At 47.1% G+C, this 144,179-nt stretch overlaps 1 protein-coding gene across 3 annotated transcripts; it reads right to left on the bottom strand.

Moving 5' to 3' along the window:
- Positions 1-45,220: 45,220 nt before the first annotated feature.
- On the bottom strand, positions 45,221-126,379 carry LOC119450388 (protein lin-9 homolog). Of its 3 annotated transcripts, XR_007466427.1 has the most exons (17): positions 126,356-126,379; positions 125,994-126,029; positions 125,776-125,822; positions 125,542-125,649; positions 125,374-125,448; positions 121,056-121,183; positions 117,992-118,117; positions 111,346-111,503; positions 98,728-98,861; positions 93,442-93,555; positions 76,970-77,074; positions 75,571-75,651; positions 65,970-66,095; positions 61,788-62,027; positions 58,568-58,662; positions 49,739-51,626; positions 45,221-49,658 (listed from the first exon to the last, which is right to left on the bottom strand). XR_007466427.1 is itself a non-coding variant. In XM_037713824.2 (16 exons), the coding sequence occupies exons 1-16, from the start codon at positions 126,372-126,374 to the stop codon at positions 51,518-51,520; spliced, it is 1,701 nt and encodes a 566-aa protein (XP_037569752.1). In that variant the 5' UTR covers positions 126,375-126,379; the 3' UTR covers positions 45,221-51,517. The 3 variants fall into 3 exon arrangements, 2 of the variants coding, with proteins under 2 accessions (XP_037569752.1, XP_037569753.1); XM_037713824.2 differs by having other exon boundaries at positions 45,221-51,626; XM_037713825.2 differs by lacking the exon at positions 126,356-126,379 and adding an exon at positions 126,187-126,345 and having other exon boundaries at positions 45,221-51,626.
- Between the last annotated feature and the right edge of the window lie 17,800 nt (positions 126,380-144,179).

The following is a 144,179-nucleotide window of genomic DNA, read 5'->3' as shown; positions in this document are numbered from 1 at the left end:
CCTTTCCACTAGAAAACGCAGACAAAGAAAGGGGAGTACAGGACAGACGAAGCGCGATTTCATCATCATCATCATCATCATCATCAGCCTATATTTATGCCCACTGCAGGACGAAGGCCTCTCCCTGCGATCTTCAATCACCCCTGTCTTGCGATAGCTGATTCCAACTTCATCCTGCAAATTTCCTAATCATCACACCACCTATAGTTTTCTGCAATCCTCGACTGCGCTTCCCTTCTCTTGGCATCCATTTCGTAACTCTAATGGTCCACCGGTTATCCATCCTACGCTTTACATGACCTGCCCAGATCAATTTCTTTCCCTTAATACCAATTAGAATATCGGCTATCCCCGTTTGCTCTCTGATCCATACCGATCTCTTCCTGCCTCTTAACGTTAGGCCTAACATTTTCCGTTCCATCGCTCTTTGTGCGGTTCTTAACTTGTTCTCGAGCTTCTTTGTTAACCTCCAATTTTCTGTCCCATATGTTAGCAAGCAAGTGGCAACTACGGCATCGATTCTAGGTAGGCTAGAGCACAGATGTTGGTAGAATTCGCAGAAAGGAATAGGCTCCGAATAATGAATACTTTCTTCAGGAAGCGCAGCAACAGGAAGTGGACCTGGAAAAGCCCTAATGGAGAAACAAGGAATGAAATAGATTTCATATTCTCTGCCGAACCCAGCATAGTGCAGGATGTAGTAGTGTTAGGTAGCGTTAAGTGCAGGGGCCATAGGTTAGTGAGGTCTAGGATTACTCTCAATTTAAAGAGAGAAAGAATACAATTAGTCAAGAAGAAATAGGCCAACCTAGACGCAGTAAGGGTAAAAGCAGACCAATTCAAGCTGGTGCTCGCAAACAAATATGCAGCTTTAGAACAGAAACATGAAGATAACATAGAGGTAATGAATGAAGTCGTAACTAGGCTGATCTCAGAAGCAGCAATTAAAGTTGGAGGTAAGGCGCCAAGGCAACCAGTAGAATGAATGAATGTGTGTGGTTTAGTGGCGCAAGGGCCAGGTATGGCCAAAGAGCGCCATGCCAGTGTTTGTTAGTTCGCAGTGAAGTGATGAATTCTGAGAAGTAGATGTGACGGGGCTGTAAAGGGGCCTAAAAATAATCGCTGTAAAGTGCGTAAAATATACATGTACTAAAATCATGGCAATAAATAATGAGGTGTACTATGCAATGAAGAATGCATTGAGAAAGAATGACGCAATATTTAAAATATTAAGATGCAGTGATTGGCAAGAAGCACTACTGCGTAAACAGAGCCCTTCAACCACAAGAGCCTGGAGGCATGTGCTTATACAAAACTACTATCACAGCAGCATCCTCTGGAGAGAGGATGTGCTACGAACTAGTTGGGCTTACAACATGCAGGACCACATCGTTCAAAAAATCGACGACTGCTTTGGCATTAAAAATCGGTTCTTCGCCAAGAAACAGAATGGGGTGAAGCGGGACATGATATCGGTACGCTTGTGAAAAATATTTCTTTCTTTCTGTTTCGGCTTCCCGGCACTCCATGAGGACATGGAGGACAGTCAGCCTCTCACCACATCTACCACAGGTTGGTGGTTCACTACCAGTAAGCAAAAAGTTGTGGGTGCCATATGTATGTCCTATTCTGAGACGACAGAATAGGACATCAGTTCGTCGTGTTTTCGTTACGGGAGGCCAGAAACCTAACTGTGGTTTAATGAGGTGAAGCTTATTGTTTGTTTCAGCGTCCCACAAGCGTTGCCAGTGGCTTCGCAGTTTCTTTCGCAGAAAAGGCTTCAAATCTGTTGCAGGAACAGCAGTTGTAGGGTTAATAGCCTGAGATGTAACAGATGTGGCCATTTGATCTGCTCGAACATTACCCTCAATGCCTCTATGACCCGGCACCCAGCATATAATCACATGCTGGTTAGATATATACGCTTTACACAGAACGGAATAGAGCTCATTAAGTACAGGGTTTTTGTGTTTACAGAGTGATTGCAATGCTTTCACAACACTTTGCGAGTCTGTAAATATGATAGTCTTTTTGAGTTTTGATTTCATTATAAACTTTGCAGCCGATAATATTGCATAGGCCTCAGCCGTAAAGATACTTGTCTCCGGGTGCAGTACACCGGATTCCGAAAACGATGGACCGATGGCTGCATAAGATACCCCCGCATGTGACTTGGAAGCGTCTGTGTAAAACTCTGTACACGAGTATTTAGATTGGAGTTCTAAGAAATGAATTCTAATATGTGCCTCTGGCGCGTGTTTAGTGACCTCTACGAACGATGTGTCACACTCTATGAGCTGCCACTGCCATGGTGGCAACAGTTTCGCTGGAGCCACAGGACATTGTTCAAGAAGCGGAACACCCATTTCCTCACTGAGGTTCCTCACACGCAAAGAGAATGGCTTTCTCGCGGCAGGTCGATTATGGAAGAGTGTGGCAGCGGTCACATCATTTATAGTTGAATAACAAGGATGTTCAACGTTTGCTTGTACTTTCAGGAAATATGTAAAACTGCTGTATGACCGTTGCAGATGAAGCGACCACTGATTCGACTCTACGTAGAGGCTCTGGATTGGGCTTGTCCTGAAAGCACCAGTCGCGAGACGGATGCCCAAGTGGTGAACGGGGTCTAGGATTTTTAACGCACTTGGCGTTGCAGAATTATAAATTATAGACCCGTAATCAAGGCGTGAGAGGACAAGACTGTTATAGAGGTTTAAGAGACACCTTCGATCACTGTCCCATGTTGTGCGCGATAGAAGCTTTAGGAGGTTCATTGTCTTCAGGCACTTTGCCCTCAGACGCTTAATATGAGGAATAAACGTGAGTTGTGAATCTAAAATTACTCCAAGAAACTTGTGCTCGCTGCTTACAGAGAGCGCATCTCCTTTGATTTCAATAGTTGGGACTGGCGTTACGCCTCTCTTGTTTGTAAAGAGTATGCAAGTGCTCTTCTGAGCGTTAACTTTAAAACCATTCTCATCCGCCCATTTGGACAATTTGTTTATTCCAAGCTGCACTTGTCGTTCGCAGATGGCAATATTGCATGACTTGAAGGCTATTTGTACATCGTCGACATAAATGGAATAAAACATTGTGCGTGGAATGACTGTGTGCAGGGAATTCATTTTTACTATAAATAGTGTGCACGCCTCCCTGTGGTACACCGGTCTCTTGGGTGAATGACTTAGACAGAGCGTTACCCACTCTTACGCGGAATGTGCGATTAGACAGGTAACTTTCGATTGTGTTTAGCATGTTGCCACGGACACCCATCGTGGAAAGATCTCTGAGAATGCCGTAGCGCCATGTCGTGTCGTAAGCTTTTTCTAGGTCGAGGAACAATGAGAGGCAGAACTGCTTATGTATAAAAGCATCCCTAACATAAGACTCAATGCGAACAAGGTGGTCTGTTGTGGACATACCTTCCCTGAAACCACATTGCAAGGGGTCTAGTAGTTTGTTATATTCAAGGAAAGAGATTAAGCGCCTGTTTATCATTTTTTCAAATAGTTTGCACAGGCAGCTTGTTAGCGCAATTGGCCTGTAGCTGCTGGCTAGGGATGGGTCTTTGCCTTGTTTGAGCACGGGGATGACTATAGCTTCCTTCCACGAGGACGGGATATACCCATCTGCCCACATGGCATTGAAAAGATACAGGAGTGTTTTCAGAGCTTCAGGATGCACGTACTTAATCATTTCATATATGACACGATCACCGCCTGGCGCCGAGTCATTGCAGCAAGCGAGGGATGCCTTGAGTTCAGTTAAAGTAAATGGATAGTTGTAGGCCTCACTCGATGAACCTTTACGTTTAAGGGGCTGTCGCTCTTCGCGTTCTTTGAACCTCAGAAATGCTTGTGTGTAGTGGGACGCACTGGAAACATGTTCGAAGTGTTCGCCCAGACAATCTGCCTGGTCTTCCAGGCTCTCACCTTGGGTACTGACTAACGGTAATGGGTGTACCTCCCGGCCTTTTAATTTATTTACTCGATTCCACACTTTTGTCTCATCCGTGTAAAAATTTATACTGGAGATGTACTTCTCCCAACTCTCCCTTTTAGCACGTCGGCGTGTTCTTCTACCCTGGGACTTTATTTGTTTGAAACTAATCAAATTTTCAGCAGCTGGGGAGTCGCGAAGTCGTCCCCAAGCTTTGTTTTGATTTTTCCGTGCTTGTTTACATTCCTCATTCCACCACGGGATGCGACGTTTATTCGCTAGTCCATTAGTTTGACGGATGCATTTCGTGGCAGCGTCAATAATAAAGCCTGTAATATACGCCACAGCGTCTTCTATATTAAAGGAGGCAATATCATCCGTGCTTAAATACGTAAGTTCTCGGAAACGTTCCCAGTTAGCTGTGTCAACCTTCCATCGGGGAATGTGTGGTGAGCTTATATCTTGTTTTGTTAAGTTTAATACAATTGGGAAGTGGTCGCTCCCAAAAGGGTTCTTGATAACTGACCACTCCAGGTACGGAATCAGTGTACTAGACACGATACTTAAATCTATGGAGGAGTATGTGTTGTGCGCCATGCTGTAGTAAGTGGGCTCTTTCTTATTAAGTAAACATGCTCCTAAAGAAAAGAGAAAGTTTTCAATTACACGTCCTCTCGCATCGCAACGAGAGTCTCCCCACAATGTGTTATGTGCGTTTAAATCTCCGACAACTATGTATGGTGCCGGAAGTTCATCTATGTAGTTCTGAAATTCAGTTTTATTAAGGTGATAACTGGGAGGGATGTATATAGAGCTGATAGTGATTAGCTTGTCAAACAGCACCCCTTGGACAGCAACTGCCTCTAGGGGTGTACAAAGTTTTATTTCCCGGCAGGCAACACCTCTGTCTACTATGATAGCTACACCACCGGATGACACAACAGTGTCATCGCGGTCTTTGCGAAAGATGGCGTATTGCCGGAGAAAGTTGCATTGTGTGGATTTAAGGTGTGTCTCCTGAACACACAGCACCTTCGGATTAAACTTGTGTAGGATTTCTTTGACGTCATCGAGGTTGTGTAGGAGTCCTCTGACGTTCCACTGTATTATTTGTGTATTCATGTTGGAAGTGTTTTTGTGCTGTGTATAAAGGAGACTAACTTAAGCTACAGAGCCCTTGTCGGGCCCTGTGATGCGGGCTTTTTCTTTTTTGGAGCGATCGCGAGATTCTCGCCGCTCCTGAGGCGCTGGTGGCGCCGTCTGGCCGGTTGTTGTGTCCATCGCCTCTTGTGAGGCGCTGGACACGCGCTCTTGCGAGCGGTTGGTTTGACGGGAAGGCCTCGCCTCGAGGGACGAGGCCCTGGAGGCCACCAGCCCGGAGGTTGATGGCCCCTTCTTGTGAGTTGGCGGAGCAGCGCTAGCTGCAGCCGCCGAGGGGGCGGATGGCATCACTGCCGGCTCGCTGCTTGCGGGCCGGGCAGGCGCCGGAAGCCGTTGTGTCGCTGCCCCCTGACGCGCCACATCGGCAAAGGTGTTCTTGGGCAGGTATGATACCCGCCTACGTGCCTCCTTGAATGTGATATTTTCTTTGACTTTAATAGTCACAATTTCTTTCTTCCATGACGGGCACGACCGTGAGTATGCGGCGTGCTCACCATCACAGTTGACACAATGTAGAGTGTTATTGCAAGTTTCGGAGGAATGTTCATTGGCACTGCACTTAGCACAAGTTTGCCGGCCTCGGCAGTTCTGTGAACTGTGCCCGAATCGCTGGCACTTGAAACACCTCAGAGGATTTGGCACGTATGGCCTAACACGAAGTCTGAGGTACCCGGCCTCGATGGACTCGGGCAGGACACTTGAGCCAAAAGTAAGTACTAGGTGCTTGGTCTTGATTTCTTTGCCGTCGCGCCTCATCTTAATTCCTTTAACGTTTATCACATTTTGCTCACTGAAGCCCTCCAAGAGTTCAGCCTCGCTTAGCTCCATTAAATCATCATCTGAAACAACGCCGCGCGTGGTGTTCATAGTACGGTGTGGGGTCAGTGTTATTGGGATGTCCCCAAATGACACTAATTTCGGCAGTTTTTCGTATTGTATCTGATCGCGGAGCTCTAGAAGCAGATCACCGCTTGCCATTTTTGATGCTTTGTAACCTCGGCCAAGAAATTCAGTGAGAGACTTCGAGACAAGGAAGGGTGAGATCATTTTCACTGTCTTTTCAGGCTTATCAGAGTGGATGACGTGAAATCGTGGAAAGTTTTGTGTTCTGTTTCCAAAAAATTGAAAAACATCTTCGGTGCGCCCTCGTTTGTGAGGGCGATCAGGGAGTTTAGGGAAGGGGCTGTCCATGAGTATAGCTGGGATTTTCGGCAGCGATGCCAACCACCCACCAAGGAGCCCAACGCGGGGACGTGACAGGAGTTCCTGTAATCGGAATCCTGCCAACGCCAGTTGTACATCACTGCTATAACCAAATACAGCATAACCAAGACTGGCTAGCCACACAAGGTTAACCCTTGCCGCCCAGAAATTTGGAAGTGAGGAGAAGATAATAGGAGACAGGAAAGAAGAGACAGTGAGAGAGAAAGAAAAAGTGTTGAGGGGGGGACAGGAAAAGGCGACTGCCGATTTCCTCCAGGTGGGTCAGTCTGGAGGTGCCGTCTATGTGAAGCAGAGGCCGAAGAGGTGTGTTGCCTCCACCGGGGGGCCTTAGAGGTCCGAACACCCGGCATCGGCTCAACCCCCAGGATCCCCCTTTCCCCAGACACGGCTGAGCCGCGCACGGCTACACGCGGTAGGGTCTGTCATGAGTAAGACGCCGGAGGCGAAATAAAAGAAGACGAGGACGATGTGATCGGAGCGTTCGGAACGGCGCGAGGCGCGTGAGGCGCGTGAACCGAGCCATAATCGAGGCAGAAGCGAGGCTGAGCTGGTATTATCGACGTGGTTCCGGGCCAGGAAGGTCGCATCGCCAGCACCGCACTGGCGACGGGAGACTTGGGGGTCTGGCCGAGTCCGTGACGTTGGCCGTCCACGGTGTGGCCGTCGACCTCGGCAAGTTCGGGCGAGGCTCCTGGACGAGCTGCAGCTCCTCACGACAAGACCAGGCACCCCAGAGAGGCTCCCCCTTCTACGGCAGACCGGCACGTGCGATGATCCCCGGAACGCCACGTCGGCACTCGGGAAAGAAGCTGGACGGAAGCGGCGGCCGAGCACGTCGCTAGGCCTAACCCGTCACCTCTCCCGGCCACGTCAGCAACAGCGACCGGGTCAAACAGGCTCCGAGAAGAGCGAGTTGAAGGACAGACCGAAAGGCAGCAACGAATATACGACGGTCGACGGAGGCACCGACATTTAGAAAGGCCCAACGAGATCCCCGCCGGGAGAAGACGAGCAACGAGGACGAACTCCGTAAGAACGACTTTCTTGCATCGTCACTACAGTAGGCCAGTGATGCCAGACTTTGGGGTAGGAAAGGCCTAGGACTAACGGAGGCGAAGTTAAGGATATTTAGTGATTCATTAGGTTGTTTTTGTTAACCTTTATTTATTCATTGTCTTTTAGTTCTGTGTGCACTTGAGTTTTAGTTTGAGGTTTTTTGGCTTTCGTGTGAGAATTAAAAAATCTGTTTGCTGTGTTGCCATGCCTCTTCCCTCTCCATCTCTCATAACACCCGCACGCCTCCGAGATCAGTGACAACAAAAACATCACAGGGTCCAACCCTCATGTGCTCGGGTACGTGGTGTCGCAACACACCAAACGCCTGCTGACGCAGCCGCCCCTGCGGGGAGGCAACCAGTAGAGAAGCTATCCCAAGTAACAAAGGACCTAATAAAGAAACGACAAAACATGAAAGTGTCAAACTCAAGAGATCAAATAGAATTTGCTGAAATGTCAAAACTGATCAACAAGAAGAAAGTAAGGGATATTCGAAATTATAACGTGGAAAAGATTGAGGAAGCAGTAAAATGTGGACGCAGCATGAAACCGGTGAGAAGAAAAATTGGCATAGGACAAGGAAAGATGTATGCACTGTAAGATAAGCAGGTAATATGATCAACAATTTCAATGACATAGTAAAAGCAGCGGAATAATTTTACACTGACCTGTACAGTGCCCAGAGCAGCCAAGCTACTTTCATTCGAGAGAGAGAGAGAGAGACAAAACTTTATTTTGATGACGCACGGAGAAGCGTCGATCTCCGTGGTGGGTGGAGCCTTCAGTCCAGGGCCCCAGCGGCGGTGGCAGCACTTTCGGCTCTGGCGATAAGCTTTCGCTGATCCTCCAGTGCCGAGCTGGTCAGCACCATCTCCCACTGCTCGTGCGTTGCGTTTCGATTTGGGGAGTTATTGGGGATATTTTGGCATGCCCATGTGGTGTGGTAGAGGGTAGCTCGCTCTGTACAGAAAGGACAAAGGGGCTGATAAAGGGTGGGGTACATAGCGTGAAGGAGCGTGAGGTGAGGATAGGTGTTGGTCTGGAGTTGCCTCCAGGTCGTGGCTTCAGCTCTGGTGAGGGATGGGTGGGGTGGCGGCATCGTTCTTCTCGAAAGGCGGTAGTGCTGCAGTATATCGTAGTAAGTTTGTAGTGTGTCTGGACTTGGGTCTTCTGGCGTCTCTTGCAGTGCCCGGTTGCAGTGACCTCGGGCTATCGTGTGTGCACGATGGTTTCCGCTGACGCCTTCATGTCCCGGTGTCCAAATTATCGTGGTGCGGGGTATTTCGTTGAGGCGATGTAGAATATCGCATGCGATTTTATGTAGATGGCCGTTCGCGTAGGCTCGACATGCTGATTGACAGTCTGTAAGAATATATAGTTCTTCGTTTTGTCTCGATGCCGAGATGGCGAGGGCAATAGCGGCCTCTTCGGCTGCGGCGACGTTCTGCGTACGAACGGAGGCGGATACCAGTTCTTGCTGTCTGTGTCCAGCCACGCTGATTACCATGCCCTCTCCATTCGGGTACATGGCCGCATCTGTCCAGCGAGCAGTGGAGAGAGTGCCGTATCTCCTTTCTATTGTTATCGCTCGTGCTTTTCTCCTGCCCAAGTGATATTCCGGGTGCATGTTACGCGGAACAGGCGCCACCATTATTTGCTCGTGTAGGGACTTGAGGAGTACTTCTTGATTGTTGGTTGTCGCCACAGGGTATTGCAACCTTCGAAGTGTTGCTCTGCCTGTTCTAGTGAGATTGAGGCGCGTGATTTGCGCATGTCGGTGTGCTTCAATTAGTTCTTCTAATGTGTTGTGGATGCCCAGGGATAGAAGTTTCGTTGTTCCGGTTCCTGGAGGAAGGCCGAGGGCTTGTTTGTACGCTTTCCGCAGTAACACATTTATTTGGGCTTTTTCTGTTGATGTTAAGTTCAAATAAGGTGTCGCGTACGTGACTCTACTGACGATAAGGGCCTGAGTCAAGCGTAATAAGTCTTCTTCCTTCATGCCATGTCTGCGACTGGCAACTCTATTAATCATGCGAGCTACGCTGTAGGCAGTTTGTTTCAGTGCGTTTACAGTGTGGTTATTGCGACCACTATTTTGCATCGAGACACCTAATATGCGGAGTGTTTGGACTCTGGGTATAGGTTTTTGGTTTAGGTGTATTTCTATGGCCTCTCTCTCTGTGCTTTTTCTTCTTGATTTCTTTTTGAGAACGAGGAGCTCGGATTTTTCTGGGGAGCATTCCAGGTTGCACTCTTTGGCGTATTCGGTGACAGCGTCTGCCGCCGCTTGCAGGGCGTCCTGCTGTTCTCCATCCGAGCCTCGAGTTGTCCAAATGGTAATGTCATCCGCATATATTGCGTGACGAAGGTGCGGAATCTTCTCTAGATGCTCTGGGAGGTTTTTCATGGCGACGTTGAAGAGAAAAGGCGATAAGACTGATCCCTGAGGAGTGCCTCTATTTGGAACCTTTTTCTCTTTTGTTCTGAGGGTATCCACGCCTACCGTTGCCGTGCAGTCCGTTAAGAATGCTCGAATGTAGTTATAGATTCGTTCGCCGCAATTGAGTTGCGATAAGTTTTTTAGGATGGCCTCATGAGCTACGTTATCAAATGCGCCTTTAAGGTCCAGTGCGAGTATGCATTTTACATGTGTGGTGACATGGTCCAGTACTTCTTCCTTCAATTGGAGTAGTATGTCTTGAGTTGACAAATGTGGCCTGAAGCCGTACATCGTGTCAGGAAAGAAACCCGTGTCATCCACGTGAGGCTTCAGGCGATTGAGCACAGCGTTTTCGAAAAGCTTCCCCAGGCACGACGTCAGGGATATGGGTCGCATGTTGGTGAGACCTGGAGGCTTGCCCGGTTTCGGTATGAGTACTATGTGCGCGTGTTTCCATTCATTTGGTAGTGTTCCCGCTTCCCAATGGGTATTAAAGAAAGTCGTTAGGGCTTCTATTGAGTTGTCGTCCAGGTTTCTCAGCATTTTGTTTGTGAGCCCATCTTGTCCGGGTGTTGTGTTTCGAGTTAGGGAGTGAAGCGCTGTCCAGACTTCCGTGATTTCAAATGGGCGATCTAGGTCTTCATTTGGCTTCCCACTATATTTTGGTATAGAAGTTTGGTTCCGTGTGTGATCGCCGATGTATTTTGCCTCTAGCTCTCGGAGAATATCTTCATCCGACCCCGGTTGGTTGCTAAGTATGCGTCTGATTGTGTGCGAGGTTTGTTGCTTGCTTTTGGTTGGGTCCAGTAGGTGTTTTAAGATTGCCCACGTTTTAGACGAGCTGAGCCTTCCGCTCAGGCTGGCGCACATTTGTTGCCAGTTTTGGCGCACCAAGACAGTAGCGTATTCTTCCGCCTGTTGTGTAAGAGCAGCTATGCGCAATTTTAGTTTTCTATTATGCTTTTGTTTGCGCCATCTTTTCAAAAGGCCTCTACGAGCGTCCCACATATGCACGAGATGTGGGTCTACCACCGGATTTTCCGTGGTGAGTTGCACCTGCTTTGAGTGTTGCCTGATCGACTCCTTGAGCTCATTCGTCCATTGTTGCAGCGATGTGATATTCTCCTTTTCTCTATTTTGTTGAACTCTCGCTTTACTAAATGCCGCCCAATCCGTCAATAAGATCTGACTGATGCGTTCGCGTGTATGCTTGAGCGAAATGGTAACCTCCAGGATGTGGTGGTCACTACCCAGCGTTTCTTCCATATTTCTCCATGTAGCCTTTTCGTGGTTCTTGATCATGGTAAGGTCCGGACATGTGTCCCTTGATACACTATTTCCCACTCTAGTTGGAAAGTCTGGGTCTGTGAGGAGTGTGAGTGCGTGTTTTTGAATGAGCGAGTGGATGGTGTTTCCTTTCTTTGAAGTGAGGTTGTAACCCCAAGTCGGATGCATCGCGTTGAAGTCACCTAGCACAAGCAGCGTGTTGTTTTTCGCCTCCTTGAGTGCCGATCTGATGAGGTAATCAAAATTTTCACCACATTTTTTTGGTGGGCTATATATGTTTAGGACGAAGACGCTGCGTGCCTTCCTGTCTGCCGGCAGTATTTCTATAAATACGTGGTCAATCTCACTACCATCCAGTGTGCGGTCTATTGCCGTCAGCCTGCGGGAGACAAGCACTGCTACCCTTGTATCTGTCTTCGCCATGTACGTTTCATATCCGGGCATGGTGGGCCTCGTACCTGTTTCCTGCAATGCGATAACCTGCGGTGGAGTTGTTGCGGTTTTTATGTATTGTTGTAGTGTGGCTTTTTTTCTTGAGAAGTTTCTGCAATTCCACTGCCATGCATGGAGTTCTTGTGCGTGATTATTGCGCTTACTCGCCATCGTGGGGTAATGGTGCGTTCTCCATGGACCTATCCAGATCCTCGACGCTTGAGTTCGCTTTCGGCTTCTTTCTTTTCTTTCCTTTAACAGGAAGATTGTCCGCTAGCTGCTCGCGGAAGGCGAGAAGCTGTTCCTGAAGTTTTTCGTGGAGGAAAAGTTGAAGCTGCTGCATCTGACGCTGTTCCTGCAGCTGCAGCTGTTGTTGTAGCTTTTGCGACAGGGAAGTTTCCATCTGGTGAAACATTTCGACGGACGACGGAGTGGTATTGGGGAGGGAGTTTGATTCCGATGACAGAGTAGCGAGATGCTCCTTGCAGGTGGTTGCTACCGCCTGACTTTCCGCTAGCGAAGCTCTTAGTTTGGCTATTTCTTCCTTTGCGGCTTTTATCTCATCTTTGGCCTCTTTCATTTCTTTAGTGTGTCTTTCTTTGATTTTTTCTATTTCTCTAATGTAAATTTCCCTAGTCTCTTTTAACTCCCTTGCGTGTGTCTCTCTGTCCTCTTTGAGTTGTTTACGGAGTTCGTCTATGAAAGTGGGGATTGTTATGTTTTTGTCTGCAGAGTTGGGATCACGAGCAGTGAGAGACGGAAAACAATGTTGTGACCAGCTCACCTGCGAGTTTGCCGATTTCTGCTGCCCTTGCGCTGCTATATGCCTGGCACGGGACGTCGACCTCTGTCGGGATCTTGACCGGGATTTCATTCGAAGTAGTGATGAAGAGTGATGAAGAGTGATTGAAGTAGTGATTTCACTTTCATTCGAAGTAGTGATCTTCTTGACCGGGATTTCATTCGAAGTAGTGATGAAGAGTGATGAAGAGTGATTGAAGTAGTGATTTCACTTTCATTCGAAGTAGTGATGAACAGGATACAGAAGCTCCTTCTATAAGTAGCAATGAAGTTAGAAGGGCCTTGCAAGACATGACCAGGGGACAAGCTGCTGGAGAAGATGGAATAACAGTCGATTTAATCAAAGATGGAGGAGATAAAGCTTGCAGCCCTTAATTTATACGCACATTCTCACGACTTCAAGTGTAGCAGAGAGCTGCAAGAACACCAACATTATACTCATCCATAAGAAGGGAGACGTTAAAGAATTGAAAAATTATAGACCCATAAGCTTGCTTTCAGTATTGTATAAAGGTAACAAAAGGTAACAAAAGTATTGTATCAGGGTAACACTTCAGTCAACCAAGAGAACAGGCTGGCTTCAAGAAGAGATATTCTACAATGGATCATATCCATGTCATCAATCAGGTAATCGAGAAATCTGGGAGTACAATCAACCTCTCTATCTGGCTTTCATAGCTTATGAAAAGGCATTTAGTTCAGTAGAGATACCAGCAGTCATAGAGGCATTGCGTAAACAAGGGGTACGGGAGGCATACGTGAATATCTTGCCAAATATATACAAGGATTGCACAGCTACCTTGGTTCTCCACAAGAAAAGTAGAAAGTTACCGAACAAGAAAAGGGTCAGGCAAGGAGACACAACCTCTCCAATGCTATTCACTGCATGCTTAGAAGTATTCAAGCTCTTAAACTGCATGGGAAGGCTTAGGAGTGAGGATCAACAGCGAATATCTCAGCAACCTTCGGTTTGCAGATGTAATATTCAGCAACAATGGGGACGAATTGCAACAAATGATTGATGACCTTAACCGAGAAAGTGTAAGAGTAGGGTTGAAGATTAATATGCAGAAGACAAAAATAATGTTCAATAGCCTGGCAATGGAAGAAGAATTCAGGATCGCCAGTCAGCCTCTAGAGTCTGTAAAGGAGTATGTTTATCTAGGTGAATTAGTCACAGGGGACCCTGATCATGAGAAGGAAATTTACAGAAGAATAAAATTAGGTTAAAGTGCATACGGCAGGCACTACCAAATCCTGACTGGGAGCCTGCCACTGTCGTTGAAAAGAAAAGTGTACAATCATTGCATTCTACCGGTGCTAACCTATGGGGGAGAAACTTGGAAGTAAACAAAGAATCTAGAGAACAAGTTCAGGACCCCACAAAAAGCGAGGGAGCCAAAAATGTTAGGCCTAACGTTAAGAGGCAGGAAGAGAGTGGCGTGGATCAGGGACCATGCAAACGGGGATAGCCAATATTTTAATAGACTTTAAGAGAAAGAAATGAAGCTGGGCAGGCCATTGCGTAGGGTAGATAAGCGATGAACCATTAGAGTTACAGAATGGATACCAAGAGAAGGGTAGCGCAGTCGAGGACGGCATAAAACTAGGTGGGGTGATGAAGTTAGAAAATTTGCAGCCGCAAGTTGGAATCAGCTAGCGCAAGACAGGGGTAATTGGAGATCGCAGGGAGAGGCCTTCGTCCTGCAGTGGACATAAATATAGGCTGATGATGATGATGATGTTAGCACCGGTCGAGTGCAATGATTGTACACGTTTCTTTTCAACAACAGCAGTAAGCTCCCAGTCAGGATTTGGTAATGCCTGCCGTTTGCACTCCAACCAAATTTTATTATTCTGTAAATTTCCTTCTCATGATCAGGGCGCCCTGTGACTAATTGACATAGATAAACGTGCTCCTTTACAGACTCTAGAGGCTGACTGGCGATCCTGAATTATTGTTTCCTTGCCAGGCTATTGAACCTTACCTTTGTCTTCTGCATATTAATCTTCAACCCCACTCTGATACTTTCTCGGTTAAGGTCCTCAACCATTTGTTGTAATTCATCCCTATTGTTGCTGAATAGGACATGTCATCTGCAAACCGAAGGTTGCTGAGTTATTCGCCGTTGATCTTCACACCATTGCCTTAACAGTCTAAGAGCTTGAATGCTTCTTCTAAGCATGCAGCGAATACTTCGCGCGATTTAGAACTCATTTATTTCGAAACAGAACATGCGCTAATATGCAAGACATTGTATGGTATGCGCACTTTCAGTGCGCACTATTTTCTAGGTAAAAAATTTCTTAAGGCACCGCCCGTTTGACCAACGTAACTTTTCTCGCACGAAAGCGGGATCTGATAGATCACAGCCTGTTTGCATCGGACGTATCTATATTTATGTTTTGTACTGCATCTTGAGCTTCTCTTTGCAGGGATCTGTCATCTTGCACAGGCGTGAAAGTTTTATGGGCACCGAAAACAGAACTTTTACTCCGGCTCGTTGCCCGACCCTTTTCAGATTGTGCGACAGCCGATGAGTATAGGGCAAAACGACCACTTTCTCTGATAGATAACCTTAAATGGTTGTTTATCATTCGAAATACAAGCGCGGCTGTTCGTTATTGCTTTCAGCATCCCTTCGGCTACGGACACAATGCACCAGTTTCGAAAACCTGCTTGTTTGAGACGCGCTGTCTGCTTCGAAATGAAACATAAGCATATGCCGAATGACTAATTTAGAGCGTTGCATAGCACGGATTTGCAATGATGCACTTGACCAATTTTGAATTGGAGCAAAATTACCAGCTGAGCTTATTATTTCCGCGATGCTTATGGTAGCGGTAATGTTGACGATGATCATGATCATTTATAATGGCAACCCCTTTGAATATGGGTGGAAACAAATAGCTCGTCCCCCCAAAAGGCTATTTGGCACCATCTGGAGGAGGCCGATGTCAGGCTGCTGTCTTATTAGCTGACAGATCAAGCATAGCTCCTTTCGCCCTTTCTAACCAGCTCCATAAAAAAAGTAAGGAAACTCATGCAAAGCGATGCGGCGGCAAAAGGCGTCCGTCGCGAAAGCGGCGCTTACTGTAGAGGATTCATACACGGGCTGCCTACTGATCAACCTGAACAAAATAGATACGCGCAGACGAAACAACGACGTGATCGCTGAACCCACTAACACAGACGCAATACGATGCTAGCAGAACACGCAGAGTCAAACCACAAACCATGGTCTTGGGTCTGAGAAGCACAGAAAAGATTGTAGAATGCACTGAGTGCCCGCCAGGCGGGTTATCTCAGCCTCACCAGTGTAGCTAAACCAAGTGAAAGTTAGGCGCAGCCGCGTTACGCTTGACAGCACCCCAATAGCCGTAGGCGCGGGTCGGCGTAAACAAAAGGCCATCGAGCCACCCTCGAGCGCGTCAATAGGAAGTAAGTGCGGTATTAAGGGGAAGGGAGCGAGCGAAAACCAAGGAAACGGCGCAATTTTTCAACCCCTTGCGTGATCTCCAGTTCTTCGCTATGCCCATTGACAACGCAAAAAAAAAAAAAAAAAAAAAAAAAAAAAAAACACAGTAGAGGGAGCAGAACTCGAGTGTACACGAAGAGTATCTAAAATTGGGATCAGATCAAATGGAGTAAAACCACGACGGCGCCGACGAAAGAGATGGTGCAATAAGTTCACGTATAAAGAAATGGGAACGAAACAAAGGACAGGCTGAAGAAACAATAAATCGATCACTTGTGGAGCATAACGCGACCATGTCAGGCTTACCGTTAACGGTCCTGTAAGAGAGAAGAAAAAAAAAAAAGAATACGCAACTAATTCCGTGCAGTGTTTTCCCGAAATGTCACCATGGGTCGATCTGCCGATTGCAGGGCGAGGAGAGGCAACGGGGACACAATTCAGAAACACTTACTTCCTTTGTACGTTTCCCGGTTCTTGTCGATTATTCTGTGTTTCTAACCCCCTAGCAGTGGCGGAAGAGCTCGAATATTGATTGCGCTCTCCGTGGCGGCGGCGAGAGAGCAAGCTTAATGGCGATAAAACACAAGCCTCATTGTTGCTCATTATTCTTTTCCACAGCTCATATTTTCGCTGTACATCATTTCCGAGAAAGCGCGGACTGCGGTCCCACAAAACGCTGTTCATGAGTGCAGTCGGAAGTCTTGCATTGCCTCAGGAAGCGCTACAAAACTTCACAGCTCGTTGTGAGAAGTTCCAGCGTGCAGCGTCATTGCGATGGGAAAATTGCTACGACAGCAGGGACTAAGAGCGATAAGGAGAACCGAGGTAAACCAACGTTTTAGCCGTAACAGGCATATGAATCCAACAGTCAATGAATTAAATAAGAAAGGAAAGGAAGGCAAAGAACAATGACGAGAAGGAGAAGGGAAATGAAAGTAAAAGAAAAGAAAACTTGCCTCCGGCGGTATCCGAACTCACAACCTCCACACCGATCCATGCGATTCTTAGCAATTCAGCTAACTGAGCTACGGCAGCGGTGTTCCCTCGTCCACTTTTCGGGTACATCATCATCATCGTCATCATCATTATTAGCCACTTATGTACTCTGCAGGATGAAGGCCTCTCTCTCAAAAGTAAATGGTACTTGGGTACGTCTGCTAAACCCCTTGGAGCGCTGGCCGGTGCACCTCACGGGCATGGCGGCGGATGTGGAACGTCTCTTTGAACCGCAGGCGTCGCGCAGTAGCTGAACTTAGGGGCCTGCAAGCATCCTTGACTTCATTATGTATTCGCCGCTCATACGACTCTTCCGACAGCAGTAAGTAGGTCAAGCAATGCTTTTACATGAGCTACTTCTTGCTTGGCCTTTCGGTTTCAACGCGAGGTAAATGTGTTTTCAATTGTGTTCATCATCATCATCATCGTTCTCATTGTCCACTGCAGGAGGACAACCTCTCGCAGCGATTTCCAGTTACGCCTGTCTTGCGTTTAGTATACTCCAGCCTAGTCATGCAAATTTCCCAGCCTCTTCACACCAGCTAATACTCTGTCGTCGTTGACTGCGCTTCCCTTGCCTTGACACCCATTCTGTTGCTGTAACATACCATCGGTCATTTGCTCTAAGCACTACACGACCTGCCTAAGTCCATTTCTTCCACTTAACCTCAACTTATATACCAGCTTCACCTGTTTGCTCTGTAATCCATACCGTCGTCTTCCTGTATCGTATAGTTAGGTCTATCCTTTTATTGCGATAGCAATTATATGGACACTCAAAAGCAGATTTCTGCCGTCGGCGTCGCCGTCGCCGTGAGGTTCCGTATGACGTAATTTGGAGAAGAAATCGTCCGCGCGCCGAACGCTGTATGTGCGAGTGAAAGGGCGCGAGGGGCGCGTCTTTCACGGGGAGTGAACGCACGGCGGAGAACAAACGCGCGTTCTGCGCCGTGCTCGCTTAAGGGCTGCAGAAGTAGGCGTCTCTGTTCTCCTTCACAATCACCATGTATGTAGAGCAAACACGCCTTCTTCCGACGAGCGAGAGGCCGTGGGGGAGGGGGAGGGAAGGGAGGCGACGTTTAGCTGCGGCACGCATTGCCTATTTATATCAGAGGCTCCGGCAACAGTCACCAACGCCGCACGCATTTTGAGCGAACGCGGGCAAAACGCCGATGGCGTCGACAACAGTTCTGCGTGTTGCCGATGCTGCTGCATGTCCAAGTTTATATAGCTGATAAAGCTAATATCATTACTCCGTATAGCTCTCTACAAGTTTGCTATCGCAATTGATGCTTCGCCTTTCAGGTGAAACTGCGACAACTTTTTAACACGAAAGTGTTTTATTCCGGGGTCCACCAAGACTTCACTGACGTATTTCCGTCACGGAAATACGTCATAGAACATAATACAAAGAAAGAAACCAGAAGAAAAAGTTCCACAAACATGCAAAATTTGGAAATCGAACCCACGACCTCTCGGTCCGCGACGATAGATCGCCGAGCGTTTAACCCATTGCGCCACAAACGCATTTGCAGAGAGCTACACAGACGCGCCTTATATATCTAACACTCCTCCGTGTACCCGCGCTTTTGCTCGGGGCGGTGCCGCCGCCTACGAGCAGAAAAGAGAAGTACTGCATTATGACACTAACGCGCACCGACAGTGAACGCTTCGGTGGTCTCAGCACTACGACGCCTCGATGCCAGCATTCGAAGGGACGCTGGCATCAAGAAGCACTACCAACGCCACCTAGGTGGCGTTCACCGTACTCAGCACAGCGGAGCGTGGCCTCCGCAATTAGCTCTGAAAATGTTTCTGAAGTTGATCGCGGAGGCTGCAATTACGACGCGCTGTACGCGCTGATTTGACTCGGTGACGATTCAGTTACGTGCTTTGTCTTGCGCGTTGTATTAGTGTGTCAGTTACGTGCTTCGTCTTTCGCGTTGTGCTAGCGTGTGCAGCGTAGTGCAGCTTCCATATGCACGACGGTTGCTCATGGTCATCGACGTTGGTAGTCGTGATGGAGGAGACGTGCCACCAGGCGTCAGCGTGGGTGCATCAACGCCTAAGGGCGCTTTAGCCACAAAACACCAATAGACATTATATATCAATGTGCAATAAACATTACACTACTTCTGTGAAGACACGTTTCACTTTCGTGTTCTATACCGATTCCTATATAAGAGGGATCAACCACATTTTTTCGTTCCGTCGCTCGTTGCGCAGTCCTTGAAATTAAATTCTCGGTAAATATGCGGCAAAACTACTGCCTGATCATGAGGCACGCCATAGGGGGGACTACGGATTGATTTTGTCCGAATGTTTCTCTTTTCAACGCGATAGCGTTAAGGGCCCCGTGTCGCAGAAAATCCGGCGTCTGCGTCGGCGTCCATGTCGGCGTCTGTGGCGGAGAAAACGTTCGGCGTAGGCCCTCCGCGTGGCGCAAGGTGTTCGTGCAGGAGAAAATCATTCCGAACCGCCCTGACCGCGCAGGCCCTTCGTCGTGGTGCAAGGTGTTAGTGAACAAAACTGGAATTTCTCACAGTGAACTCCGTCAGAAAAATGGTAAAGTACAATTAAAGCACAACCTACAGACATGGTGGCGTCGAACTGTTATTTGAATGTACGAGAAAACATAATTCTGTTACGAGGAAACTTAAACACAAACCTCTTTTGCCAGCATTTCTACCATAACAACACCGACTCACTCGGGGAGCCTACTAGCGAAAATCTTATCCAGATGGCGCTGGCATCCTCGACAAGTTAGGCTCCCTACGGCAATTGAAACTGAGACCCGGCCTGAGAAATGCGTTTTGGACAATAGAAAACAAGTAATAAAATAATGAAAAAATGTCCTCGGGCCTTCACATTTTAATACAAGACGACTTATATTGCCCCTGGAAAATGTCTTTCCAGCAATGCATTTCTGTTTAAAAGAGAAGCCGACTTTAAGGGGATCGGTGTAAGCTTGGTCTTTGTAAGTTGGCTTTCCCAAGTTCTCTGTTGCAGTGAATGAAGCCTACTTGCCGGATGCGAACGATGCGATGCGAACGGGTCCCGATAACGCTTTCGCGTTTTACTCTTAAAGGCGAAGCTTAAGCGTCCTCCAATTTTTTCGTGCACCTACTGCGCGGTACACGAGCGTTTCTGAATTCCGCCCCCATTGGAATGCGGCTACATTGCGGGGCCGGGATTGAACCCACGACCTCGAGCTAATTAAGCGTCGCAACGCCAGAGCCTATGAGCACATATATACCACGGCGGCTCCTGCGCAGTCCTTAGCTTGTTAGGTTTTTTTGTTGTACTTCTCGTTTCAGCCATATAAGTTTATACTAATGGTAAATACATTCGACTGGATTCTTTACCGTGGTCCAGTTCGGTTTGCAGCAATGCGGAGCCTTCTCGAGACTGAAGCCAGAGAAAGCACGCCCCAGCCGAACGTGCTAGCTGCTCCCCGAGCAATTGAAGTAGTCACGTGATCAAGGTTTTGTCGGATCACGGTCGCGCTCCCAGCTTGAAGGTGGGAGCGCATTCGAGGCGCTCTCAATGGACCAGGCGAATGTGTTACGAGTGCTTTATTTAGGCCTGCCGAAGGTCAGCAGCACTGCGAGTGTGCTCTAGAGCACTCGATCAGAAAAGTTAATCATAATAGAATGTACTAAATGAACACTTTTCGAGGATGCCGGTCAGCTGCCAGCATTCCTGGCAGTGTTCCAAGCTCGCTATCTTCGCACGATGCCAGGAATTACGAGAGGGTGCTGATAACTTGTATTATGCCTTACCCAGAAAACATTCAGCTATAGATAGTTTTAACTGCCATGCTGTTCTACATACTCCTACAGGAAGGCAACGCACTGGCGACATCTGTCCCGCAGCTTCTTAAGTGCCGGCATATAAAATCCTTCCGTGTACTGATGTAACCACTTCTTTGAAGCATTAGTTGCCTCCAGAACCCTCCTAGATCGGTGTCCCTTTGGGGCTTTTAATTGGGGAAAAGATGATAGAACCAGCCAGGTTGGGCAATCAGGGTGGCTGGGGCATCACTTGAAAGCTAGGGAGGTCAGTTTTGCCATTGCTTCACCTGCAATGTGTGAAGAGGCATTGTCATGCAAAAGGATGACACCTTTGGTACCAATCTTCTTGCTCGATGCTTTGCCTAAACTTGATCAATAAAGCCCAGCAATATCCTGCATTAATCATCTTCATCATCAACATTAGCCAGTTTTATGTCCATTGCCGGGCAAAGGTCTTTCCCTGCGTTCTCTGATTATCCCTGCCTTGCGCTAGCTGATTCCAACTTGCGCCTGCAAATTTACTTATTTCATCACCCCACCACATTTTCTGCCACCCTAGACTGCGTTGGTACCCATTCTGTATCTCTAATGGTCCACCGGTTGTCTGCCTATAAGCATTACATGGCCAGCTTAACAGCTGGAACCAGTTGGAGATAGTCCAGCATAACTTCATTTTTATCCCCCAAAAGACTGTTGCTGCTTGTTTTAGTCCCAACCTTTCAACACAAAACTTACTTGGCCTGGGGGAACTACTGTGCCTCAATTCCTTAGACTGCTCCTTTGTCTAGGAATCATAATAGTAGATTCATGTGTGATCACTAGTTACCAGTTCGTCCAGGAAATCTGACCGGAAAATCTGACGTTCAACATCAAAATGACCAGTTCTGAAATTGACGACTGAACGTTCCACCGTAGTAGCATATGAAGGGCCACTGCCTCCCAAAGTAAGTGACATTTAATCATGGATCTGCTTCACACCTTTCCCGTGGAGAAAAAGGAGCCTAATTACGGCCTTATTCTCTTCCACATTAAATTTTTGTTCAGGTGCTAAATGATCATAAGAAAAAAAAGACAAGCTGATAACGTAGGGAGTTAACGTTCACACCATCGAATATAGACATATCAATCAATCAATCAATCAATCAATCAAAGTTTATTTCACCAGAAAATTCTGGATGGTCTTCAGCGCTAAAAGCTGCTCTAGGCAGTTTGACTGAGTTCCTGAAGACCCTTACATCGGTAGCATACGATGTTCACAGCACATATATGCATATCGGATCGTAATAATAACTTATGTGAGTAATACTGCAACGAAGCTTACGTAAGGATCACTTCAAGTTAACATACAGAGTTACAGTAGAATTCGCATCAAGTGTTTGTTGGCCAATATACTCTACGATTCCCAGCTACCCATCTCAATATTTTTTTCTCAGTAAGGCTCAATACTTATCAGCACTCCCTCGTACACTTCGATGCAACCGGTGCTCGCCATAAAGTGAAATTTCGATAAAGTGATTATATACCCCGAAAGTGATCGCTAGCTAATACCACCCGAGGACTTATTGCCAAGGGTTTAACTACCATATACAGCTTCGCCGTCTTTGACGCAGTAGTTATTTGGATTTGCATACATGTGCGAAGGGTTTCTTTTATTGCGATAGCAATTATATGGACACTCCAAAGCAGATTTCTGCCGTCGGCGTCGCCGTCGCCGTTGCCGTCGCCGTCGCCGTGAGGTTCCGTATGACGTCAATGGAGATGAAATCGTCGCCGCGCGCCGCCGAACGCTGTAGTGCGAGTGAAAGGACGCGAGGGACGCGCGCTTTCACGGGGAGTGAACGCACGGCGGAGAACAAACGCGCGTTCTGCGCCGTGCTCCCTTAAGGGCTGCAGAAGTAGGCGTCTCTTTCCTCCTTTACAATCACCATATATGTAGAGCAAACGCGCCTTCTTCTGACGCACGAAAGGCCGTGGGGGGGGGGGGGGGGGGAGGGAAGGGAGGCGACGTTTAGCTGCGGCACCAAGTGTCTATTTATATCAGAGGCTCCAGCAACAGTCACCAACGCCGCACGCATTTTGAGCTAACGCGGGCAAAACGCCGATGGCGTCGACAACAGTTCTGCGTGTTGTTGCTACCAAATCGGCTCACCTTACTTCGTCTGACATTGCTTTGTTGCTATCGCATTCATTGCTTCGCCCTTAGGGCGAAACTGTGACATTTTTTATTTTCTTGTAGTTCACATCACCTACTGGGATTCTTTTTTTGTGTTTTCTGTTCTTTTCTTTTTCTCTAATAACTTGCAACTTACACCCTTCACCATCTTTATACAGTAGTAACAGACTTCTTTTCTAGCTAATTTTATCTTTTCTCTAATAGGATGGCAACATTTTCATTTGCTTCAGTCTGCTTATAGGCTATAGCTATCATGAAGTGGCGTGCCTGCTGCTTCTGACAGCGAAAGCGAGTGAAATCACTGCCAATAATTTGCAGCCAATGAGAGCGTAGTTGGGCTGTCACTTTCTCAGCGAAAGTTCATTAATTAATAACACTATTATTGCGTGCGAGAAACATTTGATAGCATTAAAATCATGCCTTTTCATTTCTTTCTTTCTTTCTTTCTTTCTTTGTAGCGCGCAGAAAATTATTGCGTAATATATAACAAGTCAAAAGAATGGCAACATCACGGCAACATCACGGCCCTTTGTACGCATGAGACTCTGTATGATGTAATTCTAGGTAAAATAAAGGGTGCTAGAGCACCAGACGACCCGTCGAGCGAGGCAGGAAAACAGACGGATGATTTACCGGCAGGGGAGGAGGCGACCGCTGCCGCCGTAACTATATGGAGCCCAGGCGAAGAGGGCAGAAAAGAAATTTGAGAGGCTGAAAACGCCCGACGCAGGAGCTGACCCCAGAACGGCGACCGCATACGCCGAGGCACAAGGACAGGGAAGAGTCGCTGCGAGACTGCTTTTTGCAGATCGGCAAGAGGCTAACCTGTAGGGATAAGGAGAGCAAGATTGAGTTTAAAGAAGAAAGCGGGCTTCTTTATCGCACTTACATAGAGCCAAATGGAAGGTACGTTCAGCAGCTAGTCGTTCCGATGGAACATAGAGAAGCAGTACTAAAAATGGCCCATGAAGGAATCATGTCCGGGCATCTAGGAGCTCAGAAAACAAAAGACCGCATCATGAAATATTTTTTTGACCAAGCCTTACTGCTGGCGTGAAGAGGTTTTTTGTGACCTCTTGCGATATCTGTCAGCGCACGACGCCTACAGGAAGAGTACCACATGGGCCGCTGGGGAAGGCACCAATCATAGATACCCCATTTAAGCGGGTGGCAGTTGATATTGTGGGGCCTATACAGCCACCGTCCAGAAGCGAGAATTGTTATATATTGACTCTAATGGACCACGCGACAAGATATCCAGATGCTTTCGTATTACCGAGCGTTGAGACAAAGTGGGTCGCTGAGGCCTTAGTGGGAAATGTTCTCCCGTGTTAGAGTGCCTAATGAAGTACTTAGCGATCGCGGAACTAACTTTACATCAGAACTGATGAAAGAGGTCGCCCGGCTTTCATCAGTCCGACAGTTGCACACAACCCCGTAGCATTCCATGGCCAACAGTCTGGTGGGGAAATTTACCGGGACCCTAAAGCTTGTGTTAAAAAGAATGTGCGCAGAGAAGCTGAGAGACTGGGACAGTTATTTGGCACCTTTGCTATTTGCATACAGGGAATTACCCCAAGTAACCCTTGGGTTTTCTCTCTTCGAGAACCTGTATAGTTGCCACATCATGGCGCCCCTAGCCATCGTAAAGGAGTTTTGGACGAACCACGACCTCGATGAAGAAGCAAAGACCACATACCAGCACGTGATCGACCTTCGCAATCGCTTGCAAGAAACGTGTCGATTGGCACATGAATAACTCAAGAAGGCCGGGGCTCGCTATGCGAAACTGTACAACCGCACAGCAAAACAAAGATCATATTGTCACGTAGTAGTGACGCTGAAGTAAACAGTCGTAAAACTGTGTGTGACGAAACTGGTTGTTTATTGGGCGAACCTGTGCCCACAAAAGCAAGCTACACTCAAAGCACAACGACAGCGGCGAACACAGTCGGCGATCGTCGAAAATCTATTCAGCGGCGAGACGCGTCGGCTTTTATACCTGAGTCATCGAAGGTTCGAGATTAATCCCTGATGCCCGCGTGTCTTCCAGAAAGTTCTAGACAATTCGCGTCATTCACACAATCAGATAACATAAGCGACGGTGAAAACAGGCAACGAAAAGAAGCATCGATAACGTTCCAGAAACTTCCGATACAGGCGCGTCCTGCGCCGAGCGATGACGTTTAACATTTGTTAGCCGGTGGAAAGCGGCCACCGGTGAAAAATAAACATGTATACGTGTCAATACCCTCCCCTTAAAAAGCATCGTCCCGATGCTACAAACACGAAAGCAAAAACAAAACCACGCGTACAGAAAGGGACAAAAATAACAAAGCAACAAAGGACCTAAGTTCGTCAGCGGGCGTAGAAAGGCTTAAGACGCACCACGTGGATGACTTCAGGTCGTGCGCGGCGCCGCTGTGATTGCGAAATACCGTCTGGCACGACCTCATAGTCCAGTGCGCCAATACGTCGGATGATCTTATATGGTCCGAAATAGCGACGTAAGAGTTTCTCGCTAAGTCGTCGTCGGCGTATCGGAGTCCAGACCCAAACACGGTCTCCGGGCTGGTTGGTACTCGACGTAGCGTCGTCGAAGATTGTAGTGTCGGCTGTCGGTTCTCTGCTGGTTCTTGATGCGCAGGCGGGCGAGCTGTCGACCTTCTTCGGCACGCTGCAAATAGGTGGCGACGTCGAGATTTTCTTCGTCGGAGACATCCGGTAGCATGGCGTCAAGCGTCGTTGCCGGTTTCCTTCCGTAGACCAGGTTGAACGGCGCCATGTGCGTCGTTTCTTGCATGGCCGTGTTGTATGCGAAGGTCACGTACGGAAGGATGGCATCCCACGTCTTGTGTTCGACGTCGACGTACATTGCCAGCATGTCGGCGATGGTCCTTATTTAGGCGCTCGGTGAGGCCATTCGTCTGCGGGTGGTAGGCGGTGGTGCGGCGATGGCTTGTCTGGCTGTACCGCAGGATGGCTTGAGTTAGTTCTGCCGTAAAGGCCGTGCCTCTGTCGGTGATGAGGACTTCTGGGGCACCGTGGCGCAGGAGGATGTTCTCAACGAAGAATCGGGCTACCTCGGCGGCACTGCCTTTGGGCAAGGCTTTTGTTTCGGCGTAGCGGGTGAGGTAGTCCGTAGCTACGACGATCCATTTATTCCCGGACGTCGACGTCGGAAAAGGCCCCAGTAAGTCCATCCCGATCTGCTGGAACAGTCGGTGAGGTGGTTCGATCGGCTGTAGAAGTACGGCTGGCCTTGTCGGCGGTGTTTTGCGTCGCTGACAGTCTCGGCATGTCTTTACGTAATGGGCGACGTCTACAGAGAGGCGAGGCCAGTAGTATTTTTCTTGTATCCTCGCGAGCGTGCGGGAAAAACCGAGGTGTCCAGCCGTTGGGTCATCATAGAGAGCTTGCAGAACCTCTGGACGCAATGCTGAGGGTACCACGAGGAGGTAGTTGGCTCGGAGAGGCGAGAAGTTTTTCTTTAGGAGAAAGTCGTTTTGCAAGAAAAACGACGCCAATCCTCGCCTGAACACCTTGGGCACAATGACGGTCTTGCCTTCCAGGTAGTCTACAAGGCTCTTTAGTTCCGGGTCGGCTCGCTGTTGTTCGGCGAATTCGTCGGCACTGATGGGTCCCAAGAAAGTGTCGTCATCCTGGTCGTCCTGTGGCGGCGGTTCGGCGGGGGCGCGAGACAAGCAGTCGGCGTCAGAGTGCTTTCGCCCGGACTTGTAAACGACGGTGATGTCGAATGCTTGAAGTCTCAGACTCCATCGTGCGAGGCGACCTGAAGGATCCTTCAAGTTAGCTAGCCAACACAAGGCGTGGTAATCGCTCACAACTTTCAGGGCGCAAGCTCCTTTCCCAAGCGTATCACCCCTGAAGGAAGCCGAACGCCAGGCCGGGGTACGCTTGTACCCTTTTGAACCAGTGGGTGCCCGGCGGCGGTGAGAATCGAACCCACAGCCTCCCGCAGCCGAGGAGGGCCTGCCATAGAGGTAGGGGCGAAACTTTGATGTGGCCCAGATGATGGCGAGGCACTCCTTTTCTGTTGTGGAATAATTTGCTTCCGCCTTCGATAGCGAGCGGCTAGCGTAACTTACAACCCTTTCTAGTCCGTCAGTCCTTTGCACAAGCACGGCGCCGAGTCCTATACGCTGCTTGCGTCGGAGTGGACTTCGGTATCAGCGTTTTCGTCGAAATGCGCAAGTATTGGCGGCGATTGCAGGCGTCGCTTCAGTTCTTCAAATGCTTCGACTTGCGGCGTCTCCCACTTGAACTCGACGTCGGCCTTCGTGAGGTACGTCAGTGGCTCGGCGATCCGTGAAAAGTCCTTGACGAAGCGCCTGTAATAGGCGCCCAGTCCAAGAAATCTACGCACTGCTTTCTTGTCGGCCGGCGGAGGAAAGTTGGAGATGGCTGCAGTTTTCTGAGAGTCGGGGCGCACTCCAGACTTGTTGATGACGTGGCCCAAGAACAAGAGCTCCTCATATGCGAAGAGGCACTTTTCTGACTTTAACGTGAGTCCGGAGGTTTTGATTGCTTGAAGAACTGTTTCAAGGCGCCGCAGGTGTTCTTCGAAGCTTGAGGCAAACACAACGACGTCGTCCAAATAGACGAGGCAAGTCTGACACTTCAAGCCTGCCAGTACTATATCCATGACGCGTTGGAAAGTCGCAGGTGCCGAGCAAAGACCAAATGGCATGACCTTGAACTCGAACAGTCCGTCTGGTGTTATAAAGGCAGTCTTCTCCCGGTCCCTCTCGTCGACTTCGATTTGCCAGTAGCCGGTTTTGAGGTCCATCGACGAAAAATACTTTGCGTTGTAGAGTCGATCCAAGGCGTCGTCAATCCGTGGGAGGGGGTATACGTCCTTCTTCGTGATCTTGTTGAGGCGACGATAATCGACGCAGAAACGTAGGGTTCCATCCTTCTTCTTCACTAATACCACGGGGGACGCCCACGGACTCTTGGACGGCTGGATGATGTCGTCGCGTAGCATTTCGTCGACTTGTTGCCTTATGGCTTCGCGTTCGCGCGCCGAAACTCGGTACGGGCTCTGACGGAGTGGGCGGACATTTTCGTCGGTTATGATGCAGTGCTTGGCGACAGGGGTTTGTCGAACTTTTGACGACGACGAGAAGCAGTCCTTGTATTGCAGGACCAGAGCTTTTAGTTGTTCTTTCTTATGCCTGGGAAGGTTCTGATTGACGTCGAAAGTTGGTTCAGGTATTATAGTCGTCGTTGCAGGTGCACTGGAATCCAGGAAGGCGAAAGCACTGCTGGCTTGTATTATTTCGTCGATGTAGGCGACCGTGGTGCCTTTGTTAATGTGCTTGTATTCGGGGCTGAAGTTCGTGAGCATCACCCTTGCTTTCCCTGCACGCAGCTCAGCTATGCCTCTAGCGACGCAAATTTCACGGTCGAGCAGTAAGTGATGATCGCCCTCGATGTTGCCCTCCATGTCTGCAGGCACTTCGGTACCGACGGAAATCATTACGCTGGAGCTAGGCGGAACGGTGACTTGTTCTTCAAGCACATTCAAGGCAAGGGAACTTATGCTTGTATCAAGTGGTATCGCGTTGTACGTTGAAAGCGTTATCGACTTGGACCTTAAGTCGATGACTGCACCGTGTTGGTTTAGAAAGTCCATGCCTAGGATGACATCCCTGGAGCAGTGCTGCAGGATTACGAAGCTCGCCGGGTAAGTGCGGTTGTTTACCGTGACTCGCGCTGTGCAGATTCCAGCCGGCGTTATTAGGTGGCCTCCCGCTCTCCGGATATCGGGTCCTTGCCAGGCCGTCTTTACCTTCTTTAACTTGGCGGCGAACGCGCCACTGAAGACGGAATAGTCGGCGCCAGTGTCGACGAGAGCGGTGACGTTATGACCATCGATGAGCACGTCTAAGTCGGTAGACCGTCGTCTAGCATTACGGTTAAGTCGTGGCGTCGGATCACGGCTGCGTCGGCTTGCTCCGCTGCTGCTACGTCGCGTCGGCCGGTCTTCTTGCGGCGGCGAAGTGCTGTCAAGACTGTTGCTAGGCGGCGTGCTGATATCTCGTCGTGATGATTCGCGAATCGTCGTCGGCGGCGGCGGAGGATCTTCGGCATTGCGTCGTACAGCAACCGCACCTCCATCGGTTGCTGCCTTTAGTTTCCCGGGTAAGGGCTGGAAGATCGGTCCCGGGTGGGACCGGTGCACTGACGGCGATGCGGCGAGATGTAGCGGCCTGGTGACGGCGAGCATGAGGGTCGTCGGGGTTGCCACTGGGCTCCGGCGAGGTAGTCGGCGATGTCGCGCGGTCATTCACCCCGCACTGGACGCGGCGCGTTGACGGCGAACCCTCGTAGGCCCATCTCGCGGTATGGGCATCGGCGGTAGACATGGCCGGCTTCCCCGCAGTGATAGCAGAGCGGGCGGTGGTCGGGGGCGCGCCAAATGTCCGTCTTCCTTTGGTAACTGCGCTGGGCGACGGGCGGGCGTGCTGGCGGCGGCGGCGGTGGACGACGGAACTGCGGCGTTACGGGGCCCTGGCGCGAGCGCGGAGGGGGGCCTTGACGACGGGCGACGGCGGCGTAGGTCATCGCTTCCGGCTCGGGTTGCGGCGATTCGGGAAGTCCTAACGATTGCTGGATTTCCTCCCGCACGATATCGGCGATGGAAGCAACTTGAGGCTGCGACGATGGTAGCAACTTCTGCAGCTCTTCGCGTACTATCGCCCTGATGGTGTCTCGTAGGTCGTCGGAGAGTCCTTGGACTTCGGCGTACTGTGGCGTTGAACGGCGATTGTATTGCCGGTTGCGCATGTCCAGTGCTTTCTCGATTGTCGTAGCCTCCGAGAGAAAGTCTTGGACTGTAGTTGGTGGATTCCGCACAAGTCCAGCGAATAGCTCCTGCTTAACTCCCCGCATGAGCATGCGAACTTTCTTGTCTTCTGGCATAGCGGGGTCAGCGTGCCGGAATAATCGAGTCATTTCTTCAGTGTACATACCGATGCTCTCATTCGGGAGCTGTACACGGTTTTCCAGCAAGGCTGCAGCTCTTTCTTTACGGACGACGCTAGTGAAGGTGTCCAGGAATGCGGCTCGGAAGAGGTCCCAGGTTGTTAGTGCACGCTCCCTATTCTCCAACCAGGTTCTGGCGCCGTCTTCAAGCGAGAAGTAAACATGACGCAGCTTGTCGTCGCAGTCCCACTTGTTGAACGTAGCTACTCGGTCGTATGCCTCCAGCCAGCTTTCGGGGTCTTCACATGGCGAACCGCGGAAAGTCGGCGGCTCCCGGGGTTGTTGCATCACGATTGCAGATGTTGGCGCAGGGGCTGTCATGGTAGCTGCTGCCGAGGTCATGACTTTTGTCCTCTTGGTCTTTTCGGGAAGAAGTCCGTACTCCGGGGGTTGGTTTTGTAGCCTGAGGCTAGCTCGATGCTCCGGGACAACGTTGGTACTCTCTTCGGGGTTCAGGCTAGTATCACGGCTTTTCGGGGGCGTCCGCTGCATGGACACAAAAGCACCTCCACCAGATGTCACGTAGTAGTGACGCTGAAGTAAACAGTCGTAAAACTGTGTGTGACGAAACTGGTTGTTTATTGGGCAAACCTGTGCCCACAAAAGCAAGCTACACTCAAAGCACAACGACAGCGGCGAACACAGTCGGCGATCGTCGAAAATCTAATCAGCGGCGAGACGCGTCGGCTTTTATACCTGAGTCATCGAAGGTTCCAGATTAATCCCTGATGCCCGCGTGTCTTCCAGAAAGTTCTAGACAATTCGCGTCGGTCACACAATCAGATAACATAAGCGACGGTGAAAACAGGCAACGAAAAGAAGCATCGATAACGTTCCAGAAACTTCCGATACAGGCGCGTCCTGCGCCGAGCGATAACGTTTAACATTTATTAGCCGGTGGAAAGCGGCCACTAAAGCCCCTATATTTATAAAAGTAGCGCCATCCACTTCCCTCCTCCTCCGTTCCACTATCGCGCTCGGCGCGACCAGCGCGATCGAGGCGCGATATCGACAGTGGCGCCGCCTGCGTCGGGCCTGCCGTGGCAGACGACAGCTAACGCGCTACCAGAGGAAATCCGAGGAAAACTTCGATCGCGCCCTGCGGAGACGTTTTTGAGGCGCGATTTTGCTTCGTTAGTCAGTAACTGGTCTTAATAATGCCGTTTTGGAAGTAGCAACGCGACGATGCGAGACGGCGCAAATATCAAGTGTGCAACAAGCGTTTGCGCACGCCGGATGGTAAACAAAAAAAGCCTTTTGCCCTCGCCTTGTCGGTTGCGGCAACTTAAGGCGCAGCAGCATGCCACCACAACGAAGTTCTTGTCCCTAACACGTTTGATCCGTTTGTGCGTACAGCACTTTCGTCGCACAGGCCCGAGAATGGCAGTCGGAGCGCGCTGGAAAGAAAAAAATATACAAAAGCGCGACGTGAACTTCCACGTGACACGGATTGGCCAATGGGGGAGCGGAGGAGGCTGGGGCGACAGGATGCGGCTAAGAGAGGGCGAGGAGGAAGCGCCAGGGTGAGCGCGGTGGCGGCAAGATCTAAGAATGGCGCTACTTTTATAAATATAGGGGCTTTAGCGGCCACCGGTGAAAGATAAACATGTATACGTGTCAATATCAGCCGGGAGCACGGTGTAAGATATATATATCTTACACCGTGGCCGGGAGACAAAGTCCTAGTCCTGCTACCAACTGAACAAAACAAACAGCTTCTGCAGAGGAAGGGACCTTACGAAGTAAAAGAAAAAAAAGGTGATGTCGACTATACCATCGAGACGCCTAGCGTGTGCTCCCGTCCGCTAATGGGACAGTGGTGGGCTCGCTAAACACAGGCGCAAGCTCGTTTCCTATGCCGTCGCACGAAAATTGATGCGATACATTTAAACGGCTGTGCATCGTGCTATGATGATGCGCCATATCCTTCTAAGGCCCCTGGCACAATACATTGCACATTGCCTTCAAATGTATTTCGAAATTCACTCGGAAGTGAGTACGCAAAATGTTCATTCTGGGTATGAAGTATGGTGCAGGTGTAACTGTAAAGAAATGGTTTACTCATGTTCTTTTCATCTTCTTTGAAGAAATTTGGCACTATTTCTACTAGACCTCTGTGTCGCCCCAGACGGAGGAAAGCAACCTTCAGGTGTGTTTCGAAATCACTGAGATTGCGTGAAAATACCAGACGCGGCAGCAACATGGCAATGCACTACACGTAGTTCTATCTTCATCTCTGCCTTTAGGCAATGGAATGCAGTTATTACCATAACAAACATGAGGAGATGGTTATTTTTGTTCACGTACATGAGGACGCAGCTTTTGGCATCTAAACGTGGTATTTAAATTTGAAAAATTGTTTTCACGTTCCTAACGTAACAGCAGACAGTAAAAATCACCGTGAAGAGCGATTATATGGATATATGAAGAGCGATGCAGTACTGTCACATTGATGCAAACGCGACTTTTTTATGTAAACGGTGTCTTTCGCCGTGGTCCTAAGCGCTTGTGACTGTTCCACGCTTTATAACATGTTCGCTTAATCCTTGACGTTTACTAGGAGTGCACGAACGGTAAATCGAATGCAGCGACGAACCCTGAGCGTGCCAGCGCTGCTGCTGCTACCGGCTGGAGGAGGGGGGGGGGGGGGGGTCGTTTTTTATTCTCCCCGTCCTTTTAAACACACCCAAACACACTTCCACAAGAAACAAGCAAAAAACAGAGAACAAAGGTTGTCCCGTCACGACAAGGTTGCTAGGCATATTCGCAAACTTGCGCAACGCACAAGAGAGCCTCTGGAAAGGTATTTGAGGCTGCGGCTTGTGCCGAGGCGGCAATCGATGCGTTGTGTAAGTCGCGCAGTAATCGTCCTCCCACACAGTCTCTTTCCCTTCGCAAACTGCTCCCTCGACCGCCGTCGTACAAAGCGTTATATCGAATGAAAACTTGAACCTTCAGAGTTCAAGCACACTTCGAAACAACGAATAAAACAAGAACCAACCCATTTACGCTGGGAACTCAAGTATCGAAGAACCGCGGCCACTCTCCAGACAGCAGGCAGCTAATTTGTAGTTAATTGCCATCTGAGGCGATGGCAATGAGTGTCCGACACGGGCAGAAATTAATGCATGCTTCTCGTTTGTTTGTTCGCTTGCTTGCTTAATTGTTGGTTGGTTGGTTTACCTTTTTGCTTATTTCATCTTTTCCTTAAGGTAATCGGCCCTTCATAGGAAAAAGATGTGCAGCAGTTCCCATGCTTTAACAAAATGTAAATTTGGAAATCGAAACATTTAAGAGAAACCATGTTTTTTCAAACACGTAATCAATTTCTTATTGCACTTTGCCTTAACTGATAGGGAAAGGTGTGTTATCTGAGAGGTCAACGACATCGTTGGGAACGTTTAGGCATTCTTCGAAGTGTCATCGCGGGATAGTATACTTGGTAAATTCAAGTACTGTTGTCGCACGTTTCCTTGTTACACCTCCATTTATGTCGCATACTTGCATTTAGTGCTAAAGAAGACTGGTAGCTACCAGGCGTCTCACAACGCCGGCATCTAGGGACCTTACGCCGGGTGTAATAGGCGACCCGTAGAAGAGTGAGGGATTCTGGGATGCGCCGTCTGCTCGCTGTTTCCAGTTCAAGGAAGCGAGCCGCCGCCACCGCTTCGCCGTTGAAGCCTATTGATGCGCTTGCAGTCCGGCTTTGTCACACTCGAAGATTACCCGGTAGCAGGAACCATTGTCAGCTGTTCAGCCGTTGGCTGCTCACATTCAAGCGTTAACTCATGTAACTACTGCCTTGCAGCGTCCCTTGTTGAGTCAGCTGTGCACAAGCATCAGATGCATGGCTGCCTCTTCCAAAACTGAACCATCAGTGAACAAAAAGAAAATGAACGTATGTCAGTGGCACTTAATCATCAGGCGGTGATGATCTGTGTAAGGGCCGACACGGCATGATTCCCCAAGATATTTCTTTCTTTAACATTGACTCAAACAACCAGAACTATTTCAGTATTCGTATGATTATGAAACATGGTTTTAAGGCTTAAATTTAAACGGGACACAGCAAGATAACCCGCCATGGCTGCTTAGTGGCTATGGTGTTGTCTTAAGCACGAGGTCACGGGATCGAATCCCGGCCACGGCGGCCGCACTTAAATGGGGATGAAATGCGAAAACACCCGTGTACTTGGATTTAGTAGCACCCTAAAGAACCCCAGGTGGTCGAAATTATTGCGGAGACCACCACTACGCGTGCCTAAAAATCAAATCGTAGTTTTGGCACGTAATACCCCATAATTTAATTTATTTTAACAGCGAGATGCATAATACTCGTTACCAACTAGCTAGCCCACACTGGTTCCTTGAAAGCAGATAGAGGTAATGCGCATCCGTATTATGTCAGCGATACGGCCATTCCCCTATCTAGTTTACAAAAAAAGCGAAAACTTCTACGTACCACTTCAAATGAACCTCGAGTGTCGACCGCGAAATGCCGTTGACAGCGCGCAAAGTTTTCAAACATTTTCAGCACTTGATTTTCAAATTACGCTAGCTGCGCCGTTACCGACGATATCGGTTGCAGCGACGATCACAGAGCAGCATTTACCAGACCGCTGTAGCCATCGCCTCAGCAACTGATTTTCTAAAGTAATGCGTCTATACGATGGATAAATTATCGGATAAAGATAACTTTATCATCTGTCTGACTGACCCGCAGGCAGAGCAGTCAGTGATGATGCGTTCAAGCAGCAGCAAATGTCGTAGAGCTAAACCTGTCAGAAACAAAAAAGGCTGCCGAAACGAAATCCAAAGTTCGTTTATGAATAAAAGCATATCCTTACCGTTCTTGGCTTGTCATCGTGGCGCCCAGAGTGAACTGAAACCTAGAAATCAGCTGCTCGAATGGTACGACATTGCTGGTCGACAAAGCGGACGGAAAGCCTCGCACGACTGACAGTTGAAACCGCGCAGAAAAACACGTGCGCCGGGTATGCCGCCGCGTCGTCCGTCGAACCGGAAGCTGCCAGCAGACGGCGCGCCGCACAATTCCTTGCGAGTGGGAAAGGGCAGAGAAGAGGGTTCCTAGTAGCACGTCGACAGGTCCTGATGGCATCCCAATTATGTTGATAAAGACATTGGGCCCAAAATCTAAGAAAGCATAAGAGAGGCAGTGAGAAAAATGATAATGGACGGTAAAGCCCCCGACGGGTGGAGACTGAGCAGGATGAGCATGATATATAAGGGAAAGGGGGACAAAGCCGACATAAACAACTACCGTCCCATAACAGTGACGTCAGTGGTTTACAGGGTGGTGATGCAGATTATAAAGGACAGACTGCAGGCATGGGTGGAGAGCGAGGAGGTGCTGGGGGAACTACAAAATGGGTTCCGGAAACAAAGGAGGTTAGAAGATAATCTGTTCTCATTGACACAGTGTATTGAAATAGCAGAAAAGGAACACAGGCCCCTATGGCTTGCATTTCTGGATATCAAGGAAGCCTATGACAGTGTAATCCAAAAGGATTTGTGGGACATACTGGGCACTCTAGAGGTGGAAGATGGAGTAAGAAATCTTTTAAAAGATATCTATAAAAGTAAAAAGGTGCTTATAAAATGGGAAAACAAGGTATCTGGGCCTATAGAGATACAGCAGGGGCTTAGGCAGGGGTGCCCTCTGTCACCTCTGTTGTTCATGCTGTATTTACAAGGATTAGAGAAAAAATTAGAGAGGAGCGGACTTGGCTTCAACCTTTCCTATTTCAAGCAAGGAGAATGGATTAAACAGTCATTACCAGGACTGATGTATGCGGATGACATTGTACTTATGGCTGACAGCAAGGAAGACTTGCAGAGATTAATGGACATCTGTGGTAAAGAGGGAGATAGCTTAGGTTTGAAGTTTAGTAAAGAAAAATCGGCAGTCATGACTTTTAATGATAATCAGGGCAGCGAGCATAGGATACAGGAGGTTACGCTGGAGGTGGTGGATAAGTACAAATATCTTGGAGTGTGGATAAACAATGGGGCTGAGTACCTAACGGAACAAGAAAAATATGTGACGGCTAAAGGTATCAGAAATGCAGCTGTGATGAAAAATAGGGCACTGTGGAATTACAATAGGTACGAAGTGGTGAGAGGGATTTGGAAAGGGGTGATGGTCCCTAGTTTGACTTTCGGCAATGCGGTCCTGTGCATGAGATCAGAGGTTCGAGCAAGGTTGGAAGTTAAGCAGCGAGGGGTAGGTAGACTGGCTCTGGGAGCACACGGAAATACACCAAATCAGGGGGTACAGGGTTACATGGGATGGACGTCATTCGAGGGCAGGGAAGCCAGCAGCAAGATATAATTTGAGGAGCGATTGAGAGAAATGGCAGAAAAGCGGTGGGCAAGGAGAGTTTTCAGTTATTTGTACATGAGGAATGTTGATACAAAATGGAGGAAGCTGACCAGAAAACTGTCAATCACATATTTGGACTGCAGGGGGGGTGCAAACCAGGAAACAGCGGTTAAGAAAAAGGTTAGGGAAACAGAGAGGGGTCTGTGGAAAACAGGGATGCAGACGAAATCAGCACTGGGAACATACCGAACTTTCAAGCAAGAAATTGCCAAAGAAAATATCTACGATAATTCTAGGGGAAGCTCTTTGTTGTTTGAAGCCAGGACGGGAGTATTGCGGACTAAGATGTACCGAGTCAAGTACCAAGGTATAGACACGTTGTGCTGTGCGTGTGGAGAAGAAGAGGAAACGGCTGAACACCTCATACTGTTCTGTAAAGGCCTTAACCCTACAGTGCAAAGCAACGGGGCTGATTTTTTCAAAGCATTGGGGTTTAGGGACAGTGAAGGCAAAATAGACTTTAAGCGGGTAGAAATAACCAAACGGAGGTTATCTGACTGGTGGATAAAATCAAGGCAGGGGTGAAATTTCACCCACCACAAAGTACAAAATATGTTAAGAGTCATGGCTAGGTGGCGTACGCCACCGCCCGGTTTAAAGGGTTCAGCCTCATCCATTCATCCATCCATCCATGCGATTGCTCGTTTTACCGGTCACCTATTGGGAGCGCCGCTTGTGGCGCTACAGGCATCCCACCTCGATGGAGCGCGTGATGAGACCGAAGGAAAACCGCCAGCGTCTGTAGCTTGAACTGTCCGTTTCGCTTGGACACCTTTATGCACCGCGGTGCGGGCGTAATGCGCACAACTGCTCAACAGTAACGCTATAGTGTTTGTAATCACAGTAACTTGCCAGCAGTGGGAGGCGGAACGTCGCCGTGGCTCCACTACGGAGTCGATTGAGCGGAGCATGAGGGTGCGTCAGCTTGACTTCCTCGTTTTTGCAGCCAAACCCACTGCGCGTCTCTGGAAACCTGACACATGGGCACTCAAAAGTCCTTTTAGAGTGCAGCTCTTAGGCGCCCATTCCTGCGGCGAGCGTCGGTGTCCTCGGCGTAACCGAGCGAACGAGCACAGTGAAGGATGAAAGAGCTAACGCGAAGAGCAGCGGGGGATAAAAGACGGCAATAGCGAAGAGAGCGTGAGAAGAAAAGCGTAGTGCCGCGCAAGGCGGGCTCTGCGGCGACGATGACGGCGAGATGGCGCCAGAGTAGTGCGCGTCGTCTGTTCACCGATGACGCCACTGATACCATATATGGAAATAAAGCTCTGCATGAGCGGAGGTCTCTCTGCGGCGGCTGCTCTGAACCACGCCCACGCGTCACCCACGCACTGCCCCACGCGATCTTCCGATTAGCGAGGCAGTCGCGCCACGCTTCGCTCCATTTGCAACGTGCCGCACGAGACAGGTTGTCCGCGCCAGTCAATATATCGCGAAATGAAAGCACGTATAGAGCTGCGCTCAAATTTCGCATTAGGGAGTATCGTAACCGGTGTTTTTTTTTTTTTTAACTAAGCGACATCCACCGGAAAGGCGTTCACACGAGGTGACACACGACGGAGTACCACCCTTCCAAGAAGGGTCCCTTGCGATGGTCCTAGATTGTCCATACGATGGTCCCTAGAGATACTCTAAGGACCGCAGACATACTTTCAAACGCATGCAACTGGACCCGTCGCAGATTTCGCCACCACAAGCATCGCACAAGAGGACATGCTAGAAGTCTGTTCTTGCTCGGTGCGCCTGTCCGTAAAAGGACGTATCAGCGTCATTTGCGCCGTTTTCTTCACCTACAATGTTTTTTCTGCTGAAAATAACCGTTTTTTTTTGTTGCGTCATCATTCTCGCACAAAATAAAAAAGAAATCGGCCTCCATTCCACCCTGTGAAAGTGGATGTAGAGCGAAGCTGGTGCGAACGTTAGACAAGTACCACCCCCAACTGACGTTAGACGACGGTACGGTGGCTAGATGGGTAGGTGTGCCGACCGAGCGTAGTTCACCACTTCTCCGCATCATGACGCAGAAGTGGCGCTGCGGACAGTATAACGGCTGAGCTGCGCGCAACGTCGGCTGCGCTGTGTAGACGAGCAGCGTGTTTGATAGTATCGCTGCCTCTGCTCTAGCTTTGAAGTACGCGCTATACAATGCCGCTTTGAGCAGTGTAGGCAAAGCCAGAATGGGGAATTTGTTACTGTCGTCTGAGAAGGCACGATATGCTGAAGTCAATTTTCTAGCTTGGCGATTGGTCACATTTATTGGTATAAACGCGGCGCTCCAACCCATTGCATTAAATACATAGATGCATTTTTTCCATGCATAAAACAATACTGCAGTGGTTTTATACGGTATATGGAAACGTGTTTACATGATATTTAGTGATTTCTAATGTTTAAATTTCGAGAAATCCAACCATTGTGTTTATTGCTGCTTCAGTTACGGTATTCAAATTGTTACGAGACGAATTGTGTTGGTAAGTGCATATGGTTCACTGTTTGGTTGCAATAAAATAAAGCAATACGTCTTGGGCTAGATTCATGAATATATTTAAAATACAAGAAGCGCTCTCATAACTTGAGTCTGCAGACGCACCAACATAAATAGCCTAGCACCAGCAAGGTCGCAACGTTGGTCCACCACCTCATAACATTATTCACAGCACACGCCTCCGCTTCAGGTGATTTCTCTTCTCCATGTTGTTTTCGCGCGTCATGTTCTTACCCTTGACAAGAAAATAAAGGCGTGTAATTGAATAGAACTTCACAACATCGTTTGTGAGCTCTTTATTGTGCCGCTCACAGCCGATCAAAATCGGAGGATTCAGCTGCAGAAAGGATGCAAAGTCGGCGATACTGTTCCTTCGTAACTCATTTAAACTGAAGCACAGCTTGAAGGCGTCTTCGAGAGACGCTACCAGTTTTTTTAGTGCTTCAGAAGGGAGCAACAGCCCTCGACCTACTCATTCTGTTGAATTCAGTAATATCCCTGAGCAATCGCAGCAGTTGGTTCTTTGCAGGAACTTTCTTGCTACATAGCCTGCTATATAGAATATAAGCCTAGAGTCACTTTTCTTTTCCCTGTAGCAGCGCAGCGGTGCTCGATGTCGCAGGCGCTGAGCACCTCATGTGCGGCTTGCAAATTTCCAATGTCGAGGAGCTCATCGACGTACGCTTTTCGGTGTACGGCTTGCTCATTAACGTCGCCGATACTGAGCAAGCTACTGAGTAGCCCGGGGCGAACATTTCCGCTGTCAGACAGCGGAACATTTCCGCTGTATTTCTCACAAATTTAGAGCCTGAAGCCCGACTTGCAGTTCGGAGCGAAGCGTAAGTCTCCTTGGTGGTCTTCTTTGGTCGAGCAATACCGCCGCTAATCTCGCCGGTCATTTTTCCGACCTGGAACATTTCACATCGCTTAGGAACTTACAAACAGTACGAGAGACGCGGAGCTCTTCACCTTTGAAACTGACACGAACAGACGACATACAACTATTCCAATACAGGCTTTATTTATTTATTTTGCTCGCCGCCAGCCCCCTGTAGCAGACGACGCGTGCTGCGGAACCGTTCTACTGACCGCAGCGCCAATTTTGCGTCATGACGCGGAGAAGCGGTGAACTACGCTCCAGACGCGCCGGTCGGCACACCTACCCATCTAGCCACCGTAACGACGGTACACAAGCACCACCACCACAAGCGACGTACGTCACGCGCGCACGCACGTGTGCGGAAGTGCAGCATACATCCTCATTCTTCTAGGCCGTCCGCCAAGCGCAAGTGCCTTAATGAATTAAATTAGTGTATAAAAGTAAATTGCGTCAGAAGATGCGTAAAATACGGCTTACACACAAGCTACAGACATGATAGCTCCGGATTGTTAGTCGAATATACGAGAAAACCTAAATCTGTTACGCGGAAACCGAAACACAAGCCCTTTTCCAGCTGCCGTTTGAGGTCAGTCTGAGTGGCCGCGACCGCTAGGTGGCGGTAACGTTAGCACAGCATACATCCTCCTTCGCCTAGCACAAGCGCGTTATTGAACTCATTGAATTTCTCAAAGTAAAATGCGTCAGGAAATTCGTAAGGTGCGACTTACCCACAACCTGCAGACATCATGACATCCGACTGTAATTCGAATATACGAGAAAACATAATTCTGCTACGCGGAAACTCAAACCCAAACCCCTTTTCCAGCTGCCGTTCTTTGGGTGCGCACGCCACGGAAAATCCCGGCCAACTGTAAGCCAACAGACTCGCTGTGAAACAGAAATGCGCTTTACGCTAATGGTGTTGGTGCCGAGGCACTTTGCAGCACTACACAGCTAGAACAACATGTTTGTTTCAACACAGTACCTCGTGCTATACTTGGCGGAAGCATCACAAGGTGGCGCCACCGGCATTGCTGTGCACGTATGTGCTTCCGGCATACATTTAGTATACTACCGCTGGAAGAAAAGCTGGGCGAGAAAAGTGGCAACCGCAGAGGCGCCGCCATATTGCTATAATGTTGCTACGACACGCTAAAATGATTCGAAATAATATGCAAGAACAAGCATTAACACGTAGTACGTACGTATGGACAACGTGCAAACTTCATTCCATATATATATATATATATATATATATGGAACGACCCGATTGATATCTGTAAGACCTGGATGTAAAATTTACGGTGCGTGATAGAATGCGGTTGCAAGAGACTGAATTAGATGGCGCCACCACATTGGGGGAGGCTCGGTATCGCGCGTCTCGTCGCCTGCGCCAGCGCGCATGCGCAGAGTAGCAGTAAAAAGAGGCGCCGCTGCGGGTGTCGATTTCAATGCATGGGCGCTATGGGGAGCTTTTCCTCTAGAGTTGGTTATATTAACTATTTGGATTCCGGTACTGCAATACGTCTACAGACAGGCTAAAACCTTCTCCTCACTCTTAGCTTTGTGGAACGTCTAACGCCATAAAACTTATTCGGCACTCTGAGACATTTCTTCAGCGGTTATATTGAACGGCACGACCGCCTTAACAGTCCTCCTTGTAAGACTGGAAAACATTGTTTTTGGCCACAAAGGACCTACAAAGAAATGACACGCACAAAGAGAGCGCCTTCCTTTCTATGTCTCCTTTTGCGCCCAAGCACAATGTTTAACAGACCCCACCTACTTGACCGAGAAGTCCTACTGAGCTGTACGTAAAGCTAACTTCTCCACAGAAAGATTAATCGCGTGGAGAAGCCCGCTTCTCGGACTCCCTTCGTTTGTACAAATTCATTACAAGTTTGGAGTGTGGTCGTGTCGGCTCACGATAGACAAATACTAAAGGAAGAACATCTAATGCATAAAACAATTGGTCCTGACCTTAGAACAACTTACAAATGCAGCGCCAAGATGCAGCGCTTGATCTTCTGAAACAACGCGTGCAAAGCGTTTATTTCCAGAAATTTTTAACTGTGATAGCCATTAGTAGAGCCTACCTCAGGCTACCTAATTGTTCACCGTTCTCAGTCTAGCGCGGCGCATATGCGACGGTATGGCGCAGTAATGCTGCAGCTCGAACTTCATCGCGGTAAAACTTAACTCCATTAAGTGCACAATTAGAATGTCTTAATTCAAGTTGAGGCTGCCTATAACGTCACAGTGAAAACACTTCGTTCATAGGACATCCGAATCATGTCCCAATGTACATGCATCCAGGGGCGGATCCAGGTTTTTTCTGAGGGGGGGGGGGGGGGGGGCAGCTTCTGTCAATGATGACGATGGTAGTAGCCTTTCTTATTTACCGAAATTTACCGTTTTTCCTCACGATAAACCCGCGTTTTATACGGCTAAAGCAACACCCGTAGCCCTCCGTGGTGGCTCAGTCAGCTCAGGCGTTGAGCACGACATCGCGGGATCAAATACCGGCCGCGGCGGCCGCATTTCGATGGAGGCGAAATGCAAAAACGCCCGTGTTCTTGCGTTGTAGTGCAGGTTAAAGAACCCCAGGTGGTCAAAATTAATCCGGAGCCTTCCACTACGGCGTGCCTTATAATCAGGACTGGTTTTGGCACGTAAAACCCCAGAAAGAGGAAGAAGACCTGTAGCGAAGCCAGGTATCGGTTTCTCCGAGCTTATAGGAAAAGAACGTTACCCAATACAGCCATGTGCTTGGCGGCTGCGCCTGATTTTACAGGGTGTTAAAAACTAAGCTTTATGGTTTTCTTAAAGTTAGGCACTGGGAGGCATGCGAAGACCACCTGTGCAAATAAGTTATGTGGCTAAGGGGGCTCAATGTGAGATGATAATTATCGCTGTGAGCAGCCCAATTAACTAAAATTGAACAATTATTTTTTGTTGACTGCAGTAAGTGGGTATGTTTGTATTGAAAACTTAGAGACAGTCGAGTTTCTACACAGTATCAGCAAGGTAAATATACCTGGTAGCGAAGCTTCCATAGAAGCCCATACGTTCAAAACATGGCGGTTCATCTGCGGTTCATGGGGCTTAGCGCCATCTGTGTGAGGAGGGAACACTTCCGGCGGAAAGAAAAATAATTTGGCGTCATATCCTTTAAAAACAGAAGTGACGTCATTTTGTTCTCAAAGCCGCGAAATTTGTTTTCGAAGGCTGGCCATTAGATCTGTACATTCAAATGCCCCGCCTTTCGACTTGAGGCCGACGAACGCTTTGGGCGTAGAGTGCTCGCCCTTTCGTCGGACGCCAAGCCCGTCGGCCAGCGCTGTTCCACGAAAACAACTAAAGTAAACAACTATCTGGCGGTCGCAACTCACTACTTTTGACTAAACAGGTTAAGAAACAATGAAACTACCCGCGTCACCAGATTGAGACAAACGTCGACAAGCAAAGCAACACATGTGTGGGGGGCGTGAACTTTACGAGCTCGCCTTTCTGTCCACTTCAAGAGCTGCATTGCATTGCAAGTGATAGCGGCGTCAACGCCCGCCGCTATCGGTGGGCGCTGAAAAAAGGTATTTATTGATAATGATCAAGTAAAATAGAATTGTTCTTTTTCGCCATGCGTACATAAAACTGATTAGGAATTTTATTTTCGTCGAATGAATCTAACCATGTCTCACTTTAATAAAAAAACGCTTTTTTCTTTCCCGATGTTTGTTCCCTCCAAACATAGTCGCGCTTCAGTCGCTGCTCCCATAACCACCCTTGCTGATGTCGGTGACAATTCGTTCTGAACCGCTTTTCGCCCGAAGCTTCGCGACCATTTAGATCGACCTTGGTATCAGTCGGAAGAATTATTCTAGCGTGTCCGTGCTCCGAAATATCAGACTCCAAATTTCAATTGTCGTACTGCGCAGAATAATCGAGAATAAAGGCGCGACAATTCTCATGAATTCCCGTGAATGATCATGAAGCTCAGTGACCACTTCTGTGGAGGGATGGCGGTGCCATCTTCTCTCTTGAGTCGTGGTGGTGTGTTGACTAGAGGAACGTTCTTGAATACGGGCGTAACGGTCCGCTCCAACGCAGCAACCACTACGCTGGTTGTTTACGATATGCGAATCACCGCGTATGAAGACTCACGACGCCACCTACAAGAATAACGATGTGGCGTAGTACGCGAGAGCGCGAGCCAGCGTCTTCATGTTTTGTTTCCCACGCGACGTCATCCTTTTACACAAGGCGCGCATCTGCTCCCGTTTCTCTAACCACGCGACGCCATCCTAGGCCTGCGCGCTGGCGTTGGCCGCTGACGTCACGCTCCCCCACTTCGCAGCCGCGGCTCGAGGCTTCGCCCCGCTCCGCGAGAACGCCCACTCAGATAAACGGATCCGGTGGGCTTGAGCCTCTTATGCTTAATGTACGGCAATAAAACTGCGAAGTTACAATGAAAAACTTGTAGCGTACGAACGGTACTGTGCTCGTATTGGATATTGTCAACGTGTAACTGTGATCACAATGAGTGCTACAGTTAAAAAAAGTTGCCTATGCGTAGTTCTTAGTTTAGCTGTTAGTTATTATTTATATATGACCACTTCAGCAAGAGATGTCTTTCATTAAGCAGGTTGGTCACGGAACCGATGACAGCCAATGAGGCAACCGTTGACACCCCAAGGGGAAACTAAGTTAATCAGGCGCGAATGCGCTCGATCGGACCTCGGCGTGTTTGGCAAAAGGGACGTCCCCTGGTTCATTCGACGCCACCGACGGGACGAGTAAGGCACGGCAGGCGCCATGAGGTCCAAGGTGTTCATTAGAAAAAATAACTACGGCAACTTCGCGACATCACACTCCTACGGAATACAACTAAGCTTGTTGAGCGAGCTAGCTTTACTTCTACATGGCTGATACCACTGGTACTCGCGAAAAATACTTTTGAAGAATGCTGGTGGCCATTGTTTTTTTTTTTGCGACAGGGCCATCCCTCTGTCAGCGAGGGGGCGATGCAGAAATCTGAGGGGGGGGTCAGGACATCCGGACATCCCCCCTGGATCGGCGCCTGCATGCACCACTTTGAATACAAGTAGGACATCCGCTGGACGTCCAGTTTTGGATATCCTATTACGGACGTCGCTCAGGTGCCCCGAGGAGCAATTTTCCGTGTATTCACGGGCTTCTTTCATGTGTAGCACGTACTGTGCAAAAGAAAGCTGTATCGGGAGTTTTTCATGTTGCTCTACAATTTTCTCATTGACACTTTTCATCTAATCATAATTGAGAAGTTGATTAATTAAGCCTAATGATGTAATTAACAAGGAATGCAAAAAGTAATCTGAGTATCTCCAAGCGACAGCAAACATTACCTTGGTTCTGTCCAGCTACGTGGCATTTGCATATAATTTTGGCTAAGATTACCCGGGACACCCTGCATTCGACAAATTATGGACGAAATATACGAATGGGCATGTTGGTTTTGGTACTGAACCGAACAGTGCAAACAAACAAAAAGAACAAGTCAGTGCTTTGTCTTGTCTCATTCTTCTGTTTTCTCTTCCATTCAACATTAAGCAAAGAGAAAACTTGCAACGAGAGCATACGAAAAAAATGCTCCAACCAGCTTTTACACAGAAACCATCAAAAAAGTACATGTAAATAAACTTTATTTGTTGCAAAATACCTCTAGTACTTTTTTGTAATTTTTCCAGTGCAGACCTCACATCCATAAGGTAAGACAACACAAGCAGTATACCTTAAACCCTTTGTCACACTACAACATATGCACATACCTCCTCAATACAGGCTTCATATGCTTATAACTCGGTCAGAAGACACCTACTTATCCCACTGCAAATGTACAAATCCATTGCGCCTCTCTGAGCCGTGAATACCTTACTGAAATATCTGAAGACACACAAACTCCAAGCTGGAACAACTAGGTTCATTTCGTTACCCCCAACACATTCAGATGAGGAGCATCACAGGGATGCAGATATTTCATGGCTACAACCCCAGAAGACAAGCAAGAGCACACCAGCATGTTCATTGAACTTCTCTTACATAAGCACAACTGGCAATTTGTCAACAGAGGTGCCATCATAGGGGGTTATCGTTCAATGTTTTTATCGACATTGGCTTTGATGCCAAGAATCGCAACAGTGTAAAACAATGTGCACTTAGGCGAGAAAAAGCAAACCTGGCTTTTACAACAACAGAAATAGTACTGAATAAGCAGTGACCATCTGAACTCCATGAAAAACCAATTTCCACTACTTGATATTTAAGTGCAGTGTGATGCTTTCAAAACAGCTCTAAAATCTAATTACATACTCTGCCATGTCCGCAAGAGTGATCCACTGCAAGGACCAGTAGCCAGGGGGGTGACAAACTGGGCACGAAATTTTATTAGTATATGGACTGCCCGCCTTCTCCCGTCCCTCCTCATTCCAAAAAAGATTTCTGGCTATGCCACTGACAAGGACTAACTCTTCTCTCACATTTGGCTTCCAACAACTCAGCCAGCCAAAGCAGCTATCAATGGCTGTCGTTCCGTGAGTAACATGTCCCTTCTGAACATAACCTTACGCTGGTGTCTTCACATTTTTCAGTGAAACACTCTGGCTCAAAGCAGCTGGACACAGCAACCATGATGCAAGGAGCGAAATCCCAAATTCGAAAAAATAAAAAAAAAAAAAACACTGAACAGTGTGCCTCGAGTGAGGACATCCCTGTGGTGGCTGTATGCTACAGCAGCTATGCCATACCAAAGGATGCTTGTTGGTGGGGGAACTCCTTCCCATCAATTAATGTGTTATCAGAAAACATTCATAGCCCACTAGTTCTACAATAAGTCAATATTTCTGAAATCTAGGCATGTCGACCGAGAAATCAGATTTGTGGCCAGCACGAGTTAACGTGACCAACAAAGTGCTGTTTCCCTAGCTGCAGCCCATCAAAGATTTTCAGCTTTTCTTGTGGAACACGCAGCTCAATCTTTTGACTGTGATATAGTACATCGAGGGCAATAAAAGGCATTCAAGAGACATTGGATCTTACTTCCTCCTGCCATAGACATCCTAACACTATGTGAAAGCCCAGCACTGCTTACTTAAGCATGCAAGAATTACTATGACTCTGTGGCCAAGAAAACAAGCACATCTAAAGATATAATAAATTATTTACGTTAACTGAAAAAAGACAATCACTTAGCTTATTTGCTTTAGAGCTAATGACGGTTGCCAGAACTTTGCAAATTGTACAGCTTGACCGATTCACGGTGCTGAAGAAACAGCACTGCAAGAAATTTTTTTATAATAAGTGCCCTGCACTAAGCTGTCATGGCATCTACTAGTTTACACTCAATAATGCAAAAAGAGTTGCACGTGCAAACAATAGACTTGCTCTGTGGAAGAAATAATAGTCATAACTTGGAAAAATAAGGTATGCTTACGAGAACACAGATTTTTCTCAATCTGTGCTCACAATCCATGCTGTGAGGCTGCAGTGAAAGAAATTACACTGCTAAAGTTTTGTCAAAAAATCATAGCAAATTAAGAAAGCAGCAACTTTTGGACTTGCAAAAGGTAACAAGGTCAAACTCTTGCCTCATCCAATGCTAAAACTAATGCGCAAGTCTCGTGAAATACAAGTGGACAAGCTTAAATGTTGATGGTAAAATAAGAGGGCTACAGTCAAGCCACAGGCCCATTTGTGTTCAAATTTTGCACAGGTGGCAATTCACAGTGCATTACAATATTACTATGTTAAAAAGGCAGTGCTTTCCTGTTTCATCCAGTATAGATTTCAGCTGCGCGCTACTTGCAGTGACACGGCACCACAAGGAAGTTTTTGTTGAAATAAGTGAAAGAGACAGTGGTGCTACAGGTCACTACCATGGTGAAACATGGCACATACCATGTTTCGCTGTAATGATATGAATGACTCTACAGTTTCTCTCGGAAAAACCTGCACTTCTTGCTGGGCGTCGTCGCAGATGACACCGATTTATTCTGGCTTATGCAGTCTAGTCCTGCTTTCAAACATAATAAAAATGGCCAACAAAATGTCCCTTACTGTGAGAAATCTGCGCATGAACAAGGCAGCGGCTTAGCAGGAAGATATCTTTATACCCGACTTTTTTATTTACATGACGTTCCTTACTCCTGCTTAGACATCCAAGATATTATTGCTCAGCCCTCTTTTGGTGCCAATGACCAGTGCGAAGTAGGGAAATAGATTCTGGATATTACTCCACTTTTTTTTTTTTTACCTTGAACCACTGTGGTAGAGGACAACCTCTTACTTAGTGTGAAGTGTGTCCTGCAGTGATTTCTATAAAAAGGTTCACCTAGCTGCTTGAAAATGACCCAACTTTCAACAGACGGCATTGTCTTGATGCGACACTGTATTGGCCTGTCCGACACGGGTATAAGTTCTGCCACTACATTCTTCAATGTTTATCGTCCCTCCTTTATCTGAAATAAACCTTAGGCAGCAGTACTTCCTTGTACAGTGCATCCCCTTATAACAATATACAGCTGTAGCAATGGGCTTCCACTGCTACATCGTATGCTTGCGTGTATGCATTCATATGCAGTGTACGGTTCTGTGATGCAATTATAGTTAAAATTATTTCATTCCCAAATTTGCCACTATCATGACACTATACTTTAAGCAGTATTTGACAAGCAGACGACAAGTTCACTGCACAGTTTTCTGTTACCCTACATTGAAAGCACTTTTATGACATAAAACTTTACAAATCACTGCAGCTAGCTAAGTGAGATGAACATTGTCACTCGCACTGTACAAAACCTATAAAGCACTTTGCAATCCATTAACAAGAGCTGAACAAATTGCAACAAAAGTGCAGCATTTCAATGCTAGTTTCTGCTCTGGAAGTTTAATGGCCACAGTTCAAACTGCTTCAATAGAGTGAGATGTTTACTGTGATGAAGTGACAAATAGGGCCAGTCAGTAGCTCATAAATAATCACACTTGTAGACGCCCAAGATGTAGGTTGACATCAAAATTATGTGCTGTGCCAAGTTAACAACATTATCAGACAAATGCTATTAGACGTCTTATATGGCTAAAAGAAGACCCACCACCTGCTAGCGAGCCCTATATGAGGACCAGATGTCCACATTTTCAATAGTTGCATTGCATTTCTTTGAAATCTGATAACATCAATCCTAACAAAACACAGTACCTGCAGCAAATCTTTCAATATTAAGCACTTCAATGTAACCGTCCGTAATGCCATTCCCCAGCAAAGCAGTAATAGTTGAGTGCTCAACTTCTGTCTTTTAATTCTCGCCCACAATGTGAGTGAGAGAAAAATATGACAAGAAAAATGTCCACCACAGTCTGTCCCCTCTTACAAGCATCCATTAGTATGCCACACCAAGCTAAGTTGCTAAATCTACAAACTCAAGAAAAAACAAACCAAACACATGCACACACAAACACTAAAAATATGGGGGATGCAAGACTCGCTGCTGACTCACATGATTGCGGCAGTTGGTTTTGCTAAAGGTTTTTTCAGAAAATAAATAGATTTATTGCCACGTAACACAAAATTTGCACATAAAAACATGAAATTCCCGAAGGACTCTCTTAGAGAGGACTGGTTAAAAGCTCTTTCAAAAGCTCCCCGTCAGCAACCGTCCCCTCTTTGAGGCTAGAGAGCCCCAGTCAAAACTGACTCTATTACTATAAAAACCATACAATAATTAGTGCTGTTTTAAAAACAAAGCTTTTCTCTGCAAACCGCGCCGGGACTGCGTGACCGTGGGCACTGCGTGGCTGTTCTGTCACCAAATAGGCCAACCAATCACAGCGGAGGATGTGTTCGGCATCATCGCTGCTGGCCACTTGGTTCCTTACGCCAGCACTAGATGGCGCTCGCCTCCGCAAATTCGCGGCAGTGGCCCGTGCGTGGGAAAGAAAACAAAAAGAACCAGAAAAATGCCAGGACGCCCACGATCTTTATCGTCAACCACTGCACCACCACCACATGGCGCTCGCCTTCGCGCATCCGCGACAGCATTTGCCTCTCTACAATGCCTGAATAAAGCCTTCTGTGTCACTTTGTGCGGACATTCAATTTTATGAATGAAGTGACATGGAAGGCTTTATTCAGGCATTCAATAAATACAAAATGGCAGTTTCGACTCTCTATGCGCTCACACAAAGCTTCGCAACATATAGATTACAACTTGTTGGATCTGCTGCGTTTTTTTCATCCACTTCAAAAAACCAAGGCCTGTTTGCATAACGTTTGAAGTTGTCTGCCTTTCCAACAATTTGAACAGTTTTGAAACAAAAACGGCAAGTTCCTTCTTTTTTTTTTACAACACTCCCTTATCAGAAAATGAGGACGGCAGTGTTGATAAGCAGCAGGCTTACGAGATCAAGAAATTCAGGCTGCTGAGGCCCAAGCCCTCAACGTGTACAATACACAAAGAAATGAAAAGACACGATAAGAAAAAAAAAATTTTTTTTTTCTTTTACCTTGACGGTTTTATTCTGAAGGGCACCATTTAATGAAGCAAGTCTTTCTGCGTGCTAAACAAGAGTAAATTTTGGCAACCAATGTTGCAGTAGCCTTAAAGATTCTGTCTGAAACTCTGAATGACTATGCTCCCAAAAAGTACCACAAACTTAATGATGTTCCCTATCACTTACTTGCTGACAGGAGCGCAACATTGTGTGCCGCATCCTAACCTCGCCACACCGAGTCATGGCTCCATATTAAATTACATATCTACCAGCAGCCCTTCCTTGTGTTAATGATTCCTAGACCTCCTTGTCTAATCGTCTAATTCTTACAAGTTGTAAGCTGCTTTGTGGGTGAAAAAGTGAGCGATTGACATTATTTAAGTGAACTGTAGTAAGCAGAATTTTTTTCAGCCAAAAAAGAATAGAGAAACAAATTTAGAGAACAAACAAGCATGCTGCACATATATAACGCAGTTAACTCGCTGTTTCGGCGACCCAGCCTTAAAATGAACCATTTTCCAACTTTTTCACGCCTTTATGACGAAAATCCCATACACAGCTTGTGGAGTATCCTGATACCGGGCCTTCCAGGGGACACGACGTACAAAAACAAAGCTGCGTTAATTGCGTGCCACTCGAAAACCCTAGGAAACATAGCATGGGCATCCGAAAGTCCTCGCTACCTCTCAAGCAAAATGACAGGCAGACCAAAGCGTAATGCAAACTCCTTGGCAGCCCCATACACGGCTTTTACGAACAATCTTCACCATCTGACATGCCCAGCACACCACTTTCCATGGCTCTATAACAAACAGCAAAATCGCATGCACGGAAGTTACAACAAGTGTGCTGCTGCCGACAGCGGCTGCGGCAGCGCCGAGATGACAGAAGCTCGCGTGCAGGTTATTGACAATGACTTCGTAGTTGCCCTAGGAGTGCTGTCAGGCAAGGCTCTCTGTATAGTATATAATATATACACGGTGAAGCCAGTTGAAAGGAAGCACCAACTTGGCATGAATTGTTATGTTACAGCATAATCACAAGTTAACTTACAGCATTTTATTTGCACAATTATAGCGAGCACAGCAGTTATCACCACTGAGCTGATGCCTGCACAACCTAAGAAAAAAGAAAAAAGGCAACACAAACCACGACAACGATTCACAGGTCCGTGCCATCACTTGTCGAATCTCGCATCATCTTATATGTCATTTGTGAGCAGCACCACAATAACTACAAGGCTTCAAAAGTACATCTGCTTACACAAACCGATTCTCAGAGCGTCTGCAACCCGAAGAGGGCCTTCATCAGAAGTCAAACAACAAAAACAAAACCTAATGGCTGTGAGCACGTAAAGGTGACGAATCCACACTAAGTGCAACCGTTGAAGCAGAAGCTGGCTAGGCAAAGAGTACAGCTGGGATGAGGGATGGGATTAGACGGAGATGTTCTGGGACGATGACGTAAACGCATGCAGGTTCCCCAGCTGGCTCAGACCGTTCTGGATGTGGTTGATGTGTATTTGAACTTTGTTCTGAAAAAGACTGCAAAGAAGTGGGGAGAAACAATGCAAAAACGTGTTGGTCCAAATAAAACTCAAAGCACACCTCCTCTCAAATAAAGACATTTATGAAGCTGATCACTACTGTGACATGAAAGGGACATCCTGAAGGTACAAATTTTTTTCAGAACAAGCAGGCATTTGAAGCGATACAGCCATGTTTCGTGCCCCCATTCTATGGCATCAAACTCAGTACCTTCAACTCCGGCACACCGTCACCCCATGCCACAGTGCCCAGTGTTACTTCTGGTAGCTGAGTGGCGATGAGCTGGCACATTTATTGCAAGAGCTGTCCTGGCTATGAACACAGGCATAATGGTCAACAGCTGAAGAATCGGCTTAAGATGGCGATCGCCATCTTAAACAATCAGCACTGAATTATACCGCTAGTCTGATGTTCTTGTGCACAGCGTGTAAAATTGTGCGCTGCGCGAAACAAGACAAACGCAACCGCTCCAACTCGAGGCCGTCACCGAAGTGCGTCACGTGCAGCAAAAAAGCAAGAAAGAAAAATAAATAAATAAAGGCAGGCGCGTCGCGTCATGCGATTCTCTGGCTCTGGCAGGGGAGAAAGCAGGGAAGGAAATTCGCTTGCAGAGGCTAGAAGAGTCATGTGGAGAGAGTGTCTCTCTTCGCAGTGGCGCTCGCCTCCCGAAATTATGGGTTCGTGGCATTGAAATATTTCTATTTCGCTATGAACGAACCAATTTGAAAAATTCTTGCGGTAGAACGCTTACTAGAGGGCACGTAACAACTTCCAGTATATAACCAAAACTTGCTATGTGGCCTGGTGAGGGGCCCATTAAGTAGCTGAGTCACTAGCAAAATTTGCCACCCGCTCACTGCAGTTGCTTGTACTCATGATTGTTCCTTTTGTAATGCGCTGAGTAAAACCAGCACCTACAAAGGACACACCCGACCCAGCAATGGAGTGTTCCGTTGTCCTTGTCTTGTGTCCTTTCGCGGTTGTTAGTTGCACTCGGTATATTACCAGATGAACTAACCCCACCTAGCCAAATTTCTTGCTATATGGAAGCACCCCGCTGATACGTTCCTCATTTATATGTTTTCCCGGGTATAACGTCGGTAAAGACCGGTCCCAGCAAAGGGCTCATAGACACCTATGTATTACAATCCCCTTTCATACGTCGTCGTTCTCGCAATGTTCCCACATGATACATTGCGACTTTGGAGTAGGATTACAAGAAATATGAAGTGTACTGTCTGCAACTTAAATATTACAAAAGAAAAACATCAACTATGCTAGATATCTTGGCTGCGCACTTTCGACCACCACTAACTTGCACTTCTGATGCATCACAGCCTTGGCGGTGTGGTCATGGCGGAAATTACGGACACTTTGCAGCATGCTGTTCGATATTCGGACTCTGCCTGCATGACGGTATGACAATTTGGTCATAAAATCAAGTAAAAATAGCAATATTCTGCCTTTAATACGTCGCCGGTGCCTCAACACCGAAACTAGCAAAGTCTAGCCAATAAAGTAGTTGCAGATTGCAATTGCAGTAGTTTCAAAATCATAGGGCAAGCCAAGCCAAGCCTTTTTGTTTTGAAAGGCTGCATCGGCTGCATATGCCATTTGTCTTGCGAGTTCCGTGTATCCAGCATTTGTTCATTTATGTGTTAAATAGCGACAAGCTCAGGCAACTTCTTCAAGGAGTTTCAAGGGGCGGCAACTGCACCCATGATGTATGCACTGCCCTGACGAGGATGGTGATTACGTGGGGAGAAATGCCTGACAATGGCTGTTGCGAAGACACTAGTGATTCTTCGGCTATCGCAGCTCGGTTGACTTCTTCGCCAGGGGATGAAGATACGGTGCAAGCACTGACTATACTTCTGTCTATCTGTGGCAACGGCACGACAACGATGAAACGATCAATGATCGTATGTGTGCCTAGCAACGCGATGATAAACTTCGGCCATATTCTTGGACGATCACTTCTGAAGACGATTTCAGTTTAGTAGTGCCGGATGTGTCAATGGGCGAAAGCGATCCTGTCACTGTGATAATGTAGAGTGCTTGGCACTGTGTCAAGAATGCCATTGCTTGTAGACACCGGTGTGTCTGGTGCTAGTCGCACAAAATTTTGCGAAAGTGAAGGTATCGCCGAAAGTGATAATGCGAGAATATGTCACTTTTTAGGCCACTTGTGCAATAGGTTACTCATTCTCTGCAGAATCCGATGCTTTGGACTCTCGATTATTTGGAATTTTATGTGGTCCCCGTCAAGTCCTCATTAGTTGTCGGCAACTCTAAATCCTTTAGAGGCTGAGCAGTGCATATTGTCTGTTTTAATATTTAGCAGCACGTTTGCATAACTTTGAAGCATGTTGCTAGAAATCAATATGCTAGAATTTGTCCAAGACCACACCGGACGATTTATCTTCTCTGATCGTTTCTTTACCTCCAGTATGACAGCATTTAGGTCATGAGGTAACCTTCCACTAAAGCAGCCCGTCCTTCCCTATACAACAAATATTTTTATGTATCGCCCTGGACTTCCAACATTATATATACCAGCCTTCTGCTGCTCTAACCACACCAACTACGACAAGGCCGTGTATCCTCCTCCAACTCGTACTACAGCCCATCTGTCTTCATTTTTCGTTCGGACGTCGAAGGACTGGAAAGGCCTTCCCACTGCTGCTGTACATATTATCTACGTCCAGCGAATATTCCCATTTGTGAGACTGCGAATTAGAAACTTCATAACTTTGGCTAAAATATAGATACAAGCATTAAATTGCATATGTGCACTCTTTGAACATCCAGGAACATACCTTTAAAGTTTGAGCTCTCTTGATGCATTACTTTTTATGCAAGTCACATCCCAAATTTATAATACAAGAATAGTTCTAACTTTTTTTGGATTGACTTAGAGAAAATATAATTGCATGCAGTCAAATCTCAATAATTCGAACTCGAAGGGGCCCGGAAATTTGTTTGAATTATAGAAAGGACGTATTTTTGAAGTATTCGAGCACCATAGCACGATGCACGAACGGTGCAAGTCCTAAATATCATGGTGCGCAACCGCCCATGCCGGCCAACGCTCGGTTGGCGCCAACGGCAGCAAAAGAAACTTAAGGGAGCGAATGGCGCCTAGCGCGCGCGCGCGAAGACCGTCGAAGGTGAGGGAGGAGGGCAGCAGGGAAGTGGATTTGGCCTCGACAACTCCGCCGCTTCGGTGGCTCCCCTCGCCTTCTCTCTCAGCTCCCTCCCCTTCGACTGTCTCCGTGCGCGCGCGCCGCCATGCCGGCGCAGATTAGCCCGCTCCCTGAAGTTTCGTTTTCTGCCGTTATCGGGAAGCGAGCGTTTGCTGGCGTGGGTGCTGGCGCCGCCGGTCTAGCCGGCCCGGCGCCAGCTTAACCCACTCCCTGAAGTTTTGTTGTCTGTTGTTATCGGGAAGCGAGCGTTTGCCGGCGTGGGCAGTTTCGTTGGCCAGACTGGGCCTCCGCCGCTGCATTAAGGGGTCTCTCCTAAGCTTTTGCTCTATGGCGGTGTCGGAGCAATGCTGGTCGGAGGCGCCGCCGCGTTAATTGGCGCGCTGCTGAGAGCATTGTCGGTCGCAGTATATTCGAATTAACCGTCCCAAATGCTTTTGCGTTTGAATTACCGAGTGTTTTCGCTTATTGAAATACACATAGCTTTGACGGGACCACAGCGTCAGTTCGAATAAACCGGCAGTTCGAATTAACGAGACTCGACTGTATTAGTAATCAGTAGGGATGGGCGAATAGTGAATTTGAGGTTCGAAGCGAATTCGAAGCAAATAGTGATTTGGTCGAATAGTTCGAATAGTATATATCACAAATTACAGTAAAACCTAGTTAATTCGAATTTCATGGGACCACAAAAAAATGTCCGAATTATCAGGGTATCCAGAAAACAATAAGCAAATGCTTACTACGTCAGCACGATTTTATTAGTGTAATGGATGAGCAAATCCTTTTGTTATTTTGCACAAAAGCAGTGCGGAAGCTGCAATTCTAGTCATCTCGTGACTGATTCGCTCTCGCAGTCTCGCAGCAGCGATCGAGGTCTCGGGACTTCCGAGGCAGCACGGCCGCGGTGCGTGCCATCATTTGCGACACGCTTTGCACTACCGCGCGCACATGCCGATAATTTTTTCACCGGTAAGCTGACCGCCAACAGATCGCACGTCCATCGCGATGTAGCCAGTGCTCATCATCCTCAACAGCTTTGCACCGAGTCAAACCGAAACAACTGTTTGTCGCAACCGCGGCTGCTATCGACGCGATTATGAACGGCAACTTTTTATGGCGTGCCGCGCGAAATGGATCTCCCATTTCTGCGGCAAGTGCCGCGTGCCGCGAGATGAACCAATCAAGAGCGACGAGGCTGACATCATGGAGCCATGGCAACCGGACCTCCGCCGCTCTGCGCCGGGTTATCAATCGACGATCGTCGTCTCTCGCGGTTCTATGGAGGGATTTCTGGACGCTGTCCTATCGCACCCTTTTCGCTCACGGTGATTCCGCATTCCGAGAGCGCGCGAGATCATATCGCGCTGCCGCGCGACGAGACACGATTGCCATGGCGGCAAGGCACTGACGCGGGCGTTTTCGCTGCTAGCGTGGTCGTATCCTAGGCCGGCGCACGCACCGAGTCAGAACGAATCTACCGTTCGCTGCGATAACTGCAGACGAAATCGCGGTCACTATCTGTGCGATCATGGAGGGCCACTACACAGCTTTTAGGCACGTGGCCGACATGCGTATTGAGTCAAAACGAAACTACTTTTTGCCACAACTGCTGCGGAAGAAACCGCGATCATGGATGGCGACTATGAAATCCCGCGGCCAACACGTTATGTGTGGCGGTAAACGCAATAAAGGCACAAATAGGCACTAAGCATTCCGCCGTTGCTGTCATTCACGTACAAAATTTCCGCTGATGACTACGGCGATGCGGACTCCACCGATTCGTTTCGGTTGTACACTAGCGCCGTTTCTGCTCTCTCGCGTTGCACATTTCCGGCTATTTAATGCAAAAACGTATAGCCTTTGAGATTTATGGTTGATGTATGGCAGCCATGACTTGAAGCATTGCCTCCGAGATGTGTACCAGTGGCTGTGGCATTGCCTCCGAGATGTGTCTGTGGCTTCTGGCTGCCTATTTGGGAGCGCCAAATAATTCGAAAATATCGAATACCTGAATTCGAATCGAAGCGAATAACGAATGTAGAATTATTCGATAAAATATTCGACAATACCGAATATTCGGCCATCCCTAGTAATCAGTACACAAAGTTAAATATTCCCTGAAAAATTCATGTGTCTAGGGTCAATAATAAAAAATTTTTCTCGGGACTCATGCTCCCCCTTAAGCCAAAGTCACTCATATGCCACCAAATGGTTAGTGCGTATTACAGCCGAACCAGGATATATCGAATCTGAAGGGGATCACAATAAAGTTCGATATATAGGTAATTCGATATATAAAATGAAAACTTCATACAAAAATGTTCAAGGGGATTTTACTGTTGTTCATTATACGCAAGAATTCATTATCTGGGTTCGACTAATTTCTTTCTAGTTCTACACGCACAGGCACAAAATTGGCAAAATCTCATGTGCGGAGAAGTTTTATACTCGAGCTACGACACCCGGACGCCAGCCGCCGGCGATAGTGACCTTAAGGGGGGACACGGTGTCCCCCCTTAAAACATGGCCACCATGACGCATTTCCTGCTCATACAGGTGTTCATGCAGCGCACAAGAGCATGGCCTTCGAGATTGGCTTCTGGTAACGCGAAGAAGTTGCTGGTAGGAGGTGCGAATTCACAATCGCCTTCGAATCCAATCCGACTCAAGTAGTAATTGCGCATAAGCACATTTTATTGCGATAGCAATCGTATGGATGCTCCAAGCGCATTTCTGCCGTGGTCGTGGTCATCGCTTTGAGGTTCCATATGAAGTCCAAACACGGTAGCATCGTCGCCGCGTGCCGTACACTGTATGTGCGAGTGAATGCTTGCGAGGGTCACCAAACGATTGCGGCTTAGCGATGGAGAAAGGCGGGGCACGGCTGGGGAGGCGAGAAAGTGGGGGGTGTTTGGTGGCAGCCGCGCGGGCACCGTATCTTGAAAGCAATCTGCGATGTGAAGAAAAAAGCGCAACTAGTGCCGGTAGCTACATGTGCGCTGAGCTTTCAACGTTTAGTTCACGTGGAAGCGAAAGACGGCACGAAGGTCAAATTGCTCGCTGCTGTTGCCGCACCTCCTCACTCCAGCGTTGACATCGAGTTTTCGCGGTCCTTGAGAGAGATGTGTTCATGTTTACCTGCACAATCTGTATGTATCGAGTTACAGAAACGACCCCGACAGCATCATGTCATTCATGTCATTTATGGCATGACAAGCATGCGATGTCATTGACGTCATGACATGTCATTCATATTATGCATGCTTGCATGTCATGCCCCCTATGCCCATTCTGATGTAAATCCAGTTAAACAAAAGACCAGAACAGCATCACGATGTAGGAGGCTAGACAGACTGAAAACGGCAGAAGCTTGCAAGGAATGCTTTGCTTAATTAAAGTAGCTTGAAACCCCGTTACATTAGCTTTTAATTTCTTAGAGAAAAGTACTCCATTTTAAATAATGAATGATAAACAAGCCTCAGCCAGATGTTAGCAAAATCGGATGTTAGCATAAGAAATACTGATGTGGCATCACCATTCAATTTCTTCTGTAATGCAATTTTATGGCATGACCGTAATAACGAAGTTGGCAAGAATTAAATGAATCTCTATGTCAGCTAGCGCAAGACGGGTAATTTGAGATCATAGGGAGGGACCTTCAACCTGCAGTGGACATAAAAATAGGCTGATGACGATCACACCTAGATGAAAAACAGACATATCAAAACTCACCCAACGTTTTTTTGGCTCACGCTGTTCTGAATGTCCACCATGGCTTCACTGAGAGATTTCAACTCAAACGAGTTCAGGTCCCCTTGGGAAAGGTTCTGCAAGCAGAAGATGAACTGTCTTAAAGTCTGCAAGGGTAACACAACTGCAACTTGTGCATAACGCGTACGAAATGTTCCATATTCCACTATATATATTTTCTCCATGCACAGCATGGACACCAAAACAGAGGAGTGTGGATGATTGAAACTTTAGATAAGATTTAAGAAGCACACTTTCATTACCAGCAGGTATTCAATTAACAGAACCACGCATTCAGTATTCCTTTTTGAAATTTCAGCGTAATTCAAACGTCTGAGAATGCATTCAAAAGCGCCCACCAACCAACCAATATTATTTCAAATAAATTAGTTTTTAATAAAAATGATGGTCCAAAACACAAATGCCAACACCTCCCGAGAGCGATGCAAATGCTATGAGCGCCCGTTACGAACCAAAGATTTTCACGGCCACAAACGACGGGAAAAATGCGGCGGTACGCATGCCTCTCTGCTGCTATTGCGTATGGCCGCTCATTAGCATAATTCGTGCGGCTCGTCACACCACAAATTATGGCGGAAAATCTCTGCAATGGCGGCCCAGCACAATGCCACGCAACGTCAAATTGAGGTTTACGAAGCAGCTCTTCCTGTGACTCTCCTCGCGCCATATTCCTTCGGCCAATTAGCAAGCTGACATGGTGGCCATGTTCTGCACGCTACCATCCACTTTCATATTAAAGCACTTCAGTCGCAATATAGGTGCCAAGGACCAGAAAAAAGCTATTAGTCGATAAAATTTGCAGCTCCACGTCATGTTTCATCATTTTGATGAAAATGCAAAATTGCATTTTGCAAAACTTCAGTTTCCCGGCACAAATTTCAAAGCACGTGACCTCTCGACAGCCAATCAGATAGTCAACATGGCGGATAATGGCGGCCGTGCAGCCGCCATGCGTGTCGAGAATAGAGCCACAAAAAAAGGATTGTGCCAACTGCGCTGAAAGTGCTGGGCTGGCGGAGCGCCGCAAATGTGCGACGCAATAGAGCCAAAATGGTGTTAGCATTCAGCGAAACGAAGCGATGTAGTTCGCATCGCCATAGTCATCAGTGAAAATCGTACATGAATAAAAGCAACGCCGGAACGCTTCGTGCCTATTTGTGCCTTTAAAGGCTTTATTTTTGCGTTTACCGCCGCACAAAGCACCGCGTTTGCCGCATGCTTTGATGACTGCGTAGTTGCGATCCATGATTTAGTCGATAGCGGCCGTGATTTAGTCCGCAGCAGTATCGGCGAACAGTAGTTTCGTTTTGACTCGTCGATACGCACGTTGGCCGTGCCTTCATAACTGAGTAGTCGCCATCCATGATCGCATCTATAGCAACCGCGGTTTCGTCCACAGTTGCAGCAAACAGTAGTTTTGTTTTCGACTCAGTGCGTGCGTCGGCCGCGATTGCGGCAAACAATAGTTTCAGTTTTACTCAGTGCAAAGCTGTCAAGAATGAAGAGCACCGTCTACGTCGCGATGGGTGGCGACCTGGCGACACTGGTGAAAAAATGATCGGGATGTGCACGCAGTAGTGAAAAGCGTACGTGTATCAGATGGAGACGTATGCCGTGGCTGCCCTGTGAAGGAAGTCGCAAGACACGCGCGGTTGCGAGCGCTAATCAGTCACAAGATGACGAGAATTGCCGTTTCTGCACTGCTTTTGTGCAAAATAGAAACAGGATTTGCTGATTCATTCAGTAAATAAGAGCGTGTTGACATAGTAAGCATTTGTTTGTTTTCTTGATACCCTTGACAATTTGACATTCGGTTAATACGGACATTTTTTTTTCGGTCCTGTGAAGTTCGAATTAACCAGGTTTTACTGTAGTATAATGCTGGCATTTTTCCAGCTCTCTGGTACACTCTAAGTCATGAGCCATTGCATATAAAGAGCTGCAGGCTTTTCTAGCATAATATCTCCTCCATCTTTGATTAAATTGACTTATTCCATCTTCTCCTGCCGCTTTTTCCAGGGACATGTGTTGCAAGGCCCTTCTAATTTCAACGCTAGTTATAGAAGGAGCCTGTTAATCCTGTTTGTATCCTGTTCATTACTACTTCCAGTGAAGATTGCGTGGCTGCTCTGGGCACTGAACAGGTCAGTATAGAATTCTTGTGCTGCTTTTACTATATTATGAAAATTTCTGATATTACCCTGCTTATCTTTCACTGCATACATCTTGCCCTGTCCTATGCCAAGTTTTCTTCTCACTGGTTTCATGCTGAATCTATTTTTTACTGCTTCCTCTAACTTTCCGCCGTTATAGTTTCAAATATTTATTACTTGCTTCTTGTTTATCAGCTTTGCAGTTCAGCTAATTCTATGTAATCTCTTTAGTTAAACGATTTCATGCTTTGTCTTTTCCTTATTAGATCGTTTGTTACTTGAGAGAGCTTTCGGGTTTTCACCTACTAAAAGCGTGCAGTATGCTTACAACGGCACTACGCAACATGTGCTGCTGAGCATGGAGAAAGGAAATAAACTCCATGCTGTCGAGTAGATTACTGACTATGCATGTCGCGAAAGGTTTGGCAGAGAAGTCATACTGGCGTGCCAGTTGGTGGTTATACGTATTCTTTTCTGAGGCCACCATCATGCCTCCGTGAATTTCCGATGCTGATCCACGTGGGCATCACCGCTATCGCACTGAAGCCGGAACATTGGTAAGCTGGTCTTTCCGCTATCCGAAAAGGTGGATATCATTTGCAGCACTGCGTGGCACAATCTTTTTACTACTTGTGAAATAGTCACTTGTTTTTTGGCAAAACCAATTATCCAGACTCCCATTATTCGGGCTTTTAGGCAGTCCCTGTTGAGTCAATTATCGGTTGGCGACTTAACGAGGTGTTGGACTGTACCAACAGCATGACTGGACACCCATTACGCATAATTACATGGAAGTGTAACGTGTAATTACTCTGTAGCCAGTTTTCAAACATGGGGTAGTCCCAAGCTTTGGTGCCTGAATTAAGCCACTGTCACAAATGCAGGTGACCGTAGAAATGAAACAACGCATTGGGGTAGTTTCGAGTTCACGTTTGAATTCACAGTGATAGTACATTCAAAATATTGATGCCCATGGAAAGAAACTTGAAGCTTGTCCACACAGCTTCGCAGGAGACTGCAGCACATACCTTGACCTGTAGCATGAGGGCGGTGAGCTTGGCTACCAAGTCGACCGCTTGCTGCGCGACACCCCCCTCAGATTGCGATGAAGGGGAAGCGTTAGAGGAGGAGGAGGATGCCGACAGGGTGGCTGCCATGCTGCCTCCCGGGGCAGCGCATTGCTGCATCAATTCACGGGCCTCATTAAGGCACTTGCTGCGGATCGCCTGTGGCTGCATGTCGAACTGCAGGCCCTGCTCGGGGGCCAGCTGGAAGAGAGACGGCGAGGCAAAAAGTGACAGAATGTTGGTGCAGTGTCGGTAACTTAGTGAGAAATTCGCTAAATGAAGAGATCTTCTTGTCACCTAAACAAGACCGCTGCCTTCTTGAAGTCTTTAACCAATCAATCAAGCTTATTAAGATACATACATGCATTCACAATACAGTAGAACCCTGCTGACAGGTTTCTCAAGAAACTGTGAAAAAAGAACGAAACCGCACTGAGGAAGACCCCAAATAGCCACAGCAACATCAGAAACAGCTCTGTTAAATATGCACTGACGACCTGCCTAGGCCATTAGGCTTAATCGGTACCATTGGGCATTGCTGACTAAAGTTAGTTTGGTGCTGAATCGACGTGGATTTATTCAGATTTATTGCGACACCCAGGAAGCCAATAAACCACCTCCAAACAAAAGCAAGCGCACGGGATAGCAACAAAGTTGTTCACAGCCGCCATTTTTGCGACACACATACTGTACGGCAGCCTCTCATTCCCGACACCATTTATAGACGCACATTAATCTTTTTTTCATTCTTGTTATTTTATGCAGCCTCGAACATTCTTGTTATGCAATCCCTGGAGACTTCCGAGCGTGCGCAACACCAACATTTCTTTTCCCCAGAATTTGTAAGCTTTAAATTTTGTGAAAATCTTTTTGAAATTCAATATTTGAATCGATATTTGGCTTTCTTTCTTGATTCTATTTCCTATTCGATTCGAAATGTGCTATTAGGTATTTGTACACCCCTATTTGGGGTCGAATCGATGCGAATCGACTTTGGTGGATCAGCAACCTTTACATAAAGGTTCACCCATAAAGGTTTATCCTTTGTGCCTTTGCAAAACTGCCACGGGGACACGATTTCACCAGATATAAGGTCACTGCCTTGTGCGCTATTTTCGTCAATGGCCAGAGATGAAGACACCATCGGTTGTATATGATGCAACCACCCCTCTTACATCAACACCCTTCTTTCCGTTGCATATCCTTGCATGCCTTTTTCATACCATATTTGCATGACATAAGTCACTCATTTCTATAGCCTGCACATCCTTGTAAAACTCTTGGGGTAATGAAAACTGTACATGTATAACTTGCACAAATAACTGAATTAAAAAAAAAGGTAGTCTTTATGGAAGCAATCCAAAATTACTGTCGGTACAAAACAATTTACAGAAACAACCAAGTTTTTCATGTCCAGCCACCACTGCTTTCACTGCTGGTGTGTTGAAATGTGGCTTTACATCAATGCATTCGGCACTGCCACGAAACCGCACCTGACCGCTAAATGCACGTACGCTATAACCACATTTTAGAGTAGACTGCCGTTAATTTGAATCTGGTTAATTCAATCTTGCGGTTAATTCGATTCTGTCCTAAGGTCCTGGCCTGGCGCCCATACATTTCTATGGGCTTAAACTTTCGATACTTCAATCCTAAAATTGGTCTTTCGCAGGTAATTTAAACTTGACCAGTCAGCACGCATACGTCTGACCCCTATGGTGACCCCAATAGAGACCCCTTTAGTGGCAATGTCTGTCTCGATGAAGCTTAGGGGACAGTGGTTATGTTAAGTGCCCCCCTCATCTCCCGTTGAAAACACCTACTTTCGGCCTGCTCACCAAGGAAGATTTACAAGCAATAACCATAGCTTAGAATGTCTGATTACGGTAGTAGTTATCAGATGACAATACGGGGCCTTTTTTTCCAAGGAAACAGCCGGCGTGGTGCAATCCGATTAAAAAAAGAAAAAACACCTTCATGACATTCGTATGTTTTACCGCTTAACACGGATGCATTGTGGCAAAGCTGACTTTAAAAAAAAGCCACGGTGGCAAAGCTGGCTCTAGGAAACCGGTCACCCAATGTGCAAAACATTAATTAGACCCTTGCTCATTTTTCTTGACAAAAATTGAGTGCACGTTAGATTTCCACTGTTTTCAGGAGCTGCTTTAATGCCATTTCTACGTTTATTTCGGGGGTGTGTTAGAATCGAGCAAAAACTGCTAAATGAATCAGCAGTGTGTTTTGGCGTCTTTTTCTCCATCTTGTTTAATTCGACTCGATGGATAATTTCATCAATTTTGTTGGGCCTGTCAGGACCGAATTAACAGAAGTCAACTGTACATAAGTTTATTGAATTTCTTGTGTGCAGGTTGAGTGCATGAGAATAAAGTACCGTATTTATTCGAATCTAGGCCGATAGTTTTTTTCAAATAATCACACACGAAACTCTAGGGTCGGCTTAGATTCGAGGATTTTAAAAAACGCGCCAGTTTTTAACTGAAACTGATAAATATGGTGCATAGTTAGCGCCATCTAGAAAAGTCAGTATCGCAGCCGCTACTAGCCGAGCCAGTAGCCAGCTGAAGTACACGAGCGACGTCGCCATTTTGACCTGCGTCGTATCGGTAGTATCGGTATGGTGCAGCATCGGCGCGCGGTGTGGCGTTATCGTAATGGCACCAAATGGGCGATGCCACTATAGTGCCGCTTTCTAAACGAATACTGTATTTACTCGAATCTAACGCGCACTTTCAACACGACCCTAAATCTGCGTCGGCATTTCAAAATGGCCGCCTCGCACGCGCGTCGTGCCTAGCTACCGTAGCATGCGGAAGTTTCCTCCCTGTGCTGCAGTACACGTGCTTAGGCAATAGTCTACCGTCTGTCTTCACGTTCTCAGCGTCTGCTCTATCTATCAGCATGAAGTACCGAGTTCATCATGATGCCGCATTTAAAAGGAAAGTGATCATCTGTGCGGAGACGGACGGAAATCGGGCCGCATCACAGGCGCAAACAGAAGGGAGAGGATTTTCGCCAGCAAAGCAATGCGGAACGGTTTCAGTGGACCGAAGCAGGACGTAATCTGCGACGATCCACTCCGGCGTTACGATCAGGCTTGGCCCTATCTTGAAAGCAATCTGCGACTGGTAAAGTCCGCCGCGCGCCGTGTTTTCGCCGCGTTGAAGCGAGGCATGCTAGCACGAAGGCACGCTTCGTCTCCAGCGTTTTGACAGTTCGTTTCCGCGGTCAACGAGCGAGGTGTGTTCATGTTTGCTTGAGTGCGCGTGACACCGTGCTTGTTAATAGCGGTCTACTAATTTGCTACCGCATTCGATGCATCGCCTTTCGGGCGAAACTGCGACTTTTTTTATTCATCGCAACATCAGTGCATCGGGAGGAAATCTCTTTTTCCAAATTTTTCCTCGCGGAAAACGGGTGCGCGTTACAATCGAGGAAGCGTGAGAATCGAGTAAATGCGGTAGTTGTGCTAGCCGTAGAGGCATCGTCAAACGTTCAAACCGGGCGGAACTTCGGCATCGGTCTGTCTTTGGAGGGGGCCACGGGAGATGGTTTTTGCGTGCGCCGCAACGTGCGCTCCTTCCAAAAATGCAGCATCTCTAATGCGCTGGATGGTACTGAATATAGCGCACTGTTTGAAGATGTCAGCAGTAAGGAAGATAGCGACAAGGCTAGCAGCGATGGTGACATAGAATGAGCTCGGCATGTTCAAATTTAATAAATGGTGTTTCATTTTGCGAATGCTGTCCTCGCTTTTTCGTTCGGCCTACATTCGAGGTAAGTTTTTTTTTTTTCGGACTTCGAACTTTTGGGGGGTCGGCTTAGAATCGGAGTCGGCCTAGATTCGAGTAAATACGGTAAATTCTATGCAGCGGGGGCTAAATTTTTAACAAAATGCACCATTCCCTTATTCCCTCCCAAGTGCTAAACACAAATAGGTCCAAGCTGTGAACACTTGGCTCATTAAGCTAACACCTTACCCACCAGAAGCACTATCCCACGTTTATCTAATTCTAGACACAGTTGCAGACAGTAACATTGTCGGCAAGTACAGAACACAATGTGGTAAGAATGGTATGATGTGGGCAGAAACACAGGAAGGTAGCGCAGTAATATAAATACCCTTTCGCAGTAGGTCATGATGCCTTCCAGGGATTCCTGCAGATCTTTGTTGAGCGCCTCAAACTCCATGATGAGGGCTGCATACCGCTTCTTAAACTCGGGCGAAATCAACTGTCCATACGAGGTCTGCAAACAAGGCCACAATCACCTATTAGAAATCAGTTCTGCCTCCACTCAGTTGAAGACAAACACAGTCACCATCACCGCTTGTTGCACGGTCTGTGCAACTTTTCAAAAGTGTGTGGACTGACTGGTGTGGCCTAAGCTGTGTTACAAACTATGGCCAATGTTTGTGGTCTGTTTAAATGCCTCATTACACGACCACATGGTGACACAGTCGAACCTCATTCTAACAAAGTTGCATCTGATGCAAAAATACCTTCGTTATATCCAATATTCTTTATAAGTGAATATTTGTTACATGCTGATATCGGCGACAGACATCCTAAATTTGCTTTACTATTTCAAGGTTGAACTTTACAGTAGACTTCCGTTAAAGCGTATTTGAAGGGACTGTGAAAGTAAACTCTAGAAAATTTGGATTTCACGGGACCGGAAAAAAATGTCTGGATTAACCGACTGTTGAATTATCACGAGTTATTACTATGAAAACAGTAAACAAATGCTTACTTTGTTAACACGCTTTTATTTACTGAATGAATCAACAAATCCTGTTTATATTTTGTCCAAAAGCAGTACGGAAGCTGCTATTCTCGTCATCTAGCGACTGATTAGCACTCGCAGCAGCAAAGGCCTCACGACTTCCTCTGCAGCGTGGCCGTGGCACACGTCTTCATTCGAGACACTTTTCACTACTGCGCTCACATCCCAATTATGTTTTCGCCAGTGAGCTGGGCACCAAGAGGCTGTCTGTCCAACGTTCTTCGTCCTCAACAGCTTTGCACCGAGTCAGAATGAAACTACTTAGTTGCGAATGAAACCGCTGTTGCTATCGACACTATCATGGATGGCAACCACACAGTTCTGAAGGCCCACGGCCGACACATGCACAGAGTCAAAACTAAGCTACTGTTGGACGTAACCGCTGGGAACGAAACCGTGGCCGTTATCAGGCAAGTACATCTGAATTAACAAGTCTGATTCCATTAAATAATGCATATGCCTGCCGGGACCAGAGGATGAGTTCAAATTACCGAGATATTACTGTACACAAATTAATGACAAACATTAACAGAACCAATGGGCAGACGTAAAAGGAGACATTCATTCGATTTGCACGGTACAAAGTGTTGCAATCGGCCCTACTACGTATTAAGCTATCAAGTGATTGTGGCTTGCCTGCGCTGTGATAATCTGCACGCTGTCACAAAAGCTGGCATTTTGCCGAGCATTCCAAAAAATTTTGGATAACACTAGATCTAAAAAAACAAAGTGTGAACATTCTTTAAAAAGTGTGGATTTCACTTGATCTTTACAGAGTGCAGCGTTCGTACAGGTCTCGGAGACAAAAAATCAAGGGTATTCAAGGACCTGTCAAAGATTTTTTAAGGGTGCACAGCAGCATCCCATGTAGCAATATTTTACTATAACAACGTTCAAAAACACAATAGCTATACTTATCTAAACACAGTCGGTAAACACGGCACTTTACTTTGTCATATTAAAATTTCATTAAATTGAAATTGGACCTTTTATACAAATAAGTGCAGTGTTGCTGACATATCTTACTTGCACGGAAGCGGCCATAAGCTTTTTGCATTATCTCGCAATCTGATCTTAAGAAAAAAAGAAAAAGGAAATGAAAAGAAGAAGAAAAGAACGAATTTCACTGAGGAAAAAAAAAATTTGTTGAATTTAAGAGTCCACAATCAAAGACATGGTTTCATGCCGTGTCGATGATATCTTTACATCGACGGTATGAAACGAAGCCTGCGAAGCTTTCGCATACACACCGCCACCACATGGATAATAGCGTTACCTGCAGTGGTATGATGCAATCAGTCATTTTGGTTCATCGAAACTTTGCACCCGCTGCAGATTACCTCCAAGATAAGGCGCAAGGACTGTGTTTAGAAAAAAAATGCGAGCTGCCACACCCACTTTTGTGCCACGCACCCGATGCGTCATGATTTCGCTGCATTGTCAGCTTCGTGTGCCTTTCTCCCACCTCCCTTCCACTCCTCCAGGGGGGAGGGGGGAGGGTTACTCTGTAAGAGTATTCTGTAAACAGTGTTTAGCAGGTGCTTTCGACAGCAAATGCATGCCACTACCGGGTAAAAAAAGCTCATATTTATCTATTATATTGCTACGAGAGACACATGCTACGAGAGACACATTCTGCCAGGGGCAGACGACAAAGAAGACGGTTCTGTCGGGTGCTGGTGGCTGTCCACCATCTTGGCTACTGTGTCTGTCTAGTGTAAATACAGTGTAAATAGTCCCGCCTTGTGTCGTTTTACGTAACATCTTTGTGGTGGAAGTGCTGGGTAGTTCCCTGTTTCCATCACGGAGCTCCGCAACGGCCACTTCATCACGCTTCCGACCATGTCAGTCGGTGCAGGCACCACGTCTTCACCCGCTGCCCCTCCCGTGGCTCCCACCTACATCGTTCTGCCTCCTGCTCGTGATCCTGGAGTCTTTTCCGGCCAGGATGGGGTTGACGTCGACAAATGGCTCAACCTTTACGAACGGATCAGCGCCAGCTACAGGTGGGACCCGACCCTTATGCTCGCCAACGTGCTTTTTTACCTCGATGGCCCGCCACGGGTGTGGTTCGAGACGCACGAGGCGGACATTACAAGCTGGGACTCTTTCAAAGAGAAGATACGCGACCTTTTCGGGGACAGCACTGGCCGGCAGCATGCTGCGCGGAATGAACTTGCGACTCGTGCACAGACATCCTCCGAGTCATACGTCTCTTACATCCAGGACGTTATCGCTCTTTGCCGCCAGGTTGACGAGCACATGCCTGAGTCCGAGAGGGTTTCTCATGTGCTCAAAGGTATCGCTGACGATGCCTTTAACCTGCTCGTGTACACCAACGTTAATACCGTCGACACAATCATCAAAGAGTGTCGGCGGTTTGAACATGCCAAGAGCCGCCGTATAACACAGAGATTCACCCGGCTGCCCAATACGGCTGCAAGTTCATCGTGTGATGCCGTTCGCCTGCCGCCAACCTGTGACCACATTACCCGTATTGTTCGTCGCGAGATTGAAGCTGCCTGTCCTGCACCTATTCCACCACCCGTGTTTACATCCCACGCCAGTGACCCAACGCCGCCATCAGTGTCCCTCATTCAAGCTGTAGTAAGGCAGGAGTTTGCCAATCTCGGCCTTCCATCGGCGTGCCCACTGACTCGTCCTGACGCTCAGCCTTATTCCTCTGGACCTGCTCGACGATCCTACACCTCTCCTGTCTCCTTCCGCAACCCTGCGGAATGGAGAACGCCCGACGATCAGCCCATCTGCTTCTCCTGTCATCAAGCCGGGCACATTGCTCGTTATTGCCGTCGCCGTTGGACCTACGCATCTCGCCAGACCTCCATGCACTCTACTCCTTTTAGACGTCCAGCCGCTGGTTCCCCTACTTACTACTCGTCGTCCTCCCACGAGCCTCTTCCCTCTGACGCCACTGCTCCTGTTCGCCGCTTCTCCCGCTCCCCGTCGCCACAACGCCGCCAGTCCCGCTCTCCGCAGCCTCGCCGCTTTTCCTCGCCGTCCTTCTCTGGACGCTCGCCGCCGGAAAACTAGATAGTGCAGCTTATGGAGGTGAAGCTGCAATGCCCTTGTCCCCTGCAAATCCTCTGCTGACTCTGCCCACTCACCATAGCCTTCTAGAAGTCAAAGTCGACAATGTTCTTGTGACCGCCCTCATCGACACTGGTGCACAGTTGTCTATTATGAGCGCCCCTTTACGCCGCCACCTGAAGAAGATTATGACTCCGTCTACGACACAGACAATACGTGTTGCCGATGGTGGTGCTGTTCAAGTGATCGGAATGTGCACCGCCCGTGTTAGCATTGCCGGTCGTCACACTGTCGTACTTTTTGCCGTCCTTGCTCACTGCCCCCATGACCTTATAATTGGCCTTGACTTTCTTTCGGCACACTCGGCCTTAATTGATTGTTCCTCTGAAACACTCTGTCTCGATCTTCCTCTTCTATCAGATGCCTGCGAAACGACCGTCAGCCGCTTAAGCCCCGCCGCTTTTGTTCGCCTACCGCCTCGAGCCGTTACGTACGTGTGTTTGTCATCGACCCCACCCGTTCCTGACGGCGACTATATCGTCACTCCGATTACTGACGTACGCCTGACGCGCAATGTTACTGTGCCACATACCATCGCGACATTATCAGATAACTGTGTGTTCCTCCCGCTACTAAACTTTGGTCTGACCCCTCAAGTGTTGCCCCACAAGATGTCACTTGCCCACCTCACCGCTATAACAGACCATGACGTCAAGGTTGTCGCAATAACTGTGCCTGAAGAAGCTGAAGTTTCCCGGTCACCAATTTCTGACGCCAGCATTTTTCGCAAAATGATTGCATCAGACCTTTCTCCTGACCAGGCCGACGCTCTCTGTCGGGTTTTGGCCTCATACAGCGACATTTTTGACATTCGTGATCGACCCCTGGGTCAGACTAAGATTGTCACCCACCGAATCAACACTGGCGACTCTTTGCCCATTCACCGTCGACCTTACCGTGTGTCCGCATCAGAGCGCGATGTTATTCAAAAAGAAGTGGCAAAAATGCTTGCGAAGGACATCATCGAACCATCATCTAGTCCTTGGGCCTCCCCCGTCGTATTAGTCAAGAAGAAAGACGGCTCCTGGCGTTTCTGCATTGATTATCGGCACCTCAACAAAATCACGAAGAAGGACGTGTACCCTCTTCCACGTATCGACGACGCCCTCGACTGCCTCCATGGTGCCACCTTCTTTTCCTCCCTGGACCTTCGATCTGGCTACTGGCAAATCGCTGTAGACGACCTTGATCGCGAGAAGACCGCCTTCGTGACCCCTGACGGCCTTTACCAATTCAAGGTCATGCCTTTCGGTCTCTGCAACGCACCAGCCACCTTTGAGAGAATGATGGACACACTGCTTCAAGGATTTAAATGGTCGACGTGTTTATGTTACCTGGACGACGTGATAATTTTCTCTCCCACTTTCGCAACACACCTTGAGCGGCTTTCGACCATTCTAGCAATTTTCCGACGAGCTGGCCTCCAGCTCAATTCCTCGAAGTGCCACTTCGCTCTTCGTCAAATTACTGTGCTGGGCCACCTCGTCGACGCTTCCGGTGTCCGACCAGACCCAGCGAAGGTACGCGCTGTCACGAATTTCCCCGTTCCTCGATCTGTCCATGACGTTCGTAGTTTCGTGGGGCTGTGCTCCTACTTTCGCCGTTTCGTGAAAAACATTGCGGCGCTCGCACGTCCACTCACTGACCTTCTCAAGCAAGACGTCCCGTTTTGTTGGGGTCCTCTACAAGCTAACGCCTTCTCTGAGCTCATCGCCGCCCTAACGACTCCACCTATTCTTGCCCATTTTGACCCAGCTGCTCCCACAGAAGTACGCACAGACGCTAGTGGCCACGGCATCGGTGCAGTTTTAGCCCAAAACCAACGCGGCATTGATCGTGTTATTGCGTACGCAAGTCGTCTCCTTTCGAAATCTGAACGCAATTACTCGATTACGGAACGGGAATGTCTTGCCCTTGTCTGGGCGGTTTCGAAATTCCGTCCTTACTTGTATGGCCGCCCTTTTCGTGTTGTCACAGATCACCACGCTCTCTGTTGGCTTGCCTCACTGAAGGACCCTACTGGACGACTTGGTCGTTGGGCGCTGCGCCTTCAGGAGTACTCTTACTCAGTTACCTACAAGTCTGGCCGCCTCCATCTGGACGCGGACTGCTTGTCCCGCTACCCTGTTGACCAACCAGACGGATCGGAAATCGAACATAGCCCCTGCGTTATGTCCATGTATCAGTTTCTCCAGATTGGTGACGAACAACGCCGTGATGATTCTTTGCGATCGCTCATTGACCGGCTGGAATCGGCACCTAACGACGCCTCACTGCGCATGTTCGTCCTCGTGAATGGCACACTTTACCGTCGTAACGTCCAGTCCGATGGCCTTGAGCTGCTTCTCGTTGTGCCTAAACATCTGCGTTCAACGGTCCTGCATGAGCTTCACGACGAACCAACTGCTGGTCACCTTGGAGTATCCCGCACGTACGACCGTGTCCGGCGCCGCTTCTTTTGGCGTGGTCTCGCCCGGTCTGTTCGACGTTACGTGACCTCCTGCGATACATGCCAACGTCGGAAACGTCCTGCTGCACCCCCTGCTGGTCTACTTCAACCACTCTCCATCCCGACCGCACCATTCTTCCGTGTTGGTTTAGACCTTCTCGGTCCCTTTCCTGAGTCAAGATCCGGCAACAAGTGGGTCGCCGTTGCTATCGATTATGCGACCAGGTATGCAATCACTCGAGCGCTCTCCACCAGCACTGCTACTGACGTGGCCGATTTTTTGCTCCACGATGTTATTCTACACCATGGCGCCCCTAGCCAATTGCTCACAGATCGAGGCCGTGCATTTTTATCCCGAGTAATCGGCGATCTTTTGCGCTCCTCCTCAACGCAGCACAAGTTGACCACCGCCTACCATCCTCAAACAAATGGCCTCACCGAGCGCCTAAATCGCACCCTCACGGACATGCTCTCAATGTATGTTTCCTCCGACCACCGTGACTGGGACCTGGCGCTGCCTTACGTGACCTTCGCCTACAATTCATCGCGTCACGATACCGCCGGTTATTCACCCTTTTACATGCTCTTTGGCCGTGAACCGACGTTGCCAATGGACACCCTACTTCCGGCTGCTGCCGCGCCGCCTAGCGAATATGCACGTGATGCCATCGCTCGTGCCGATCATGCGCGTCAGATCGCCCGCTCTAGGCTGTCGGCCTCGCAAGCGACCCAAAAGCGCCTCTATGACAGCCGGCATCATGACGTTCGCTTCTCACCCGGTGCCTTAGTTCTCCTGTGGTGTCCATTCCGTCGTGTGGGCCTATCCGAGAAGTTGTTATCTCGGTACACGGGTCCTTACCGAATCATCCGCCAGGTCACGGACGTCACCTACGAGATTGTTCCCGTCTCTCCGACTTTGCCGCCTGCGATCGCTCCCAGTGACATTGTTCACGTCAGCAGGCTGAAAGCATACCACCCTCCTTCTGACGACAATGTTTGAAGTGCGCCGAGACGGCGCTTCCACCGCCGGGGGTAATGCTACGAGAGACACATTCTGCCAGGGGCAGACGACAAAGAAGACGGTTCTGTCGGGTGCTGGTGGCTGTCCACCATCTTGGCTACTGTGTCTGTCTAGTGTAAATACAGTGTAAAATAGTCCCGCCTTGTGTCGTTTTACGTAACAATATTGTGCATATACTAATAACCAAACTTGGTGAGGAGCTCATTTAAAGGTTTAGGAGTCAAAAAATTCAAAAGTGTACTTTTTGGGTGAAAACCCCAATTTTAGCACTGCACTTAACTATAGGGATGGGCGAATATACGGTATTGTCAAATATTCGATCTAATAATTCTATATTCGTTATTCGCTTCGATTTGAATTCAAGTATTCGATATTTTCGAATTATTCGGTGCTCCCGAATAGGCAGCCAAAAGCCACGAACGGCTGGTACACAACTCGGAGGCTATACCACGTCATGGCTGCCATACATCAATCATAAATCTCGAAGGCTATACGTTTTTGCATGAAAGAGCCTGAAATGTGCGACGCAGAAGAGCAGAAACGGCGCTAGCGCACAACCGAAATGAAGCGGCGGAGTCCGCATCGCCATAGTCAGCAGCGGAAATATTACGTGAATGACAGCAACGACGGAACGCTTCGTGCCTATTTGTGCCCTTATTGCGTTTACCGCCGTGCATAACAACACGTTGGCCGTAGGATTTCATAGTCGCCACCCATCATCGCGTCGATAGCTGCCGCGGTTTCTTTCGCGGCGGTGGCGGCAAAAAGTAGTTTCGTTTTGACTCAATACGCACGTCGGCCGCGTGCCTAAAGAGCTGCGTAGTGGCCATCCATGATCGCATAGATAGCGACCGCGTTTTTGTCTGCAGTTGTTGCAGCGAACAGTAGTTTTGTTCCGACTCGGTGCGTGCCTCGGCCGAGTACGGCCACGCTAGCGGCAAACACGCGTGCGTCATGCCACGAGCGGCAAGTTTCTGCGCATTAGCGCCTTGCCACGAAGTCCACCATGGCAATCGCGTCTCGCCACGCGGCAGCGCGATATGATCTCGCGCGCTCTGGGAACGCGGAATCACCGTGAGCGAAAAGGGTGCGATAAGACAGTGTCCAGAAATCCCTCCATAGAACCGCGAGAGACGACGATCGTCGATTGGTAACCCGGCGCGGAGCGGTGGAGGTCCAGTTGCCATTGGCTCCGTGACGCCACCCTCGTCGCTCTCGGCACCCTCAGCAAGCTGTAAAACCCCCGATTCCTGCCGCTTTTGCCGCACGCGGCATGACGCGCGCGTTTTTGCCGCTAGCGTGGCCGTACCCGTCGATCCGATCATAATCGCGTTGGTAGCGGCCACGATTGCGACAAACAGTTGCTTCGGTTTGACTCGGTGCAAAGCTGTCGAGGATGAAGAGCACCGGATACATCGCGATGGACGTGCGATCTGTTGGCGGTCAGCTTACTGGCGAAAAAATAATCGGGATGTGCGCGCGGTAGTGCAAAGCGTGTCGCAAATGATGGCAAGCACCACGGCCGTTCTGCGAAGGAAGTCGCAAGGCCTCTATGACCACTGCGAGAGCCAATCAGTCACGAGATGACGAGAATTGCAGCCTCCACACTGCTTTTGTGCAAAATAGCGAAAGGATTTGCTCATCCATTACACTAATAAAATCGTGCTGACGTAGTAAGCATTTGCTTATTGTTTTCTGGATACCCTGATAATTCGGACATTTTTTTTTTAATCCCGTGAAATTTGAATTAACTAGGTTCTACTGTAATATGTGATATATACTATTCGAACTATTCGATTCGAAATTATTCGACCAAATCAATATTCGCTTCAAATTCGCTTCGAACCTCAAATCCACTATTCGCCCATCCCTACTTAACTGATTTATGAAGTTTAACAACCCAAAACAAGAATGGTGCTATAAAAGACACCGCAGTGGATGGCTCCAATTTATGGTGACTATCTTGTGCTCTCTACCTTGCAACAAAATCTAGGAACGCAGCAAATTAGCATTCCACCCCCCCCCACCCCCAAAAGAAAATGTAGCTACCACATTAAAAATAACTAGAGGCAACCATTAGGCGGAGCTAAAGTGATAGACTGGTGCTCCAAGATGTCCAAATCCCAATTTCAATCAGACAAGAGCTTTTGTACATGTGGAAAATGGCATAAATGTAGGACAGGATGGTTGTCGCCACTCTGAAAATACAATGCCAGCACCCATGGCATAAAATGTCCCGTTTGCGTACTGCCAAATTATAGTCACCATTGGCCATAGCTACAGCAACTGCTTCCTCAATCCAATGTGGCACAGTAACACACACAGAACGTCTACCATATATGATCAGAAAAAAAGTTTACCATCTTCTCAGCTTGTGTGTTCATATCTCTTAACTTTTCAATTTTCTGCTTCTTTACAGTAAGGATCTTGGATAGCTGGACCTGGAAAGAAAGAACTATGCATGAGAACTTTAAACAACACTCGCACAAGAACAAACACAGTCCAGAAATTAAATTATTCACGCTCCTCCTGAGAAAAATTACATCATGGCAGGGTTAAAGAAAGCGAAATACACTCGCACCTTGTTCCGGAACTAATGAATATAATGAAGAAATCATAACTCCCTCTTGCAATTCCCATAAAAAAGAAAATCATGCACTAAAAAAATGACTTTTATGATGCAAGAATTTTCTATAAATGAATATAAAGAACCTTTTTTAATTCATAACGAAGATTTGCTTATCGATTCGTGCCAATTAGCCAGAAAGCTAGCAGCTTGTGATGCTGCTAGTCAGTTATCTTGTGCAGCATTTCAAAACTTCAGCGAACTGCTGGCTACCTGGTAATGTGCCAAGCCAGCTGCACTGCCAAATCAATTGGCACATCAGCACTTTACAAACGCTACCAATTCCATGGTATGCAGCAAATGTAAACCACAAACAGCAGAGTGCGTAGCTCGCGGTACGTGGAGAAAGCATGCTTTGGTGCATGCTGTGCCGTCTACCTGTAGCACGCGTGAAGTTACAGGATTTTTGGCATTTAAGACAGTACTTTATAATAATCAATCTAATTTCCATTTTTCATGTCCTTTATCATTGGCTCAGACGAACTGACACTGCCATTATTGCCATGATCAGTCTCTCGAACGGCAAAAAAATTTCACAGACACTCTCTTCATCGTCTGAACAAGCCTGCAATATGGTTTTAGAGAATTCGGGATTTCCAGCCTTTTTCTGCTCCAAACTCCCGTCTACACGCACCCCTGGACTTTCTTTAACACCCAAGGAGTATTTCTGAATTAAAATTTAACCAGACTCAAACAACTACAATGAACCACTGACATAGAGCAGTCACATTATAATGAAATACAGCTCCAGACCAATTTCTTTGTACAGCAAATAGCCTGGTGTTCTCGATTATTCTAACACTGTAGCACTGTAATTAGCTCTACGTAGAAAAGTTTCAACCTCGCAGGACGCTGTTAAACTTTTTGGACTCGGCATGCACAAGCTCTACTGATGCCACAGCTTTATCGCATCAAATCTAACTGTGGTTTACTTTACCTAAATTTTTCACTACGATATCTGCTGCACTTAAATTAAATGGAGCTTCCTCAGCATGTACTTTTTGTGATGTTTCCCTACTTTCTTTCATGCCAGTAGTTTTTTTATAAGTGGGCTCAACTGAATCCCGACAGAATTTTAATATTCATTAACTTCCACAATCCTGTCATTCAAGACTGCAGAAATGATCACTTACCATAAGAGTTAGAAACTCGACAGGGAACCCACCAACGGTAGATGTTTCATCGACAGACTGGAGCCCAGAACGTAGTGGAGAGGCACCTAGGAGTGGATCATTATCCTGGGTGAAAGAATAGGGCACACAAGAAATTATAGAATGTGCTACGGCTTTCGTTGTTCAGAAAGGCAGCTTTAACAACTTTCGTCTATGGTCCCAACTCCATGGTCCACTAATTTACATTGGTTGACATTGGCTGGGCAAAGTCGTGCCATATGGACCAATACGCAAGACATCACAGCTTTTTGTCAACAATTCCTTCCAGTACAGTCACAAGAAAAAAAAAAAATTGAGGAAGGAGGGGGGGGGGGGGGTGATGTGTAGGCGTCAGAACTTTCATGCTGATCAGCTTCCAAGTCATGCACAGGTCACTTAAACTTAGGCTTGAGAACATCTAAATATTCAATAGTATTTTCACATAATTTGATCAAATGTTATGCTATTCAGTATTAGCTTCAGTTTAAGCTACAGTGTTAAAAGATTTTGAAGTATTTGGAAGAAATGAATCTAAATTTGAAAACATGTACAATCGACAATTTCAGCGAGCAAATCACATTGCCGTTGGCAAGGTTCATAGGCAAGACAAGCCAAAAACAAAGAATTTATTTACAGCATGGAGGAAAGAATAAAAAATAGGAAGAATCGTCACATGACATTCTTGAAGCCTAGTTGGTTGTCCCTATTATTTTCTCACTTTCTTGTTCAGTCGAACCCGGATATATCGAACCCACATATAACAAATTGTGTATTACAAACAACAGCAAAATCCCCATGAAAATTTTTGTATAAAATTTTAACTTTATATATCGAATTACCTATATATAGAACTTTTTTTGTCATCCCCTTCAGATTCTATATATCCGGGTTCGACTGCATTCATAATGTTGAAGTGCACATGTGTGGAAAAAGAGTGGAAGCAGGAGACTGCAGATATGTTTGCATAACACGTGTAGCGTGTGCCCAAGAGGCAGTTTTACGCAATAATATGTGCACATATTATTTTTGCCACTTGTTTGTTTCTGCAAATAAATGAAGTTGAGAGTCAGCGCTCTGTGTGTTCACTTGTTCTTGTCGTTGTGTCTCTCTGTTGTGCTGTAGTTAAGGGTGAATCCACACCAACTTGCCTGGCTTTCAGTTCTTATGCCAGGTAAGGTGCGCTGGCGTAAGAATGTATATAACACTGAACACTGGCAATGTACTATATAACACTGACCAAAGCTTTAAACACAGAGTGGTGTCCAGCCCAGTTTTTCAGACATAATCCCTGCGCATGATGTCCGAAACATCTCAACCGTGAAGGAAGTCGGCACCATTCAGGCTGTCAGTCATACTCTCACTTTTCTTGATGAGGTCGTTTCTCAGCTTTTTAAAAGCTGTACGGCTGCTGAGAATAAAACTTAAAACCGAGAGTAGATCTGCGTAGACTCAGCATTATTAAGTTCGGTCACCAACATCTATGGCTAAGGCCAAGGCTGTAGCGAAAATTCCTTGTTGGCCAAGATGGTGTCAGGCGGAAAACCATCACAAGAAGTTTGCCACTATGCTGACATGTTTGTGCAAGTGGCTCATCAGTGATTAGCGGCGAGAAGTTGGAGTGGCGCCCTCTACAAGTGACGTCACGGCAAGGACGGCGCTCGCTCGGCTGCTGCGCGCGCTTGTTCCCTTCGTGCATGTTTGGGGTATTGGTGGCTCGAGCCGTACTTTTTGAAGGATATGACGGCTTCTTTTTACTGTCATGCCTGAACGGCAGTCTCTTCTTCAAAACTGCGAGTCGCTGAAAATATGCGGCGTGGATATGGCAAGCTATGTAGCATTGAAGGGGTCTACTGGTTTTGCAATGCGTATATGCGCAGTGTCTGTCCATAAACTGCGTGAAAACAATGTCTGCAATTTCAACACACGAAGTTGTGTATGATGCTCCGCAAAACACTTAACATACCCTTAGTGCTTACCTATGAGAGACATTGCATTTTACAAGGAAGAAAATTTTGGTCAATATTATAAATGCGTGTTAGAAGGAAACTGCCCAGCGAATCTTTTATGATTCTTATTACTATGGTGAGTTGTTCTAGTCAAATATGGCTACTTTATTAATGCATTAAAGGAAGAGTTAGGCGCGCATTTTGCATGAAAACGTTTGCTAATACTTTCACCGTTCTCTCAAACAGGCACCCAAACAAACGCAGAAGCGCATTTTGCAGAAAACGTCGTGGCTGTTAACACGACGGCGCATCACGTATAGTATATATATATATATATATATATATATATATATAATACCTTAACAGCAATCACCTGAAAGAACAGTTTCGTGGTTAAGATCGAGAGCCTATCAATTGCACGCGAGAAAATGTTTTATAGTGACCCTCAGTTGCCTTTATCGACATCATGGTACAGCCCTCACGCAACTAAACCTACCGACTGTGGTTATGGCGAGGCACGCATTATTCGCGAAACCCATCAGTTTACTACAACTTCGAATTGAAACCATGAAGCAGTTCTATAAGCGCCAATTACAATGCCTAAGGTATACGCGAGGCTATACAGCGCAGCTTAGGCTGCGCTGAAGAGGAAAATTTAAACGCCTTCTGCGTCACCATGTCTCGATCCTGCGTTGTTTAACTACACAAACTGAGAACTATTCGCTTCGTGAGTACATAAAAAAGAACCTCACATACCAGCCTCATAGAGAAGACACCACAAGCGTCAAATGAATTCACTTGATTTTTGCCCTCCACAGGGGAATAATGATATCTTCAATAAGCCTCATACTGCTGATGAATAAAGCTTCGGCTTCTTTCTAGCTGCAGTTATACGGTTCAAAAGGCATATTTCACTAAAAAATTTGGGCCGAGCAGCCTGTGTCAGATCGCCAAACAGATTCGTGATGTCTGTTCCTCAAGAAACAAGCAGCAGTAAATTGCACAAGTGAGTTGAACGTGTAGCACGGAACAGTGAATAAATATTGGTGCATTCCTTTACGTATTCTGCAAATGGCTGTAAGCCTCAATTAGTTTTACTTCAAATTACCGACACTTCAAATTAACCGGTGAAGAACGGCCTAATTTTGAGAAGCAGTTAAATAAACAAGTGGTGCTGGTTGAATCTAAACTGCAGTGTCAGGTGCTCGTGTTACTGCCGAGCGTTTCTGTGAAGAAATGAAAAATTAGATGTTATACCATGAGCTACTCGTCATAAGCAAACACGCTTTAATGGGTTAAAATCAAGGTAAATGTAGCAGTCATATGTAGCAGACATAGTGAAATGCTCGTTTCACCACTGCAAATATGGTATCCTAACTGGATTCTTATGTGCTGTGTTTACGCATTTATGCTTTTACTAGTCACGTGCTATTTATGCTTTTTTTTATTAGTCCCTCAATCTGCAAAGTCTAGATCTGCACATGAAAAACAAGCAATGGGCTGGTCTGAGCTTCTTTGGCTGGCACTGCGGCGTTGGATGGATGGATGGAAAAACTTTATTTTGGTCCATTGGGTTGCGCTAGTTTCCTAGCCCGAAGCGGGCCGCTCCCACGTTGCAGCGTTGCCCATGAGAAATAGATTGTCGTCTCAGAAATAAGCTCTTTGAATAAGTTTGCGCAAATGATGACGTCGTAAAAATGCATTTGAGATGACCGTCATAAGTATACAAGCACAAGGAACGACAGCGAACAAACAGGAAACACTGCAGAAAGCGCCCGGACAGCGCCCGAACGGCAGCAGACGACAGGCGCGAGTCCGTGCCCTGACGTCATGCGAGCAGCGCTGGCAGCGCCCCTGTAGGTCGTTCTCGGGGCTAATAGGGTCCAAGATTATGAGAACGGGCTAGACTGACGTTCGCAGAAAGGCAGCATTCGGGCTAATGAGTGTCTAGCCAATAACTACAGTGAGCGTGCTTACCATGTAGTTCAGAGCGATTAATAGGCACGATGGGTTAGGTACGTGTGTAGGCAGAAAGAAGCAGGCTGAACTGACTGCCACCGAAGCACGGTCAATGTCACATGTACGTAACATCTGCTCTCTGTGGTATCGCAACAACACACCACACATTGGGCTACACAACAGGCGAACACGAAACAACCCCATGGCTTTGACCATCACAAAATTTTAAGTAGACTGGCCAGAAGACTGAGCAATAGACGACAAATTAATCTTCTGTACTGCTGGCATTGTCAAAAATGCTGAACTTGCATTTCTGAATGAAATAATCAGCACAACAGCACTTTGAAAATAACCATTTAATGAAATGAAATTGAGTCTATTCCAGACATGTTTCGACAAACATGCAAACTGTTTCCAGTTTTGTAAGTAAAGAGCCTTTGCTTAATTTGTAAATTCTGGCTACTGTGTCAAAGTTTTATGCAAGTCTCACAACTATTTGAACCATTCACTATAAATTCACTTTGAACATGACAAGAAAAGATATTTGCACAAGCCTACTTATATCCACAGGGCTAATGAAATGCAGGGCTGTGATGGCTGGGCGACTCTGAGGCCTTACATGGAATAAGTCATGGGTAATCAATGCCCGAGCAATGACACAAAAATTTTGTCTTACATTTTTCTTTTTTTCTGTTGTAGTGGGGAAGAGAGGACTTAATCCTGTCAATCTTGTTAGTACAGTTAAAGCAAAGCATTTATTTCTCGAGCACACAACAACCCTTTCATTACATCATCTCTTAATGCAAACAGTTCGAAACACATGCCATGTACGACACTACTTTGGACGAGAAGCAAGGAGACTGGTAACATTATGGAAATTGGAAGTGGCAGTCATGTGGTATCACAAACCAAACCACTCACATGCATTCCACTCAGTCTGTGCACAGAATGAAGACCACACAATGACCACATCGCTGAAAGCTGACCACGTGCCACTAAATAGGCCCTTCCACCCTTCGTCATACTGTGCTTCTTTCCAATTGACAAGGGTTAACTACTGTCCTCTAATCTTGGTCCTCTGGGAATGCTGGGGGTGCTCTTTTTTCCCTTCTTGTCTTGTCACACATTCATTGCATTCAGCTTTTGGTAGTGCCATCCTAATGTGCGAATGCAATTTCTATCACCACGTGACCACCACCTCAGGTTTCCGTGATGTAACCAACCATACTTGAAGCCATGCTGCACTTACCGTGCATTTCGAACTGGTCGCATTGAAAAATGATGTAATTGTGCATGTGTTGCATTCTCAAGGAACTGAGGCTTCACAGCGTTATTTCTAGTTCAACAGCTATCTATGAAGGCAGAAAGAAAAAAAATTCATGTATTTCTTTTACTATGAGCAGGATCACATGTTGTGGCTATTGTATCAACAAGATAGCTTGCTTTCATTAACACAACATGCAAAGGTGGCCACAATGGCGATATATGCCTCGGCTTTTCTCGTTGCATTGCACTGCACCTGTGCTCAATGTTTGCAAGATCTGCAGCCTATGATCGGAGCCGCGCCGTTTCACTTGCAGAAATGTTCGCATGTGGAAAATGCTTTGCACAAGCAATAACAGGGCATACTCTAGTTGAACCCTGCAATAACAAAATCAGCTGGGAAAGCGAAAAAATGAGCTTTTGTGAGAATTTCGTTGTTGCAAAATGAGACAGTGCAAACAGGAAATATGTCACAAAATGAAACTTTACTGTCACCTTTGAGGCTATAGAACTGCATTGGTGACAGCACAAAGTGCGCCCTGTGCGTCGACCAGCGATGGCGGGACTGCCATGGAGTGGTTTACCTAGTCGATCGCTTCCGCAGATGGGATCAATTTTGCAGTACAGTATAGACCACTTAATTGTCGGAGTCATGATGGAGGTAGTGGCCGAATACTGCACCAGGGAGGCCAATTCCTGTTCTGGTGAGGGAGTGACTTTGATGAAGCTTAGTGGGTCTTCCTAGTTTGGTTGCACCTGAACTAGTATAGCCCCACTAGCTCTCGGCAATATATATTTTTTTCTTGCCGGTGTCAGGCACCACTCCATGCCTGAAAATGTAGTGGACGCGAGTAGGAGTCGAACTTACGACCTTCAGATTTGAGGCTGGGTATTCTACCTCTGCTCCACGCCACCACTTATTAGGGTTACAGAATGGATACCAAGAGAAGAGAAGCGCAGTCGAGGTCGGCAGAAAACCAGATGAGATGATGAAGTTAGGAAATTTGCAGGCGCAAGTTGGAATACGCTAGCGCAAGACAGGGGTAATTGGAGATCGCAGAGAGAGGCCTTCGTCCAGCAGTGGACATAAAATATAGGCTGATGATGATGATAGACCACTTGTAACGTAACCGCTTATAGTGCTGGACCGGATATAATACGGTTTTCCAGACTCCCGTTAATTTTCCCATAGCACTCTATCTATACACATATCGCATATAGTGCAGTTGCGGGAGACGAAATACCAGTTACAGTGCGGCTGCCTTGAAGTTTGGCAGTCAACCGAGACGGTGAACACACCCCTCAAGCCGCAGATATACTCCGAAGTAACGCACGCTTCGAGCTCCGTGACATCACGGTGGTGAACAATTCGCATCAATACTCCAACAACACGACGCAACCGCGTATCTGGCACTGTCAGGTCCGTAAATATCTCCGTTGCTATTTTTCCCCCGCCATGCCAGTCACGCATCCCAGCATTTCTTGCGCAGAGCGGGCAGAATGGCCCAATAGTGGTTCATGTTTACGTGTGCGCGCATGGCACCACGCTCCTTAATGCGCAGAGAGCCACGGCGGCAGGCGCAATAGAATGACAAAAGTGCGTCCGTCGCCGTGGCTCTCTGCGCATTAACATGCATGGTGCCAGGTGCGCACACGCTCGAAGACCACGGAAACTTGCTGTCAAAACGCTGGAGTGAGGAACTGCGGCAGCGGCAGCAGCAGCAGCAGCGAGCGAACTGACTTTCATGCTGTGTCATGCATCAACGCGAACTGAGCCGCGAAAACAAAGCGCACGGCGGAGTGTGCCCCCGTCACAGATGGCTTTCAAGATACAGCGGCCGCCTGTAGACAATCAAGGCTGGAGGCATGGCAGTCCACGCTGCAGCCGCTATCTCCAGTGCCATAAACAAGTCCACGTCAATCGGATGTGAATTTCTTTGTTTTTGCTGCACTTTTTTCACCGAGCCGCAGATTATGCACTGCACTAGGTGCACAATACTGTCGTCGCATGTAGGTAAGGACATGTGACCATGCCATTTGAAACGGGCGGTCAACAAACAAGACGGCAGCCATGATGTGCTTCCGGTGCATGCGATTGCTTCCGGTGCTTTGCTGATTTTGTGGAGGCAGCACATGGCGGCAGCTTCGCAAGTAGGCTGTGGCATCATTTTACACAATGTAAGTGCGGAGAAAATGCATTTGAGCCCATTTTGTGGTCTCTTAGTGTTACGCGTGCATGTAGATAATACGGGGTTTAATGTTCTAGCAGATTCAGTTGATGCGGGATTGCAGTTTAGTGATGTTTCGTTGTCGAGAGATATGAAATGCATTGAATCCTATGGGCTTTCACCTGGGATAAGAAAATACTTCACTGCGGTGAGAATTTCGTTATCTCAGGGTTTTACTGTACACTGTCAACTATTACATAACACTGCATGCACAAAACTCTACAACCTTGCCCAAACTCACAATTTCCCGCTGTGCAAACGTGGCTCCGTGAAACTCGTTCACAACACTGAACTGCAGTGTTGCAGAGCATGCAGTGGAAAAAGTAGCTCATGCAGCATAATTCTGGAAACACCCCATACTAAAGGTCCCTTTAAATCTAAAGTGCACATGAGATCCCTCGCACTACCTCTCACAGCAGCATTATGCCACTGAGTTGCCTTGACTCAATTGGCCACATTTTAAATTTGATGTTTAGATTCAAAATGTACACTCTTTAAAATGTCAACAATGAAATTAAGGTGACCAGCCATGTTATTTATATCCTTTAATTTCTCCTGCCCGCCTTTTTGTTTTTCTCACACTTCTCACGTCTCGAAGAGTAGCCTGTAGGCAAATATCTACACGACAGAAAATCTGCGTGCATTTAAATAAAGAGTTTTCTCTGTCTAGTCATGCCCCATTTTCATGCTTGTTTGTAATGCACTGTCAATTAGCCTTTTAACTTCCGTTAACTCTATTTTTTGGCTAATTCGATTCCCGGCCAAAGGTGCCGGCTGGCTGGCGCCTATGTATTTCTATAGGCCCAAGCTTTTTTTTTTTTCGTTCTAAATTGGTAAGGATTTGGGCTAGTTGGTTTTTTATGAGGCTATGTGGTGTAGCGCGAAGCAGGACGAGGGACCTTGAGGGACAGCGCTTGTCCTCTTTTCTCTGTGTCCCTCGTCCTGCTTCGCCTTACACCACATAGTCTAAATTGGTGCTCCGTGGGTAATTTGAACTTCACCAGTGTTAGCAAGTACACGCATGACCCCTATGGAGACCCCAATAGCTACCCTTATATAGTGGCAGCATGTCTCAGCAGAGCTTAGGGGACAGTGAACACGCATCAAAATTTCACATCGAGAATGCCTATTTTCGGCCTGCCCTAGGCAGACTTTCAAGCAATAACGGCAGCTCACAAAGTCCGATTACGATATTTACTCGATTCTAATGAATGCCTTTCCATCCCCAAAAAATTGGGCTGAAAAATTGCATGCGCAGTGCCATTGAATGTAAAACCAAAACCACGTTTGCATGTTTTACCGCATAACATGGCTGTTTTGCGGTGAAGCTGACATAAGAAAGCAGCCGCCACTGTGCAACACATACTATTAGGGCCTTGCCTATTTTCCTTGCTAAAAAAATCAGGTGTGCGTTAGGTTTCTCCTTTGTTTAGGAACTTTGATGTTTTTGTACGTTTACTAGGTACAGGAGGTCCCAATTCAGACTGACTGTGGGACCTCTTTCTGTATATTTTGACCTGTAAAATATTTCCTGAAATAATAAAAATTAATTGATTGACTGATTGACCAATTTAATGTTATTCCAAACATTAGCTTTCTACATTGAACACATAGAAAGACGGTGTGCATTTGATTCAGGGGCATGATAGAATCGGGCAAATACTGCCAAATGAATCAGCAGTGTGTTTTTTCTGCAGTCTCGTTTAATTTGACCCACGAGATAATTTGATCAATTTTGACGGTACAGCCAGGGCCGAATTACCTGCAACGGGCCAAGCAAGATTTGTAGCTGGGGACACTCTACCCAATAGTGCTAGCATACATTTCATGCTTAAAAATCCATAAAAAGGATGGATGCTAGAAAACATATGCTCTGTTGTAATTATGGTGAATGTTAACAAGATGCTCTCATGTAATTTTCACAGCACGGATCTTGATTGTGATGCTATGAACAGCAGCATACTGTTCAGTGCTCTATACTTTTGTGGAGGTGAATATTATAAATTCAATTTTTGCCATTTGCAGGGGTGCCACAGCTGAAATAGGATTTGCAGCAATTTTTGTAGCAGGCAAATCTTAGTTTTGGAGCACCAAATTAGAAATTTGGAACAGTTTGGCCAAGAAGAAAGCTTAATTCTGGAACAGAAAACAAAAAGATGTGAACTTTTAACAACAGTTAACGTTAAATTTTTTGGACTCCCAAGGCACCACAAGAACGCCCGAAAAAATGAATGCATGCCTTTTACTGCTCCCAAGGGCACAAATCACCATAGACACGTCCGAAATAGTTCTGAAGGCCTGCCAGTGCACTTATTAGGCGTATCGGTACTCGTACTGCGATAGGAGACAGCAGGTGCACGCGTGTATAATTAAGGAATACACACCTTGTCGCATGACAATTGCCCCTTCCAACTCATAGTATGCGTCACCGCAATACTTCGCGTATGCTTCACCGCGTAACAGTGCTGTATTGAGACGAAGCTGAGTTTTGGGAACTGGCATTATGCAACGCGCCGTGCTTTCTGAGCTTCGAAGCCATTGGCGAAGATTACAAAGGCGGAGTCGGCGCCGTTGCTAACAGTGGCGAATTGTTTCAATGAAGAACACAGCACCAAACTGCAAAAAGCGTGGTAGTGAACATCGCAATAGCTAGGCCTAGCATTGCCGCAGTGGTGGCTACGACTGCCAGCGGATCTGCGTGTGAAAGCGCGGGTTTTGAGGTGGCGAGATAACCAAAATGGCGGTGCTGGTGGCTTTGATTAATGCCGTTTCGGACCTGTGGTCATGGCAAAAAGTCAGCAAAATGGGATGGCGAAAGTTTTTTGCGTCCGAAATTTCAGACGTTCTTATACATTGACTCTATGGGGTAGTGGCGGTGCCGCAAAGGTGTCCGCATTATCGACCATATCCGGAAAATAGGTCGTGGACTGTATTTAGAATTAACCTAACAAGGTATCGGAGCTAAAAACTACTAAACTTCAGCGCAATCATGTTTTATTTAGCTTTACTGGACAAGGTCCTGCAAAAGTGTCCAATGAATTCTGCAAATACCCGCAAGGTGTGAATTTGTACCACCAACCTGTAAAGCAGATCGATCCAAAGGCTTAGAATATTTCTAGGACCAAGCAAAGAAACATAAAACATTGAAGAAAAAAGTTGGTATAAGAACTGTAAGCCATTTTTTAATTTATACTCCAAAGTGCTGTTATAGATGAGTAGCCTCTGACTAGCCCAAATATATTTGTACAGTCGAACCCACTTATAACTAGTATAATCAAGTGCCACGAAATTTCCATTGTTATAATAGATAATTGTTACAACCGGGCTGCATGAAAAAAAGTCATAATAGGGGAACGGCAGAACTGTTGTGAGGAAACTATAATGGCAAGAAGGCCAGTGCCCCTCCCACCACCTTCCTCCACCTGGCTGCTGATTGTGCCGACTCATTTAACTAGTTAACTTACTGTGTGCTCTGATTGCATGTAACAAGACACGGCTGTCAGCATTCAAGAATAGCACTGCTATAACATCAGCAAAGCAGGGTCACGGGCAGCAAGTGACATGCGAGCTTTGCCAAGACATTGCTTTGGTGGCCTTAAAAGGGTCTTTTAAAAAATGCGAGAAGGTTGCCGCAGCATCCTCTCAGCTTGAGAAGTCCAGAAGAAACACCGGGACGAGATTGCCACAAGGATCTCGCCACGTACTTCTCACTGGCTTGCACGAGAAAACCCCATGCCTGTCATCTTTGCTTGCTTTACGCGAAGCTTGCCAACATTCCTCTCTCATGAAAACGAAGCCACGGAAGGACTGAATCATCAGCAGGGCCTTATGCGAAGACAACGTTGAGCCAGCCTGCCCTACTGCGTCAACGCTGTCGCCGTCACTGTGGCCGTCGCTATCTGATACAAGCATGCTTGCAATGGTCACCTCGATGGTTAGAAGTAGTCTGTTTTCAAATCTGTAGCAGTGCGCTTTCTTTTCACTGGCAACGTTGTGCACTGCCGATGATCAGCGGGTGGATCAGCCATCTTTCAGTCTGTGAGTCAAATGAGCCTGAGAAACCACGTGGCCCGGAACAACTTCAACTCAACCAACAAAGACGAGCTTGAGCGACTTAATCAGTCAGCAGAACTGCGCAGAATGAGGGGCCAGTGAGCAATCTGGGAGCAGCGCCTAGTGCTATCAGCTGCCATCAGCAGCAGTTTGTGCAGTTCATTCGTGTTTTGGAGGGTGGCGTGGTGTAGAGCTATGGGCACAGCCCATTCATGTTTGGAGGGGTGGAAGGGTGACGGGAGAGAGGCGCGTGAGGTTGGCGATGCGGAGAAGGCTGGAAAACAGCGCATGGTGGCATGCAGTGGCTCAATTTTTTGTTCTTTTTTTCTTTTCAGGAATGTCGCATTCCAGTCCCTTTCGGCATGGACACCCAGTAGCCAGACTTCATCGTTACAACTGATAATGTGGCATGGAAGCATTGTACAATGCAGTCCACTTTTAACAATACACTCAAGTTCCGCTACAACGAAATTCACGGGACATGCGAAAAATTTCGTTGTGGTGGAACTTCGTTGACGCGAAATTTGTATGTACAGTAAAACCCCGCTGTTACGTTCCCGGGTGCTGCGTTTTCCTGGCTGTTATGTCGTTTTTGGACGGTCCCGGCACAGCTCCCACAGAACCCAATGCATTGGTAACCCTGCTCTTACGTCGCAACTGTGCGAAGATTACAAGTTCGTTGAAGTTCGATTAAAGTTCGTTCCCGCATCATACATTGTGAACTGCCACACCGCGCCGGCCCGAGCGGCCATTTTGACTCTTCATGTCGCTTGGTTTGGTTGCTCGACGATGGCATTGGACATTTATTACGTATTTTCGGTTTCCGCCAGCAAAAGTATGGCCCTTGAGGTCCGCATTTGCTATCTAAAGATGGTGTCTATGAAGCGTTGCGGCCCTAAAATTGGTTTTGGCTCATAGATGTTCCGTATAAAGTCCAAGGGCGATAACGCCGTCGCCGCATGCTGTATGTGCGAGTGAAAGTGTGCGAGGGGAGCCGACGACTGCGTCTCAAGCGCGAAAGAAAGAAAACCAAGGAGGAAGCGCGCCTTCTTCCATTGAGCTCAAGGCACCGGTGAGGGAGCGAGGGGGGAGGGATAGCGGGCAGCGTTGGGCTCTGGCATCATACTGAACGGTCGCGCGGGCCGTATCTTGAAAGCGATCTGCGTGGGGGCAGAGTCTACGCAGTGTAGGTGCGTCGGCGGCTTGTAGCTTTGTGTGTGCTGTGTGTTCTCGGCGCTCAGTTTGCGTTGAAGCGATAGAAACCAGCACAAAGGTCAATTCGCTCGCTTCTGCAGCGGCGTTTAAATTCCTCACGCCAGCGTTTGACATGCCTGCTTCTATTGCTGCCCCTTCTCACTCCAGCGTGTTGACACCGAGTTTCCGCGGTCATCGAGTGACATTTCTTCATGTTTACCTGTGTGCGCGTGACACCGCGCTCGGTAATTTAGTTAGCGAATGTTTACAAGTTTATAAGGCTAGTAAAACTACTATCTTTAGTTCGTATAGCTGTCTACTAATCTGCTATCGCAATCGATGCTTCGCCTTTCGGGCGAGACTGCGAGATTTTTTCCTTCCGCTTTATGCCACGGCGATCATATGTGCCTTCTCCTCGAGAGAGAAATTTACGCTTCTTCGTCGGCGTAGCCATTTCGAGCGGACACAGACCATAGAAAACGGCTGCCATTGCGGTGATCCCCTGTAGTCTCATGCAGACGCGTGATGACCACGCGTGGCTATGGATCGCAATGGCTTAAATTGGTACTTCGAATTTGATTTCGTTCCTGAAAACCTCGTTCAAGCGGACATACGATCGTCACAGCTTTGGAAGGGCCTTTTAATTTGACTATTCTGCAGTTCCAATTTCAATTCAGTCCCAATTTCGTTCTCGAAAAGTTCGTTGAAGCGGAAATACCGAATAAGACACCTTCGTTATGAAGGGACTTGTTTGTATTACTTTCTATGGGCAGCTGACAGGGAATCGGAAAATCTTCGTTGTGGCAAAAGTTTCGTTGTAGTGGCAGTCGTTGTAGGGCGATTCGACTGTACCAAGAAGAACGAAAAATCCGATCGTTATAATCGATTATTGCTATATGTGGACTGCCGTAAAAAAAAAAGCTACCGAACATACCTTTGTAGCTCCTAAAGCAATTTTGCCACTCACGACAAAAAATCTACATTGTAGAAAGTAGGCTGTGGAAAATAAAATATTTATTTATACCTCTAAACAGTGTGTCAAACGTTAGGTGCACTGAAATAGTCAGCAATCTACACTTGTTCTTGCGGAATTTTCAGTTTCACAACCGCCGTGTACATCGAGTTCGTCTGCTGCCAGACTCGATCGACGACACTGCACTTTAAGTGAACATTGGGGTTGGTGTCAAAGATGGACCATTGTCAATCTTGTCATCACTGCTGCTGCTGTCGTCGCCTCCGTCGCACAACGCTGCCGTCTGTCGCCACAACGATCGCCCCGTAGGATATCTCTTCGTAGAACGAGGCAGCACTATCTGCACGCAGAAACTCCTCCATCGAAGCACCACCTATTTCATTGTCAGTAGTTACGTGCTCCCAGAGTTCGGTAATGTCAGCAGCTTCCACCGTGTTGGTTTCACCCATAGGGGGTTTCGCCCTGCCGTACAAAGCCAGCCTTTTCCGTTAATCGGCATGGCCACTGGTTCTAGCCTTGATGATCGTGGCGCTCCCAGTTTTCAGAATCGTCAATATCATTGACTGCGCGAGCTCGTATTTCTTTGAGTCGGGCAAAACTTGCAGCTTCATCTCAAGTGACACAGCTTTGCGCTTTGTCAACGCACCTACCGCTGCTTTCGCGACGCATTTCCTTGGTCGCTGAGAGAGGGAGGGAGGTTCTACAAAGGGAGTGCAAGCGCCGTTCGCTTATCGCTTTTTCCTCTCTCTCTCTGTCTCCTCTGGACACGCACGATCGGCAGACGCGAAGCAGCTGGCGCCATCTTGTGGCACGCTACGCCAACTTGCGATGCTATCCGTGGCTTTTGCGGGGTGGGACGTGCTGCGATTGTGGTGAATAACATATCGTTACACATGGGTTCTTTTCTCATGCATAAGATTATGCATTTTCTCAATGCATAAGATTCGACTCATCGTTATAACAGATACATATATCGTTCGTTATATGTGAGATTGTTATAAGTGAACTGCACTGTAGTAAGTAGGTTATTTCACTATAGAAAGCATACAAATGTTGATGGTGCAGCACCTCATGGTTATGGCCGATATATTGTTAAAACTGGTATCGTTATAAGTGGGTTTGGCTGTATACCAAACAGGTCTTCCACATGAGCAGCATCTGATTACACTAGATACATTGTAAGACCTTGTTAATTCGTCCCTCATTAATTTGGAAAATTGCATGATTCAGACTCGGCAAGTGTCTGCATTAGTGAATGGTATCAAACTCCTGTTAATGCCAGACGTATTTCGCCGCACACTTGTTAATTCTGATGATCATCGGAGTGGGCTGAGCACTGAGTGCCGCAAACGTGCAACGCAATGGAGCAAAAGTGGCTCTAGAGTGTAACTGAAACCAAGTGGCAGATTCCACATCGCCACAGTGATCAGCGGGAACGATACGGGCATGTATGTGTACGGGCATGCCAAAACAATTTGCACCTTTTGTCTTGCATTTACCGCCATGCATGACAATGCGTCAGCTGCGTGCGTTCAGAACTGTGTAATCACCATCCCTGATCATGTAGATAGCGACCATGGTTTCGTACGCAGCAGCTGCAGCGAACAGGTGTTTCATTTTGAATCTGTGCATGTTGGCCGCGTGCCTTCAGAACTGCACAGCCACCATCCATGATCACGTCAATAGCAACCACGGTTGCGCCGAGCAGTATTTTAAATTTGAACCACTGAAATGTGCGCAGGATGTCACAAATACGGTGGATGCTGTCGAGGATGATGTATGATCCAACTCGCCGGCTACATAGCGATGGACAGACATCTGTTGCTGACCAGCTCATTGGCAAAAAAGTAATCGGGGATTTGCGTGTGTGCATGTCTCGGATAAAGAATCGGGTCTTGTGCCGCAGCTGCATTGTGAAGGAAGTCGTGATGCCTTGGCCGCTTTCAGCACTAATCAGTCATAAGCTGACGAGAACTGCAGCTTACCACACTGATATAGTGCAAAATAGAAACAGGATTCAGTAAATAAAAGCGTGTTCATGTCGCAAGCATTTCTTTATTGTTCTCTTAGTACCTTATTATTTGAAATTTAGTTATTTCAGCCATTTTCTCCAATCCCACAAAGCCCCAATTAACGAGGTTTTACTAAAAGACAAGACCAAACTGCTCTTGCATATGACTATAAACTAACATGACATCAATGTTTTGCCTTTTTCAACATTTTTCTTTTTCAAGTTCCCCAAGTTTTATAAGAGTGAGCTCGAGGTTTGCTTTATTTTCGTTAAGAGAACATGACTGTTTTATACCTTGTCTTTTTGCTTCACGCCCGAGTTGATAATTTCCTCAGCCCTAATAAATATTGCCTTGCTGGCTGCCACTTGGTCCTGTAAAGATCTATATTCTGCTTTAAGAGTGGGCTGCTCTGAGGCAGCCTGGGCCTCTTCATTGAGTCTTTGGTTGGCAACATCTGACACACGAGTGATGATGATGGAAAAACTGCAGGTTGCCAATACGGTTTCTATTTTCAGCTAAAACTAGCGTGACAGAGCTTTTGCGGCTAGTCGGGGCATTTTGGCACTGCTTGGTGCAGAAATGCGCTATTGTATCAAAATAGTGTGATTGGTACAGCTGTTGTACCCCTGCATCTGTTATGTTTTCAACAGCTTTCCAATGCAACACCTTAATTGCATTTGTTTATTTTTCGGACTTCTGTCGCTACACTTGTTTATTCAATTCATGCTGTATGATCCCTCTCCCCTTTCATAATGTCCGCTGCCTTTGAATATTTTCAATAAACATTCAATAAAGTTTCAACACTTATTGAGACTGCTGCACTCACGAGCTGTGGTCCATGGCCATACACCGTCCTTGGAGGGCTCAGGTAGAACACTTGCCTAGGCCGTTGCCTTTGTAGAAAGGATGACTTGGGCATTGTTTCAGGAGGGTCTAGGCTCTAGGGAGGGAAAGAAATGCACTTATTGAATGAGTGGCACATTGCATACATGGTGTTGACAAGTTCTATTGTCCCCTTGTGTCTCCCAATTCCAAACACAGAATGCACGTGTGCACGCACACCCCATACAGACATTTTTCTTTCTTTCTTTCTTGTCCAACTTTAAGGGTTTCAAGTTGATGCGAAAGCCTGCTGTACATCTTGTTTTGCTACAGATAAAATAGCCACTAGTCAGTCAGAGCAATGCATATTTGCTATTGGAATAGCAAAAGGTTACAGCACACAACACAAAATCATGATACCGTATTTTCCCGGTCTATAAGTCGCACCTTTGAATAAGTCGTATCGCCTCGAATTGACAGTTCTCCCGAAAAAAAAAGTACACAAAAAATTTGCACCGGTGTATAAGTTGCACCAATGTACAAGACCCACCTGCTCATTCAGTAAGCAATTTAAAAAAGTCGCAGTTTTGGCAGAAAGGCGAAGCATCAATTGCGATAGCAAATTAGTAGAGAGCTATCCTAAGTAAGGATAGCTTTATCAGCTGTATAAACTTGGACACATTCGCTTACTAACTGAATTAACAAGCATGGTGTCAGCGAGCACAAGCAAACATAAATAGATCCCACTCCGATGACCACAGATAACTGCTATCAAAACGCTGGCGTGAGCAAGCGAAGGTTCGTGCGGTCTATCGCTTCAAGGGAAACTGAGTGGCGAAAGCACAGCGCATACAAAGGTAGCAGCCGTGTTGCAGATCGCTTTCAGACCGCCCGCCGCCGCGCAATGTACAAGTACGCAGTTGCTCGCAGAGCAGAAGCCGCACCCCCTCCTCCCGCGCTGCCTTCCCGCTTTCCTCCTTTTGCCTGTGAGATTCCAGTTCCCCTTGTGCCTGGTTGCAAGATACGCATTTGGTGCCGCAGCTAAACGTTGCCTCCTCTCCCTCCCTCCCATCCCCCACGGCCTTTCGTACAACGGCAGACATCACGTTTGCCCTTCGCCATGCGTTCGCTCTCCATGAAAGTGTGTGTCCTTTGCGTGCTTTCACTACAGCATACGGCATGTGGTGATGATTTTATCGCCCTTCGACGTTATACAGAACTTCACGGCGACGGCAGAAATCTGCTTGGAGCGTCCATATAATTGCTATTGCAATAAAAAATTACAGTGACATCTCACTTCGTGAGTGCGGGTCACACGCAAGCATATGGGTGCCATTTCTATATAATTGCAAAAAAAAAAAAATACAATATACATATAAATATACAAAACTTTAGTCGGGTCTGAACTCGAGTACGCTTCTTCAATCTGGGATCCTCACTTTTCTACACTTGTTAACGCACTAGAAGTCATCCAAAATCGTTCAGCTCGGTTCATTGTTTCTAATTATTCTCGCACCGCCAGTATCACTTCCGTAAAAAATTACCTAGGCCTCCCTAACCTTTCAATCGGAAGGAAGCAGGCCCGCTTATGTATCCTTCATAAAAGCTTCTTTACGAATCCGGAACTGACACGCACACTGTTCTTGCCACCTTGTTACCTTTCATCCCGCATCAACCATAACTTCAAAGTTCAAGTGCCGCTCTGCCAGACCAACATGTATTTCCACTCCTACGTGCTGAAGACATCCGAATGAAATTGCCTCCCCGCCTCCATCGCCAGCAACCCTGAGCATGCATCATTCAAGACTGTTATTTTGAACCTGTAACCCCACTCTTCTCTAATGCCGCAATGACACTGAGAGTATTTAAATAAATAAATTAATAAATTGCAATAGCAAAGATATTGACACTCCAGGCGCATTTCTGCCGTCGTGGTCACTGCGACGTCCTGTATAAAGTTCAAGGGCAATAACATCGTCCCCGCGCGCCGTATGCTATATGTGCGAGTGCAAGCGTGCGACGGTGAGCCGAATCGCGCACAAGGAAGGAAAGCGGGAAGCAGTGCGGGAGGGAGGGAGTGTGGCTTGTACTCTGGTAGCAACTGCGTAGTTTGCGCATTGGCGCGTGCTGTCTCTTGAAAGCAATCTGCAGATGGGACGACTTCGGGGTCGGTCAACTTGCGGTTGGCCTGCCACCACTTGTGTTGCTGCTTTGTCCTCGTATGGCGATCGGCAACTTGATCACGAGACGAACCCGGTACCTCCATAGCGCGCACACACCCCGTAGCAACTGCCAGAGGAGGTCAACACAGCGCACTTCGTGTGGCCTTAGTATCCAGTTTTGATGGCAGTTTTTTAAAAAAGAAAAATTATTTATATAAGTGTGCTATAACACGCACCGACGAAATATTCTGAAAAAATCCGCGACTTATACACAGGAAAATACGGTACCTCTTATTATTTACATGCATAACAGGTCCCTGCAATTAACCCTGTACCCCCCACACAATCTTCGAGGAAAAAAATCTGCATGTACAATTATGTGCGTAAATAACAGCATACACATCTTCGCAAGAGCAATTTGGCACAACTTTTGATGAAACACGGCAAAGCTCAAGAAACAACTTTGCTTTTTGTATATTCAGTCATCCCTGCCCTCACTAGTGCTATTTGTTCGCTAGGAGACTTCACAACAATGAATTCCCACCATGTCATGAAATTTGCACGAGCCAAATTGATCCAAAATTCGCAAACGCCAAACATTAAAATGCAATTTAAAATCAATAGCTTTCTTTGAGTCTTCTACCCACTTTGTGGTTTGTATGTTTCCGACCGTTTCTGGACAACTTGGGACCTAGATGTCACTCGTTGCCACCAGAAATAAATTAAATAAATAAAAATGTGCATCCAACGTTTGCTTTCAAACACTGGTCCCTCAGAGAAGACCACGGACACATGCCTAAAAAGGCGGAATAATCGTGTGCAAGCCAGCACTTGAACCAATTTAGCGTATTTTCGCACATATAATGCACACTTCTGTTTCAGAGAAAATGGGTCTGAAAGTTGCCTGCGCATTGCAATCGGATACGAAACCAAAACCTCGTTCACAGCGTTAGCAATAGCCTACTGTCAGGCGCAGCATCATTCCTATCACAAGGCGGTGACAGAGGACATTTTTGTAAACGCTGCTGTGGGTTCATTTTCTGCTTGAATATGACCTGGAGCGGTATTCTCGGTCAACCCACTTTCGGAAATACTATCACTTTAACTAGATATCGCGAGACTCGGTATTGGATGCGTCGACGCATAGTAGAACCAAGCTCATATGTTTTGGCAAAAACAAGAGAAAAACCAACAGGGAGAACACTCAAGCCCCATAAGCCAGCCCCCCCCCCCCCCCCCCCTAGATAATACGCCCGTGGTTGATATCTATTATTTAATGCGAATCATTGCGCGAATTGTTGCAGCATGAGATGCCAACGTGTGCCGTGCTGATGAGGCCCAAGCGGCCTGCGACGCAGATTGTAGTTTCTGCGGCTTCGGCAAGCTTACATCTGCGCTCCTTGAATTTGGACTCAGTCAGCTTCGAGTGGGACACCTTGTTAGAAAGTTATGAAGTACTCACTAGGTATGAATCGTAGCACAAGAAGCCGACACGAGTCAAACTGGTAAGGCTCGAGCGACCCGAGATGCACGGTGTCGTTTTCCTATTGCGTAGTGTTTTGAGATGGCGATAGGAAACAAACGAAATCTAGCTGGTAGGTGACACCAGGATATGATGACTAAGGTGCCACCAGAGCAAAACATGATGTTCACTTTGCGTCGCCTGGAGCAAGGAACGGCTGCATGTTTGGGCTATCCCCTATTAAAGGGGCCCTGAACCACTTATCGAAGTGAAGAAACGCATTTAAGTTAAAATAGGCTATTTCAGAAATAATTTGCCGCAAAAAGTACTTCAATGCGTTCAGCAGAAGCGGAGTTATTGGCAATTAAAGACGGCCTTCGCGGTGCTTCTTCTTACAGAAATGCTTACAGGGTCGTGGTGGAACATCAAGGTAAACACAATCGGCAACTGCTGGCGAAAGGCAGGCCTTTTGAAGGCTTCACCTACGCCACAAGACTGCCAGGCCACAGAGAAGCTCAACTCAGAACTGTGGAATGAGCTCCCCATAGACACCGTAGTGACCTTCGATGATTACATTGAGACAGCGACAGCGCAGCAGCTATATCCGCAGAGCTCACCAGCAAAGACATCGTGAATAACGCGCGTGAGTAAGAAGCAAGTAGTGATGAAGACGATGCCGACCCTGGATCAACGCATGATGAGGAAGAGACTATTTCCAGCTCGAATGTTCTAGTTTTTCTAGAAAAGACCCGATCATTTCTCGGGCGCTGCAAAGATGTCCCCGATGACGTTCACAGGAAGGTCGAGGATGTGGAGGCGTTAGTCCTGCAGCGCTTGTTGTCTACTCGTCAGAAGAAGGTTACAGACTTCTTCAAGCAATAAATTGTAGTCAAACTGTGCCCAGCGTTTTCGTTTATTCTTGACGTACCAACACAAGCATCTGCTGCAAAGGTACTTATTTTCGTTGCTGTGTTGCATTACTGACATGAAAATAGTGGTTTTTGAGTACTATGATACTTCAAAATAATTCAATTTGGCGTTCCCGTGAAGTTCGTTGTAATGAGATTCTACTGTCCATTGATTTTAACTACAGTTGAATCTGCCAAACTTTTTTGTGACTTCGGATCGTACCTTTTATCAGATTGTATATTTCTTGACACTTTTTTTCTAATAGATATAAATGAGGTTTTACTGCACATGGTTTTGTGTGAAAGAGTTGCAAGGAGCTTCAATTTAAGAATACTCTGCAGGACTCTGAAACCAAGACAGCTAAAATAAGTAAACACGCAAAGAGTACTGCGTACTAGCAGGTGCCAATCACGCTTTGTTGCAGCATGCTAAAACATTCTTTTTATCGTTTTCAGACTTTATAAAAAAATTGCTCAATTTCATTGATTTTATTTGAGCCACGCAGCAAGAGATCTCTCTGAAGTGCAGCAATGCCTGCAAGGTCACCTACGGTGTTAGCATTCACAGTTTCGTGCCGGTCGTCGTATAAAAGGGACATGCGTAATCTTGTGTCGTATAATCGAGGTTTTTAATGCACTATCTGTATGGGAAATTCGCCGTGACTGCACCAGCGCATAAATCCCGGGATGTTGCGAAATCGTGGGTCGTATAACCAGGACTCCAGTGTAGTTGCTTTAAATTAAAAGCATTCACTCACCAGGACTTCATAGTCAGGAACTGAATGTGTGCCAAGGCCTGACCGGTCGAACTTGGTGCGGTACGTTGCTGTCTGTGTGTCGACAGCATCGATCGACCCTTCAAAAAGCCCATCTTGTGGTTTTCTTAAACGAGCTGAAGGAAAAAAATATGAACAGCATTGAAATTTTACAGGTGTAGCTAGAAAAAACACGCGAACAGCAGCAGCACAGCTAAATCCAACAACAGAAATTGAGGGCAATCAATGGGATTCATGCGACAGTAATGCATTAGCATTAGTTTTCCCCTGTTTTGCCCCTGTTGCGCAATCCAATTTTGTGCACATAATGAGACCTACTAGAATTTTCATCGCATAGCCTTGGCACTGTTCCGTCTAGGTTCTTGTACAGGTTCCCTTGCATTATAGTTACCTTTACCTATACAGCACACAGAACACAAACACAGCAGCTAATGCGACTGTCTGAACGTGCAGCATGTATCCAGACTTGGCCTGGAGTGACGTGCATCTACTGAAGTGCAAACCCCCCTGTTCATCTTTCAGGGGTTTTACATGACAAAACCAGTTCCGATTATGAGGCATGCCGTAGTGGAGGGCGGAAAAATCAGTCGAGGCTGCGAGTGCACTGTTCGTCCGTCACCATGCACACTGCTGGGAAGTGTGCATGGTGCACACTTCCCAGCACCATGCGAGCAACCTTCATGACACTGCAAGTTTACACACTGTCTTCTGCAAGTTCATCAGGTCGGAGTGTTGCCCACATGCAAGCTTTCGCCGTTCCTAGCAGTACGCGCACACTCACAGACGTTTGCTATACGTGTTCATAGTACAGTCGAATCTCGATAATTCGAACTCCAAGGGGCTCGAAAATTTGTTCGAATTAAAAGAACTTATTTTTGTAGTATTCATGCACCATAGCATGATGTACGAATGGTGCGAGTCGTGAAATGCGGCGCGCAAGCACATAGCGAGCGAGGGCCACGAAACTGCCCACGCAGGTCAACTTTCGCTTCCCATCAACGGCAGAAAATGAAACTTCAGGGAGCGGGCGACGCCGGCACGGCGACGCGTGGAGACCGTCGAAGGTGAGGGAGGAGGGCGAGAGAGAAGCGGATTTGGCCTTGGCAACGCCGTCGCTTCGAAGGCAGTGGCTTCGGTGGCTCCCCTCACCCTCCCTCTGAACTCCCTCGTAGCTCCCCCACCTTCAACTGTCTCCGTGCGCACCCGCCGCCGCTTCCGCCGGCCTAGCGCCGGCTTAGCCCGCGCTTCCTGAAGTTTTGTTTTCTGTCGTTATCGGGAAGTTGGCCATCGCTGCTTCCCTCTGCTTGCTCAGACGTCGGCACTTACACGCGTGTTCCGGCGCGACGGTGAAACGGCGACCTTGCCATTTGAGAGCGAAATTTCTGCCGCGTTTTTTCCTTTTTGTTTTCCTTTTCTCCATGGCGGTGTCGGAGCAATGCCGGTCGGTGGCGCCGCCATGTGATTTGGCGTGCTGCTGAGGGCATTGTTGGTGTGCCGTATGTTCGAATTAACCATCACAAATGCTGTCGCGTTCGAATTATCGGGCGTTTTCGCCCATAGGAATACACATAACTTTGACGGCGCCACAACGTCAGTTCGAATAAACCGGAAGTTCTAATTGGGCGTGTTCGAATTAACAAGATTCGACTGTAGTTGCTGGCTTATACCTGCAAGCCCTGCTATACGTGCACTGCCGTCACAGGCAGGCAGCAACCTGTACGCATGATCTCGTGCCAGATCAAAGCGTATTCGCCTACGGCACAAAGTGTACTCGCCCACTGCACAAGGACAAGTGTGACAAAGGACTTGTTTTTTTCCCCCGAGCATTTTGCATTCTTTTTCCTTTCGGCGAACACACCCAGTAGCCACTTTTAATTGTTATAACCGACAATGCCGCACTAGAGTATTGTAAGCAGTTTATTTTACCATAGAACACATACAAACGTTGACAGTGCACTGGCTGCTCATTGTTATGTCGGATACATTGTTAAAACCAGTACAGTCGCCGACGAACTTTTCGAATTCTGAAAATTCGAACTTGTTGCATATTATGCACTTCAGCAATGCACTGTCAGGGTTCCCATAGAGCTCATGCATTTTCGCAACCAATTTTTCGGACTATCGGTCGTTTCAAGCCACGCTACCCAGTCTGGGAGGCCGCCATGTTGGATTTTCCGCTGGCTTGGCTTCCAGTAGCCCGCTCTCTAGCCTCCAAGATTGGGAGACGCACGCTATATGTGCACTATCCTCCAGTCTCGGAGGCCATGTAAACTCTTCCTTAGCTGACAACACACACCAGGGGACAGCACTTTTTCTTTTTTCTTTCAGTCACCACTATCGTCATAATCACTTAATTCGGGATCAGTTTAAGTTTTGGTTGCTATTTTGCACATGGTGTGTCCACAGTGCAGGTGTGTCTCGGAGACGTCGCATCTTTATGTGTGTTTGCGTGGCTTCACATTTGTGTGATCGGCGCCAATTCCTGTGCATCTGCAAGAGTCTAGTGGTGAGAAGCAATGGAGTTCGTTTCTTCGATCTCCATGGCGATCTCCGCCAACGAAGATCGCCAACGCGGTGATGCTCTTGTGGACAGTATAATAAAGTACGACATCAGTCTTGCGCAAATCCAAGCAAATCTGACTGCGTCTAAGTGTAGTATGAGACAGGGCATTATGAGAGATTTTTTTATGCCACTCCAAGCCTAATAAATTTTACTTTTGGGGGAGAACAAGTTTTTCAGACTGATTTTTTGGACTATCTTTCAGTCCTCGCGAGGTCTGGAAAGTGGGTCGGTGACTGTATCATTTTGACTAGGTATTTTAATCGCATACTTACTATGAAAAAATCCGCATATTTTCTAACAGGTTTCGGATATTTACGTAGCTGACCGTACACAATAAAACATGAAATTGAAGCAAAAATGCATTAACTTTCATCCCATACCCAACGGACATGGCAGTGAACAGCATGTTGCATCGCTCAAACAGCCAGATTTTTCCGGCTAAACATGATCACTCTCAATAAAATGTTTAGCCAGCAGTCTGCAATGGGTATTCTTTGGCACTATCTATAGATGCAGTACCTGTGTCCTTTTATTGAATTATACAGTAGAACCTCATTCATACGTTTTCAAAAAATACGTGAAAAATAAACGTACGATCCGGGAAAACGTTCGATCCGAATACAGTAAAAATTGAAGCTGACAAGCCCATATTGAGGTGCAAAGGCAGAAAACATTTCTTGCAAAACATAGTTACAGTCGAATATCGTTAATTTGAACTGACGCTGTGGTCCCGTCAAAGTTATATGTATTCCAATGGGCGAGAACGCTTGGTAATTCGAGCGTGAAAGCATTTGCGACGGTTAATTCGAACATAACTGCGCACCCACAATGCTCTCAGCAGCACGCCAAATCACCTGGAGGCGCCTCCGACACCGCCATAAAGCAAAAGCTTAGGAGAGACCCCTCAACGCCGCGCGGAGAAATAAAAAAGAAAGAAAAAAATACCACGGCGAAAATTTCCTCTCTAAATTGTAAGGTTGCTGTGGCAGCGTCGCGGGGGAACACGCGTGTACACGCCGACGTCTCAGCCAACGCAGCAGCTGCGGCGCAGAGGGAAGCAATGCGGAGGCCCAGTCCGGCCAACGAAACTGCCCACCCCGGCCAACGTTCGCTTCAACGGCAGAAAACAAAACATAGGGGAGCGGGTTAAGCTGGCGCCGGGCCAGCGGGCGCACACGGACAGTCGAAAATGAGGGAGCTACGAGGGCGTTGAGAGGGAGGGCGAGGGGAGCCACCGAAGTGACCGGGTTGCCGAGGCCAAATGCGCTTCCCTGCCGTCCTCCTCCCTCACCTTCGACGCGGTCACCGTGCACGCGTCGCCATGCCGGCACGGCTCGCTACCTGAACTTTCGTTCACTGCCGTTATCGGGATGCGGGAGAGAGAGAGAGAGATTGTGGTTGTGAAGAGGAAGAGGCGCTATCGGGATGCGAGCGTTGGCCGGCGTGGGCAGTTCCGTGGCCCTCGCTCGCTAAGTGCTTGAGCGCCGCAATATTTCCCGACTCGCACCGTTCGTACGTAGCACTATGGTGCACAAATACCTCAAAAATAGGTCCTTTTAATTCGAACATATTTTCAGGCCCCATCGAGTTTGAATTATCAAGATTCCACTGTATATTCTGCTGGTGCGTCACACCCTTGGACGGGAACAACTCCTTTTGCGCACATTGCAGACCCTTGTCCGCATTTTCGTTGTCTTTCGTGCGAAAGAAGCTTTCCAAGGCTTTCAGGCCAGCAAGGGCTTCGGCGAAGGTAGCCAGTGGGCGCAAGCCTTCGTTCTCGCCGCCGTCTTCAGGCGCCTCGTACGCCACCACCTCCGCTACGATCTCGGCGAGTCGTAGCGCCCCGCGCCGTGAGCGCCGCGTCTGCCTGTTTTCGCCGCTTAGTAGTTCGCGTTGAAGCGAGGGGCGAGGTAGCGCAAAGGTCAATTCGCTGCGAACGAGCAATGCAGAGAAGTCGCGGAAGGGGGGTGGGGGGGGGGGTGAGCACTGCAGAGAAGTCGCGCGGCGGCTGTCTGCCACTTAGCACTTCACAAGCACATGAGAGCGGCCTTTTTGCAAATCTGAATGATAATTTTTCGCTGCAGCACATATCATAGGACCGCAGTTTGCCACAATGCTGAACATTGCAGTCGAATAATCGTATTTTCCGGGAACGTATTAACCGGAATGTATTAACACATTCCTCTATAGTGTTATGTTTATTTTTCGCGATTGCGAACGTAGGAGCCGGGAAATCGTATTAAGCGGGAACGTATCAGCGAGGTTCTACAGTATATGAATATGTTTCATAGCAACATACTTATGTAGTGGCGAAGAGAGTCACGAAATATTGAGAGAGGATAACGACAACCGCCAGCCCGGAGAGCGCGAGACAGCGACCGACGCTCTTGGGCCAAGGCTGTTGTTACGTAGCCCTGCTTGTAAATAAACCCTCTTAGAGTTTGGTGGAAAGGTGCTGGGTAGTCTCCCAACCTGGAACTACGAAGCCGTACCCTGCCTCCAGTGCCAGCGATGCCGGAAGAAACCACCCCCTAAGGCCCCTCTCAGACTCCCTTCCCCAATACATTGGCCCCGGCAGCCTCCTTACAATTACAATTACGGCACCATCTGCTGCAATAGATCGAACTAATTTTTTTCCCTCTCCCATCGCAGCAGATGCACAAATTACTGATTTGGTCACGAAGGTATACACAGATATTAATTGGCCAACCAAGTAGCTTTTTTAAACTTTATATGATCATGCATGAGTGTGTACGCTCCGAACAGCCCCAAGTTGGAGAACTACTTAATTGTTTCTAATGCTCCCTTTGTGCCTTTAATAAAGCACACTTTATAATGTGCAGTGTAATGACAGAAACTTTCTGATGTTATGAATACTAGGTTGCGAAAATTGTTTTATATTAATGATGAGCAGGCAGCACATTACAGTCAACGACTGATTTCCCGAACGCCCAATTTTTCAGGCATGACTGATATTCGGATGCCTTCACGGCACCGCCACGTACCCCATACCCATAGAGTCAATGTATTATATAGGAATGTCTAAAATTTCAGATGCAAAAAACCTTCACCGTTCGATTTTCCGGACTTTTTGCATTGACCGCAGGTCCGAAACGGCATTAATCGAAGCCACCACTGTCATTATCTCGATTGCCTCGCCACCTCGAATCGGCACTCTCTCACGCACATCCGCTGGCAGGCGTAGCCACCACCGCAGGAACGCTAGGCCTAACTACTTCGACATTTGCTACAAGCTTCTTGCTGTTCAGTGCCGAGTTTTTCATTGAAATATTCGCTGCTGTTGGCAATGCTGCCGACTCCGTCTTTGTAATCCTCGCCATTGGCTTCAAAGCTAGGAAAGCACGACGCGTTGCAAAATGCCGGTTCCCAAAAGTCAGCTGCACCTTACTACAGCAGTGTTACGCGATGAAGTGTATAAGTCGGAAGGGGCAATTGTCACGGGACACGGTATGTATTTCTTAATTATACACGTATGCAATCACAGTCTCCTGTCATAGAATGAGCACCTATATGCCTAATAAATGTACTGGCAGGCCTTTAGAGCTATTTCGGACGTGCGTGTGGCTATTTGAGGCCTTCGAGGCAGTAAAAGGCATGCATTCATTTTTTCAGACTGCCCGATTTTTCGGACGTTGAAATTATTCCCAAACATTTTTCCCAACACAAGAGGATACCATGCAATTTTTTAAAGTTTGCCCAGAGCTTATCCTGTTTGTGGGATGCCTTTGCACTTTATTGGTGATTACGTTCCTTTAGAGGCAGCACAAAGCAGCAGCAAACTTGGAACAGTACAGGCTGAGATGCAACACATTTCGTTTGGACGCTTAGATCAATTACATTTTTAGTGACTTCGCTGCTGCCAATCTTATCTGCTTTAGGAACTTGGCTGATTAAACTGATTCACAGCAAGTACCCCTCTGGCATATAGCACGCTGCGCTGAAAGAAAGAGGGCAGGGCCGCTATTTTGTAGCGATGCCTTTCTGATGCTCATGCATTTTTGCGCATTTCGCGCTTGGTCAGTGGTCAGAACGACGGTCCGCTCACGTCATCAACGGTATCAGCCGGCCATGAGCGGTGGATGATAAGAGTAATATAGAATAAAGCATCAGGCATCGCTACAAATACTGGCCCAGGCAGCACGGGCATCACAATTCCTTTTTGTGTGCATTTTTTTTTCAATACTGTGCAGCTTCATCTATTTAATACCCTTACTTTTCACTAAACTTCATGTTGCATTTCTAAATTCATTAACTTTAAAGGGGCCCTGAACCACTTGGGCTTGGTAAAAAAAACAGTCCGCGGATAGCCTATGCTGCTGTGAACATCGCAGCCACATTTTGCAGTCGTGCGTGGCACATGGATCTTGCAAGCGGTGCGCGAAGACACCTTTCTCTCAAACGCTCTCTTTTCAACAGAAGCCTGCTCCTCACTCTTTTCTGGGCGCCTTGTTTCGTAATATAGCAGATACGAGGCTGCTACTGGCCAATAGCTGACATCAATCGAGGAGGATGTTTGGATCAGTGTGCTTCTTCCTACTGTTAGTGTGTACAGTGGAATCTTGATGATACGATCACGGCTAATACGAATGTCCGGATGATACGAATTGTTCTGTGGTCCCGGCTGAGCCCCATTACTTTGCATCGTGGTAGAGAACGGTCGTTACGAATCGATTTTCGACCCGCGCCGGTTGATACGAATAAACGCCGCCCCACCGACGGCCGCGAAAAAGAACAGCGCGCAGTCGCACGCTTTCTCCCTTTCTCTTTTGGTGCGGAGGCCGCGACTGGGCGTGAAGAGTTTGATGCGGTGGCGCTTTTCTTGCTTTTGCGCGCGGCCGCCGCAGCGAGCGAAGGTTCAGTGCGGTCTATCGCTTCAACGGAAACTGAGCGGCGTAAGCACAGCGCATACAAAGGTCAGAGCCGTGTGGAGATCGCTTTCAAGATACGGTGCACGCGACAACCCCGACAGCCGGCACAGGCGCAAAGTACAAGAATGCATTTGTTGGCAGAGTAGAAGCCGCCCCCCTCCCCTCCCTCCCTTTGCTCCTTTCGGTGGGAGATTGCGTTGCCAGTTACCCTTGCGCCCGGGTGCAAGATACGCATTTGGTGCCCAGCACAGCGTCGCCCCCCCCTCCTTCTCATGCCCCTCCCTCCCTCCCTGCCCGCCCCGCCCGCCCCGCCCGCCCCGGCCCGCCCGGCCCCGCCCCGCCCGGCCCGGCCCGGCCGCCCCGGCCCGCCCCGGCCCGCCCCGGCCGCCCCGCCCCGGCCCGGCCCGGCCCGGCCCGCCCGCCCCGGCCCGGCCCGGCCCGGCCCGCCCCGGCCCGGCCCGCCCCGGCCCGCCCCGGCCCGGCCCGCCCCGGCCCGCCCCGGCCCGCCCCGGCCCGCCCCGGCCCGCCCCGGCCCGCCCCGGCCCGCCCCGGCCCGCCCCGGCCCGCCCCGGCCCGCCCCGGCCCGCCCCGGCCCGCCCCGGCCCGCCCCGGCCCGGCCCGCCCCGGCCCTCCGCCCCGGCCCGCCGCCCCGGCCCGCCGCCCCGGCCCCCCGCCCCGGCCCCCCGCCCCGGCCCCCCGCCCCGGCCCCCCGCCCCGGCCCGCCCCGCCCCGGCCCGCCCCGGCCTTTCGCGCGACAAAAGCAGGGCCGGGCTCGACTCCATGGCGCGCCCGGCCGTGACGGAAGTCGCGTTTGCTCTCCGCTGTGCGTTCGCTCTCCGTGCGTGAAGGCGCGCGTCCCCCGCGTTAGAGGTGCACTTTCACTCGCACATACGGCGTGCGGTGACGATTTTATTGCCCTTGGACTCATGCTCCTCCGCATCGCCTTCGTTGATCTCCTCTCCCGTCAGTGGGCGCACCTCGTTGAGAAGCGTGCTCGCTGCCGCCCTTGTTGGCGAGATTTTCCAGCGGAAGCCGCATTATAACCGGTATTTCGTCTCACGCGGCTGCACTGTAAGCGGTATGCGTATACATGGAGTTCTATGGGAGGGTAAACAGGAGTCGGAAAAGGCCACGTTGTAGCCAGTTCTGCGCTATAAACAGTTACGTTATAAGTGATCTATACTGTAAATGCTTTTTACGTGCACGTGCCTGAGTGAGTTCACCTCCGACTATTTAATTTAGCTAGATTTAATTGTGTTTCGATGATACGAATTTCGGCTAATACGAATATCTTTCGTGACCCCATGAGATTCGTATCATCGAGATTTCACATGTATTGCCAGTTTAATAAACGCTAAAATAAGCAAAAAACTGCTTTCGAATTTCGATAAAAATTACGCAATTCCGGAAGAAGCCGATTATCATCTACTCATGCCTGATTAGACACCTTGACGGACTTCGCTTCGTATTGAGCTCTTGATAGTGCTTCAAAATACGCAAGTTGGATGTGGCAACTATAAGTAGGTCAAGCTGATGCAGGACAAAGCAGGTCTGTACCACGTGGCACGGCCAGACCGAGCACGAGCGTGCACTCAAACCCCGTCATGCACAAAGCAAACAGTGTGTGGACGCACTACAGTTGCATGTAGCTGCGGCCTGCTACATAGCGTAGATACCGCGGTCACCGCAGGTTGCCATATGAGTCCGCTGGCTGAGCGCACTGCGGCTTGCTGAGGGCAACCGCGTTTGGTTTTTGGCACATCTGAAAGCGCCAAAATCAGAAATAGTGGCATTTACGTGAACCTCCACAATCAAATTTGAACTGCTCACCACGGTGACGTTCAGTAGGTGGAGTGTTGTGGGCACACCCTGCACTGCCGTAGCTTTCACAGTACAAATCATTCAGTGAAGAAGGAGCGGAAGAAGCACCGCGAACATTATGTTTGATTGCCATTAAGGGGGGACACGGCTCTTTGGGACGAAAAAATCGCAAAAAAATCGACTTTTGGAAAATGAAATTTTTGAAATCTGCAGGTATTTTCCCTTAACTACACTAAGTTTCTTCACCCTTGAATCAATATCTTAGCCACAACATCACTTTATTTTGTCGATACCTGCAGAATTACAACCGAAGTTATCTCAAAAACGGTACTTTTTTCGCGAAGCGCAGTTGCCGTTTCCCGCATCGTAGCGCGGACATCTTGGTGTCATTTGAAAGGGTGATCTTTCGTCTTGAAATTCGCGCCAACTCCGGCACCATGCTGCCATTGGCTTTCTCAAAGTACTGCGCCAAAAAAAAGTCCCAGCGCGGCCCCTTATTGGCTGTTTAGCGCACGTGACCTGTGCTCGGCATACGATTGGCGGGATTCCTTTCTCGTCGTCTGCATGCGCTCATCCGCGCGGTCGGTTGTGCGCCATCTTGTCCGAGCGTCGAGTCATTGAGAAGTGAATTGACACCGTGCTACGCGATGGCCCGTAAGAAATTCCATACGAAGAATACTTTCGGTGCAAAGAAGGTGCGACGTGCGCTTATCAACAACTTCAAGAAGCGTAGCGCGACACATCCGGACGTCGAAGTCGTCGCGTCCCCCTCTGAACCCGCCTCTGCTGACACCGCCGATGTAGGCCTAGGCCTAACAAGCCCGTCGCCGTGCGAAGGTGTCGAAGGTCACGTTCGTCACGATACGAAGTTTCTGAAGCCCGCAGAAGTGGAAGAAAGCAAAAAAAGAACCAAAGAAAAGCTTCAGCAGCTGTCGTCCACTCCCGCGACGGAAAGGAAGCGTTATCTCCTGACTGATAACACCGATGCCGCAGCTGAACCCGTTGAGCCGCTTGATGGGACCGTGTTTACTATAGTAAGTTTAGATGCGGTGAACATTCTGCTTGCGCGAATGAATTGCAACGAATGCAGTGGCGGGGATATGAAAATCATCAGAGGTGAGCACGAATACGGACTCTCTGTCAAGTTAATTCTTATGTGCGGGAACTGTGATGATGTTACGTCGACGTGGAGCTCGCCGCGCATCCGCGGTGAACAGAAATCGAACCCGTTCGTTGTGAACGTTCTCGCCGCTCGAGCAATGCAAGCAACGGGAAACCGGCAAACAGCCCTCAATGATGTGTTTTCCACGATGAACATTAGCCGTCGTGGACTTCACACGAAGACGTGGCAACGCTACGTCAAGGAAAAGCTGACTCCCGCCGCCGATCGTGCTGCCCGAAAAGTGACAAGCGAGTGCGCGCGCTCGGTTCGCAAACTTTACAGCGAATTGTGCCTCAACAACCCCGGGAACATCACGGTGTCGTACGATGGGTCGTGGATGACCCGCGGACACACCTCTCACATCGGCGTCGGCGCCGTGATCGAACTGTTTACGGGTCTTTGTTTAGATTACGTTGTCTTGAGTAATTTTTGCGCGGGATGCGAGACGGGCCCAAATGAAAATGATCCTTCTTTCGGAAACTGGAAGAAGAATCACCAGTGCCCGAAGAACACCGAGAAAAAATCGGGAGAAATGGAAGTGGAGGCCACCCTCATTTTGTTCAAAAGGTCCCTCGAACGGCACAACCTCCGTTACACCACTATATTGAGTGATGGGGATAGCCGTACCTATCTTGCACTGCAAGAGGAAAAAGTTTACGGTTATTTGCAAATAGACAAGGAAGATTGCGTAAACCACGTCCAGAAACGGATGGGTACAGCGTTGCGCAATCTTGTTTCTAAAAGCAAAGCTTCTGGCCTTCAGAGCCTCGGTGGAAAGGGTCGGCTCACAGCAGACCTAATTACTAGACTAAGCTCGTATTACGGATGGGCGCTAAAAACGCATAAAGGAGACGTAGATGCCATGCACAAGGCAGTGATGGCAACTTACTATCACATCACCTCCAATGACTTTGACTCAAACCACACATTTTGCCCAACAGGCCCCAATTCGTGGTGCCGTCAAAATGCCGCAGAGGCTAGGGGCGAGCCGGCCCCAAAACATCCCCGAAACCTGCCTCCTCATGTTTGCCAGGCCTTGCTGCCTATTTACGAGCGTTTGAGTGAAAAGAAGTTGCTTGAGAGGTGCCAAAGGGGAAAGACCCAAAACAGCAACGAGAGCCTCCACTCTGTTATCTGGTCTCTTGCACCAAAGGATCGCCATGCCTCCCTGTTCACCGTACAGGCAGCTGTGGCAGAAGCAGTGCTGAAGTTTAATGCAGGGAACGTCAAAGCGTCTGCATCTATAATGCAAGAGCTAAGCCTCAACCCCAGCTCATTTTGCAGTGATCGCATGGCTGAAAAAGATCAGCGGCGATTGAAAGCTTCAGCTCAAAAGCGTGCATCAGCTGAAAACATGCATCAGGCCCTCAAAAAACGTCACACGGGCAACAATTCCCAAAATGACTATGTGCCAGGGGGATACTAGCCAGTTACAGCTGGTAACTTGTAAACATTTTGCCATATTTCTGAATAAATCGAGCTGTTTTCGTTTTTCTTGATTTTCATCAGAACTAGCTTTTTACTCACCCTGCCCGTTCAGAGCAACGATATCTCAAGCTGTAGGACAGCTGCAGCTGTATTTTTTTTTGCTATACGCAGCTAAATGAATAAAGCTTGAAGTGCTGCAAGCACATTCTTATTTTTCTACCTCTGTAATTTTTTATTCGCTTTCTTTTTTTTTAATTAGTAGCTGTGCTGTAAACACTGAACTTTGATAAGCTGTTAAATTGCTATTTGTTGTTAGATTGGAAAACTGCTTGCAGCAATGCAATCCTTATACATTCTGCTTTCCACACATGCAATAAATATAACTTTCTGGCCAGTATATTTTTATCTATTGTTTCACTAAATAATAATAATTAACATTTAATTATCTCATTATTTACTTGAGCCGCAAAAAAAGTAATTGTATTTTTAAAATCAGCACAAGAAAATAGATAGATCTGTGCATTTAGGTTGAATTTGCTCAATAAATAAATTAAGAAACCTTCAGATGCCATGTCCCCCCTTAACTCCGCTTTTGCTGAACACATTGAAGAACTTTTTGCGGCAGAGTATTTCTGAAATAATCTAATTCAAATTCAAATGCATGTCTAAACTTGAATAAGAAGTGGTTCAGGGCCCCTTTAAAGAAGAAATCCTGGAAAGCTGGCAGGAATGCATACCAGTCACTTTGGTCCCAATCACCAACGGCAACGGAATGTCTTCAGGAAGACTGGTGTAGTTCTCCATGGACACAGTTCTCCGCTGCTGCACCTGACGAATGTTGTTTCTCCGCTCGTGAAGTGCCCGGATTTCTTCTTCGAAAAAGGCTGGCGAGCATCTGAAAAAAGAAAAGTCATGACTATCTTTGAAAAAAAAAACTGCACCTTGGATACCACCTCGGTTCTTAATTGCCATCCTAGACTGCTCAGGACTGTCTGAGGATCTGAGGAAAGCTGCCACAGAGCAGGGCTCTGGGCTGCAGTATAGGCTCTCATAATGACGGCTTTAGCCAACTTTGGCCTTTGAATAGCCTCTCCGAGGAAACATTTTTCACAAAAGTATCATACTATACTCTCACGTTAGGGGTGCACATTTAAAAAATGAATTTGGGCCTGAATTTCTTAGGTGCGGCTCGAAAATTAGTAATAAGTAAAAAAATTTCTATCTGCTACGAAAAACAGACGTGTTTACCCAATTTGCAACAACCTTAACGTGCCAGTATTTTAACTTTGTTTGCTATTTCGCTGTCTTCATTGCTGGCACATATCATAATTTTGTATGAATAAGTTACACAAAAAATTTAACAGTTACAGCAAAGTCTGGGTGGTAGTTACATGCAAATATCGCCTTGAAATGTGGCTTCACAGCAGTGCGTGCCATGCTGCTGTGAAGCCACACCTCAAGGCAAAGTGTTCCACCATTCAGTTTCGTTATTTCTTAAGGAACCCCACCTTCTCCCCATCCCCATGTTGAGGCTCCCTTCTTCCCTCATTTATTTATTTATTGAATATGTGACCACAAACAGCTAGGTGCCTTTAGTGCACACTACCGTACAAACTGAATGGCGTACGTAGCAGCAAAAAAGCATAAGAAACTCATAAAGACACACAAAAACCATAATAAGCACAATGCGTGGAGCAAAACAAAGTGAAAGACAAGGACAGCATTTGCATGGCATACGCCCAATACACATAAACTATACATGTACACATCTACACCTACAAAGACTAACCAAAGATAAACTAAAGAGAAGTAAATGAAAGGACGGATAAAAGAATAATGGGAAAAATTTAGAAGTTGCTCAAGGCTCAACACAGAGATCGACCGCGTATCTCAACAGAGGGATGAGCCACGCTGTTCATAACATCCTCAGAGAAGTGTTTAAGTGACATGATATGTATATCTACATTGCCCATGTAAAGGAGGTTGCACATGATTAGCCAGTGGTTCAATGGAGTCTTGAGGGTGTGGGATGGATAAAACAGGGAAGACCTGCGGCAGCAAGTAGGAAGATGAAAAGTGATGGCAGTTAGCAGTGGAGCAGAGTCTATGGTCCCATGCACTAGATTGTGTAGGGAGCGCATGTCAGGGAAAAGATGAAAAAATTAAGCGCAAACACCCAGGACAGACAACAAAGGAGAGACGAGACAAGCACTGGCGCAGTGCTTGTCTCGTCTGCTATGCTTGCTTGTCTCGTCTACTAAAATACTATGTACCAACTAGCCCCAACCGAAGCTTTATGGATCAGTTGCCTCTGCGATGGGGAACCAATACCAATGACCTCCACAATCCTCTCGTACTCAAAATAGACATGACGGTCTAGGTACCGACTGTACAATAGAATCTTGATGACACGAATCTCCCAGGATGGCGCAAAAATTTGTGTCACCTGAAATTCGTATCACCCAAAAACGCACGAAAATCTGGAAATTAAGGGGGATTTCAGATTTGTTAGTTAATTAAATGTTTTCTGCACTCCTAAGGCCTTCCTTTGCCTCATTTAGAAATATCTGGAAGAAATACACAGCAGAATTTGAGAAAATTGCACATTTATATTGTGTTGTCTTCAAAATCTGGAAGAAAATCAGGCTTCCGGAGGTGCTATTGCACCACTAATTGTGCCAGCGAGATTTTCTGTTGCAGCACCACCAACTTGGTATCGCCGTGAACATGAGAGATCGGAGAGCATTGTATTTCTCTATCCAGAAATAAAAGCAACAAAAACGAGCGCAAGAAGAGAACACTAGCATTTGAATCTGTTACTGCAGTCAAGTAGCGTGCAGGAAGTGCTCCTACGGGCTGATGCAAATTTTGAATCACCTGGTGCACTTGTTTCGCACACATTTTGGCAGCAGCGAGCTGTATACTTCGCATGTTCCGAGGTGGTCGTTTCGAGATCTGCCTGGTTATATTGAGCTTCTTTCGTTGCTGCATCCTAGCTGCTGCTGGATGGTGATAAGGACACGATTTGCACAAGATAAGGGAATCTGTCTACTTTTTTTCCTTCGTATTGTGCAAGCTGACGGGAGCAACATTTCGAATTGTCATCGGGTGATGACGACGACGTAAGGCGTGGAATACAGAGACAAGAATACCCATGGAAGTGAATGCCACTGATCTTGCTGACATGGCAGGACTGGGTCATGTGGTATTTCTGGCTCCTGATGAAGTTACAATGTGTTTGAAAAGGGCCGACAATGTGCATGCCACTGCCCAAAGGAATGTGTTTCTAAGGGTGGGGGGGGCATGCACAGGGGTGGAGTCAAGGCGGAGTGACGTAGGTTGTCCTCGCAACAGGAATGCAATCAGCACAGCCGCTCAGCTGGCTTGACAACAGAAAGTGTCTGGCCCTATAGCAGCATGACAGGGCCTCTTTGCTGGCTGCACTGAGGATTGCATGGTGGCTCGATTGTCCGTATCGTCGGGAACCAAACAGGCGCAGCGGTGGGTGCTACTGGGCCCAGATAGAATGGCGAAATGTACGTGATATGAGGCAGAGATGGGGCTATCTTGGTGACACGCAGGTCAGTGGATACGCCTGTGACATCTGCAGGGAGCGCCATGGGAGGTGTCTCATGGTAGGCTGGTTTGAAGCGGTGTAACGAGACGACCTCTTCACGACCATTCAATAGGATGGTGGCGAACTTCAGTGTCATGTGGAGGACACGGTACAGCCCATCATAGGAGGGTGTAAGAGGTGCCTTTACCTCTCGCCTGAGAAAAACATGCATCGAAGACGCAAGGTCCGGATGCACAAAGATGCCACGGTCAGAAGATCAAGGCGGGACGGGGCACTGTTGCCGAATGCAGTCCTGTAGGCATTGGAGGCACTGCAGCAGCTGGGACGAGGGGGCCAAAAGAATGAACACATCTCCAGAAAGTCGCAGGGGTGTACCATAGACAAGTTCGGCCACTGAATTGCCAGTCATGATGGACAGCGTGTAGGCCAAGAAGCACTATAGGAAGGTGCTTGACCCAGTGTTCTTGATCCATGTGCACAGTGAGGTCAGCCTTGAGCTGGAGATGAAGCTGCTCAACCCTGCCGTTGGCACAGGGATGGTATGCCGTGGTACGGCAGCGCTTAGTGCCAAGCAGGCGGAGGGAATTGCAGGCAACGATCAGTTGCAACAATTCTCGGGCATCCGAAGCGGGAAACCTATGCTGAAACGAAGGCCTTCGTGGTGAAGGTAGAAAGGTCAGCGGTGAAAGTGAAAAAATCAATGAGTAGGTCGTTAGCGACTGGATGTCAAATATGCTGCCGTCACTCCATTGCAGGCTATGAAGCTCCTAATATTTTTAATGCTGACGAGGCCGGTCTCTCTTACAATCTGCAGCGTGAGAAAAGCCTTTGCTTTGAGGTTAAATCTTGCCGAGGCAGCCAGAAAAGCAAACAGCGAGTAACAGTTTTATTCTTCTGTAATGCCGACGGCTCGAAGAAAATTAAGTTGATCGTGATCGGACGGTATCAGAATTCCCGCTGCTTCAAGCTGGCCGGTCACATGCATTGTACGTACAAATCTAACCAGAAAGCCTCAAAGATGTCGGCATGTTCGAGTTTTCGATGTACTTGGACCGCAAGATGTCAAGCCAGAATCAGAAGATCCTCCTGCTCCTGGATTGATGCAATGCACATCAGAAGCCAGTGACGTGGCAGAATGCAAAGTTGGTTTTCCTTCCAGCCAACACAACAAGCCATTTGCAGCCATCAGATGCCGGCATAGAACGGAATGCCAAGCATTACAGACAATGTACAGACCATGTTAAGACAATGTAGAAGCAGGCCTTTAAAAGGCCTGCTTGTACATTGTCTTTTAGCGAAGATCGAATGCAAAGACTGCAGATTAGCCTTTAGGGTGCACTGCACTTTATTGCCATGGCCTGGGATGATCATGTCTAGCCCACAACTACAACAAATTGCTTTGGAAATTGTAGCATTGTGCAATCTACGGTGACTACCTTGCAGGAATCGGAACACAATGTAGACGACTCGGACCAGCTTGGTGTCAAGTGTTCTGCCACTAACCTAGTCAACGCAAAGGACGACCTTGTGACCTGTGGACTGTGCACAGTCTAAGAAATAGTGAATGAAGTCAGGACATCGCAACCCGAAATTTTGAGCAGTGGTGACGACAACTACTGCAGCAACAGCGAGCGGAAACTTTCGACAGTCGAAAAGATGCATGCCCTCAACATTCTGAGGCATGCCATGGCATCTGAAAGGGTTCGAGAAAATACATCTGCACAGTTCTTCACCTTCCAGAATTCACTGCTAGTCGTACTGGCAAAGAAGAATATCCAGACGGGCATCCTAGACTTCTTCCAGCGTTAATAAATCGGTGAAAATGCGTTTCTGGCTTTTTTTCAGTTGTATTATGGCGATACAAATTTCAGGTGATATGAATACAGTAAAAGCTCGATGATACGATCACGGCTAATAGGAATTTCCGGATGATACGAATTTTTCTGTGGTCCCGGCCGAGCCCTATTACTTTGCAACGTGCTAGAGAACGGTTGTTACGAATCGATTTTCAGCCTGCGTCGGTTGATACGAATAAACGCCGCCCCACCGACGGCCGCGAAAGAGAACAGCGCGCAGTCACGCGCTTTCTCTCCTTCTCTTTTGGTGCGGAGGCGCAGCGCCGAACAGCGCGGACTCTGCGCGACTGGACGCGAAGAGCTTGAAGCGGTGGCGCTTTTGGTGCTTTTGTACTTCTCCTCCTTTTCTGCGAGCCGTCAGATGGAGTGGCTGCTGCGCTTCGGGCCGCGTTCTTCGTGTTTGCGCCATTTTGCCTAGTCGCAGCGAGCTATGTCTCGCAAGCGGAAAGCACTCTCCTTTAAAGAGAAATTAGACATTCTTCGAAAGGTCGATGAGGATCCCAAGAGGAAGCGGACGGAGTTGGCTAAGGAGCTAGGCCTCGCAACGTCAACACTGAGCACAATTGTTGCACAGCGAGACTATCATGAAAAACGTGCTTTCGTTCAACGTCAACGCGAAGCAAGCGAATTCGAACGCGCTTATTTCGAACATACCGCGCGCCGACAATGCTCTTAGCAGCGCGCCCAATCACGCGGCAGCGCCTCCGACCGGCATTGCTCCGACACCGCCATAGAGCAAAAGCTCAGGAGAGACCCCTCAATGCCGCGCGCGAAGGAACGGGGGAAAAAAAAAACCCCGCGGCGGAAATTTCACCCTCTCTCAAATTGCAAGGTCGCCGTTTCTGCATCGCGCCGGAACAAGCGTGTACGTGCCGACTAGAGTGTTCTAGACAACCGTATTCTAGCACACAATAGTGCCGACGTCTCAGCCACGCGGATAAAATGGCAGTGACCCCTTCTCTATTTTCTAGTCACATGTTGACCTTGCACGCTGCGGGAGCAGCGCAGAGGGAAGCAGCGGCGGAGGCACAGTCGGGCCAACGAAACTGCCACGCCCGCAAACTCTCGCTTCTCGATAACGGCAGAAAACGAAACTTCAGGGGGCGGCTAAAATAAGCTGGCGCCAGCACGGCGGCGGGTGCGCACGGAGATGTGCGCACGGAGTCGAAGGTGAGAGAGCTACGAGGGAGTTGAGAGGGAGGGCGAGGGGAGCCACCGAAGCGGCGGAGTTGACGCGGCCAAATACGCTTTCCTGCCGCCCTCCTCCCTCACCTTCGACGGTCTCCGCGCGCACCCGTGTGCCGGCGCCGCCCGCTCGCTCCCTGAAGCTTTGTTTTCTGTCGTTATCCGGAAGCAACCGTTAGCCGGCGTGGGCAGTTTCGTGGCCCGCGCTTGCTATGCGCTTGCGCGCCGCGATATTTCACGACTCTCACCGTTCGTGCATCGTGCTATGGTGCACGAATACTTCAAAAATACGTCCTTTTAATTCGAACAAATTTTCGGGCCCCTTCGAGTTCGAATTATCGAGATTCGACAGTAGTTTTAATTGTGTTTCGATGATACGAATTTCGGCTAATACGAATATTTTTCGTGACCCCGTGAGATTCGTATCATCGAGCTTTTACTGTATTTTACGCTCCCCTTATGATTCCTATCACCAAGGTTTTACTGTATCTGCTGGTGCATGCAGATTCTTGCAAACCCAAAATGGGTGAAAACGAGCGACATTTTTGGAACTCTCGAAACATAATAGCACTGATTCCCCAAGTGGGAACAAATAGACATATAGCATGTCTGATGTAAGAGATGTAAAAAAGGCAGGTAACTTTCCATTTAACTTAACGCATAGAAGTGTCGCCGACACACATGAACCTCAACGTTCCCCTACTCCAATGGAGGCAAACAGAACGATCTCCCTAGACATGAATAAGGTGCAGTCAAAATGCTTACCTCCGAGGCTTGCCCATGATTCGACGGACCTTGCACCACTGGACCCTTGTCAACTTTCTCGTCTTGAGCAAAGGAAATGACTGCTTCAGGTAACCGCAAAACTCGTTGTCTCCTGAGAAGAGTGGCCTTTCGAGAAAAATAATTGCAGCAGAGTTGGTCATAGACATGGCATGACAGCACAAGTGAGGCTTCAGACAGTCTTCTTCATTCTCATAAGCTCCACGCAAATACATTTGGAAACAAGATGGTAGCCTGGTTACAAGGGAGCCTGACAGATAAGCTGCTTCTTCCCTTGAAGGACTACCGACACATATTTTACAATGTTATAGAAACGCTACCACATGCTTCTCGTATGTAAAAAGAATGGCACTTAGCAAGTACAGTCAGTCGATACAGGATATGTCGAACTCGTACGAAATTGCGAAATAGTTCAATATATTGATAATTCAAAATAAATGCCTATGTGAAGCTTATATGAAATCTCCGCACATCTAAGCCAGTTTCCCCAAGATAGTGAAAAGTGGGAGCTTGCTGATTTGCTTTTCCAATGCCATGTCAAATGCACAAAATATAACTTCACTATAGCTTCAAGTCACTCACGCTGCAGAATCGTCTTTGATATACTGATTGCAACGCATACTCTAAAAGCCCGCATCACCCAGACGCGAGACGGCGGTGCAGCTCATGCATGTCGAATTGCTTGTTGCACATTTTTATTCAAGATGACGTAGAAATGGATGCAACACGGAAGGAAACTGGCCTGTATGGCACATTTGTACAGTCGAATCTCGATAATTCGAACTCGAAGGGGCCCGAAAATTTGTTCGAATTAACGGAAGGACGTATTTTTGAAGTATCGAGCACCATAGCAAGATGAACAAACGGTGTGAGTCGTGAAATTTCGCGACGCGCAAGCGCATAGCGAGTTGCGCCCACGCCGGCCAATGCTCGGTTCCCGATAACAGCAGAAAACGAAGCTTCAGGGAGCGAACGGCGCCGACAAGGCGACGTGCGCCTTGTCGCTGCCGGTCCAGCCGGCCCAGCACCAGCTTAGGCCGTTCCCTGAAGTTTCGTTTTCTGCTGTTATCAGGAAGCGAGCGTTTGCCGGCGTGGGCAGTTTGTTGGCCGGACTGGGCCTCCGCCGCTGCATGAAGGGGTCTCTCCTAAGCTTTTGCTCTATGACGGTGTCAGAGCAATGCCGGTCGGAGGCGCCGCCGCGTTATTTGGCACACTGCTGAGAGCATTGTCGGTCCGTGGTATGTTCGAATTAACCGTCGCAAATGCTTTTGCATCTGAATTACCGAGCGTTTTCACCCATTGAAATACACTAAACTTTGACGGGATCAGAGCGTCAGTTCGAATAAACCGGCAGTTCGAATTAAGCGTGTTCGAATTAACGAGATTCGACTGTGCTGTGAATTGTGCGTGAACATGCCGGGCCGTATGACTGTTACAATACCAACAATACGCCATTTAAATGCGTCCGATTGTCACACGTGGCCAACAAGCCAGGCAGACTGTTGTATCGGGTTTCGGAACCGTCTTCCTGTTGGAACCAGTCGTCCTCGCTTCTCGCCCACCCTAAAAAGTTTGCGCATCTGTTCTTGCGTGCCGCTCAGCGCTTCGCTTACACCTCGTGACCACTGTGTCAGTGATTGCCAACACACACACGCCATTAGTTTTGAAAGTGGATTTCCGCTTGCAGAACATCCCGAGTCCATTCGCACTCGTGTGTAATTGTGCGAGCACGAATAAAACATGTTCAGTGTGGACCCGTGAATTGCACAGCAATGAGTCTTGCGTGCTGCTGCCGAAATGGTCTTTCCGTGAAGTACGGATGTGGTTTGTGGTGGTTTTGTTAAATTCAAACTGTAATGTAAAGGTCTGTCTAAGTGGAGGTTGGGGTCTGATTAATGTTGGTCACTCGCAGAATCCTAAAATTTTGTTTGTATAAAGTCCTTGTCTACAAGACAAACCCGATGGCGCAACATCTCCAGTTCAGCATCCCATGTCAAGCGCCACTCATTGAAAAGATCAAGATTGAGAATGCGTTCAAGGGGATTTTACAACTGTTCGATATAGACAATAATTCGACATATCCGAGTTTGATATATTCGGGATCGACTGTACAAAGGTTCGGTAACTTTTACAAGATATTTTAATTTAATCGTACTAAAGTTGGCCTCAAAATTACGAACCTGGAATCATCGCATTATTATGACGTAGCAACACAAAGCGCTCGTCCTCGTCTTTTCTGCGTCCCTCTGCCCTGCTTTGCACTGCACCACTTAACAAAGCAAGGTTAGCTGATGTAGTGTAACAATAATACTAATTATGATGACACTGCTCCTAAAAATGAGTAAACGAGAGTGTTGCATGCTTCTTCTGTCTGTGCTTGCAAGGGGCACATGCAATGAAGCAAACCGGCACGCCGTGACCCCCTCCTGGCAACCAAAATCAAAACTAGTTCAGAGAAGCATTCATCATAATGAATTATTTAGGCTGCCCTGACAAGTAGAAAATGTCATGTCAGTATACTCCTTTCAGACAACACCCTGCAAACCATTACTCTCTACACTCGACAAAAAAAAAAAAATAAGGTGAGAAATACTTCTTTCAAAGAAATTGCAAATACCGTATTTACTCTATTGTAATGCGGCGGCAATTGTAACGCGAGGGGTGACTTTTCATTGCGTCCATCAAGAAAATATAAAACCACGAAAGTAACGCAAGGGGTGACTTTTTGTTGCGTCCAGCAAAAAAAAAGATTAAAACTGCTAAAGTAACGCGAGACCACTGGATGCATGATAAAGGCCCAGTGAAAGCATGCGTCTATCGCGCGCTTTCACTGGCACATTTCACTCACTGATTAGAATTGGGTGCATTATTGCACTTTTTAGACAACTTGAATTTCGGTATTTAATTGTAATGCGAGGATCGACTTCAGGTAGCAAAAATCCGGAAAAAACTCTCGAGCAAATACGGTATATACCGTAGCAGTGTGAAACATGCACTTTCTCAAGACACTGTTGTTATCCTGGGTAGGGCATGAGAAGCCACTCACTGATCAATGTTCGAGTAGAACCACTCGTAGCAGACCCATCTGTGGGCCTTTGGAAGTTTCAGGAGGTTCCGCAGCCGTATGCCCACTTTCTGGATTACTCGCTTGTCCGGAATTGTAACAGGCGGTGGCTTCAGAAATGAAAAACAAAAAAACGGTACAAATTTACAAAGCACCCTAACCATTCCGTGCACAACACAGATAAGTTGCAACACAAACAGAACTAGCTATTATTGCAGGCCTGTTAAATGCAAAGCCCTCCTCCGTTCAGGTCTGCTGCTCTGCATGGTTTGGTTTATGAGAGTATCAAAAGCATGTCACCACATAATAATTTTGCACACAAATTTATGATTGTAGCTGTTTGTTCCCTTTAAGAGAAAAGGTACATTAATAAGGTAGTGAGGATATGTATTTCTACTTCTACAGACATTCCACACTTGGTATAAGTCATGAAGAAATATTTTTACAAAAGCTACACCGAAAACTTGAGCAGGACAGGTTATTTGAGATAGCCTTGGCAACATTCCAGGGAAAGGCAACATCTTGGCAGGCGCTCAGTTCAACAAGGTGGGTTTGAGAGAAGGCCACAAGCTAATGGAGCCAAGGAGTTCGTGTAATACAAGTATGAGCAACGTGTGCAAGCAAGGTGCCTAACCAATGTGCAAACATCTCGTGAGTTTCCCACCTTGCATTTAAGATATTTTAGTGGACTTTTACAGCGAAGCTGTTAGCCTCTAGTTGGTCGGGCTTTTTTGTGGCATGATCACCAAATAAACAGCGGCTGGAAAAGGGGTTTGTGTTTGAGTGTCCGCGTAATAGAATTATGTTTTCTCCCATATTCCAATTACAATTCATTGTTATCATGTCTGTAGGTTGTGTGTAAGTCGTACTTTATGAATTTTCTGACGCCGTCTTACTTTGCGAAACTCAAATTACTTCAATAACGCACTTGCTCTAGTCAGAGGGCCTACAAGAATGAGGATGTATGCCGTGCTAACAGTACTGCCACCCTGTAGCCGCAGCCACTCAGACAGACCTCGAACGGCAGCTGGAAAAGCTATGACTGTTTCCCTCATACATAAAGTGCTCAATATGTAATATCTTTGTCAATGGTGTTTGGCATCCTTGTGTTTTTACATTACAATGCTTGAGTGCACCTTCCTCATGCTTTTAGTGTTCTGCATGCCCCCAGAAAATTGCAACTGGTATGTTGCAATTTATTAGCATGTTTTCTATGTTAGTAACATCATGTACACATGTGCCACTGGTTAAAACTACCAAAAGGCGACTGCAACATTAAAATCATTTCTGCTCAGAACATATAAGACAAATACAATAAATTTGCACCACTGGAATAAATTTGCATCACATTAAGCCATAGTGGAAAAAAAAAAAAAAAACCTTAGAATGGTACACAAACTTGACATACTTTTTGCCTCTCATCCAGGTTTTGTTGATGCTTCATATCAGTTTAAGGCAGGGGTAAGCAGCTGGGAAACAATTACAATACTTGTCCATAAGAAATTATTATTCAAAGTATGAAATAGAATGATGTAAAAGAAAACGAGGGCACAATACCAGTGCCATCATTGACACACATAGCTGCTCCTTGTTTGGCTTTTGTAAAGATTAGGTTTAGTTTGACTAGCCGCTCAGGAATACTTTTACTAGCTACTATGGTAATCTTATGGGTAGCTCAAACACACGTGGGTAAGCAGCTTCAGTTGTTAACACTGGCACCAAGGACCTGCTTCCCCCTTATATATATATTTTTTTTTTCCAAGTTGGCATAAAATAATCTATGTATATGGTGAAGACTGAGAAAGCACACAAAAATAAGGGCCCAATGTACTAGAAATATACTTCAGACGGACTAATTGTATGTGGCATAGCTAGTGTTTCATTCTATTTCCCTGTGCTATTTGTTGCGAGATCGAGTTAAGATGGCAGCACTGCTGCTGTGTCAGTGTGGATATGCGTTCGGTGGCTCATATTGCAATGTACATGGCAGCGCATGGCTTTGAGTGATTCAGACCTATTGTTCGCCAATCAAAGGAACTTATTGCAGTAGAGCGGTGATAAATTGCCCTCCAATGCAACATTTTTGCACGAATCGCACAGAATGCTCATTTTTTTATGTGTAGCTAGTTTTGTTTTTGTGATCGGGCCTATGATGGCCACATCAAGCGGTCAAAGACAACTGCTAATAATGCAAGAGAAATACAAAATTAAAGCTGATAAAGCACCCCCTATGACATTTTTGGGCAATGCATTTTCTGCATGCAGCATAGAAAAATGCTGCTGATATCATCGGTCGAGCTTGAGTTCGGAAATGTCTCTTCACTATAATGCATATCAGCATAAGCTTTCATTATGACTATACTAATCAACTTTTCCTTGGTTTGGAGGCTTTGCTGTCCTAGGTGCCAGTGATCAAAGCTGCCCATTACCAATGGAAATTAGGAAATAATGGTGGTGACCTAAATGGCCAAAAAAAAAAAGATAAAGTAAAACATTGTAACAATGTCTGAAATTTGAGTAGCTGCTACACAACCTCGGCAGAATATTCCAGCAAATCCAAGAAATACCAAAGAGGAACAGAAGGAAAAGTACTAACAATGACGTGAATGGCGATGGTTCTGCGATTGTCATTTTCATTCTATTTGGTAACCCTAACTTGGTTTCCATTAACAGAACTTGCCAATATACAGAGCGCAGGAAAGCCCAGTAGCACTGTCATGCTTAAATGATTTCCGTTAGCCGACATTCTACAGCACAAGGCAAAATATTCAGTGCTGGTACGGCATGAGGCAAAAACACAACACCATGGTGCATGTGCTTAGCCGACTACAACTTGTCTGTGCAGCTGTAGTAGTGCCACGCCCATTATGCCTAGCATATGAGGCCCAATTTTTAGCCTTCTATAGTTGCATTATCACACTACACACATAAATGCTGCTCAACAGAAAAGAAACAGAGGCACTTTATCAAATATGTTTTACTAACAGTGTGTCCAAAAGCTCACTCTGTTCACATTGGTAAAGCTGAATTTCGACAAGTTTGCAAATATAAGAAATAAGTGCATAAAAACTGAATTGATCTTCAGTTTTACCTAACTGAAAGTGAAATTTTACTGTATGCTCAGTTTTTAGAAGAGTGCCATTTCACCACAAATCTGATTATTATCTTCATACCATCTCTTTTATAGTCAGCTTTTAACTTTGTATATCAGACATATCATACCATTAGTTGCTTTTTTTGTAAAAAAATCATATCACATAAGCAAATTTAATTTGCATTTATGCACTATACTTACTGAAGCCATACCGTTCTCATAGTTCTATATGTTCTGGTCAGCTGATGTGAAAACAGGAAATGGGAATTTTACCAACTCCTAACATTGCAGTTTGAAGTCACTGTAGGTGGCTTGCATATATGCCCATAGTACACATTTGGCCAATCTAGGACTTGAACACCGTACTTACGATATACCAGAAGAGAAGCTATTGAAATGCCAAAATAACAAGGCACCAATAAATTTCATTGCAATGCATACGAGTGAGAACACAGTGAACACAATTGAAGATGGCAACAATATGCTTCCAAACTTCCTGACTTCACATCTGCATAGCACATTATGAGTACAAAAGTGATTTCTGGTCGCAACACTCCAAGAATGATAGCAAAGCTACCAGAACTCGCAATTTTCAATCCTGCAATGCTGCAAGGTCAATAAATTGCACCTTTGAAATTAAGATTGCACACCCTATCCTACATATACCTAATTTTCAAAAATGATGCTGGCTGCTTTACACACACTCCTTGGCAAGCATTTGCAACGAAGCCAAGTACGGTGACAGGCTTTTACACAAGATCTTGTTTTATCCACTATAGCACCGGTATCCCAGAACTCCAACTGCTTAATAGCATTATTTCCGTTTTATGGTTAAGGAAACTTGCGCCAAAAAGTTTCAAATTTTGTTTCTGAATTTCATTCATACAGCCTCAATTCAATGATTCATGTTGCATATGCAATGCAGTGCATTTGCACAAACTGCGACAGTATGTAACAATGCCCCCCTTTTTTTTCTTTTTAGACATACCAACCAATTAAGCTACAAAGACAAGGCATTGTTTTAAATAAAGATGGTCCAGCACACTTGGCATTGTCTCTAGCCTATCACAATAAAGCTTCGACCATTGCCTGTAGGGTTTCTGTAACCACTGCATTGCAATAGATTACAATAGTAAATGAATAATAGAGACGCATATAAAATATTTACTGAACACAGAGGTCAAGGCATGCAAGATGAGAACATACCGGTTCTTTTTTAATGCTGCGGCTACCCGTCCGCTTGTCCGGTGTCCATTCCGGATCGTCTGTTTTCTGCGAAATCTTGAGAAAAACGCAGGCAAACGCACAGCTTTCGAGGGACGCCGAATTTCTAATTCAACGCTGAAATGAAAAGTTCAGATATCGCATACTCACGGGCGACGCGATGCGCGCCGATTTCCGCGCTGAAGATCTCGATAGCGTGTACGATGTGTCCTCGAAGTCATTGAATATCCTCCTATTTCTCTTCCTTATACGAGGTGGCTGCAAGATACGGCACGACATGACTAGGAAAGCTCGACACCGCGCGCACCTTGCTCACACCCGAGACGAGCATATTGCAATCAACAGTGGGACGGCTGAATAAGGTCACACTTGAAAGCGACTCACCCTAGACAGCACTGCCAGTTGCTTTTGTGTGTTGTTATTCAGAGCGCCTGAGGAGAGAAAAAGACATTACTTGCCAGCAAATACTCACACGCGGCCACGGTGCACGGTACGCTCCCTTGCATATTCACATTTTTTTTCCAAATATCGCGCGCTTACGGGGCGGGCTACATAGCTACGCTGCAGTTTGGCGTCGTATACAAAACATTTGAGCTACGTACCATCCTTCATGCTGAGAAGCGCTGCCGCGGATTCACCTGAAATGAAAAGAAGAAATGTGGATACAAACACATCGCTGCGCACTACAGACCAGCATTGGTGCTCAAACGCCGCTAGCACTTTTTTCCGCCAAATTTTCAAAATGCTCCAGAGGCGAATTCAAAATGCCTGCAGCGGGACTGCGATTAGGCTTACACAATCAGTATTTATTTTTCGCTACGGGAATAGCGCGCAGAATTCAACGAAAGAACGACGGCTACAATCAACAAAGATTGCTTCGTCTATCCTGCTTAAAATCAGCGGGCTACAGCTGCGGGGTAAGCTTACGATCACGCCTATAAACACTACGGAGGAAATTTCCTACTTTCAAGCGAGTCCGCCATGTCGACGCATTTAAAAACCGCTACTTCAGCGCCACAAGCCACGTCGCAAAAGTCAAAATACCAGTCTGGCAACCATATCGAAAACGAAACTGAAACCAAAGAGTGCGTTGTTTGGAGCGTTTGTCAGTTACAGACCGGGAAGAAATCGCGTTTGTGTCAACGATGTCAGATTAATCAGCGTTTTCACGAATAAGATAACGATGTCTAACATGTGCAGCATTTGATTCACTGTGACTAAGCTACCTGAAGAGGAAGTTTTACTTCTGAAGCCCCTATATACGAGGGCAAATCGGAAAGTCCTTGTCCCTATTTTTTTTAGCCAAAATAATGTACATACAGGTAATTAAAAATATACGTACTATTCAACGTACCTTACACTATTTTTCCACACAGTCCCCGAACCAGTTCAGGCATTTGTCCCATCGCAGCAAAAAATTTGAGATGCCCCTGTGGTAGAATTCGTCCGGCTGACTGTGGAACCACTGTCGGACTGCTGTCTTGGCTTCACGGCCTTTTGCGAACTCACAGCACCACCATCTCACATTTTTCAAAGCGAGACACCTTTCCCCATACGTGGCTGCATTTCCCTGTGCATTTCGATGGGCGTTCGTCCCTTGCTCCATTGAAAACAAGTCACACTTCGTTGCTCGTACACCGTGGACATGGAACAAAGAAAAATATAGGAGGGAGCATTACGTCACGCCGTCAGCCTTGGCAAGCGAACGCTCTGTTTAGCCAGCAATCCAACACGTGACCTCTTGCGTCGAGATCACGGAGAATCGAGATTAGCCGAGACGTTTGGTTACCGGTAGTTTTTATTCGGTGCGCGCTCGGCTGGTAGCTGCCCACCATGGAGGAAGCAAAAATATATTTTTCCTATGATTTTCTTATTCGCCCTCGTAAATACAAGGGAACGGACAAATCGTTTTGCTCAGCATCCAGCGCACCAATTTTGATTAGGTTTGTTGCCTTTAAGAGAAAAGAAACTCTACTACTCATCATTACTTTTTTACGAAGGTTATTGCAAATCGCAAGATTAAAGAAAATGAAGCATGAGATGCACAAATATGTCGTTCAGCAACAAAAAAGTTTCGTAGAACATTTATCAAACTCGCGTTATTTTACTTCAAAAGCATGTAACAAATGCGCCTGCTTTAGATGCCCTAAAATAAGCAGTTTACAGAAGTTCGATCGTCTTTTTTGTTACGTCGTTACGGATTTGTAAACTTTGTCATTTAATTTTATTTTAATGCGAAATTTGCTGGATTTTTTTTTTTTTTTTTTGAGGACGTTGGAACGTTGGAAAACTTGGAGGGACGTTGAGCTTCGCCTTTAAGAGTGGAACGCGATAGCATTCAACGGTACCTGACTGCTTCACACGCATCCCGGCAACAGTAGCTGATGTAGCCATAATGTTTACCGGGAAACGCTTCCGGCGAACGCTATGCACGAAGGCGAGCTTTCTGGTAGAAACATGACCTCTTGCGTGGGCCGATCCCGAAGGCAGTGCACAGCCGCGCCAAAAAGAAATGCTTCATTTTCAGGTTTCTGTTATTGTTTCGCACTTTTAATATTCTAGTCTGAGAAGATTTAACATAAAAGGCATGCGCTGACGGTATTTTGTGTCATGGCGTTGGTTAGTCGGCTGTCATTCTCAAAATTCCGAGGAATTACTTTGTCAAGAATGTAAGACAAGGTACGAGCAACTTTAGGGATAGAATGGTGTGGCAATATGACCCGCATATACCTGCATGTCTCATAACAAGCGGTGGCATATACATATACCTAAATGTATACGCAAAATTTCGCTCACGGATAACTCCGCCGATGCCGACACCGGAGTTGGCCTCTGTTATAAAGCTTCCTCACTACCATATAAGTTGATAGAACTAAGCTAATTGCATGCGAATGCGTCGCATTGCTTAGATTTGTTAAATGGCGTTGGAAGCTGCTATTCTGTTTTAGGATTCGTGATATCAAGTGCAGTGACAGAAGAAAATGACACACATACACAGCACTACTTTCAACTATAGACTTTTTTTAATTTTCGCACGTGCACGATATATATATATACTTATCGGATGAATGGAAACAAAAACAAAAATATCAACATACACAGGTACACATCAAAGAACCATACACGTGTTCACCGCGCAATGAAAACACACACAATGCAAAGGTCTGTACTGATAATTCAAGAAGCGCGCATCTCTTTTTTCCGATAGCGACACTAATTAAGGAATGCTCACACACTTTTCTCTTTTTGCAATTTCATATGCCTCAACCATTTCTCTTGCTATTTGTTATTCCTTAGTGTCCCACAAATGGTTACATTCTATGTAACCAAAGCATTTGAGCAGCCATAATTTTTTCTCACTTTAACGGCAACATTAATTTGAAAACATGGCCGATGTACAACTTTGCGTGTAGCTTTGCTTTCGTCAAGCAAAACTAATTCAGTAGTATATTCATATGGCGTCCAAATTGCATTACCAGAGTCCTTTAATAGTTTGAAAGAGTATTAAAGGGCTCTGGCATTATTTTTACCGAGAACAATGGTGCGTAATAGTACCATTTCGCTACCGCTCTTCAGTGCAACTTCAGTGCAACCATTCGCACAACTGTCGGCGCTTTTTCTTTTCTATTTTTTACTTTATTACAGCGCTCTTTGTGAGCAGGGCTCTGGCTCAAAACAGACAATAGCATCCTTCTGAGAAAATCTGCGCACTTACGTAATAGCACCCGTTTGCAGCGGGTGATTTGATTTTCGGAACAACTTTTCGACCCCTTCTGTCGTGATTCTTTTCTGCAACCAAAATGCATAAAGTGACATAAAACCAAAGTTCCGACTTTTATACAATGGTGTAATCTAATAATGTACATTACTTCAGTGATTGCATTTATATAGTAGCGATGTAGCGTTAGCGAGATGATAATTAACCTTGTATACCAAGTTTTTGCCGTAAAGTGAGAAAGCTTGATAAATACGAATTCCATATGCGGGTGCCTGGGACACGACAGGCGACAAGGATATGTATAAACCGCTTTTCGACTTAAAGATGACTGCTTGTAAATCGTACCGTGTATTCGAGTACGAAGATTCGCAGAGGTTGACCCGCGCAACGACCCGCACGCAGTCGCGTAGCCAGGGAGTTTTTGCTAGAAAGGCGGGGGGGGGGGGGGGGGGGGGGTCATGTGTCTGGTGTGCCCTCCTGTCTACGCCCCTGCCCGCGCGTACTGACCGCCGTGGACGGCTGTGACGCTCGTTATGTTGTTAACGTTTTGTGAAATCAAAGCTGGCCTTTATGCGATGAAACTTATGTGCGGGCGCATTTACATACATGCTCGCGCATCTCGCTCCAACAAAGGGACCGGAAAAATTCTGTTCAACTTTCTTTTCTGTTTTGATGCTGTACGTGATCGGCTGAGCTACAGTTGCAGTCCAACTACTCCGGAGGAAGCTATAGCGTTGAAACTCCCGACTTCCTTCCCGGTGCTGCTTGATGTCACGTCGTCATCATCATCATCATCATAATCAGCCTATATTTATGTCCACTGCAGGACGAAGGCCTCTCCCTCCGGTCTCCAATTACCCCTGTCTTGCGCTAGCAGATTCCAATTTCCACCTGTAAATTTCCTTATTTCACCACCCCATCTAGTTTTCGGCGGTCCTCGACTGTGCTTCCCTTCTCTTGGTATCCATTCTGTAACTCTGATGGTCCACCGATTATCCACCCTACGTATTACATTGCCTGCCCAGGTCCATTTTTTTATCTCAAATGTCAGCTAGAATATCGGCTATCCCCGCTTGCTCTCCGATCCACACGGCTCTGTTCCTGTCTCTTAACGTGATGCCTAACATTTTTTATTCCATTGCTCTTTGTGCTCTCGAGCTTCTTTGTTACCTTCGAAGTTTCTGCCCCACATGTTTGCACTGGTAGAATGCAATGATTGTACACTTTCCTTTTCAACGACAGCGGTAAGCTCCCAGTCAGGATTTGGCAATGCCTGCCGTGTGCACTCCAACCCAATTTTATTCTTCTGTAAATTTCTTTCTCGTGATCAGGGTCCCCTGTGAGTAATTGACCTAGATAAACGTACTCCTTTACATACTCTAGAGGCTGACTGGCGATTCTGAATTGTAGTTCCCTTGAAAGGCTATTGAACATTATCTTTGTCTCCTGCTTATTAATCGTCAACCCCACTCTTACTCTTTTTCGGTTAAGGTGCTCAATCGCTTGTTGTAATTCGTCCCCATTGTTGCTGAATAGGACAATGTCATCTGCAAACCGAAGGTTGCTGAGGTATTCGCCGTTGATCCTCACTTCTAAGCCTTCCCAGTCTAAGAGTTTGAATACTTCTAGGCATGCAGTGAATAGCATTGGAGAGATTGTGTTTCCTTCCCTGACCCCTTTCTTGATAGGTAACTGTCTACTGTTCTTGACGTCACGTGTGACGCGACAATGCTTCATGTGAAAATGACGGTGAAAGAAATAGGGAAAAAGAAAATCACCCCACCCGTTGAATCTAGAGACCAGAAACGCGCGTGATAACGACGTAAATATTTTTATTTGGAACTCCAACGAGTTTTTAGTGTGGCACATGTTTGCTCACTTGGTAACGTTACTTAATACCATGCGGATCATCGGTGCAGGTTGATGTAACCGCAAAATAAGGCATCTAAACAAGGGGAAACACAACCTCGGTAGCTCCTTTTTTCCGTGAAGTGCACCGCTGCCATGAAGTAATTCAGTTACAGCAAATATACAGCCTGTTACAAAATTGCGAAAAAGCTTGTAATGTAATAGGCATGTTAATTCAGATCCCAGCGACAACGATGACGTCCTATAGATATCTTATGAACATTCACTGCCAGGACATAGGTATCTTATAGGGATGTGTCGAATACGTCCTGCAAACGCCCCTCACATGACCATTTGGCTACATTTTCGGTGTCCTGCGGACATCCCTTGCATGTCCGCGAGAACCGTTGTAGGGACATGCTGCGTACATTATACCGACATATGCCAGGGTCTTTTGCACAGTGTTTGCCATTACGCTTTATTACAGATGCAACGGGCAGAGTTTTCACGCATTGAGAACAGGTATTTACCGGGTGTTCAAAATTAAGCTTTACGGAATTTTGAAAAATCACCTGTGGTAGGTAGCATAATTCTTATCGTGGATCTGGGTTATTCGAAGCGGCGGACATTAGTAGCACGAGAAATCGAAACACATATCCAACTCAACGCTTGAGCGTCCTCCAATTCTTTAACAGCGAAGCTGTTTAAGCCAGCCGTATATAATTTGTGGTTCATGGTGTGTATCAAGAAACTACCAAGAAAGAAAAAAATGTCACAGTTTCGCCCTAAGGGCGAAGCAATGAATGCGATAGCAACACAGCAATGTTATACGAAGTAAGGTGAGCGGCTTTGGTAGCAATATGAATTGTAGTAAACATGAGCTGATTAAGTAAGCAGGTGTGCTGCGGCGTAAGTAGACCGACATGAAGAGAGACTCGATGACCACGCGAAGGCGCGTGTGAAACGGTGGTGTTGATGAGAAGCGCTTCCCGTGCGCAGCGCGTGCGAAGGGACACACCTGTAGCGCTGCACTGCCGACCCGGGCAGCACTGCATGTGTAGCGTGCGTTGGAAAATGTGGCCCGACTATTACTAACTGATTGAACAAGCGTGGTGTGAGCGCGCACAAACAAGCACGAATAGATCACACTGAATGACTGCAGACAACGACTCTCAAAACGCTGGCAGCAAGCGCATACGCAGCAGCAGCGGGCGAAGGTACGTGCGGTCTATCGCTTCAACGGAAACTGAGCGGCGAATGCACGGCGCATAAAGGTCAGAGCCGTGTGGAGATAAGCGACGGTGTGAGCGAGCGACGAGCGCGGTTACTAATAATAATTTGCTACCGATAACGATAATAATTATGCTACGTGCCACAGGGGATTTTTAAAAATTCTGTAAAGCATAATTTGGAACATCCTGTATTTTGTGAACGTGTGTGTGCGGAAGTGCAGCAGATTCCTCATTCTTCTAGGCCTTCCGCGAAGCGCATGCGGCTCCTTGAACCAACTGAAGCTTTCAAATTGCGTCAGAAATTTCGCAAAGTAGGACGTACACTCGAGCTGCCGGCATGATAGTTTCGGATTGTAACTCGGACATGCGAGAAATTATTTTGTTACGAGGAAACTCAAAAATAAAGCCTCAATTGGAGGGCAAATATTCACACGTATGCCGAGAAAGGTCCCTATATTGGATAACCTTGGTACATCCGTGGTAAGATATCCGAAACAGCTCCATGTGCAATATCCTTTGGACATCCGTGGTCTTCTTGTTCTTTCTGGGGTTTTACGTGCCAACACCAGTTCTGATTATGAGGCACGCCTTAGTGGAGAGCTCCGAATTAATTTTGACCACCTGGGGTTCTTTAACGTGCACTACAACGCAAGCACACGGGCGTTTTTGCATTTCGCCTCCATCGAAATACTGCCGCGCGGCCGGGTTTCAAACCCGCGATCTCATGCTCAGCAGCGCAACGCCTTATCTGACTGAACCACCACGTAGGATATCTGAAACTGGACGCCAGGAAGATGTCCTTTTTGTCTCCGAAATGGTGCATGGACATTTGGACGTGATTGGGATGTCTTACCGACAAAGTGTTTTCTTCCACACACACACAAAAAAAAACGTGAGAAATTTTAAGTTTCAGCCGTTTGAAATAATGGAACTTCTATGGGTGCGTCGCTCACAGTGTATTCGTCTCCTGTAATATGCAGTGTGTTTTTTTAACTGCAATAATTAAAAATATTGCCTGTGGCAAATAACACAGTTATAGATAACACCGTTGATCTAAATTACTCGATGAGGCGGCCATTACTTCTACGAGAGATGAACATGCTTAATTGAAGAATTAGCATAAAACACTAATTAAACATTTTAATTAATTACTTTACGAAACATATTTCAATCTATGAATTGTAGCTAGTGAGTATGCAAGACATATCCACCCACTTGGAACGAATTCTCATCTCGAGATATTAATTTTCAGTCTCCGACGAAATGCATTGGCGTTCCAGTTACTTTTGCGCTTGTATGCATAAAAGCGTTCTTTTTTTCTTCTTTTTTTTAAAGTGGAGCAGTGCATTTTTGGCGTAAGTTTGACGGCGCATATCTCGAAACCAGTGCCATCCTCAGAATTCGTTCCAAGTCGATAAGCATTGCATACTCACTAGCTACAATTTGCAGATTGAAATATTTGCCGTAAATTAAGCAATGAAATGTTATTTAGAATAATCCTGCTAGCTATTCGATTTTTCATTTTGATTTTTCGTACAAGTTGTGCCTGCGTTTGACCGGGTTGGATGCGCCGCTACACCCTCTCCAGCTTCTTCGCTGAGTCACTGCAGGAACTTCTGGGACAGACCTTATTCATATGTTACACTCCTGCAATGATTTGAGAGCCCAAGCCAGGCTTGAAAATCGTAGCAACTATTGTTGAAGCATGGTCTCTCTTTCTTAGATGCTTGCACGTTATCTCAAGTGAACCCCGTCCTGGGACAGCTTTTCTGAGTGACATTTTTTTTCAATGTAACTTTCAGAATACATTGCAGCTGTTCCAATACACAAACTGCAAATAATCTTGTGCAGCAAGAAAGTCTTTTATCTAAATATCTGAATACTGATTAAGTTTTTTTAAAAAGCTTTATTGTGCAATCAAAATCACGACCTTATGCACGTATGTCAGGGAGAAACCAAATTGCTTGCTTGATCGCTTGCTTGTTTGTTGAAGCGTACCGAATGATAAGAAGAAGTCTGAGAACATCAGGGGGAGCGGGGGGATTGAAGAAGAGAATAAAGAAGTTAGAAATGGCGACATGACGCATGTTTGATCTGTTTGATATGTGCGGGCTTATTACATATTTTGGCGCAGCCGACAAGTGAACGAAGATGTGGGTGACTTTTTTGTGGAGAAGTACAACAACCGAGTGGTATTCAAAGGCTACCAAGTCCAGGATCATTCCCCGGTCGAGCTCCCTTTGGACACAACAACGGGTCAGCTCCTGGATGTTGTTCTGGATCGAGTTTCTGTGTCGCCCGAAGAGCTTGTTAAACGAGGTTCGGCGACGGTGAATATCCCAGTGACCCTGTTTAACCAGCTGGTACTCGGACGACCATTCGGCCGTGTAGCGTCATGTGACGAGATATCAACAATTCTTCGGGCCAAAACGACGCAACAGAAACAATTTTTGCAACAGAATGCCATGACGGAAACTCTCCTGTCCGCTTTACGCCACAAAAGAAACTACCCAATTGAAATTTTATGGCCTGAAACTCTTGACGGGTCTTCGGATAACCCAGAAGGTTGGATCACTTTTTATGAGGCCGCAGCGAAATACATCGGGTGGCTGTCTGACCAAGATCGGGTCTTAAATGCGACACTTTCTCAGTGGTGTAGGAAGAAAGTGGCATGAGTTGCGGTTCTTAGAGCATGTTTGCGAACCTTGGTGCATGTGGAAAGAGAACTTCCTGTCTACACTCAAAACAAATAGCGTACAGGGATGGGGCCAGGCGCTGTTCTACCATTTTAGGTCTGGTTCGCCGCTTGACTACTTTCTTGAGAAGCAGTGACTGCTTCGACTTACTGAACCAGAGTTGCCATTAAGATCAGTCTTAGCACTTGTAATTCACGGTCTCCCGAGAGATTTGCAACGGCATGCACAAATAAAAGGGCCGGAAACTCTCGAAGCTCTACTAGAGCTGCTACAAGTATTCCCTCACTACTGGTCTGAGAGGAGCTGCAAGACGCGGCCAGATCTTGCCGGCCAGTCAGATACTCAGTCGAGTAACTCGGATGCAAGGTCGCCACAACTTAAAGAGAGTGCAAATATTAGACTTGGAACAACCGCCTCACGACCCGGTGACGCCTTGCAGTCACCAGTACTGTTCAAACAGAAACAAATGCCACAAAAGCCTCAGTGTGTTCAACCGAAACGAAACGAGACCATCCTACTGATTTCTTCAAGTTTACTTCACGTAAACCTTGAAGTGAACGGACAGCATCTGCGAGCTCTTGTCGACAGTGGAGCTTCAGTATCAATACTCATGAGAAGCGGAGCAAATGCAGAAGACATATTCACAGGCAGATCAGTCCTTGTACGAGGTTATGATGGTCATGAAAAGGAACACTGCGAATGGACAAGCTTAAAGCTAAAATATCAGTCGCAGTACACGGAAGTTCTTGCCTTGGTCATAGAAGGTGTCGAATACGACTTCCTTCTCTCTCGCCCGGACATGAAAGTGTTAAGGCTAAACATTCATTGGGACGACACTGTGTCTGTAAGCCCCGATGAAGAGAATTCCAAACCTTTGAGTGATGCAAACCGAATTCGCAGGCCGAAAATGGAGAGAGTATTCAGAAACTCTACCCGGAATTGTTCTGGTTGGGAGGCTATCCTACTGGTACCATGAAGTTTGAAGTCCCCTTTAAATTACACGACACTACTATAGTCCGGAAAAAAGCCATACAACCTATCGAGAGAAAAGAAGACATGGCTAAAAGAGTAGCTTTAAAAGATGTTAGAAGCTGGTATCATCCGTCCATCTGTACGCCGTTTGCATCGCCAATCACCATTGCCTCAAAAGAAGACGGTAGCCTCAGGCTATGCACTGACTATAGAGCGATCAACAACCAAACGCATTTGATCCCATTTCCAATGCCTCGAATAGACAGCATCATTGACGAAACAAGCGGCTGTACCTGGTTTTTCTGGTGTCACAAAAGAGCGCGTAATCCAAGCGCGCGCCGCGTGTCGCGCAAGCCAGCGAAAGAACACGCCGGCCCCGCGGCAACTTCAACAGAGGGGGAGAGCGCATACGCCTCAAACAACGACCCGAACAACGGTGCCTAGAAGTCTAGAAGAGCGTAGACGAGACGACGTTAACGTGAGAGAGAGAGAGAGAGCACACGCGCCCGCCGAGACACCTTCTCACCCGGCGAGCCCAAAGAGATAACTACAGCGTGAGCGTGCGCCAACGGGATGAGTCATCACCCCCTCCCTTTACAGCGCTTCGACAGCGGCGGTCGAAGGTACGAAAAAAGTCTCGAAGGTTCCCAAGCTCTGGCCATGCTACGAGATCACGACTCCGATCGGAATGTTCGAGAACGCCTGTGGAAGCTATATAACCACCGTGCGAGAATCGTTCAGTGGAATTCAGGAGTTCAGGAGTTCAGTCCGCACCGGTGAAGTGATGTAACGTGAAGACCGAGCGTCTGCGGAAGGAGGGGATTCCCCGGCAAGTCGACGGGTTCATCGAGCGTCTGCATTTCCGGAAGAAGTTCTTTCTTCGAGATTTGCCCCGAGTTACGCCGAGATCGTCCGACTTCAAGACCAACACTGGTGAATACGATTGGACACTTAGTCTTCCTTTTTTATTTTGTGCTTTACGTGTTGGACTCTTAGTGCTTGTCGTTAATTATTTTCTTGTGTTTGTTAATACCCATCTGATTCGTATTGTGTTGTGTCTAGCCTAAGTCTGCAAGTGTGTGTGTGTAACTACCTTGTGTGAAGAATATATTTTGTTGTGTTTTGACAACTCTGGGCTCTGACTCGGTCTTTGGACAGCAACCGGCGTTCGCTGGCGCACCAGAGGGCCCACTCTTAATTGTCCTTGCTTTCGTGGGATTATTTTCGGAAGCTGATAAGTCGGCTTTGGAATTTGGTCTGGCGTCTGCGCCTCGTTCACGGGGTCTGTGACACCTGGATAGATCCGTGCAAAGGCTTCTGCAAAATGCCACTTGAAGAAGAAACCTAGCAATACACCGGCTTTGTGACTCCATTTGACATTTATGAATATAATCGTCTTACGTTTGGTTGAAAAAACTCTCCCAGTTGGTTTCAGAAGATGATGAATACAGTAATGCACCCTTTTATTGGTCGCTTCTGCAATTTATATGCAGACGACATCATTGTATACTCTAAGAGTGAGCAGCAACATGAAGAACATCTTGCGCATGTTCTCATTGCCTTGTCTGAAGCCATGCTCAAGGTAAACTACAAGAGCGAGTTGCTTAAAAACAATGTTACTTTTTTGGGTCGAGTATTGGATGGCGCCACTAAAAATGCCAAAGAAGAGTCCATGGCGCGCATCGCTAAACTTGTGAAGCCTTCAGACGTCCATTCACTTCGCGTGTTTTTGGGACTAGCCGACCATTTGAGAGCATTTATTCGAGACTACGCTATGAAGACACGGTGCTTAACAAGGTTGACGCAAAAAGACCTACCTTTTCAATGGGCAAGACAATGCGATTATGTGTACGAAGAGCTGGTACAGCTAATTTCTTGTGATACTGTGCTTTGCCTTCCGGACTTTTCGCTTCCATTAGAACTAAATACAGATCCGTCGCATTATGGAACGGGAGTGGTTCTGTTTCAACGAGACTCCACACGGGCAACCAATCAGCAGCTTCGCGTGGTGGGTTACTACAGTTACACTTTCACCAAGACGAAAGTAAACTACACAACTGAGAAAGAGGCCCTCGCTGTCCTAAAGGCCATTCGGTACTTCCGCTACTACTTAGAAGAATCAAAATTCAAGCTTTATACTGATCACAAAGCACTGATACACACCTTGAAGTTGGCGGAACCTAAAGGAAAAATCGCACGCTGGGTGAACGAGCTTCAGCAGTTTGACATTGAAGTCAGTCATCGCCCGGGAGCTTCCATGAAAGACGCTGATGCTATGTCGAGGTTGGCGGTTATGCCTGTTTCAGTTGACCAAGAAGCAATAAACGCCAATAAGCTTTGGGAAGGAACTGAAGCACTACAGTCTACAGTGACAGGAAAAATTACAGTGCCTCCCACACTTGTGTCGAAAATCTTGGATCTCTACCATAATAGCCTTCATTCAGGTGGACACGATGGGTTTTGGAGAACCTACATGAAGCTCACGAAGCGATTTACATGGCCCCACATGAAACGAGACGCGAGAATGTATGTGCAATCATGTCACGAATGTCAACTGAATAAGGTGAAATTCAAACAACCAATCAACAAACGACGTTGCTGAAACACTCATCGACACCATTCGAAGTTTTCCACCAAGACTTCGCAGAACTCCGTAAGAAGTCGGAAGGTGTGAAGAAAACGCCAGCGTTCCTTGTGTGCGTGGATGAATGCACAAGGATGGTAGCAGCGAAGCCAGGAAGAGAGGACGCCAACAGCGTGATCTCATTGCTCGACCGCAAAATGTTTGACGTGAAAGTTTTGGTATCGGATAATGGTCCAGCCTTCCGACGCCATAAATTGCAGGAATGGGCAGAACGACGAGGAGTAACACTGAGATTCACTGCCCCGTACCATTCAGCAGCTAATGGATTGGCGGAACGAACTATTCGGGACCTGAAGCAACACATCAACATGTACCCAAGTTTCCCGGGAGTATGGAAGTGCTGCCTTGAAGCAGCAGTATCTCATCATAACCGTTCGCACACAACTGGTCTAGAATGTAGCAACAACCACTCTTTGTTGCTACTGGAAAACCAACTTATCTTCCCGCTGATGTATCCTTGGGAGTCGACAAGATGGTACAGCTTACAGAAACAAGGACAGAAGACAGCCAAGCGAAATACCGTGAAATAATGAAAATAAACTTCGATAAGAAGCAAAACACTAGTAGTAGTAGTAGTAGTAGTATAACGTTTATTAAAGAAAAATTACATCCAGGTCCAGTGGGTGGGTCCCTCAGTCCAGGGCCCCACTGGCGATAGCGGCACGCCGGGCTTGGTCGAGAAGGGCCAATTGGTCCTCCCACACCGTGCTGCCTACTGTCGGAGTTTTGCCCCAAAAGGGGTGATTGGATTTCTTGCGGCCGATCCTGGCACGACCATGTGATATGGTCAAGAGATGGCCGTCCCCCGCACCAAGGGCAAGTGTTGGGGTACCGGGTGGGGTGTATGTGGTGTAGTAGGAGTAGGCGTGGGTATGTACGGGTTTGTAGTCGCCGCCAGTCCCGCATTTGCGCTGAGTCCAAGCATAGGTCTGGAAAGCTATACCGTTGCCTTCCTCGTCTCTGTGCCTCCAAGATATCTTTTATTGTGATCGGAGATTCTACGAGAGTGCGTTCCGTCGCTCGGATGCTATATTCTCGAGCGAGGCGGTCCGCCCTCTCGTTACCCCGCACTCCGGCGTGCGCCGGACACCACGTAATAGCGTGGTGTTCCGTAATATTTCTTCCTAGGATTTTCATTGCGAGTTTGGGCAGGGTGCCTGTCATGAAAAGGCGACATGCCGACTGCGAGTCGTCTAGTATTAAAGCAGAACGTGCTCTATTTTCAGCGTCACGTATAGCCAGAGCCACCGCGGTAGCCTCTGCTGTGGCCACTGACTCTGTCCAGACTGTTGCGGAAAAAGTAGTTTGAGCGTTTGTGGCTACCACAGTGAAAGTTTTGCTATCTTGTTTACACGCGTCCGTATAATAAACCTCCGGATTCCTACCGAACCTGCGTTCGAGTGTCCTGGCCCGTGCAAGGCGCCGTTGTCTGTAGTATTTCTCGCTCATGTTTTTAGGGATTGGGGACACAGAGACCTGAGCTCGTATGTCCGGTGGGAGGAGTTCTGTTTGGTCGTTACAATGTGCCGGTTTGAGTGGATACCCTAATCGACGGAGAAGCTAGTGTTCGGCCTTGCTCCATGGTATTGAGCCTTTCTCGTTGTGCGATGAGTGTTGTAGCCACGAGTTCCTCAAAAGTGTTGCTAATACCCATTGCCTCAAAAAGGGTCGTGCTAGTGCTGATCGGTAGACCAAGCGCCGCCTTATAAGCTGTGCGTATCAGGGCGTTTATTTTAGTTTCCTCTGAGTTTGATACTTTTTGGAAAGGAAGGCCGAAGGTTACACGGCTTATGATAAATGCCTGCACGAGCCTTAATGTCTCTTCCTCCTTGAAGCCTTTTCTGTTTCTTGCTACTCTGTTTATCATCCTAGACACACTGTTAACGGGTTTCCGGAGAGTTACGATCGTGTGCCCTACTGCTCCATTTTCCTGTATCCATAGTCCGAGTATACGAGCTTTAGATACCTCCTGTATTGTTTGACCTCCAAGAGCAAGCTTTATCGGAAGTCTATCGTCCTTTCGTGTATAAGGCGCTCTTACTCGGATTAGTTCGGACTTCTCCGGGGCGCAACTCATGCCAGCTTTAGCCACATGATGCTCTACAATGCTAATTGCCTTCTGGAGGGTTTCCTGACGTTCCCCTAAAGATCCCTTTGCGGTCCAGAGAGTTACGTCGTCCGCGTAAATAGCATGTCCTAAGTTTGGGATTCATGGTAGTTTCACTGCTAGTCCTTTCATCCCTATATTAAAGAGAAGCGGCGAAAGAATTGAACCTTGGGGCGTTCCTCGTTTGGGGGTCTGTAGAACGCCTGAGCGGGTGGATCCCAGCCCTATCGTGGCTGTGCGTTTGTCTAGAAAGCATTTTATGTATTCATAAGTCCGCTGTCCACAGTGCATGTTTGATAGTTCTGGTAAAATGCTCTCGTGCGAGATGGTATCGAAAGCTTTTTTTGATATCTAATGCCACTATGAATCTCTCTGCATTTCCTCTCTCTGGGTTTAAAACTTCTTCGTTCAGCAGGAGAAACACGTCCTGTACCGACATATGCTGACTAAAGCCGAACATAGTTTCCGGGAAAAGGTTGCTGTTTTCTATGTACCTAGTGAGTCTCATCTATATAACCTTTTCAAAAAGCTTACCCAGACATGAGGTAAGGGATATGGGTCGGAGGTTTTTTATGTCCCTCGGTTTCCCTGGCTTCGGTATTAGAATTATCTCTGCATGCCTCCATGCCTGTGGGATATCACCTCCTTCAGTCCATACATGTTTGTTGATGATGATGAAAATGTATTTATTGTTGGATGGCTCGAAGGCCTGTTATGTGGAATAGGAAGGGGATAACATGTTTGTTAAAGAGATCTGTTAGCCCTAAGCCTCCCCCCCCCCCCCCCCCCCCCCCCCCGAATCTTGACGAGATGGCTCATAAGAGCGCGCGAGGACTGACCCTTCACGACGCCACCCTCGAAGGTACAAACCATCTCCAAGAGAACAGGGATGCCCCCTCTACATACAACGAGCTCACAAAACATTTCTATCTCAGCCGAAGAGAATTTAGCACTCCGCACCCCACATTAAAAAGGTCACAGGCACTTACTTTAAGACTGCTACATACACACACTTATCCCACACCAAGAAGACTACATTTCTACATGGCATACGAATATCCTAACACACATTGTGCACACTGCAATGCACCACTTGACTTAGAACATATGCTCTGGTCATGCAACCGAATCAACGAAAATTTAGCCAAGGATCGGGACAGGCTAAAGGCCGCGATTCGCAGCCCGGACCTGACCGAGCAACTATGGGCCGTCCAGCAAGCCCACGACGCAGCCAAAATGCTCGGTCTGCCGGTCCCAACGTGGGAGCAGCCCACTTTGTGAGGCAACTCACAACTTGCAGGACCTAATAAATGTTTTCCTTCCTTCCTTCCGCGTTAAAGTTCTCTCGAGACACGGGGATACTGTGCATATATAATGGCTCTATATAACGCTCTCGAGCGCTTGTACATAAGTAATTTTACACGAATGGGTGTAACAGTCAAACAGCGTTTTAACCTTGATTGTACATAACCCCCTCCGCCATTAAAAAAATACTAGGTGTGCATGACTGTTTTAATGCAAGTGCATATATAGGCGGACTGCGCGCACTACGTGTGTATCCTTTTGTTAACAAAATCTGGGCCAATCCCGAATGCTGTTCAATGAAACAGGGTGTCTCAAAGCGTCAACTGTCACGAGCGAAGGAGGCGAGAACCGAAGACGAGTTGTGTTGAGCGTGCGCGAGCGCGTCGCAATGAGAGAGAGATTGTGGTTGTGAAGAGGAAGGGGCGCTATTTTCTGCAGCCCTTTAGGGAGAGAGAGATTATTGTTGGAAAGGGTGAAAGATTGGGTTAAAGTGCAGCGCGATAACTGTCTCTCAATAGAGGACACCTCAACCGCGCTGCACAGGGGGATGGGGAGTGAAAGGAAAGAGAAAGGAAAGAGGTCGCAGGCGCAGGAGCTGAAGCAGCAGCAGCATCATCTAAGGCGCCGCAGGCGCGTGGGGTCTACGTCGCACACTGTCGGAAATGAGAACAGGGCCCTTTAGGGAGCACGACTCAGCGCCTTGGGCAAGGGGCGGGGGATATAAAGAAGAAAGAAAAGAGAAAGAAAAGAGAGCGAAGGTCGAGGCGATTACCCAGCGCTTGACTGTCAGCGGTAGCGCGTCGCAGTGTGCACGAAATCGCGAAGTTTGTAAGAGATAGGAGGTATAGAAACGTCACTTCAGACAAAGGATAGTGTGTAAGTTCGCGCGTAACGCACGCGCGCGCAGCTGTCGTGACGTCACAATCATCCCATTCTGTGTATGCTATCGCACGCACACTTAGACAGTTGGCGGTGCTTAGTTTAAGAAGGATGTGGTGGACCAAGGTGCTATGCTGCTAAGCGTTGCTAAGTTCTGGCCAAGTTTTCTTTCCTCTTGCTTTGATGAAAAATGTCTGCCTGGGCTTTCATTGCAGTCCTGGATACTCTTAATCATCGGTAGATTTCTTCGCATACGTATCTGAGCAGATATTGTAAATATACTCGAGCCTACGATAAAGAGAGAAGAATATGTAGAGGGGAAAGCAATGAGGTTAACCGAAGACGCGCTTAGTTGACTACTTCTTCTTCTTGAGGGGTGATATGGTGAGAGATCAAGCGGCGCTTATACGCGTCTCATGGTCGCTTCTGTCGAGCGTACAATAATGTGCATCGGTCGCACGGTAAGAAACTCCGAGGTGGTCGCCGTTTATGCGGAGTCCTTCAGTACAGCGTCTCCCAATAACCCATTCCGCAATTTCTGGACGTTAAACCTCAGTGTTCTCATTCAGTTTTGAAATGATCGTGTACATTTGGCGGGCCCGCACACCAGGAGGTACGCCTATATACAGTACCAAAACGAGATTGTCGAATTTAGCGTTAGTTGTGAATGCTGCGCGCCACACAGTCGTGCACGGGATACGACGATATCGCCGCGTATAGGAAGCGAGAGCGAGGCCGTGTGGATCGGAATGCTAAAAAAAAAGTGCTCGTGCAACTTCGCGCTTCCATGCATGTAAGTGCATCAGCAAGGTGGGCGGTGCGGAGTTTTCTGACAGTGTCACCCATAGTGCATCAGAAACACGGCGACGCAGTGCACGCGACCCTCAACCGAACAATAGAGACGCCATTGTTCCTACTTCAACAGTATATGCCCCATCGAGTCAGCGTCAGAACAGGTGACAGACCGGGTCGCTCAAAGAGGATCGTGCAAGACGCCAGCGGAGCGAGGCACGTGTGCGTGAAAGAGGTAGCAAGGTTCAGCGCGTGACGTCACGAAGCCGCGGCACTGATAGCGTCACGCTCCGTGCAGACAACAAAAAGGCTTTGTTTTTATTTACACTGAGTGACACGTGCAAAGGCAAAAAAAAAGTTGTATTTGTTTGTTGATCGTTGCTAGTTCCCTTTCGAACACTTTCTGGGAATTGTACTCGCCGGGCCGTCTGAAAGAATCCATCAATGAATGAGAGTGGAGGGGCATCGAGAGAAAACGATCAAGAGGTTCCCGAACCGCACACATTTTTTAGCATCAAATGCGGAAATAATACAGCAGGGGCATGACAGGTACAACGAGAAACACATCAATTTAACTAAACAAAACAGGAAATGC

This window comes from Dermacentor silvarum, chromosome 4 (assembly GCF_013339745.2).
Source record: "Dermacentor silvarum isolate Dsil-2018 chromosome 4, BIME_Dsil_1.4, whole genome shotgun sequence".
NCBI lineage: Eukaryota > Metazoa > Arthropoda > Arachnida > Ixodida > Ixodidae > Dermacentor > Dermacentor silvarum.
The sequence above is the reverse complement of the archived record's forward strand: the minus strand, read 5'-3'. Positions and strand labels throughout refer to the sequence as shown.

What these genes read in the sequence shown, in the direction of transcription:
- LOC119450388 (XM_037713824.2), bottom strand. An exon ending in GCTTCTCAGCATGAAGGATG is followed by an intron (nt 125,823 to 125,993) that starts GTACGTAGCTCA and finishes TTCTCTCCTCAG; the next exon opens with GCGCTCTGAATAACAACACA. An exon ending in ATCATGGGCAAGCCTCGGAG is followed by an intron (nt 111,504 to 117,991) that starts GTAAGCATTTTG and finishes TTCTTTTTTCAG; the next exon opens with ATGCTCGCCAGCCTTTTTCG.